This window comes from Nipponia nippon, unplaced genomic scaffold (assembly GCF_047370975.1).
Source record: "Nipponia nippon isolate SJK-2023a ecotype South Korea unplaced genomic scaffold, ASM4737097v1 scaffold_3, whole genome shotgun sequence".
In the NCBI taxonomy this organism is placed as follows: Eukaryota; Metazoa; Chordata; class Aves; order Pelecaniformes; family Threskiornithidae; genus Nipponia; species Nipponia nippon.
This window is the reverse complement of record NW_028262347.1, coordinates 69,991,443-70,133,233: the sequence shown is the minus strand read 5'-3', so window position 1 is coordinate 70,133,233 and position 141,791 is coordinate 69,991,443. Positions and strand designations below refer to the sequence as shown.

Below are 141,791 nucleotides of genomic sequence, written 5' to 3'. Positions count from 1 at the left end.
ATGTGATAGGAAGGTGTAGCTTAATGGATTTGCTTATCAGAAAACATTAAATCTCTTTGTGCTTCTGTATGAGAATTAATGCTCTGGCAGAAAATTGCCACATAAGCTGACTGGTGTTCCAAAGACCCAGGATTCCCTTTTTGGCTCTATCATTAGTTTGTGGAACAGAGATGCTTATGCAATTCAGCATGCTGACTCAAGTGGCCCATCTGTCAAATAAGTAAAATAAGTATTTTAACAACTACAAAAGGGAATGGTGTTTCATTAGTGTTACTTAATTTCTGAAGCCAGACCTGTTCAAGAACTTGGGCTCTACCACTGCAGAGCAACTATAATAGCATCCATAATTCATCAGGAAAGCAAGGTCAAACCACTCAAAACACAGCCTGACACAAACACACAGGAAAATAGGGCAAAGGAAGCAGCATCTATACAGTGTTTTTAGAAATTTTACTTGGTCATCAAGAGAGCTCTCTAATAGAACTGGAATACACTTTTCTAGACATATACATTGTTCCCTTGCTAAATCCAAACTAAATCTGTTTAACAGAACACACTTGTTCAGGATGAGTGGCAAGTTATTTAGCCAGAGTTTTCTTTCAGCTTGTTGAGGGACAAGGGGAACATCCCACCACCACATCCAGCTTTCAAGATCAACATGCAAACAGAGAATTTCTTTGACACATTTTCACTTTAATTTAGTACATGCACAGACTAAGAGACACTGCTAATGGTAATACTACCAAAGGCCTTCATCCAGCATATATTGAAGCCAAAACGAAGACTCCCACAACATACAGCAGATTCCAAGTAAAGGCCATCATGGTTGGACACGTGTGATACATCCTTTCAGTCTTTACTTGTTGAAATATAGGAGCTTGGGAGGAGGTTGCACAGCCCATATAATTTTTTTTTGCACTTCCAACAGCTTAGGAACTGCTCTGCAAACACAATAAAAGCAGTGTGGCCAAAGACATTGGTACTACATGTGTTTTCTAAGTTATAAATAGAGCATGCTGTACGTGTTTTCATTGCTTAGGACAACATCCTCCAAGGAAAGGCAGACTGACTGAAGAGGCTCCTTTTTAAGCACTCATTAGTGATATTTTTTTTTATGTCCAAAGGGTTTAGGAAACCTGAGTTTTGGAAGTTTATCACTATTAAAGTAGAACAAGCTCTTCCAAGTTTTGCTTCGCAGTAGATTTCCCCCGAATTCTTGCCAGATGCAACTGGGATCTGTTTGTGCCCAGTACAGCTGGTGACACATTTGTTCTCACTGATATCATGGAAAGGCAGAGGAGAAATTAAAAAATAAAGTCAGACTGGCACCATACTTCAAGCAACAATGAATGTGAGTAAAAACTCACGTTTTTAGGAAAAAAAAAGCTATTGATTATAAGCTAACCACTGATGATATTTAGCTTAAAGTAGCTTCCTTGTTAGGCTATTTCAGCAAAGAAGAATGTTGTAACTAACTCTCGTTTCTGAAGTTCAGAGGTCCTGTAGTTGTGTACATAACTAATTTATCGTTAACAAATGTTTTTCCTTAGTACAGACAACTACAGCCATGGTTTAACTCAAAGTGTTATCACAAGCTGTCGAGTGTAGATGATCCCACTGAGTTAGACTACCCTGCCTTTAAGGTGTTATAACAGTATTTGCTGCACAGCATACTTCACCTCTTGTTCAAGAACGTGCTTCACTAGTAACATACTCCATTTGTGCCCTGAATATTCCTCTTACTACTCTGCATTTAGGAAGGAGTGTGGCCAACATAACATTAATACTTCAGAATTGCCCACAATTGCCAAGAACTTGAAATATGAATGCATTTTCTTTCATTTAGCAATACCTGCCCAAGGGAAGCTGCTAAACTACTCTCATAGTTACGCAAACCAATCTCCCGTTTTCAAAGTAGAAGAGGCGAGCAGTCTTCATACCCACAACTGCAGCTATGAACAAGGGAAAGGAAGAACCTAGTGAACCACATTTTTTTTAATGCAAGCAGTTGTTTACATTTGGGATGAATCATCTCGCTAGAATGCTCAATTCTTATGTCAGCTCCATAGAGTGGCATAATCATGGTGAAACAGAATCACTTACATTAAGAAGGGGATTGAGAAAATTGCTTTGCAAAACCATCAAAACCAAGTAAAGTCAACTATGTGGCTCAGAAAGGGCATAAACAGAGTTGAATTTGCATATTTCACAATTTTCAAGTTTCCTGTCTTTTGAAGGCTTGATTGTATATCAAATGTAACTACAACTTTCCCAATGAATTTGTTGCTAGTGTTTACTTGTGTTATCTTAAATACATATTAGCTGGTTTTGCATTTACTTTGTAATTTTTCTAAGAAAGCTCATGGAATAGGGAGCAAAGGAAAAAAGTTAAACACTCCAGGCTTGACAAGAGGGCAAAGAGACTCTACTGTAGAGTCACAGGGTCAACTTTTGTCTGGGACAAGAGAAGCTTCAGCCATCCCAAATGTTCACAACTCTCAGCTACAATTTTCTCTTGATGTATCTGACACTGTCCATTCACAGAGATGTTAGGAGACTAGACAGGCCACCAGCCTGATCTATAATGACAGCTCATACACTCCAATGGAAACAAAACAAGTCACCACATAAGCAAGAGCACTACTGAAGGCTAGCTATTTATGGGTTATAGCCCACATCCCTAAACTTCCCTTCCCAGCACCACCAAAATATTTGCAGTTTCTTCAGCCCCAGCTCCATAATAATGTCAGTCCTCACTTCTTACTTCACTTGCAAATTCACTTCCCCTTGCCCAGCAAACAAACATCTCTGCACCTTCATCTCCTGATGTTGTTGCCAGCCACCAGCCAGCCAAGGAACAGCATCCAGTGGAGCAGCATGGGCTAAGGGACCACCTCAGTCCTAGGCTGACCAGACAGCTGGTAGGACAAATCAAATGAATACACATCAAGTTCATGCTGCAGCTGTTGCCTTCATTTGTCTTATATACAGATGCTAGGGTTTTTTTGTTTTGTTTCCTTTTTTGTTTTTAAATCAAGGGATATTGAACTTCCCATCTTTTGCCAGCTTCAATCAAATTTAACTAACACGCTTGCAGGAAAGTGGAGAGAGGAAGAGAGGGACTGCTATCAGCTGAGCATCCTCCTCAGCACATTAGAAAGTGAAGTTAAAAAAAAATCATATCTTCTTCAAAAAGAAAGTTTACATGCCAGCTTTGAATCTTCTAGAGACTCATAAACTCCTACCACAAAATTAGCACTAAGATCTGCTAACCTTAGTGAGACTTATTTTCATCACAACCCCCTTTCAGCAGCCTGTAACTCTGGTGAGGGCCCCTAGGCTGAGGTAGCATGGGGGGGCAGCCGCAACCTCACTGGGGGAGCCCTCAGATCTGCAGGGAGAGGCCACAATCCTGGTCCACCCCTCCAATATCCCACAATGGTCCAAGTTTCCTAACCAAGTGGGTTAGCAGCCCAGTTCTGGAAACACAGTGACTGAGAACCATGGGTAGCAAACACGAGTTGGGGAAAGATGTGACAGCAGCTCAGGGACTGCTGGTGCACGGAGGCAGCACAGGGCTCTCTGGACTCACAGCTGACTTGCACCTGGCTGCCATTCATGCTACATCCTACTTCACTGGAAGGTCCTTGATAGCTACAATCCATGCATTCAATTTTTACTTTGTGAGATAGCCTGGCTAAGGGCAGGTAGTTCGAGGCTGTCAATTAACTTTTAGGTCCCGGTCCATCCATGTGGGATAGCTCCCTCCACCTTTGCTAACACTGCTCCCTAGCCCACTGCCATTCAAAAGATCCATGTTATCAAAGGACAACTGTTTCCACTGTTTAAACTAACCTGGCTCTCTGGACTGAAACAGGTCACACTTGCATCCTGGCCAATAGGTACAGAGGTGGTGACCTCCACCCAACCATCACCACTGGTTCTAGAAGAGGATGCCTGTGTCCCAAGTTTCAGTGCTGTTTGGCAGTGTTTCTACACAATAGCCCAAACATTTGGTTATCCCCATGGCTTTTTTACTCCTAGACTTTCAATCTAGGTCACAACTTCCTCACAATATGGTCATTCGTTATTCAAAACAGATTATTCCCTCTGCTACCTAAGGATTTAAAGCCAGAACATACAGATTATGTCTTCCTCCAGGCAATATGAACATTCATCTTACCTGAAGGATGTTATAAGAAGGAACGATCTTTTGTGTTGTAATTATTACATATGCCTAGTTTTAAGATTCGAAGTTCTTATTCCCTGTCCACATGGACACCATGTGTGTAAGGAAATGCTTTAATTAAATTCATTGAACTACAATGTGAGCCATAATTTAAATAATAGAAAAATGAGGTATTGAATTTCCAAGGAAATTTTGTAATCGGAATGAGAGCAGCTGCCAAAAGATGAAAAAGCTTGAGGGCAGAGTCTATGGGTTTGGGCAACAGCAGGTAAGCAGAACACTAGATCTGAGATTGATTACATGGGTTTGTCTAGTTTGAAAAGAAAGAGAGACTGAAGAATTAACCAAGTACTCTGCAATAAAACACACGTGTAAAAAAAATACCAGACTCTGAACATGCTCTATTGATAAACTGAAAACAGCAGAGTCCTCTCGTGTGAGGACACATTCTCCTGTGGTTAGAGCAGCAGAAACAGAACTACTCTCTTTTGTAAGTGTGGTTTCACAGAAGTTAGACTTGGTTCAGGTAGAACTATTTATTATCTGATTAGATCTTGCTTCATTTTAGCTAATTCTTGGGAGAAGATCAGTTACATCTGTATGTGCCTGGAGTAAAAAAAATTATGCTATAAATGCAAGCAGTTTATGGAAGCCTTCACCAAGTCCTGTAGTACTTCTATAACTGATTGGAAAATGTTCCCAGTGTAAATGAGCCTTGGAAGTCAGGATTCCCACAATTTGCTCCTGCCATTGAAAACATCCTACTGCATGATCTGGGCAAGCGTCCTGGCCATCTGAGGCTCCTACGTTCTCACTTTAAATGAAATCAGCACCTTGTGTCCTCACAGAGTACTGAGCAATGGGGAACTGTCAATGCTTTCAGATATCATGGGACAGGGGCAGCAAGAGTGCAAAACTGAGGAGGGCAGAAAGCACCATGGCATAAAGACTGCGAGGACCAAGCACCAGGAAAACATTCACCAGACCGTCTGTTGTACACTATGCCAAACAGAGAAATGAAGTATTCTTTATTGCCTAAAACCACAGCTTAAAATTAAGACAACACCATGCAGAGTTATCAGACCTAAGCCTCCCTACCCCTTTTGCAGCAACCATTGCTTACTCAGTAAGGAGAGAGATGCATGTATGAAATAAAAGAATCTGAATGAAACCCTCAAACCCAATTCCCACAGACCGCCCTAACATCAACTATAAATATTTTAACAAGTCCATTATTCTAACTTAAAGTCAGTAGGCCTAATAACATTTTATTCCAAGTTTTCCAATAATTGGCAATATTTTGAGAGCACCTGGAGACAAAAGTGCATGCAAGAATTACAGGCTTCCTTGGAAACTATGGCCTTACTATTGCAGTGGGGAAAAAATGAAAATATAACCTAAGTATAGCCCTAAAGGTTCACAAATGAACAGAAAAAAGAAAAAAAAAAAAAGGATAACTTGATATTTTTCTAAGTCTCATTAACTTAAGCCAGGTAGAGAATTTGGGAGGAGCCTGACTCATGATACTGGAATGTTCAGTGCTGTCAATATTGGATAAGTTCACTGTCACACCTATCCTTTCTACATTTCAGCCTGAACAGCAGAACTAAGCTCAGATCTAGATTTGCATTTTGAACTCAGAAGTCCAGTAATGATGAAGTTTAACCAGGTTCACCATGCAGTTATGAACCATCTTCAGTGAATAATGAAAACCCCTTTACAGGTGAGCAATCTACTACAAAATCAGCTATAAATAGTATAAAAGATCCTATTGTTTTCATTTAAAATTAAACATAATTGTTTCAAGCCCAAACAGTTGACAAAATAAACCAGAATACACATAATTACATCATAATACAAAAGGCAATGTAAGTATCCCTTACCTGAGGTAATGATGTCATCTAATCAACTTGATTTCACATTATTAGTCGAGTAGCAATAGGAGAGGCAGGGTATTGGGCTATTAAATGTTACATGTCCTTACACAGCTTTGAAAATTCAGCCCTAGATTGGATGTCTGAAGCCCTCCCTCAGAACTAAGGGGTAGAACAGAATCACATTAAGGCACATATTTCTTATCTAGGCATGCAGATCTGTAAACCCTCATTTTAAACAAACAGGTTTCCTGTGAAACATATTTCAGACCTTATCCCTTTTGTTTTCCAGCAAGGCACAGTGAGCTGTGGCTGCTGCCAGACCTCTGTTTATACAAATGGGAAGCGATTCCATTTCCCATGTAGCCAACACCACAAAAACGACCCTCTTAATTAGCTTCAGGTTCTTTTCCAGAGGGTTTGCTAGGGGTCATAAGAACAGTAAAGCCCACAGAAGAAAGTGTAAGGACAGCTCGGTTCTTGAAAACATAACTTCACATGAACTAGCTCAGCCTTCCTACACTGCCCTTTTCAAAAAGGGTCTAAACAAGGCCACAAAGACAAACTTGCATTTACTGCATGCCCAGGGTGACTTGTGCAACTCCTCTGCAATAGTCCCCATCTCTAATGAGTCCAGGACTGCTCACACAAAAGGCATTAGGGTGCACCTGGACATTAACACTCCAGGTATCATGAATACATTGTACCATCATCAGCTCCATCTGCCTCTTGGTGCAGGCAAGGTGTTTGTTCCTTAAGAGCACCTTTCCTTGCCACCATCCTACGTTCACTATTTTTTTCAGGCACTTAACACTGTTTCTCTCACTGAACTCTTGACCGCCACCGCTGGTTAAAGTCCTTCCAACACAAGTCTCCTTGCAGTCCCACACAGCATGAAATATCTGCTAGTATCTTTAGTAGCCAACAAGTTACTCAGTTCATCACTCCCTGGTGCAAATATCCAGCAGCGTCTATCCAACCTTCCTCTCCACTGGACCTCCAAGTGAGGTGGCTGACAGTAACCAGTGAAGCTCCACAATTCAGACGGAGCTGTCTGCAGCCTCTGGCAGCATTGCTTGCTCTGGTCTTGTACATCCATCACTAAACCCATGCGCTTTCAGCGTTACTGGTTCTGACCAGATCTCTCAGTTCCATCACCCTCCTTGTTGGAGTCCCCAGGGTTGGTCTTTTCATGTCAACCACCCCACAAACACAAAGCGTCTCCAAACACAGTGTATCCCCGAGTCTCCTCCTGCCACAGCGTACCACATCTTTGCAAAATCTTCAGTTTCAAAAGAGACCAAGAGTATTTAAGACCCTTGAACAGAGCCCGCTTCCCCAGGGAAACACTTCCAACAGAAGATGAGAAGTTTTTTTTCTGGACTATTTCTATGCTCCACTCCCAAACCATTCCACACTTTATTAGCAGGTTTTTTTAACAACAAACAACAAAAAAAAGTTTGAGTTTTTTTCTTAACATCAAACCTTCAAAGGCTACCTCATGCCTAGAAAACCCAGACCCCCAGCACACACAGCCTCACACACATGCAGGGGGTTCACTGCCTCAAGGAAGGGTGGAAATGACAGTACAGGTGTATTCCCTGTATAACTTTGCCCACATTGGCCTATCTCAAATTGAATTTTCTTCACATTTCATCCTGTTTTGAGCCAAGTTGGGCCTTTTCCTTTTCCTCCTCTCACCAGGTCCCCTGCTTCTTCACTCTATTTCCTTCTCTATATTTGATAACTATGTCTTAGCTCAGACTCAGCAAGTCACACTCCTTACTCCTCATATCCAAAAAGAAAAATTTCTGCTAATTTTGTATGAATTCACCCCAACCCTTTTCTCACTAAAAGCATGGATGCCCTTTCACCAAAGTCACTTGTGGAAACAGGCTGCCTGGCTTCTGCCCATCCATAACTCCTTTCATCCCTTCCCTACAGGGAATTTTAAGTTACACAAATAGCCAATTTCAAATCAATTTGAAAGAATTGCTCAAAAGCTATTAAATTCTTTCCGCTTTTGTGAAAAGAAAAAAAAAAATCATAAGCTTGTTCTAAGGACGGGGATACAAATTGACACCTGTACTGACAGCAAGGCTGCAGCTTTAGTTCAGAGGTTATCTGTGCTGTTTGACTTTTCAGGTAGCTGAGCAGCACACCTGCAACTTGGAGCCAGCCATGCTACATTATTCTCTTTCACTCAGCCAGTAACTGGGGGATGCACAGAGACACCTGTGCAGATATTCTGCATGGGAGAAGGAAATGGGAAATACCTTTAAAGCACCATAATCATAAAACCATAGGGGAGAAAAAAAATTAAAATCAGGCTTTACTAATTCTATCATGACAAGATTAATTTCAAGTTCACATTTTTAACTTTTTTAATAGCCACGCATTCTCATCTTACCTTAGCAAAGCACAGGGGAGCCAAACCAAGCGCTTAAGCACAAAATTTCCCAAGCGCAGGCAAGCTGGGAGCCGAGGGCGATGCAGCAGAGGCAGCACGCAGCTCAGGCAGTCCCGCAGGGTGCTGGCAACAGGGTCCATCACCAGCTCCAGGCACAGCGAGCAGCAGACCAAGTCCAGGGTCCACCCAGGGAGTCCCCTCAGGAGCAGCAGTGGACAGAGTCAGACAGAGGAATGGAGACATCTGACAGGGCACACCGGAGGGCCCTATCCAGGAGCGAGCTACCAACAGCACAGGTCTGATCTCCATTCAGGAGGCAGAGCCAAATGTAAGCTAAACACCAGCACTCCTACAACATAGCCTAAGAAGGGACTGATGGTCTGTGGCTGAGCTTAAATGGAGCTCCTGGCCCACAGGTGTGGATGGAGGCCTCAGGTGAAGCTGGTCAGGGACATTACAGCCTGTTAGTGCCCTCAGGGCCCTCATAATGAGCACCCGTTATGACCTTTTCTGAGACTTAATCAACGTAAGTAATATGGTGAAAAAAAGGTAAGCTTTCAATATAATGTCATTCAATTGGAAGTAAATTCATTTATTCTAAACAATGAAGGCATAGCTTTAGGATTTTCCCTTTAATGAAGAAAGAGGTGCTCACCTCCACATTTTACCCACGTTATTCCTTCTCAGAGCCTCACAATGAGATACCATGCTTTTATGGCACTGAGGTACACATTCATTGTCAAAGCAAGCACATCAGAATATTTTCTAAACACTGAAAATTAAGTCATACACAAATCCTATCACAGACAGTTTCTATAGTAAGCCGTCAAGGATTTCAAAGTAAGACCACAAAGACAGTCTGGCCATTCGGTGCAAATTCTGGAGGAAGGCTTTAATGTGGATCACCCCTAAACTGAGCCCATCCTGTCTCATGTCTTCACACCACCTCCACAGGACTGGATTCTGGATTTCATGCATGGTCGGAGAGAAGGAGAGACACAAGTCTCTTAGGGGACGGATCCTGTTAAGAAACTGCCACAGTCAGTGGAAGCCCTCCAAAATGACTGTGACCCCCTAAGGTGATCCTCCACATCCAGAGCCCCCAGCTTTGCATCTCAGGCTCAGACTCCTACCTGTGATTTCACCCCTGAAGTCACCAAGACTTGCGTGAGAGCTGACAAGTAGCAGGTAACACGCCTTTGCATCGCACTGCACTGCCACCATGAACCAGGTCTCTTTGCGTAGCCAAATGAGCGTGTGGAGAAAGAGCAGATGGCTAGGGGATGGCAGACATGCTTGCAGGAAAAGAGATGCTGTCCCTCTTGGAAGTCATTTCTAACAGCTTTTGTCTTTAGACCTCTGTGTCCCATTTCCAACAGCATCTACCCTCACATTGTGCAAGTGGCTGTAGTTTTGCAAATATTTGGGACTACCAGGACTGTGAGACGCCCAGTAACGATGGCTGTCACATTGCTAGCAGCAGCTGTCACAGAGCACACTTCTGCTTTGCAACTTTCTGGATCTACTCTGTACTTAGGAATGACACAATAGGTGAGCACAGCCTGTTGCAACACATGTTGTTGGGGAAAAGCTCTGCTGCTTGCACCAAACCCAAACTACAGCATCCATCTGATGTCCGAAGCCTTTCATGGGATGAATTCTACTGCTGGTGGGTGACTCCTCCCTGCACACACCCCACTAGAGCAGTGAAACGGTGGCTCCCCAAGGAGAGACAGCACATGGGCAGTTGGTGCCACCGTTAGAGCCGAGAACAACACCATGCCTCTCCCCTCCTCCATACTGGGTAGAAAGTTGGGTTTGGCAGCAAGTCCTGTCTTAGTGCCTTCTGCAAACACACACAGATGCAACAACACATCCACTCACACGCATAGAGGGAAAATATGGAGTTGTTTTCATTAGTAACAGGGAATCTCTGTTACAGAAAGATGGTGCCAATTAGAGAGATTTGTCACTGTCTTTTCAAACAGAGCCTAGGATGGGGGATGCCACAGGAAGACGACAACACAGTGAGGGGCTTAGCCATGAGTACCTGAGGCAGAAAGAGTCATCACAGGGCCAGTGAACATAGAAAATTAAAGATTTTGCAGCCAAATCATAGGGATTTTGCATTTTAACTGAGTTCTCAGGCTTCAGTTTTAATTGTGCTTTTCCTTGGTGCAAAGCAGTTTTAAAAATCAGCTTAGAGACAGAAAATGAAGAGGCACGGTTATATGAGGCTTGGGACATTTAGAGCTAAAATGCTGACTGTTATCTTGGGCAGTTCACAAATAGTACTTACGCAAGCTGGGAACTGCTTCACCACTGCCAGTACTCCTTTAACTCCTGACCTTTTCCTGGACGTCAGATGGGAATGATTTTTAGTCTATCCGGTCTGGACTGAATTTGATCCAAGCACCAGGGCAAGGAAAGAAAAAAGTTTATTCTTTAAAGGCTTTACATACTGGATGCTTAAAATTTAACGCTCGCCCCTTAGAGCTATATTCCTAGCTCAGAGCTGGTAAGAAGCAACATGGTTTTTGCTTTAATCCTTTCCAAAGACACATTCCATAAATCGTTAGCATCCTTGCCAACCACTCAGTCTCTTAGTGAGCCCACATACCAGCTTTAAAGTAAGCTCTTCTAAAACCAATGCAACAGTCCTGTGGGTTAAGTTTATATTATTTCCAGATTCGTATAGCTGCAGGCTCCTTTTTAAAGTTGCAAATGATAAGTCATCTTTTTGTTGCCAGTACTTTTCTTTTTTTTAAACTTTGTTTAAACATTGTTCACTGATACACTTAGTGAAAAACAGACTGTACTAGCTGTAACATAGCTGTATATGCTGTAGTAACAGGAATACAGTATGTATTTTGCAGCAGGAGGGGTGAAGAATCCCTGCTTCGACAATTCAGTCTACTAATAACTCCAGTATGGATACCAGTGCTTAAAAACAAATTCAGGCAACAAAAGCAACATATTGCACTGACACAGCACCTTTCATCTCAAAAGATACCAGTTGCACACTCTCAACAGCACAACCACAAGCTGTCCAAAGAAACTACCCTAAAAATTTACAAGGGCATGAGGGACTTCTCTATCGTCTCATGCCAGCTAGCCAGACGGAAAAAACCAAGCATAATACAGTCACTCCTCCTTCTGGCACACTGGGGTTGGGTAAAGTCCCATTTGCTCACTGATGGCTTCATCTCTCCCTGCCCTGACAAGCACAGATAGCAGGGAACCAGGCACCAAATGTTCTCAGCATGTTGGAGTCCTTGATTTTTCTCCATTTCCTGAGGGACTGTAAAAATTTATTGTAAAAATGACACCACCCCAAAATTACACTGTAGAAACATAAAGGCGTGAAATGCTCCTCTTTTCACCTTTTACTCCCTTGCCTAGTTTTGTCTCCCACTGTATCTCCATCAGTCCTGCTATGGCTCACCAACATTTAAGCTGGAGTTGAGAAAGCATTTGCTTCTCTCTGTAAAAGGAGTTAATTTTCTCCTCCATCTTCACCTGGTTTGGAAACCAGGTGCTTTCTCTAGCTTCTCTCACGAGTTTGGTACCAGAAGCAGAGACAAAGAGGACCAATTGCAGAAAACTCCAGGGAATGATGCTACCCTGTATCTTCAGATCCCATTCCATGGGGCCTCTTCCACTCTCGCTTGCTCCCGCAGCTCACACCAGAGCTGCATCTTGGTGGTCAGTGGGAGCTCTCGGTTTACTTACAGTAGAATCTGCTTTTACACTCCCGACTGCCTATATATGTGTAGAGCCGTGCGGCAGTGCCCAGCAAAGAGACTGAATTTGTTTTTAAATGATACATCCTGCAATTGCATCAGCCTCCAACTTCACCTTGATAAACAACAGGGAGTCAGTACTGGAAGCTCCAGTCAGGACTGGATTGAGGCTAGCCGGCTTTTTGTCAGTATACCACATTTATCAGTACACTGTGTTTGACCCTTTTTATGGATCAGCTGGGAAACCAAAGCTCCCATGCCTGCCTGTGAACTCACACTCTGGTTCTGCAAACATTTATATAAACAACTTAATCCCACATACTTGACTGGTCTCTTAATTGAATATTTGCAAGACTTTGACCTTAGTGTAAAATGACTTCACAGGAGACCAGGCAGCAATTTCCATGCATTAAAAGACAAGACTGGCATTAAAATACCAAAAATCCATTCTCTTCATGCCTAAATTCTCCCTGAATTTACCTTTTGTCCCTCAAAACCGAGAACAAGAGAAGGAAAGTCAGGATGCATAATCAGAGTGAGGGTGAGGCATGAAAGCAGGGCTGACTAACAAGATTGCGAAGCTCCCCTTCGCTCGCTCTGTTGTACTGTCATGGTCAGCCTGATTGCTCGGGGGACACAAAAAATCAGATATGGTACATCTGTTTCTAAAACTTAGATCTCTAAGCGAGAAAAGTCAGAGGGTTTCTTTTGAAGCGTGATTCAGCTGCTTACGCTCTTCAGCAGAAAGCAGAAGGTAGGGCTTCCCTGCACAATTAATGCGAATATTTATTGACCCTGGGCATACATAGGAGCTACTTAAGAAAAAAACTACGTTAGCGTATTGTAAAGGTAGCATACTGTTGGCAGACTATGGTACAGCAGTGAAGTTGCATATTTATTTTGCAGGCAAAAGTAAGCGAAGCAGCCTGCAAGACTAAGCTTCCTCCTGCCAGTGCCTCAAGCCGAGGCCTGGAACACTTTTGGGATAAGCCTTGAGCTGGAACGAAGCTATTCCCCTCGCATTTCCCTTAAATGGTGTGTCTGACTCACTGTATTTGGGGGACATGCCTTGGTTACTCACTGATTGTTTATCTAAATTCTAATCATGTGATTAAAATAACTGGTTTATAATCCCCAGATCGCAAAGACCCAGATCCTGGTATCTCTCACTCTGATTTAAATCCTGAGAGCAGGCCTACTTACATGAGTATTTACTGACTGCACCACAGACCCAGCTCTTGGTAGGAGCCACCGGGCAGAGCACAGCCACCCTTAGCCTTTTCCAGCACAATTGCTCAGCCTAGGATGGCATCAGGTTTCCAAAGGGACCTTACGGGTCACTGAGGGAGCGAAAGGATGGTCCTGTGGCTAATCTGCTGAAGCAAAACAGGCTCAGACCCTTGTCAAGCCATAAATTAAGGCTGGAGGATGGTGCAGAAAATTCACTCGGGACTTTCTCTCTGCTCCAGTTCTCTAACTGAACAGAGCTCGAGATAAGAGATAAACAGAGATAAGTTGGGGTTTTTTTTCCTTCTCCTGCCTTTGTAGGCTGTGGTTTCCCCCATTAGCACCAGTTTCTCAGCATGGTGTATAGCATTGCTGGGTCAGGCTTTCAGACAGGTTTTTTGCTGCAAGTACAATTCAAGTTATATTGTTCAAGACCTTCATCCACTTTCGTAAAGCATATAAAATAAATCTGGATGGGAGGGAAAACCAAGTCACTTCAGGTCCGGGCCCAATACTTTTTGCCTCAAGTTCTGCTGGCAACAGTGAGTAAATTTGTGCCAGCCATTTTCTCCTGACACTACAGAAGGAGAGGAAGCCTTCCTAGCTGCGGGGATGCTGGCTTGCTGTCCCGCCATTCAGCCACGGAGAAGGTGGATGTTGGCGCAGAAGGTCGGGAAAGGGAGTGTTCCCTGGACTGCAGCCTCGGCTGGATCCACAGTGCTGCTCTCCGTAATGGCAGGGGCCAAGAGGACCCGTGAGTGCACGTGCTGGGAGTGAAAGGACACTAATTTCTTGACAGTTAACAAAGCTGATATCTAAGGGATGTGTCATAACATTCCAGGGAGCAAAGCTACAATAACGGAATGTGTTTTCACTTTAGATAGTGTCTTTTTGGCTAATAGATGCAGAGAAAAACAAAGGATGAGCCTTTATGAGAGAGGGGGAGCTGAAACTCACTACTTTGAACCCTGCAGATGGCCCTTAGAGAAGGGGCAGGTAGTGGGACTCACCGGTACTCACTAGTAGTGAAATCACAGATATCCTTACATGTGGAGAAAAGATGAAGGCTCATAACTAAACTCAACCAAGTCCCATTGCTGGCACAAACTCTCAGTGACATCCATGGGGTTTGGATTAGGCCCCTAATGAGCTGCCTTTATCCCTTCAAGTCTGTAGTTGCCGGAGGTGCCAAAAGTGGATTTGGGGAATATAAAACAAGAGAGAAATTCCCACAGCAGCACTGAGCTCTTTAGCTGGTACTCATAGAGAGTGTATTTCTTTGCCAACTCCATAAAGCAGGACTGCTACAGGGGACTCGTGATTGCTTGCTTTATCCATCCCGCACCACGTCAGACTACGCGCTGGGTCCTCCTTACTTGTATGTCAGCTTCTCCCTAGTGACATGACCTAAAATAAGACTGCCAAGGCTATTAGGCATCTTAAAGTGACAGAACACAACGTGAACACGCATTATGCTCTCTATTCAGCTGTATTTCTTCAATGTGTTCTAGATGGTGGGCTTGGCTTATTTAAGGACAGAAGGAAAAAAAGCCATGTCTTTGTTCAAGTATTGTTCTTCCTTCTGAGCACAATGGGTTGTGCTTTTTGTCCCCACAGTGCAACAGGTTTTCAACTCAATGGATGGAAATACTAACTCACAGCTTTAAAATGGCAACACATCACACTGGGGACTAGCATGTGCTTTTGAACTTGAGCGGTATAGTCATTGAAAAGATTCTTATCTCTTGACTTTGTCATGTACATGCAAATTAAGTGTGTTTATCCTGTCCTGCGAGATCTCTTTAGGAAACACATCTGATGTTCTTATGAAGGACAACGTTTGCTCAATTTTCATTTAGTGTGCATGGAGGATACGCAAGCTCTGGCTCACCTTTCACCTATGCACAAAGCTGCAGCTGAATGACGAAAACCCATAGTCTTGGTTGAGCATCATCCAGTATTACCTGTACTGAAGCAGTATCTTGAATTCCTGCTCTGTCAGCCAGAACCCTGAGCACCGTGGATGGTGCAGAAACAGCCTTGCCACACAGTGCTAGCACAATTCAGGCCTGTCAGCATCAAGGAGGTCAGATACCAGCATGCAGAACCAGCCTGTTCACACACAGCAAGCCAAATGCGGCCATGCTGGGATCCTCATGAATGTGCAGCAGTCACTTTTCAAACCTAATATGCCAGGCTATCACAGGTGCACAAATTGATCTGGTATTATACAGCAGCCAGATGTTTAGAACTGACTATGTCACTAAATTGCCAAGAAAAACAATAAGCTATTTCCAGAAAGTTAGCAAGTCTACAACCTGCAGCAAAAGGAGTCAGAGTCCAGCCCGTCTTTTTAATATAATTGCTGATCACCATCATCTCCTGGCTATCGAGGATGAATGAAATTGCTTATCATCTTTTTAATTATGTAGCTATAGTACACACACTACAAAGTTTCTAATAGCAGAAGTTGCTGTCACAGAGAAGTGTAGGGCAGTAGGCATTTTGAAAGTACGATTTCGCATAGCTATCCAAGACCACTTTAAGAAAGGAGGGAGAAATTCAGGCTGCGTACCATTGAGTCTACTGACTCAAAGTAACCAGTTACCACGCTGCCAACTGCAGTTAAAAAACAAACGCACTGAAAAAAAAAAAAAGTAACCCCCATAACATTCATCTGGGGATGCATTACACCAGGGCCGGCAAATTCACAAACTGCTATTCATCATACTATAAGAAGAAAAACTGAGTCATTGTGGGAGAAAATGTGAAGCCTCATGGACCGGGTTTCCCCATTTAAAGGCCCCTTTCAATCGACCAAACTTTTGTACAGCAGCTGTGGTGTTCAGGAGGATGGTGTTATCTCTAAAGCATCCTGATGCCCTCACCTGGTACAGAGCCCTCTCTGGGGCATTCATTTAGGCAACACACACATGGGCAGGCTGCTGCTAATACGTGTAATTTCTGTGGAACTAGGCTGCTGGCAGATAAATGCAGTGCGTGAGGACGTGCATTGCTGTGTGGGTACTCAGTGGGTGTTTCTATCCCCTAAAACTCCCCTTACCTGCAACATCTTTCGCTGATGAGGAAACAGTTACACAGCCTGGCATCCACAACTGCACACAACCCCAAATGTTCCTCTTCCACCAAACCTGCAGTTACAGCAACGAACTGGACCAGACTCCCTGCCCCACTCCACCCAGTGTGCATGGCAAGGCCGGTGCTGCGCAGCCCACGCACACCAGTGAATCTTACACACAAGCTCACTTGTGGTCAGCTTTCTATTTTGAGCTGACCAAAACAGTTCAAACAACATTAATCTCTTGGGGCAAAGCACACGTCAAGGTTTAAAAGAAAAAGCATTTTGAAGCAGTCCAAACACACACACAAAAATGCACTCCATTGTAGAGCATTGGCCCATCTCTGCAACCGGGAAAGGGTTGACACCACCCACGGAGCCTGGATCAGCTCCTTCTCCTCAGGGCTTAGTTTATCTTCCAAACACAAAACTATTTTCCTGACCAAAACAGACAACAGAAATCTTTTACGTGCTGCTTCCCCCTGTCCTGTCCTGACTTCACTGCCTAACACTCTCTTACCCCACAAAAAACACTTTCTCACTGAGGCTCTCTCAGCCCTTTCTAGGAAACATCTCCTCGCTGCAGCACCTCAGCTGGGTTTGATGATGGAGCAGGACTGGGAGCTCCTCTAAGGGACATGTCATCAGTTATACTTCTCTTTTTGGAAGATCACCCACCCAGCAGTGGATTCAGCAAGAGAACAGAAAGGGCTGAAATGCCCCATTTCCACCCAGATCATTAGGTACTCGCTCAACACCTGGCAGAGATGCTGCACAGTGCTCAGGGCAGCTGGGGCTGTACCCATGCCTCTCCTCATGGGGACATGGACTGTGTCCTTGGTCACAGGGGGCCCTCAGCCTCTCATCTTTGCCAGCCAGCGCCTGGCAACGCGCAAGATTTTGACGAGGTGTTTCGGGCAGCACTCTACCACGCGCTGCTGCTGGATGCAGAGGGGTTCTTGCTCCTGTTGTAGGTTTCTACTACCGCTTTATCTCCAAGGCTGCATTTCATCCACATCCTGTATGTACTCTGCCCTCCATCCTGCGGAAACTTAACAGGAGCAAAATTCAGATATTTTCATCACCCCACCTCCCTTTTGCCCCTTCAGGTACCTGGTCTTTGAATCCAGTCCTTCCTCCAGTCCCTGGACTCTTGTCCCCTCTTCACTTACATTTGTGTGATGCTCCCATTGACTGGACATTTGTCTCACCCTTGAGTCTCTGAGTGCCTCTGGACTGCAGTCAAAATGGTCACCGTTGCTTGCTTAGACATGAGCTTACTGCACCATTGGCCATTGCTCAGCTGTGCCACCCCCAGACTCAGGCAGTCTGTCTGGTCATCAGTTGCTCAGGGTCTGCCCAGTGCTCTGTGCTGCTACATAATGCCGGGAAATAAGAATTAGTTTAAACCAAGCACTGGAGTAGCTCAGGATTAGCAGGGATAATTTAAATATCTGACTGCAGTGAAAGTTATTTCCTCTCTGACCTGGGAACCATCTCTCTTCATTTGTGGCACTCCACGTCAGGTGGAGTATTACCCACTTTCCCAGGAAGCCTCTTGTCTAAAGGGGCAGCCCTTTTGATAAATCACCCTCGCATAAAGTGGGCATGAAAGTAGCCCCCCTCTTCCCTGAAGATATTTTGCCCTACCGAGGTTTGCTGGGTGGGGAACAAGCCAGGATAAGGAAGAGTATCACAGCTGAAGAGGGAAGGAGTGAGCAGTGCTCCTTGTCTATGACGAAAGAACAAGAAGTGAAAAAAGAAATGGGCAGAGATTGAGCTAAACAAACCCTTTAGATACCTATTTGCTTCTGCAAATGCTCCTTCCTTCTTCTCTGTTCTCGCCTGCTGCCTCTGTTTCCCCCCTCCAGGCCCAGGATCCACGGACCTACCAGTGCTCGTCACCACACGCAGGCTGCTGATGTCTCCCAGGGCTCACGTGAGGTCTCTTCCTCAGGGGCCATTTTTCTACTCAGACACAAATTAAAGCAGTGTTGGCTGCCTCTGGACACTCTCAGGTAGTCCCTTCTGTCTCACTAGCCTCTTTCTTACAGAGAAAACCATTAAACTTTTTTTTATTTGGTATTATTTATTTTGCTCCCAAACCTGGCTTCAGGAATGGCTGATGAATTTCTTTAACATTTCAAACAATCAATTTTGGACAGAGATCAAGCAAGAACCTGGATGGTAAATCATTGGGAAGGTTATTGATGATGACAGACAGATGGCTAGAGAGAAAGACTAATATCAAAGTTACCTCTAGCATCTTGGCCCCAGTGACCCATGAAGCAGCGTTTTATGCGACCATCAGCTCCATCAAGCAGAGGATCAGATAGGCTTACCCTGTGAATAAAATACTTTGGAAAACAGCTGTAATACTTGCTGTCCTTTGATCTTTTTGCTGCCTCCCAGTATGCTTATTGCTACTTTAAATCAATCCCCTGATGACTTCTCAGGAAAGGGGAAGGCTGTTGTCCTGTAGTCAACGTGTTATACAGACACCCTGAACATTTCTGGTCATTAAACACCCTCTAGCACATTTCTTTTGCAAGAGGGAGTCCTGGGTGTCCCTGTAAATTATGGCTGAGGTAATCACATTTCTGCCTGCGTAAGAATTTCCATTGTCATCCAGTAGGAAAAACGCCTCTTCACTTCCCCTCTGCAGGCCTGCAGAGAAGTGCAGCTGGCACTGCGAAGTGGCACCCTGCCTCCGGCCCAAGAGGTAAGGGAATGATCCCTATATATGGTCTGAAAAGTGACTTGGGAACTTGCATGAAGCAAGGGCATGGTCCTACGCTGGCACATGTTATTATTACGTGGATAAAGCTTCTGTAGCTGGTAGCAATGAAAAGAAAAAGTTATCAGAAAGATTTCCCATAAAAAGTTCAGTAAAAATGTTTTCAGATTTTCCGATCTTTCAGAAATATCCAAAATATTTGAAACCCCCCTCAAATTATGCACTAGAGAAGAAAACAGTAAGAAAAGACAAGGATTTGGACCAATTTGGGTCTGTAACAGGACACAGAATTGTTATAACCCATTTTTCATCATGGTATTTTTTCAAACCTCCCCCTCTCATCACTCCCCACAAAGGTGTGGAGACCCCACACTTTACAGATGTCCCCTTTCTACTTCTCTGACTTTGCTTCTTTGGTGCTTTTGGCAGAAGCAAGAGTAGACACAGCGCTGGTTTGGATTTTAGGGTAATACCTCTGTTTTAGATGGATTCACCAGCTGCATTTGAGGGTGTTGCACATCCAGTAACCTGCAAGGCTCAGGTTATTCTCCTGCTTTGCAAGGAACCAAAGGCAAAGGACACAGCAGAGGACAATCTGGCATGAGCCAGGCGGTGCTGTCCTGAGTCCAGAGATACTCACAGGTTTCCACAATGCAGAAAGGAGGAGGTGATATGAGATGACGGACAGAATATTAAAGCAAAACGAAGAAGCAAAGATCCTCCCCAAGCACTCCCTCACTGTTCCTCTATAAATAAATAGGAATTAACAGAATGTTAATAAAGGAAAAGCTAAAATTCAAAATGCACTTTGCAACCAACTAAAGAAAGCCCTAGAAAGGGACAGGGTCTATGGAAGCCGAGACACACAAGAATCATGATAGAAAGAGAAGTGCTGGAAGGAAAAAAAGGCAGTGAAACATAAGATGGCAGGGAGAACCAGAAACTCAATCAAGATTAGAAAACATTTTTATTTTATTTGGCATTAATAACACAAGTCCTCTAAGTGTGGCTAAGATGTAGAAGGAACATCTATAATACTCCGTTGTATATTAATTTAACATTAAGAAAAAAAGTAACACTGGGAACGTGATGCCCCTTTGCTGCCAGCTGCCTGCTGTGCCAGCATGGCTGCTTGCCCTCCTCTCCCTACTCCTGATCAAGAGTGCTTGCAGAAAAGGATGAGTGAGGTCTGGGGGCTGGAGCTTGCTGTGCCGTGAGGCCTTTGAGAATGGAGGAGACAACGTCCTTCCCTGGGGACAAGCCCCTGCTGACAGGGGGGACACAACCCGTCTCCAGGGAGGGGCGGGAGTCACAACTCCATGACACCGGTTGCAGGTTTTCAGTTTTAGAAACAGTCCGCGTTGCCGCAGGGGGCAACATACCATCAGCACAGCGTGGTACCCCGCAGTGCAATGCGGGCGCATCACGCGTTCACGCGTTCAGTGCTTTGGTTATGTCACACGTGCATGCTCGATGCATGCACCCACACAGGGGAAGGACTGCAAATTGCAAAAGCAGAGAGCAGTGGTGGACCATCAGCATGCATCTTGTACCAGGTGGTGCCTATTTTCAGTATGCACTCAGCAATACGGTTGAGATGATCACCTAGTCAGCAACCTGTGACTCCTCTCACCCAGGAGGATGCTCCTTTGTGAGACTGCTGGAGACAGTCTGCGATGACTCAGAAATGGGGTTTGTGTAGATAGCGCTTGCGGTGTAAAGATTTCTAGTTTTACAGGCTAAATCATTACCTTGGCATTTCCCTCACCAGAAGCGCAGGCCTCTGCTGCTTGAGCTAGCAGAGAAGAGAAAGAGGAGAAGTGGCAGTGCCACCAAATGTGGGAGTGGGTGAGGGAGGATGCAGCCTTTGGGAAGGGAGGACACAGCAGTGACCTCCCCCGGGGTCTGTGTTGGCTGTGAAGTTGCCTCCTATGCACCCTCAGCTGCAAACAGCCCGAGACGACTGTGCCTGCCTGCTGAGGGGCTCCTCAGCTTTGCTAGCCATGCGGTAGCCACCTACCAAGCTCAGGCCTCTGTCCCATGCCATGCCCGTATCACCCGGGGCTCGTCAGAGCTGCAGTTAGACCTTCTTTGTTGACACAGAGTCTCACTGGGAAACTGAAGAACCTCTCTTTCCTAAGCATATAGGCTTTCCCTTCATGTTTCCAGCTTCCCAAGAAGATGCAAAGCACGAGATTTCAAAGTCACACCATTTCCACGCACAGAATATCAGTCACCAGCCCAGAACTTTGCCCATCCTGGGCATCGTTGAGGGAAACCCACCCCTGAACAAAGCAGCAGAAATCGTTACTGCTGCACTTCCACTTAGTAAAACAGATTTCTTGCAGAGGGATCCTTTGGTGTAGAACATATTAAAAAGAAGGGGGTGTTGCTTTTAATGTTTCACTTAAAAGGAAAAGCTTTGACCACTTCACATTTCAGGGCTCAGTAGGCAAGTTCTGGACCACAGCTAACCAGGTAAATGATGAGTGACTGGTATTCTCACCCCTCTCTCTTCCGCAGCTAAGGAATATATTACGTAGGATCCTGCACAGTGGTTGAGCAGAGGTTTGACAAACACAGGGCCGAGTACATGACAGAGACTTTCAAGTGGTTGTGCTGATGCAGTAATTTCATAGTTTGCTCAATTCCAGACTTTAACCTCAGTGCCAAGAATCAATGCCATATAAAAATGAAAAGTCTAAAATAATTTTAAAATACGCAAAGAGAAAGAAATGCAATACAAAATATAGCTAAAAATAAAAGAGCAAAAGTAAGCAAATAAGGAATGCTCAAAATGGGCATGGCAGTTTCTTCTGGATCAAAATTAAGACTTAGTTACCACCCAGTCCAGTGAACCTGGAGTCGATCTGGAAGACATTAAAGATTTGGAATAAAAAAATACAGAGTTGAAAAATTATATTTAAGTTGGGTTACTGATTAAAATAAACTGCAAAAATAACAGCAATGTGTTGCCAATATTATTTGTGCTTTTATACTTCTTCCAAATACCCTGGGCAGAATTGCACTGTTTAGTCCTTTGAAAGAGCAGAACATTTGAATAAAAATGCATAATCAATTTAAGACTAGAAATAGTGCATAGGAATAAAACTCTCCGCTGTATGTTCTCAAGCTTAAAAGCCAAGTACCAACTGTATTAGCTCTTGATGTTCTAAATTATCACCATGGTGCTAACTTGACCTCAGGGAGCAGCAGGAGTGGGGCTGCTCCAGGAGTGGGGACAAGCTGGGAGCCGCGAGCAGCCCCAACACAGGCAGTGCCCTCACCAGCAGGTACAGTCCCAGGAGGCTGACCACAACCAGCAGGTCTAGGGGCTGCCAGCCAGCTCCACTGACAGCCCCAGACAGGGCAAGATCAATCAAGTCCAGGTCCATGCAGGGGGTCCCATCAGGAGCAGGAAGAAAGGGGCCAGACACAAGGCTAGAGATGAGGCCACCTGCAACATCAGGCCAAGATCCAGCAAGGAAATGGGGCAGAGGCAGGGCTGAAGACCTGCACACCTAGGGCACAGCTCAGGCTCACACTAGAGCTGCTGCCCAGGCTGGATCCAAAATGAAGCCCCTGGGCCCACAAGCAAAGGGTGCAAGGTAGGGGTCTCAGGTGCCACTTCATATACCATCTTAATTTAACGCATCTTTTGGCCTTTCAGCTACTGAGTGTATTGAACTCCATAAAGTGCCTTTGAACTTGTACGGAAATGCCTTCAGATATATATTTTTTTTTCCTAAAATGGATGTTAAGGATACTAAAAAAGAAAAGCAAAGTACTGGCGGTTTTTTCTTCTTTTTTTTTAAAGCACAATCTGAACTAAACTGGGTCCTGCCAGCTATCGATTTGCTGTAGACAATCTGGGCTGTAACTCCATCAGATCAGCCAAGGTCAGAGAGAGCAGGACAGAGCCTCGCTGAGATGTCTCCCAGAGGAAACCTGAGCGCTGCCAGACCCAGTGGCAGTGATCCCCCAGACAATCTGCATCAGAAGTGCAAAGAGCTTCTTATGGCTAAGAGACAGGGTCTTTCACATGAGATTAAAGATGGAGCTTGTGGCCCATGAAAAGATCCCCTTAGACATTTTGTGACAAGAGGACTCTTTGCCCCAGTTCCCATTCCCCCACATCAGGACTTCAGTCAGCACAAGAGATGCACAGTTCCCAAGCTGCTGCTTGATTTTCAGTGGGACTTGCATTTCAGAGCATCTGGCCTATTCTCTCTTCCTGAGTTCTTTTTGGTGTTTGCCCTGTATATATGACACATCCAGCTTAGCCCATGCTGAAGACACTATACGAACAGTCTCCTCAGATCCTGTATTGGCGCTTCCATTTCCAGGTCAAAATATCAGCTAAAATGGTCTCCAGGGGTCTACAGGGTAGGTCTGATTCCAGGTTCATCCGACCACCTTCACATGCAAAATAGTTCAAGGGAAATGAATGTCCTCCAACATAAAACCTTCAAAGGACCAGAGGTTCAGAAAACGGATCGGATGACTGGTTCATTTTTACTCAGGAAACTATGGTATGTTTTAAAAAGCTCGACAGACAGTCTCTTTTGCCTTTGATAAATTACTTGCTGTCTTGTACATTAGCAATCCCAAACGTCTGCTCAGTACCTGCCACCCCACTATAACATCTTGCTTTCTTCTCCACAGGAACTCTGTAAATTCACTATCCTTTTCTTGTAATCCATCTTTCTCATTACTTCTGTCAAGGAACCACTTGAGCTTCTTTAATTCACCCACATTTTCCCAAGCACAGCTAAAAGCCTTTGGTTGTGCTCACCACAGGAAATGCCTGGTTATCTGTTAGGTAAACTGATTAATTAAATACCAAAAGCTTCCAGGACAGTTTTCGGTCTTTTAAAAGCAGTTCTCAGTCCAGTCCTATTGTCCCATTTCCTTAATACAATCAGAGCATCTTTGATCTTTGTCTGAACCCCCATGGCAACAATTAAAGACCCTACCAGGGCCAGCAGTGGTCACAAATGGCACAGACCGTCACAGGGTTCCCACCAACTCCTGTACTTCAGCTGAAGGCTCTGGCAGTCAGATATTTTGAAGGCTTCTCCTTGCTGTTTTTCACCAAAGTGTTTCCATTACTCTTCCACGGGGTCAAACCATCAACAGTCAGTCACTTGGTTTTACGCAGCCTCTCTTTTGCTCTCTGAATGCATTTAACATTGCCTCATAGGAAAAACAATATTTGATTGTCAGATTTCTACAATTTCTAATTAATCCAAAAGTTTTCCCCATCTGTATTCCTTCCTTCTGCCTTTCTGTATTGATTCCTTAGCTCAGGAAGGCAGATCCTGAGCAGATTTTCTGATTTCCTTTAGGCAGATTTCTGATTTTTTTTATCTTTTTACCTGCAAATGTTGTTCTGCTCACTAGGTCAGATGTGGAAATCTGAAGTTTTTGATGACAGCATTAAAGATGACAGGGTTCATGACAGTCCATAGGTAAGAATGTGGAAACCCCTGAATGAGGCTCATATAACCTGAGGATACGGAGGATGAGAACATGAAGTTTTCGCTGTGAGCTGTGAAGGTCATGCTTGGCCACCAAACCCCAGAAGTAAGTGAAAAAGCTATGATCCTTAGAAATAATAAGTAATCACCTCCTTTACCTCCACTGTGATGTCCATAGGGATGGTATCACTCACAAATGAAGTAAGCCAGCTCATAGGTAGAGCAATGAAGCGATCTAATCGCCAGTAATAATAACAATAACTATTTAAAATGGAAGAAGCCAAGAAGCACTGTCAGTCTAAAGTTGCATGGTAAGACAAACCAAGTGCCTGACCTGAAATTTGGCTAAGACAAGACTCTAGGACAAACACTGCAGCAAATGTCACCTGGGCATTACTCAGCATTTGCTGTCAAGATCTTGGCTTTTTATCTCTCCAGAAAATCAGGATTTTAGCACCCAGTTACAGTCAATAGTCATAGACACGATAGACACATAGCACGATGTACTAGACCGATATATCTCCTTCAGCGTGGTCCTGAGAGTCCTTCAGGCCGACATTGGACCAGTGGACCATAAGACCATCAGACTTACACCAGGCAGGCTCCCAGTGCCGCATTGTGTGCTGGGGAAGGGGGAAGGTATATATGGGAACAGACTTCCTTTACCATTGCTTGCAACCCTTGCACCCCAGAATTTATAAAAATAAAATCTCATTGTTCAAGAAAACATGAAAATGGTATTGTGCAAAAGAATTATATGGAGGATATTTAATAGCACAGAGCACTGTATAGAGGGAACAACTGGATCAGGCTTTCTGTGGATGGCTATATGAGTTACTCACTCTTACTCTGGCATTTAATGCTGCACCAACAAACAAGGCAGCCAAGACCATGCAAAAGCGTTGAGATAATCTCTGTAAGTCCTGTATAACTTTGCCCTTAAGAGGCACAAAATAGTACTGACATCTTTTTATGGGGTTTCTGGTGGGAGAAGAGAACTTTCCTTATTAAATCTTTTTTCAAAATAAAAAACTGTTTTCACTTAAAAGCAGAAAATCCTGTTAGCCATGGAAGCCCTATGTCTTCAGCTTGTATGTTTTCAGAATGTATATATATCTATTACATGAGCTTAACCAAATTCAGAAGTAATAACAGGAGTTCTCAAATAAAATTAGGAAACTTCTACCCAAAGAAAATGGCACTTACTGTGCAGTCAAGTGTCCCTGCTGCTACCATGCTACATAGCCATCACATCTGGTTGAAATATGCACATCACATCATTGTCACCACTCCATAAACTACATGCATGCTCAGACAGGCAAATGGGACTGGGTTGTGCTGCTTCCAGCTTGGTCATGCATGGCCAGGGAGCTTGGGCAAGAGGTGGTGGAGGGTGAGCCCAGCAGCAGTTTTGGGCACCCTGCCAGCAGGGTCACCTCACTGGCCACGGCCACCAGCCACATCCAGGACGACGGGGACCGAGAGAGAAGGCTGCGACAACTGGCAGGACAGTGAGGCACAAGCTGGGCTGCAGAGAAAGCAGCAAGGTGAGGATGGTGCCCGGCGCAGGTCAGGCTGTGGGGTGCGCCAAGAGGGCCTGCTGGACCTCTGGGTCTCACCCAGAGCCAGTTGGAAAGAGCAGTTTTCTTCCATGACTATCAAATGGGACCCCAAAAACAAACTCTCAGAAAAAATGCCATGGTCTCTTTTTCCCCCCCTTCTTTCTGCTTTCCACTCACAGTTTTAATTAATGTATTTCGGAAAGAGAAAAGGAAAAAGAAAAGGGGGAATATGGCATGAGATGTGTCTGGCAAGGGTTAGGCAAGATGGTCTCAGAAGCAGAAAGACAAGGCAGGACGGAAGAAGGAAAGGTCAAATCCTGACCTCTCTGAGCTTAACAGGGGTTCAGCAGGCACCAGAGAGGGTCCTGAGCATCTCTATGCTGGCATGCCCTGTCTCTGCTCTTCTCTCATCAGTGCCCAGCAGAATGCGGCCCCTCACATAGGCCTCAGAGGCGGCTTTATTGCATTAAAGATCTGTGAGCTGGTGCCCTTGTGTTCCTTCTTTTATTAAAGAGGAATGTGTTTTGGCTGCTGAACAAGAACAGTAAAGATGGGTTGAAACAGATACAGTTAAAGTACTTAAACCAACTTTTTTCATTTTATCTCTTCCCCCCCATTTGATTCACATAACAAGTAAATCCACCCACTGAATATAAACACAAATAGATTTTCATGGGAAAGTTCATTTAAAAAATCCTCAAGTCTTTTAAAAAGAATTTAAAAGACATGTCAATGAGCAGCTGTAAGCTAAAATCACTGTCATTCTTACTCTTCCAACAAAATCAAACCTCGAATCTTCCTGGGTAATTCCCATCTTTGCATAGGTCAAATTCATAAATTATGTTACTTTTCCCCAGGCCCTCTCCACAGCCAAAAGTAAGCCAGTATAAGCAAGAAATTTACTCACTAGATGGAGCAAGAGTATCTAGATAGTAAAAGGTATGCCAAAGTACTATAATGTGAGTCTCAAAACTGGGACAGCACAACTTCATTTGCAAGCTTCAGAAAACCACAGACAGAGTTCTTGTATTTTAGGCTTATTCCAGCAACGTCAGTGTCACGCTTAAGTAGCTGGGCAATACTGGAAAATGAGGGGGAATTCCCTGGGTAATACTGATATGGTGAAGGTCTTCAGATTGGGAGGGGCTCCTGCCACCCGTTTCTTTCTTAGTTGCCACTCTCAAGAATGCTGTTATTGGGAGCTTCAAGTGACATTTACAAACTACGCTCCTACTGCCTTTGTTTCCCAAGGAACAGTAATTCCCAGTGGTGAAAGCACTTTTCTTCAGAGCAGCCCCGCTGCGCAGGGCTTTCTCCCCTTAAGTTATTGGTGGTACGGGGACATCTCACGTACCGCAACCCCATGGCAAGGAGCTGCCTTGAAAGGCACTTCTGTGTAGTCATTGTTGGTTCTCTCTTGCAGGAATAAATGCCATTTTCAGTCATTAATAAAAGTCCTCCTGGATATTATCAGCACAGAGGGCCTAGCATGGAGTAACTCTAGTTCAGAGAGAGCTAGGTAAGAAAGCTGGAGGACGGCAGTGTCTCTTGGGATAGGAGCTACTGACGCTGGAGTGAAATTTTCTGCAGGTTGTCTGGCAGCTGCAGGTCAGTGTATGCAGTTAAAGCCACCGCTGGGGCTCATTCCTGTTTTCCCACAGCATTAGATCTATTGCAAAATGTCGTGGTTTAATCCCAGCCAGCAACTGAGCACGACACAGCCGCTCGTTTACTCCCCCCACAGCAGGATGAAGGAAGAGAATCGGAAGGGTAAAAGTGAGAAAACTCATGGGTTGAGATAAAAACAGTTTAATAATTGAAATAAAATATTATAATTATAGTAGTAATGAAAAGGAAAACAATAAAAAATAAAAAATAAAGAACAAAAAATAAATAACAAAGAGAGAGAAATAAAACCCAAGAAAGACAAGTGATGCAAATGAAAACAATTGCTCACCACCAACCAGCCGACGCCCAGCCAGTCCCCAAGCAGTGGCCCCCTCCACCAGCCTCCCCCCTAGTTTTATTGCTGAGCATGACATCATACGGTACGGAATAGCCCTTTGGTCAGTTGGGGTCAGCTGTCCCAGCTGTGTCCCCTCCCAGCTTCTTGTGCACCCCCAGCCTACTCGCTGGTGGGGTGGGGTGAGAAGCAGAGAAGGCCTTGACTCTGTGTAAGCGCTGCTCAGCAGTAACTAGAACATCCCTGTATTGTCAACACTGTTTTCAGCACAAATCCAAAACACAGCCCCATACTAGCCACTGTGAAGAAAATTAACTCTATCCCAGCCAAAATCAACACACAAAGACACGCACCACACAAGCTAACAAAGTAGCTGCCCTTTATCCTCTGAAGACGCATCTACGCTGTCCCAAGGCTACATCCAAGAACAACCTCGTTGCTTGTCCATGTCACCTACTGTCAAAGACACTGTCAGAGCACGGACTCTGAAGCAACCTGTCTGCTCTGCACAGGGAGGCATGTGCCCTCTGTCTTATATGCATGGATATCTATAAGAAGACACTGGGCTTCGGAGCTTGTTCATCATCACGTACCTCCCGTATCAGCTTCCTATGCCCATGGAGAGCTGGTAAATGACTGATGCAGGCCCAAAGGATGCATGGGATTTACAGGTGTATCCATTCAAGCTGCCCATAAGACCAACACAGACACCATAGGTCATGTCTTGCAAAAGCCCTCAGTGTTGTGGCACACCTAGGACTGCTAGGCTTTGCACCAACAGGAGGCAGACAACATGGACCACATCCAAGAGGACAAGACCCGCTTTAAAGCCATTTGTTGGCCAACAGAAAAGAAATGCCAAGTCTCAGGACCTGTGCCGGCTCCTCTAGCCCCACCTTCTCTGCCTCAGTTGCAGTTCAGTTGTCACCTCCCTCTCAGACATTACCTGTCACTGGTCCGCTGTCCCTGCTGCCACCTCCCTCCCAGCACCTCCACTTTCAGGGCAAACTGCATCCTCTGCTCTTTCTTCTGACACTTCACAGTGGCAAAAATAGTTTCTTTCCTAACTGGAGACTCAGCACGCCCTGTGTGATTTGGCTTTTGACACTCCATTCTGAGGAAAACTTCTGGTGCGGAAAATATCACTCTGCAGGGCTGAAGTTTAACAAAAATATCAACAAGTGAAAATAGGATCTAGACAAGCCTTTTTTTTAAAATGTTAGGCAATCTTAATTATTGGCCCTGTTGTCAATTTCTGCTGCCTGCGTCTGCCACTAAAAGAAATGACAGGACAAACAGTAATCAAATCTACTAGCACAGAAAGCTGTAAATGCCTACAGAGACTATCTCGTTAAAAATAAATCATACACTGAGGATCATTTATCCCCAGTATTTGACAACCCAGAATTAGAGGGAGTCTTTGGGGAAACATAAGGAGAAAAAGTCACCTTCCTCCCCAACCATACCCATGCGTAGAAGCAGCAACTTATTCTGCTCCATAACCCAGCGCCATCCTGACCTTTCAGCTGCCTTCGGGGAGCTGCACTTTTACACGGAGATATGCAGTTTCTCAACATGGAAAGCGGTTGACGTGAGAACAATGATTTGGCAAGATGACGTATACGCCGCACTCTTAAGAAAGGAAAAGACAACTCATTGCAAACATTCTTTGTGGGATTAAACTCTTCCTATAACATATTTATCTGTCTTGCAGAGAGCTTTAGCAGAGTGACTTGACCCCAGGAATGCTGTCTTGCAACAGGAACCTTCCTCGTTGCCACCTTCCTCTGAGAGTATGACGTATTTAACAAAATTCCTTGATAAATAACATTGCATCTTGGGAAGACTAAATTATGACAATTAAGTGGCAGAGCGAGATGCAAACAAAGACATAGAAATGTTCAAAAAGTGCCAAGTATTTTTGTAGGAGATTACAAAAGCTTTTTTTTCTCCTGCTTCTTTTCCCCTCACAAAATGTTTTCCTTTTGGACAAAGAAGCCCTGACTTAAAACTGAGTTTTCTCCTGTTTTTTTAAAACCATTTTCTATTAAAAAAGAATCTTTAAAAACCACTTCCCAAAAACATTTCCAGTTTTTATAAACAAAATATTTGTACCCCAAAGCTGTGGTTTCTCATTTCATTTTTTTTTTATCCATGAAAAAACACTTTTGTCTTCTGAAATGCTCTAAGGGGAAAAAAACTTAACCAACTCTTCACAATAGTAGCACATGCTGGTTTTTTGAAATATGCTTGCTCCTGCCTGCTTTTTATAGAGCTAAGCATGGCGAGGCTTGTTGCGGGGTTAGATGGGAGACTTCCAAGTCGCACAGGAGATGGTAGGAGGATTGCTCTTTCTGCAGCAGCACGCAGCTTGCAGACCTCAAACTGCTTTATGATCTCTTTTATCTTAATAAGTATCTGTACACATAATGAGATGAGGTTTCCGACTCATGTTTGCTTGGATTCTCACTGGCAAACTTCATACTGCCTTTAGAGTCATATATAGGGAAGAGGTACATATATTTATTATCCTACGATCTTTGGGGAAATGATTTTTATCTTCACATACTAATTTTTTGCCTTGTTTTATGTGGAAAACAGGATTGTCAGTCATGCACCATGCCTGTGCCTCTGATACATTTTGAACCCCCTTAAGTTCCTGCAAGGGTGGAGGATTCACAAGTTGGGCCTAATTACCTGTGATCTTCAACTTTGAACGAAGCAGCCCCCAAGCCCCTGCACAAATGCTCCACGGGAGGAGAATGGAAAACAGACCAGCTCAGGAGAGGAATTCTTACAATGTATTTAGAAAGCAGAAAAAATCTTAGCAAAAGACATTGAGCAAGCAAGATTCGACTGACTCCCTACAGAACCGTCTGTCTTTGTTCCGCTGCTCAAAGAAGCGTGTGTGTTATTTAGCTCACTCCTCCTGGCCAGGAGGTACTTAGAGAATAACATGCTCAGTTGCTTTTTATTTGTATTTGTCTAGCTATATTGAACAACTACAAGAAATAAATCCTCCCACCTTGCTGCAGGCGCTCTTCAGCTTGTTCCCATGTACATGCAGGAACCCACCACTCCTGGAAGCATCCCAGCCCCTTCGAGCGCACAGCAACAGCTCCATAATCAGCAGCAGCAAAAAATGCGTGCAAGACTTTTTAAGGGTCTTCTCTTTCCCTCCACGTTGGAGAAACAAATGGGACTCACAGCTTGCCTGGAAGACCAATAAAACAGTTATTTGAGCTCAAGGGCAAAGCAAGCAAGTGCCAATGCTCAAGGGGCTTCTGCCAGCTGTTTCTCACAACAGCAGAGCTCCAGCTCTGCTCCCTGCTTCTCCACCCCAAAAGTGATGGGACACTGCTCAGGGAGGGAAAGCAACTGGTATTACTGCTACGGCTGGCATGGTACAGCCCCTTAGAAACCCTGCACGGCCAAACTGGAAGTTTCTTATATATAAAAAGTAAAAACGTGCAAGCTGTTACGTATATGTATATATATAGATAATTATCTGTTACCTCCTTTGACATTTTTCATGATTATTCTTAGCCTAGAGGGGAAATAAAAAAAGAATCCTTTGAGTTTTAAGAAATCCAATTCATCTCTGGTTGTTGGGGTAGGGAGATGAAAAGTGTTAAAAATCTTTGGTTTCTGTTTTTTTGGGTTTTTTTTAAAGAAAGTTAAGTTTTCTCACTTAAAAGAATATCAAGCCACTATGTGCAAACATACCAAACCAGGCAATTTTAATGGAGTAACAATAGTTTACTCAGGATGTATGATTTTCCATTACAATTACTGTTATAGTGTCATATATAAGACAGAATGTATATTTATAGATATGTGCACACTCACGTACTATAGACTAGAATTTTCATTTCAAAAATTTTCTAGCACTGAATGTCTGGAAATATTAATCTGAAAAGAAAGCCTAATAGACTGTAAGCTCAGAATTGTATTATTTGTTTTCTCAGGCTTACAAATAGAGCTAAGTATATTTTTCTCTTTCTGTCATATTTTTAGGTCACTGGATGTCCCATTGAGTGGTGCCATGCACGTGGCAGCACTGCCATACAGGTTTTGTGAACTCAAAAGATCCAGAGTCTGAGTGGCCCAATGCTGAAGACTCACCTCCAACTTGTAAGAAGTTACTCGTAAACAGGACAGTTTGTGAATGGTCGTTCATTAATGTCAGGTAGGTAACCACCGTCTCCCAAAAACAAAATCACTGAAGAGACGATTGAGACATTGCTGTCAGGAAGGCTGGAGCTTTCATCATTTGAAATCTCTCTTACCTGTACATACGCACCAAATACAAACAGCTGCTGACAGGCTCAGCAGCGTAAAGGAAGAAGCTGTAAAAGGATCAATGGGATCAGGATTGAGCCTTTAATTATCAGATGCATCCAATTATATTGACTGCAAAGCAATGATTGGATGCTGACGTTAATACTGTAAAATATGTTTTACAGTTACATCAGTGAAGACCTTAATGCGCTAATTTCCTGAGTCAGTTTTATTTACTTCAAGTGGTTTGAGCTCCAGAAACATAACTGAAAAAGCATACCAAATACATATTTCTTGGTGGTTTGCCTAGATTTGTTATGCAGCTGAAATCTAGACACTGGTCAAATGATTCTTTATGGGTATTGGTCACAGGTCTTTCCTTTTTACTTTAATTTCCTGTTACATTTCTATTTAGAATTTGAAATTGTCTGTCCTGAGAATTTCCCTTGTGGTTGCTCCACTTTAATCAGAGAAATTCACGTGGGCATTTTCTGGAAGCTAAGTATGCAGGTCTGAACTTTTTCTCAACCGTTCAGATTGCAGCTTTCAACACCAGAATCCTGTAAAATATTTAACACTCCGATAATAAGAGAAAAGAGCCCAGTTCCCTCCACCTTGACCCGTCTCCCCAGCAGGACCTGCTGGAGACTACAGCAGATGAAAACCAAAGTCCTGTAAAGCATTTGACTTTCTAAACAAAAATGTGTCTCTGTTTCTCTCCTGAGTCACACTGTATTTACCCTAACGTAATTCCTCCAACTTGTGCAATCACGGCCTGAAACCAGGAGGAGTATCACGTCCCCAAGATGTCTTTTGACACCGTAGGTTTGCCTGCGCTGCAGCTGAGGAACAAGCACAGAACAGCAGTCTGTAGACGTCCCCCTCAGGGTGTTTTCAGGCAGCGTATGAACACGCGAAGCATGCTGGAAGCCAGCCCCATGGCCCTGGATGGGGTGGAAGAGAAGCTGCAGCTGTACGTGAGACCAAGTTTGCTGGGTCATCTTCTTTATGGACAGTGAAATCCGGCTTTGGGGTAGATGATAAAATAGAGCATAAACATACCTATCCATGGTTTGGCTTGCATGTTATGTGTATCACCTATCAAAATTGACTCTGCAGCTAAGTAACCAGGTCTAATCAGGCAGGATGATGCCTCTGTGCAGATATAGGCTTCTGTAAAATACATGCTAAATCATATCTAGTCACACTGGTGCTCCCCGAGTCGCTGGAGAGAAGCAAATAGTGGGAAGCCACCATTAATCTCACCTAAATGAAAAGTCTAAAATCAGTCTGATGACTCACACCCTAAAAAGGCTGTTACTCTCTCTTGTCAATAAAAGGAGCCAAGGGAGAGCCTTGCTCAAGTGGGGATATTTATACTGCAGACACGTACAAGGAGGTGAAGTAAAGCCTGTCCTATCAGTCCCTCTTGGTAAAGAAAACAGTGTCCAGGAACATGTCCTGAAGTGCTGCATCACAACAGGCAGGAACTCTTCCTCCAGATCTAACTTTGTATCATGGTTGTTTAAATCTAACTTGAAAAAGTCCCTGGCCATTTGCAACAGCATTACAAAGACTTGTGAGAATGATCTTCGTGCCTGTGGTAGAGCTGGAAGTGGCCAGACGGGCCTATTGCAGGCTGTTTTCGGACATTCATTTACTGTCTGAATGAACTCTTGAAGAGACACTGGCTGGCACCTACAGCACGATTCTACCAAATGCAATGTGAATTGCCACCGAAGACTTCTGAACTTTACTTTCTCTACAATTTTTACATGTTAAATGCTTGTAACAGTTGTTGCAGTGAGAACAAGAGGGGGCACAAATACAGTAAATATATATGGATTTCTTCATTGTGGCTCCTGGTTTCTCCAACTCCTAGGGGCAGTTTGCGTTGCCCCCTGCAAATCCTGCCTCAGAAGGAGTCCTCCTGGAAAGGATCGCTGCCCTCAGATTATACCTACAGAAACAAACAAACAGTGCTCCATGCCAAGGGTGCTGCGGGCAACGGGAGGGGTCTGTCCACAGAGATCTCTGCTGCCAGAACCGGGGCCCACGCTGCTGCAATGGGGAGACTGGGGGTTTGGTAGCAGAGGGGGGAAATGTGGACATCGGCTCTCTCTGCTCTCCTGTCCTGCTCAGTACACCACACAGCTGTTTTTGTGCTATCCGCTCATTTACAGGGGCCCATACAAAACCTCTTTTTGCTCACTCTTGAGTAGCAGTATATCTGCAGATGGGACAGCTGTTGACAGGATCACAGGGTGGCTCTCACAAAGCAACCAAAGGCTGCAGTGACAATTGGGGTGCTGGGGCCACATGCACCTGGGTGAAGGGACAGGGAACTCCGTTTTAAAAGCAAATTAGTCTTTTAAGCGCACACAAAACCAAAATGCACAAAACTGTTGTAAACAGAAGGTGGAGTAGAAGTCTCAAGCTTTCTCAGAAACCTCATTTTATTACTCAGAGCTCCATTAGGTGAACAACCAGGCTAGAATTAAGGATTATTCATGCTTTGCAATGTCTAGCCCTCTTCCTGTCTGCCCATCGGGGCTGTGGTCTTTAAGGGCCCTCCCAGGAATCTAGAAGCAAACGCTCTGACAAGATACGAAGGCTGCATTTCAACGTCTGCTGCTTTATTTCTGCATCCAGGGGAAAAAGAGTCTGTGGAGAGCCTGGTCCTCTCCCTCTGCGGTGAGTGGGACTTCCATCATTTACTGCAAGGAAAACAAGGATCAGGATCCCAGGTTACAATAACCAAGGTGAACACAGCAAAACGTGAATGCAAAGAGCTAGATCCACTGTTGTGTTTTCAGTCAGGAGTTCTGTTGTCATCTGCGGACATATTAAACACACGAGGGCCAAGCACTTGTCTAGCAACTGGACTTGCATGACAAAGGCACTTCCTCGCCTCATCCTTCCCCACCACGCTGTCTTGGAGAGCTGCACAAGATCACATATTCACACTCTCCATCCAGTTAGACAACTCTTCAAGTGACCTGGTTTTTCAGAAATGCTGAGTACAGTGGAAATCATTGTAACACTTAAAAATAGAGAGACTGGAGGCAAACCTATTAAGCATCTTTTGAACCAAGACCAAACAACCAGGCTTTGTGAAGCCTTTTTTCTCATCTCCATGAAAACCGAACGCAAAGCTACATGAAACTGGAAAACAGATTGCACAATGTTTTGACAGCCCTTAGCTTATCCTTTTGGGAGTACAGGCATATCCGATATAGCACCACTAATATTTCTGTAATCGATTTTTCCCTTCGTTAACTCAACCAATTCGTCTTCATTCCTGGCACACTACCCTTGGACCCTGAAGGAATTAACATCAAGTGGTGCCTGTAAGTATGATGCTTTTTTTAGGGACATCATTAACAAAAGATCTGATCCATGAGGTAATGAACAACCACAAATCTCACCAGTGGTGGTGGAGGCACAAACTGTTTGGCAAGCCATAGCAGTAAAAAAAAAAAAAAAAAAAAAATATCATTTGTCATGTAGCACTGCTGAGCCCACGCAAAACAGAAACGCACTGCAACAGCCCTTCAGGTCATAGCACCCTCCTCCTGCACCCAACTGGTCCCGCTATGCAAGTAGCTTCCACTGGCAGCTGTGCAGAAGTGCTGTGCATGAGCAGTCACTTGTGGGAGAGAGAGTTTCACTGCAGTAAGAGAAAGAACAAAACAAGCAGAGAAAAATTAAGAGGAAAATGGGTCACTTAATGTTTCACGTGGGTGGCTTTTTCCAGTTAAAATATAAAAATCCTCATTTTCCCCTGTGCATCACAGGAACGCAGACAGGACTGTGAAATATAAAACATGATCCAGCTGGAAATCCATACTGCAGCACCGCATTTCTCAGGCTTTTTTGGATAGATCTCCCTCTCAGACCTATTCCACACTCCACCTTGTCTCCTCCCATCTAAGCACCCCTTATAAGCAGCTCTGAAACTAGTGGGGCACACTGTGTCTTGGAGGTACACTGCATGGGAGCTGCTGGGAAAAGTACTATGTGGCTGGATGTAGAAGTTTAGGGCAGGGCCATATCAGGGATGGGGCAGAACCACAAGCCTGCAAAGATGCAAGAAACACAGTAGTCAAAGGGATCACCAAAAGCCAGGTGGTGACTCTTCTCCTCAAACAAACATGAAGGACCATGTGAGTTTTCAGCCAACTGGCATTCGTTTCTGTATTGCCTAGACAGCAGCTTTCTATCAAAATGGTTTTGGCACTTGATGGTGCTTGTTTTTTCATTTTAATACTGTTCTGAACAAAGATGTCAGTATTTCAGGTGGATCCTGACCAAATCTGATTAATGCTTTCCAAGCTGAGAAATCAGCAACAAAATCCAAGCTCCTCTGGAACGCGAGTTTTAAGGTGGCAGAAGGGAAGGAGGAGAAGCTAAATAAGGAACTAGAGGAAGATAGGAGATGAAGTACTTTGGGGGTATCTCCTCATCTGGAAAACCCTAACAACTTCACTCCACTGCTGATTTATTGATTATGGCAAATGACATACATTATCAAGCACAAAGTAGTGACACTTACCTTTTGCTACGATGCTAACAAGCAAAATGGTCCACTTAAACTCAGGATTGAGTTTAGACAGTAATTTCCACTGCTACCCAGTTTGCCCTCCTGCAGATTTGCACCACAGGGATAACTTGCACATCACAGGCCTAATTCCAGCGCATACAATTTCAGATTAGAATTAGTCAATAGCAAAAACAGGAGGTACTGAGGATATATATAAAATTGCTTTACAGGATAAGTAGTTGTTCTTTTTGTTCTAAGTCTCTGAGGCATAAGACTTGGTCATTTCAAAGCAGCTTAATGTATCTATTAAAAGAATGAGTGGCACCTTCTGGAATATTGAAAGCCAGGTTGGAATCTGGACTTAGATCTTGAGCAGTGGCCATTGTTTACCCAGTCTTCAGCAAAGCATTCAACACTGTTTCCACAGCCTTCTCCTGGACAGCCTGGCAAGATACAGATTGAATAGGTGGTCTGCGAGATGGGTAAGAATTTGGCTCACAGGCCACACTCGGAGGGTGACGATCAATGGTTTTTACTCAGACTGACAGCCTGTCACAAACAGGGTCCCCCAGGGGTCGATGCTGGGCCCCACGCTGTTCAACATCTTCATAAATGATCTGGACGATGCGACTGAAAGCACCCTCACCAAGTTTGCCAATGGCACCAAACAGGGTGGTGAGGTGGACATGTAAGAAGGGAGAGCCATCTTACAGAGAAGCCTGGACAGGCTGGAAGAGTAGGCTAGCGAGAACTGTATGAAGTTTAACAGACAAATGCAAAGTCCTGCACCTGGTATGACATAACCAAAGAACCCAGTACAGGCTAGAATCTGTGTGGCTGGGGAGAAGCCTTGTTGAAAGGGACCCAGAGGTCCTGGTGGACAACAAGCTGAACATGAGTCAGCAGACCGCTGCTGCAGCAACAAAGGCAAATCGGATCCTGGACTGCATCCACAAGGGCATTAGTAGCAGAGAGAGATCGGATCACCACACTACTCAGCACTTGTCAGCCCTTATCTGGAGTACTGTGACCATCTGGTCCTCACAATTCAAGAAAGATACAGACAGACTGGAGAGAGTCCCAAAGGGGGGCCAAAGATGACCAAAGGGCTGGTGAACCTGCCCTATGAGGAAAGACTGAAGGACCTGGGTCTTTTCTCCCTGGAGAAGAGAAGGCTCAGGGGGACCTTCATCACAGTATTCCACAGTACTTAAAGGGCAGCTACACAGACGACTGAGGCTCCGACTTCACGAGGAGCCATGTAGAGAGGACAAGGAGCAATAGGTGCAAGTTGCACCAGGAGAGGTTTCATCTCAATACGAGAAAAAAATTTTTACAGTTAAAGCAATCACTAGAACAATATCCCCAGGGATGTGGGGAGTCACTGTCGCTGGAGGTTTTCAAGATGCAATTGGACAGCATGCTAGATGATCTCATCTAGGCTCCCTTTCCCACGAAAGGTTCGATCAGTTGCTCTTTCAAGGTCCCTTCGAACCTGGGCTGTTTTACAATTCTATGATCTTACGGCTCTTGAAGTCAAATTATCTGTATTTCTGAAGACAATTAAGTATTAAGCTTATCTGAAAACACTTCATTTTTTTTTTCTGCTAAGTTGGAATTGGGAAGAGAGAAAAGAATAACTGCAGGCATCAGTTTCTAAGTGTCCTATGTAAAAGAAATTAAAGTCATGTCCGGAAGAGATACTGCAACTTACAGTAGCACTAAATTAAAAAGTTGGACACACAGAAAAATCTTAAACATTGTTAGTTATACTTGTCAATAATTTTATTAAAACATTGATATTGAAGGTCATATACTTCCTTTTCAGAAATAACTGTATTTAAATTTTTCCCAGGGTGATACGGACCCGATATATTTTCTTTAAACACCACCAATATTTATTTTTTCATTAGCATCTTTAGTAATAGCCCAGCCTGAGGTGTGAAGACAGTACAAACACGGTATACAGCTAGGGGAATCTGCCCTAGGATGTATTTGCAATCCACCACCACTGCTTAGTACTGTCTGCTCAAGTAAGACTGCTAACTGAACACAACTGCAAGACTGTCCTTTGCAGAAGTGGGAGGGAATCACTGAGATTTCTTCCACATCAACAATAACCACTGCAAGAGCAATGCCAGGAGAACTGAAAGCCAAAAGAAGGGCAACAATACTCCTCCCATCAAGGAGAACCCTGTTCATATTGGCAGTTCAGGCATATGCCTAAAAACCCCTGTATTATACTAAATGTTAACAAAGTTTTGATTTTACCAACACCTTCGTGAACCGTCATAAAGAAGAGAGATGCTAGCAGGCCCACCTGTTTAGTCATGGAAATGATAGGAGACTTCTGCCCTAAAGTGTTAGGTTCTCAGGCTTTTTTATTTTTTAAAACTTAATGCTGACATTACTGAACATTTGTAGGCAAGTGCTCTGGAAAGTGCACAAAGATTTTCAAAAGGAGCTTCACTCATGTTTAGGCACTGAAACAAGAGCCACATTGTTGAAGCAAACCCTGTGCTGGAACTTCCACATCCTACAGAACAAGTCCTCTTGTCATAGACTGGAGCATCTCAGCTCCTAATGAAAGTGGCACAGCCATATGAGGCCACGAAGTTCTGAGGTCCCCATTTCACAGATGGGAAAAATAAGTAACCTGCCTGCGATGAGGTGCCTAGGGCAAAACTGAATCCACAACTCCTAACTTTGAATGAAGTACCAAAACCCCTAGCCTATCCTTCTAATGAGTAATAATTTGCTTACAGAATTGAATGAACTTGTTACACTTAGAGCCATAGCTTACTGAGTCCATGATTTAAGAAAAATCAAAACACAGAATTCCTGTGCTGCAGAAAAATCACATTGATAAATCACAAATCTAGTTAATGCCGAGGGAAGCCTCAAAATTATTTTTCAATCATCTTTCTTAACAAATCAAACCCTCACAATCATATATTCTGATACTTTTAGGAAGATAAAAAATTAACTGAAATTTCAGTTCTAAGATCTATTAAATAGAAACTCTGCCCAACTTCAAGTGCAAAATATATTTGAACTTTTCTTCATCTAAAAACACAAACTTTGCCACCAAAACATGTTAGCATTTTATAGGCAAATTCCAAACCTGAACAAAATGAACCAAGCTTATAGATCAGAAGTGCTGATGTGGTGATCTTGCTTTTTACTTTACATATTGCACTTTAGAATAGGGAATTCAGACTTATATACTAACATGAAACCTACTTAACACTGTGAAATGAACAAGGACATTCAGAGCATAGGACTGATAATATAAAAGTTACAATTTTTTTAGAAAAGTTAAAGAAAAATAAAAACCAATTTATCCATTTACATATGCATAAAAATAACCATGTGTATTTGTAATCATTATTTGCATGTCTCTGCATCTGATATTGCTAATGTATGTCACTTAATATTAAAATGTACTTCATCTAGTATATAAACCAGCATGTGATTAGGATCAGATCAAGCCCAGTCTGGCATCAGGAAGAATTAAAATTATGAAATGTAGCAGGGACTCTGAGAAACAAAGTTTACCTGTAAGTAAGAGAGGGCATGCAGTTTTAAAGTGAAAAGGAACATTTGACCTTATATTACTAATAATCACTGTGTAGGTACCTCAGTTACCCCCAATACTGAGATGAGGTGATGAAATAATAGTTCACAAATCTTGTCAGAAATTTCTTATCAGCAGCCCATGTGAAGAATTTACAGTTTCATGAAAGATATTCCTAGCTGCGGAAATCACTTGAGCCAACCACATGGAAGAGAAAACACAGAATGTAAGATTTCTAGCATTGAAAGAAAGTATTTTTCATTTCAGTAGGTCTCCTAACACTTTCATCTGAGAAAATGAGACCTGTGAAAGCTTATTCTGCTTTGTTATTATCTGACAAAAATTGAGTACCAGTTTCCACAATATCTCATAAAATTGAAATTTGTGTGCGCACACGTACTTAAAAAAAATTCCTTTACAGGCATGAGTTGAAGTATACAGCAAGTGCAAAAACAAAGCTCATGAGTTTTTATCACCGACAAGCATTTTTCACACTAACATGTTAGGGAAGGCAGCGATATCGGGGCAGTACAAGACTGGGAATTTGCTTTGCTGTGGTCTTTTTCTATCAGCTACACCTACAGACTCACACTGCTTGGATAAGTCACATCAGTCAATGTCTTCCAAGGTATGTGTAAGGGGGGTTCTGGACTGCCTACCTTAAAGCTAGATTTGAAGCATGTAAAATGCTTATAAATTTCCACAACTTCTGATAGGGGAGGGAGAAGAACACACAGTCCTTTGGAAAAACTGGTACAAGAGTATCTAAAATCAGATCCCTGAAACCCAAGGCACCCTCCAATTTATTATTTTAAATTTATTTGGCATCTGCTCATTGCTGAGCTCCTTTTATCATGCAACACTGACTTTCCCCCCACCTTTCCTAACACACAGTGTTATTAATGTACTATCACTGACCAAGATTGTGGGTTTTTGTGGTTTTGGGGGTTTGGTTTTTTTTTTTTAAGACTAAGTATCCATCTGCGAATAGTCAATCTTGCTTCTATTGAATTTATCTAGTCTAGAGAAATTGCTGATGCAAGACAAAAATAGGACTAATTGCCAGTCTGTACAAGTGACCTAGATGATGATTGCAATTTATTCCACACCAGAACTAAATCACCTTCTCACCATTTGTTAAACTATAGGGCAGTGCTGGTAGAGATAAAATGTGCTGCCTTTTAGGAAAGGTTGATTATGCCTTGCTATCCCTATACACACACAGGAGTGTAAAATTGTTCCTGTTTTCCTGCACATACTTACCACAATGCACTTGCTCCATCTGTTGTCCACTTGCATTTCTGCAAGTCCATCTACAGCTGCAATCTGTGTAAAAGCAATTGCTTCGTCTTTAGGGATAGTTATGGATCTTTATGCCTGCTTGCTCACTCCTATCTTAGCCCGTACCACTGCCTTCTGTACAGATCCTGGAAAGCACAATCAGTAGAATTTAGGAACAGCTGGAGAGCCACAGATCTGAACCAGAGAACTAGCTCAGCTTTAATCATAGTACACTAGTTACTGAGAGCTTGACAAGCATCTGTCAGGAAAGTAGGATTCACTAGGTAGTTAACTCCTCAGCAAAGCGTCTCCGATTTAGATTATGGGATTAAGAGCAAACGCGCACTACTCCCTTCCAGCACTTCCACTAGGTTAGCACCAGGAATAAGGAGGAAAAATGCCTTTAATTGAAAGAGACAGACACTTCCACTAAACAGCTCTGGCAGCATCAGGGTCCTCCATGATATTCAGTTGTGCTGCTTGTTCCTAATGGCTGGAAAGGACTGACCTGGAAGACGGCAGCAAAGTACTGCTTGGCTCCTGAGCCCAACAGCAACCAAACTTTAAGCATTTGCTGTCACTGGGCTCATGCTGCTTTTCTAGAAGAGAGAGTTTCTCTTACCCAGTTAATATGTACTAGTACTTTTCCTTCATGCAAGTGCCAGACAGAAGGTGGGAAAATAGGTCAAGCTTGCATGCCATGCTGAGGGGGATCTGGAAGAGACCTGAGGAAAAACACAACTATATTAATGAAGCATATACTGGCAGACACAGCACTTCTAATGCCAGGGGTCCCATCAGGGCCACAACTGCTTTCTGGAGCCTGACAGAGTAATTGCAGCATCTGTGTTGCCATCTCTGACTGAGCTGTGGGTCAATGTCCCCTCCTTGCAAAAACAGCAATCAGAAGTCATCTTCAGGCCACTTTATTGCACTAAGCTTGACTTCCCAGCACAGCAACATCCATAGTCTGGTATCTGCTGCCCTCCCCTGCTCTGTCAGCATAATGTGAAGAGCAAGATCAAGGAGCCTCTTCCCCCTCTCCCCCTTCCGTCTGTAGAGTGAGGACACAGCATGGCTGCTAAATTCTGCTAGAATAGCCCCAAGAAGGCCTGGGAGCTGATTAACAAGGTAACAAGGCAGTAGGAGGAAGGAGTGCCCTGTCACAGCCAGCCTGCCCTCTGTGTGATGCTAAGCTCAAGTTCGCTTTTGTATTCACCCACCCCCAGAACCTTTGGCCACCATAGCAGGACAAAGGCAGCAACACCTGTTTGGCACAGCTCTCAAAGGGGGGTTCCTTCTCTCCAAACCCTTCTGCAGTCTCCATTTGCATCACTGGAGTCTGTTCCCACCATAGCTCCAAGGTTTCTTGAGCAGCAGAGTTGTTATATCTGCTTTCTTTCCTGCCCATGGGAATTTAAGGCTGAGGAGATGTTGCGGCCAGCACAGAAGACAGACAAGGCAATTCCCAAGTGCCATGTATTATGAACTTTGAAAACTGGCAGCTCTGAAACAGAGTGACTGCAAACTTGTGGAGGCGGAGCTGGATTGGTTTGGTATTTAGCTGGCATTTAGACACTTTCCATCAATGCCATAGACTAAAAACTTTCCTAAGAAAACAAAAAAGCAAAGTATAAACTTTAAAAACATGACTAGGTAGAGACAGTCAGTCTCTCCTCAGGCTGTGCAGACCAAGTTGACCATAGCGAACTCCCTTGCACTCTAACCTTTTCTAAAAAGGTACAGAGGACTCAACCAAGCCAGTCTTAGATGGTCTTTTCCCAACACAGGAAACACTGGACATGACTCAGGAAGAATCTGAGGCGTAATTAAGGCAGAATTTAGCCAAGGCAGAGCCAAGTACAAAAGGCGACTGGGAGGGGGGGGGGGCAGAATACACCTTAAAACATCAAAACAACTGCAAATTGGCTGGCAGCACTCCCACATTAACTGCAAAATGTTAATTATCAGTACACAAATGGCTCAGATCTGCTCCACTCCCCACTCACTCTCAACATGACCATAAGACCAACTTTTAAAAAGTCAGTTTCTTCAGTATGCTTTCGTTTTAAGCCATACTTTTCTGTTTTCCCCATTTCTACCTGAATGTTCAGCTTTCTTTAGAACCTTTATACTGCCTCCCATTATCCCAGTATCCAAGACCTTCTGCGTGAAGGTGAATAACCAGAAACAGTCCTCAGCAGGCTTGCAGTTCCATGGACTTGTCATTCAAGTCACAACTCTGCTTGACACCAGAGTACTTTGGAGAGTGAAGGGGTTGGCTTTGTCTCCAGAAGCTACAATTTTAAACACACCATCAAAAAGTAATGCTTCTGATTAAAAAAAAGCAAGTATGGGAAACAGCGAACATTTGTTTAGCTCCATTGTCCTGGAACTAAATGTTTAATTTGTCATTCCTATGCAAATGCCCCCGTAGTTTCAAACAGGTACATATTTCCCTCCAGCCCAACTTCTTTACATGTAAACATGAGGCAGTGTTTGCTCTAACACTATTTTTACCCAACTGACTGCATGATACATGATCAAGAACTACTTGATGAGTGCTGAAGGTCACAGTTTTATTTACCTATCAGCCCTGGAAATGAGACAAAGGGGAAGGGAGTTGAAGGAAGAAAGACTGAAGCCAAGTTAAATTCTATTTCAGGTGAATTTATTGAGTTACAAAGAACCTGACAGCTCCACCATATTTACAGAAGTTTAAGAAGATTCTAGAGCTATTACTGCTACTGAACCACAAGTTAAAAATGCATAAACAAACCAAATCAACCACATCCATGATGTCAAATGTAGAAACAACAGTTACCTTGTAGGACTTTGAGGCATACTCAATCAAACATGGGGAAATTTTTTTCCAACCACCGATTTCTAAAGCCACCAGCAAGATTCTTCTGTCTCCTTTGGGCATAGCTACATTAGAGGATCAGGCATCCTTATGCCACTGTTGATGGAAGTTGGTTTCTGTTCTTCAATATACATGTTTTATGAATCAGGAATTTAATTAGAAGGCTCTTCAGAAGCAAGCATTGCAAGGTGTTAAAATAATCTTAAAGAGCACAACAAAATCCACAGTTGGTTCTATTGCTGCCAGATGTGCACCTAAAATCCTGTCATCACTTTGGAGTCACAACAAAAGCAAATGAAGTCAAACTTCCCAGGGCACTGTCACTAGTCACATCTCAAGCAGAACTGTAGAAACAGTGCCACCTGGAAATATCACACTGCTGGTCTTCTCTTACTGTCCATGACTCTTTGAAAGGCTGTTTTCAGTCAATTTCATCCATTCAGCTGCAGGAAGAAATATTAATGTTCTCTACTTTCACTCACCAACCTTTCCATTCCCCACTCCATCCCCAGAAGAGATCATGAGCTCTCTAAGAGAAGAGGAGGAGAGAGTATATCTCCCAGTTCAGCTGAGTTTATTTCCAAGTATATTCCAGCTGCATCTCAAGTCCTGAAGAAGCTCTACATTACAATACCACAATACCAAAGGGATATGGACACTGTTAGCCAAGGCCTGTAAGCCCACACATCTGAATACATGCAGTTCCCACTGACAACAGGTGGCTCTGCTTGCCTTGTTAATAAGCCTACAGTAATTTTTACTTGATACTGAACTTCAGATTCTTCCCCAAATATTCAATAATGTGTGATCACTTGGGTGCCAGTGGCCCTCCTCAGGGCATTGACAGGTGAACATTTGTTGATCAACAATCTAATTCCATAACACAGATGTGTAATGTATCAACTAAAATTCAGACTTACTCTATGCACAGAAAACTAAAAACCCGGAAAGGAATAAGTCAGTGTCAAATAGAGTAGCAGGGAAGCTGCTAATAGTATTTTGGAGGAAAAAAACACTTAAATATCCTCGCTTGTACAAAGCAGGAGGAAGCCTACCAGCTTTATGTTTAAAAGACACAGGTAACTTTGTTACTACTGCAAGGGCTACAAAACCAAAACCAAAGACAAGCCCAAGCATCATTCATTCAAGAGAAATTACCATGTAGCAAGAGGTCTTTTATGGAGTATGTACTACACTAACGCGAGCCAGCATCAGACCTGAAAAGTCTACCTCCATATAGCAGGGAGACTGTTAAGAGGCACACCACACTGTCACACTGCCCTCCTCAAAGGAAAAAACCATCCTCTCACACTTAAGAAATTAGTTACAGGCTGCTCACTGAAAAGAAGCAGCTATTCTAGGATTTTAAGAGTTTATACTATCACCATACCAAAGGAATTCTCATCAACTTTGAGATTTGTAGCTGAGCCATGCTGAGCACACATTCAGCTCAAACAGTACATACACAAGTGCCACCCATGTCGGTAACTGAGGTCAGAATCCAGATGCTCAGGTGTTGAGACACTGGGTCAGATCTAAATTTAAGTAACAGTTTCATATTTGCAAGTCATACACAGCATCATGATGCTTGTGTACCTACAGAGAACAAACTGCCTTACACACTACACTACACTCAACCACAGCGTGAACCGGTCGAATTTAGTGCCAAACACAACAGCAAGGCCACACTCAGCAGGAATCAAGCTATGATTGTGAGGAGAGTTTTATAGGAGAACACTTTCAGGCATGGCAGAATATCCTTCTCTACCAGCTTGATGGCTGAATGAGCTGCACTCAGCAACACCTCTTACATGCCTTATGCATCTCTTCCAGCCCTCCAGAGAAACTGATACAGAGAATGCCACAGAAATATTATTGTGGTACGTATTTATCAAGATATCTTTGCAACTCCGGAAAGCTTGGAGGAAGATTCTCCTGTATCTATTTTTACTGAGGTAAACAGGAATTATTCTAACAACTTGACTAAGAGATGATCAAACCTCTAGTACATGTTACTTAAGTGTTTCAAAGCTATTCACGTCACTCACTAAGAGCTAAGTGATAATTTAAACATTGAGCAGGAAACCTTTGTGCTTAGTTTGTGGACTAAAGTTGAGTTAAGTCCTATTATTGCAAGCCAGAAAAATGCAGTCAGTCATGCTAGGCTTTGCTAAGATGGTGGAAGAAAAGGTATTCCATCTAGATTCCTTAAAAACTGAAACATAGTGTAACAAAAGACAACTACAATAACTGAATATCTGTACAAAATTCTCTTCTGGACCATAAACTGGCCTTGGAAGACTCAAAATACCAAAGGCAAAGAGTTGTACAGCTGAATGTTTTGAAAGACCAAAGGAACTCCATCCAGAACAAATTGTCATGGCCAGGGACACAGAAGAATGATAGTGGGTAACACTGTTACCTGATACCATTTTATCAGTGAGGAAATTTTAGTGCCTGGAACAACCTGGACTTAATTAGTCCAGTAAGCTGGTGCTTTTTCCCGTAACAGATCAGGGCTGATTACTGGTAGACACCAACAACATATCCCTTTATTTCTGTACTGGGCCACCCTCAATCCTAGATCTGGGGCAGACTGCCCTGCAAGTTTCCACTACCCGAATGATCTCGTGATTTCTTTTTTGAGTATCCATAACCTCATGCCGAGATTTAAATTCCAGTTTTTGAAAGGCAAATGGTTAATCTACCAACCTGAGACTCAACAACTGTCCCTTCCCATTATTTAGTGCTTGAAATTGAGACTTTCACACAGTGCAACCTAGCAGTCACACATAAATCATCACTTATTACCACACTTTGAGAAGAGCTGTGTTAGTCTGAGATTTTACTTCTCAGCAGATTTTACTTTCCCTTGATCTTCTACTTTTTTGATGGCAGCTTGGATAGCTTCTTGATCACCCAGAAACTGGTGAGGGCCCAGAGGGTGCAGATTCTCATCAAGTTCAAGAAGTATGGGCACACCAGTGGGGAGAGTAACATTGATGATGTCCTCATCGGAGATGCCTGCCAAAGAAAAAACAAAACAAAACAGAGTTACAACTAGTGAACAGCTTCCTAACTGCCTGTCTAGCTAAGCCTTATTTCTGAGATTATCTAGTCTTAAAACAGTCAAGGACATATTCCAGCCTCCATCAACACCACCAGCTACTCAGGGGTGAATCCCCAGCTACACCACAGCTTGGTTAGTGCTTTAGGAACAGCTAAAGGAGGGAATTCCCATCAAGGTGAAGACAGTTTCTTCATTTTTCAGTCTAGACATGTGAAATAAACAGGAAGAGATTGCCCTGGAGGCTATATCTTTCCTTTAATACAGGACATTGAGGACAATAGGTTCTCCTCCACATCTTCTCAAGTCATGCATCACGAAAGAGAATTAGAGTCCACAAGTGCTACTCCAACATGAGACAGCTTCTGCTAAGCAACCAATACAAACAGCCTCTTTAAAAAGGCAAGGTACCAAGGCTAATTTTTCCTCTTCAATTCTCTAAGCAAAGCTTCTCACACAAGCCATCTTAAAATCAGTATTTAATTCTTCCAGTGTAAGAATCACTGTTTGCCCACATCTGATTTCTCAAAAGCAAGTTTATAGCACCTTGCGTACAGCACTATTATCAGAATTAGTAGATACAGGATATTCATTTCCACTTTCAAGTGAGGGAGAAGGGAAGAAAAAAATACAGAAGAAAGGCAACTTATACAACTTGGAGCATTTTCTCATATTTTTCCACTTCATTAAAATAATGTGTACCTAGGGAGAAAATTTATTTTACCTAGCTGTGCTTAATTAAAATATTCTGGGACTCTAATCTCAGTGAAATTGCTGGTTATTTTTACATCAAACACACAAGTCTCCAAACCATCCAAGTGAATTTTGAGACCAAACCTCCTAGTAAAATTCCCACACAAGGTCTAAATAGCTACATTAAGCAGCAGTGACTGCAAAGACATTATTCCTCAAAAGTTTCAAGCAAAAGAAAGCTAGTGTCATTGGGAATGTCAATATTTCTTTTTTCTTCCCTTTTAGAAGCACTGAGGTCACAGCAGTAGCCTACTGTTGTAAAGCAGGACAGCTTCTAGTAATTCATGCTTAGAAAATGCACACAATCAAGCTTCTAAAACAATGACACTATATAAACTAGACCAAGGTGCATGAAGAAAACATCCTCTTGAGCAGCTGACAAAACAGATGGTTCTCAAACATATGGGTGCAAATTTACCAGTGATTTTCACATTAACTAGAAAAGCAGAGCTAACATATTAACAAGAAAAACCAAAGTCAAGCCACACAGCAACAGCAGGATGACAACAGGTCAGAAAAACCAGAAATAATCATGAGGTGAGAATCATTTCATGCCCCTGCTCAGAGACTACACAAGCATGCAACTTTTACAGTAACCTATTCTTGTTTTGATTAGGCTAAATACTTAGTTCAGCTGTGGATTAGTCCTAAGTTTCAGAAGAGCATGGAGCAAGGGAAACAAACCCACCCTTGCAAGAGGCTTACACCTTGTTACATACTGAGCCATCAGTCCATTAAAAAAGGCATACTCCACCAGTTAAAGCAACCCCTGTATACAAGTGATAAATAATTCACTTGTTGTAGGCAGCAGAATCACAGACCTACAGAAAACCACTCAGGAAGCATCTACAATTTTAAAACCACACAGAAATCAATGGGAAAAATACTGAGTCCATTTACCGGGCACAAGCACTATTCTCAAGGACTTTGGTTCACAAAACAAGCAGCCCAGCTGCCTGAGTTCGTATTTTAAGGATTCTTAAACATACTAGATTTTAACAGCATACACATGTCACCATGTATCCACAAAGAATCTGGCCCTAGGAAGTGTTCTGCCCATGTCTCAAATTCAGTCTCCCAGACTAAACCATTCAGATATACACAAAGCAGATGAAGTCATACAGGAGAATTTAGGCAAACCACATAATGTGGTCAGCAGCCAGGATATTTAAAGGTGGATTAAACAAAATAGCTGCAGCTACATGGATTCAGAAATGCATTTTACTGTTTTTACAGAACACAAAGTGACCACACCAATGTCAACTAGTATTGATTTACAAGCAAAACAGTGCAGTCTAGGATAAACAAGCTGCAGCAAGCATGTTGGCTTTCTCCTCAAGATTTTTCCTCATACGGAAGTGTTGCCTCACAGCCAGAAGGCTGGAACTGCAAGTTGAAGTCAGATGAAAATCCTAAACAATGGTGTCCCATTGCTTTACTTCAGCACTGTTACTGTATTTGTATAGTATTTCTGTTCTTCAGGAAGCAAGGTGCTGATCAGGCTTGCCACACAAGCTCTTCAGTTGCAAGCAAAATACACTCAGAACACTCCCCACCCAGCGGGCTAGGAGAACAGTAAGGACATTACATCTTACACTCCAGCCATTGCAAGTGCAAGCTAATTGCTATCCAGTTACTTCATGTGCTCTAACTATAGCCAAGTGACCTTTCCTTGCACTTCATCTGAGCTGGTCTGTACCACAACCCCATCCTATCTCACAGGGAAGAAGGGTGAAATCAGGGCAAGGACTCAACTGCTGACTACAAGGTGCAATGAGAAATAAGACCATTGAAGAAGGAACACTCTTCCCTCCGGTATAATACTAAAGTCTGGGTCTCCACACTGCTGAAGGGTACTGGGGTGCTGGAAGCAGTCTTTCCCTGAGAAGGTTTAAAACTAAGGTCCTACCTACTTACAGCCATGAGAACCCAGACATTACTGAAGTACTCAAGATGTCTTCCTCAGAACCCCAGATAAAACGCTGACTGGGCAACTACATTCCTCAAGTGGACATGTCCCATGTTCTCTCTCATGAGCACCTGTTAAACGTTGTTCCTTGATAGCAGCTGTACAGCAGGAAGCAGCTAGGTACATGAACATTGTAAGAATTTGGTACAGCACTTATTACAAAAGAGATCTTTCAAAAATCACATGCAGAATTCTTTCCCAGCTGACTTATGCTCCATTTAACTGAACTGGGTGATCAAGCACACAGAGACCAGTAATATCTCTGTGCAAGCTTAAGAATGCACCTCTACCTGGTAGCCCGTGAAGTGCTTTGAAATACTTGCACCCTGAAGAGTCCTATAGAGGCAAACCCCATTGAGCTTGACTTTGAGCACCTACAGCCAACTTCTACAAGGGCTGGCTCAGCTTCTCCCTCCCTCTCACCTGTTCTTACCTAGTTCCTTCCTTCCATTCTTATGGTCAGAGCAACACAAAAACCACAACAGCTATTGAGAATAGCTACATCCCTCCTCCCCTGCAACTACACCTGAGGCCAGATGATTCATCCAACAAAACACACAAGATCATATGCATAAATTCAGCCACAATGGGCTTGTTCTAGAACTGGTGCTTTGTAATTGAGATCCAAATCAGGTCATAGCATCCTTCCCACAAGCTTAATGAAAATACTGAAGCTTTAGCCTAATAAGTTAAATATTTAGGGCCAGATTCTGCCCTCCCTGCAGGCTGGCAGAGGACCCAGCTTCACTACAGTAGAAGTGTTAGAATCTGGCCATTAATCTTTACAGGACATTAGCTCACTGTGCAGATTTTAAGGAAAGAAGGAAGAAGATGGGTGGGCTACAACCATGGCTGCAGCATATTACCTACATCTGTTTCACCCTTATGTCTGCCAAGATTTTCTGTCTGTATTGGGTTTGCATGGCAAGGCTTTGGTAGTGAGGGAGGCTATAGGGCTGGCTCCTGTGAGAAGCTGCTAGAAGCTTCCTTTATGTCCAATAGAGCCAATGCCAGCCAGCTCCAAGACAGACCCACCACTGGCCAAGGCTGAGCCCATCAGCGACAGTGGTAGCACCTCTGCAATAACATATTTAAGAAGGGCGGGAAAGAAGACCTGCTGCACAGCAGCAGCTGGAAGAGAGGGAAAATATGAGAGAAACAGCCCTGCAGACACCAAGGTCAGTGAAGGAGGGGGAAGAGGTGCTCCAGGCACTGGAGCAGAGTGGTCCTGCTAAGGAGGGGAGTGATAAAGTGGCACGTTGGGTGCCAAAAAGGACTGTGGTGGGTTGACCTCAGCTGGTCACCAGGTGCCCATGAAGCCACTCTATCACTCCCCTCCTCAGCAGGACAGCGTGGGAGAAAATAATATGGAAAAAACCTCAGGTGTCAAGACAAAGGCAGTTTAATAAAGCACAAGCAAAGGCCGTGCACAGAAGCAAAGGAAAACAAAAGATTTCTTCTCTACTTCCCATCAGCAGGCAGTGTCCAGCCACTTCCCAGGAAGCAGGGCTTCAGTAGGCATAGCGGTGGCTCCAGAAGACAAACATCATAATAACAAATACCTCCCCCCCCCCCCCCCCCCCGCTTTCTCTTAGCTTTTATTGCTGAGCAGATGTCATATGGTATGGAATATCCCTTTGGTCAGTTTGGGTCAGCTGTCCTGACTATGTCCCCTCCCAAGATCTTGCCCACCCCAACCTACTGGGGGGGGCAGGGGGGGAAACATTGGAGAGACAGCCTGGATGCTGTACAAGCACTGTGAGCAGTAGCCAACACACTGGTTTATTATCAACACCTTTCTAGCTAACACTACAAAGCACAGCACTATGAGGACTGCTATGGGGGAAAATTAACTCCATCTCAGCCAGACCCAATACAATGTCATTACATAAACAGCTCCTGATCATGGTCTGACTTTGATTGCGGTCATTACTGAGGCCATCCCAACATCAGACAGCTCAGGAAAACAAACCATAAATCTATCATTCCCATGCAGCAAAGAAATCCAGCCTGCCTTAAACTCCTCAAGGAGCCCAAGATTAAATAGGCTGAAAGAGGCATGAGATTTGCCACTACTAACACTAGCTGTCAACTATGGCATGAGGTGAGAAAGTCCCAGAAGTCTTGTGTAGAGACTCAGGCTGCACTAACACCCGCAGGAGCTCAAGGCAACACCATGACAAATGGAGTTCTCCAAGCATGCAACTCTGGAGCCTACCAGCATACCTATTGCCCTTGGACAGAGCTCTGGCAAAAGGTTTCCCTCCCTGACTGCAGCACTACTGAGAGCCCCTCAAGCCCAAGTTTGCGGAAACCAGGCGCTAACAACTCATGTCTGAAACCTTTCTGTCCCAGCTGCAGGTCCTGGTCAGGCTGTTCCAGCCCTTTTTCACGATCATCAGGCACTTGCCACCCCCTTCCCTGAGATGATTCAAACCACAAACATGACAGAAACCTACCCACTCCTTGCTGTTTCTTGCTAGTTTACAGGCCAAGTTAACTTGCAAAAAGGCCCAACAAGATTTCAAAAATAAGCAGCAGAAGCACAAAGCAAAGTCTGGGATGAATGACAGGGAATGCAAGACAATCATTTCAGCAGCAGCGAGTTGTTAGATGTCAAGCTGGTTTCTGTAACTGCTCTCAGACACCACAGTCACATAAGTAGTATTTCCTTAAGGTCGAGCAGCAAAATCAGTAAAATAATCATCTTAGGTAGTCCTCAACACACAATCCACACTAGGACTCAATGTGTAGCTCCAGCATGTAAACTACCAGAATACTGTAACTGCACAAGTATCACACTCACAGTAACGCAAAAAAGCAAAATCCTTGAGGGCACTGCTCTCCCTGCTCACCAACCGGCAAGACCAGCGTCAGGCCTTCCCAGTCACCATGTTCTGCCTGCGAGCCCAGTTCCAGAGCTCTGTCCCAGCTCTGTGACCACAACCAGACGAGCCCAACGGGTGCAACATCTGCATCTTTCTTCAAGGGACCAGGTAACTCCTCCCCTCCATTTTTTACCCTGAGCATGACAAGGCTCAGTGACCACCACACCATATCCAAGAGATGGCAACCTTTCAACAGGGAGGAAATTCTAGAATCAGGCTTTCCACTAGATCCTGTCTTGAGGTACTTAACACCAGTCCTCAAGGTTAAATGGTCAGGAGGGAAGAAAAGTTGAGACGGCCCATCAATCCTTCTGCCAGTCACCTGGACAATTAGTCCATTAGACTTGGTCTCCAACTAGTACTTCAACATAAACAGGGCAAGCTGGTCACAACTATTACACTAAATGTTGTCTTCACGATGGGACACTGCTAAGAGGGTCTCTAATCTGAAGTGCCAGTTATTAGATAAGAGAACAAACTATTCCTCCTTCAAAGAATTGAGAAAATCACCTGTAAATAGACTCTGTGCACCTACAATACTTATTTAGCAGATTTAAGCAACTGATGTTTTCATAATCAATATGATATTTCAGCATCCGAAGTAAAATCTATCAAACAAGTCCGATATGGTTACTTTACATACCCTCTTCATTAACATCTTGTTGTCATTGCTTTTTCAATGCAACAGAGATGGTATACCACAAAAGAAAAAAATATGGCCTGTCTAAAGACCTGAGTTACAGGTCACAGTCTATACCAATAGGTGTCACAGAACAAAACAGTTGCTAAATTATGACACTTCCACCAGCAAGCACAAGACTGCTACCTGAAGAAGAAAATGTTACTTTTAGCAAGCCTTTCCAACCCCAACATGTAATCAAAACTGCCCTTTTGCTCTGCCTATTTTTAGTTGTGCCAATGATTCCTAGCATCATCCCATACATCACCTTAAGATGATGCAAAGAATAAGTGCTCCGAAAGGACTGGACAAGCTCAGTTACAATGACTTAAATACGATGCCAACATTGTATCTTTGACAGGATCGCACAAAAAAGCCACACTTGTCCTTGGTGGCATTTATCAAGTTCATAGGGATTATCTAGAAGGAACACAGCCCAGCATCCCCACTGGACACCAACAGCTCACAGCACTGAGATCCTCAGCAGCACCCTCTGGGAGAAATGTCACTCAGCCCACCGGGACAGAAGAGCAAGCTCTCCAAGAAGCTACTGGTTTTGATCTCCAAGTGCATACAAGAGTATGGTCCAGTTTGTGTTAAATACTATTTTCAGAAAGACTACTAGGATTTCACTTTTTAAGTCCTCACATGCAAACCATGACAGATTCTACAGACATTTCATATACCTTAATGAGGTCCACTCTGAGCACTGAGAAAAAAAATCCAAACCCACAATCAAAGCCTTGTTAGCCCGACATTCTGTTGCTCTGATGATTTTTGTGTGCAAGTAGAAAGCAGATCCACATTTCAAGCTCTTTACCAATTACTCATAACAAGGGAAAAAATTCAGATTCAGAGATCTGACGGCCTGTTTCAAAAAATACCTCCTTGAAATAGTAACTTCAAGGACACTCTTAAGTCTTTCAGAAAAGACATTAAATTTCACACTGAAACAATTAGAATTGTTTCATCAGATCAAACTGAATTAAAACATTCATATTTATTGCCATTTAAAGTTTCCAAGCTACAACTTCCAGGGTTAAGTTATCACTATGACCAAGACATTCAAGCAGTCATGTAAGGATTGCTGCTCAAGGCATTTGGAGCCCAATTTTCAAAATGCCAAAAACCACGGCTCCAGCTAAGGTAGAGGGGCCCAGAAACTTCCACTCAAGTGCAGGACACAGCTTGTCTAAAAAGAGTTCACAAAAACAAAGCCCACCTTACGGTGGGTCCTATAAATACAGTAGACTGACAAACTTTAAGCACTGTTGAATCAGGTCCAACTCCAGCAAGGCTCCAGAGCAGCCCACAACTGACCACCTTTCAGAAGAGAAAGGGAGAGACAGTCAGCAATGTAGACAAGGAACCTCTTAGATCCAGCTTGATACAGATTGAAGCTCTAAAAAAAAAAAGAGCAGGTTGCAGTATCAGGGGTCTTAAAGCTCTGTTCCTGCCACCCTTCAGGCCAGCTCTGCAGCAAAACAAATCTCCACTGCATTAAGGGGAGAAAAGCCAGCACATATCTGGCAACTGCTCCTGTGTGGGAGCTGGGGTAGCTGATGGACAGTGCTCGGTCAACAGAGCTAGATCCTCTGCCAAGGATTCCTCACATTTTCCTATGTAAGCACATGCTGGGAAGGACAAGGTACAGTGTAGGACAGACAAGAGACACAGCTCTATTCTACTTCGGTTGAGCATGGGCAGCCCTTGAAGAGTTATACCTAACAGACTATCCCAAATAAAAGCTTTGCAGCTGCTCTAACTTACACTGTTCTCTCTGATCTCAATGCAGCAATGAATCCAGCCATATAACTTTAAAGTAACCTTTACCAGTCACTGATGCTGCCAGCTCTAGCCTTGCTGCATGCCTGCACAGAAAGCAGCCCAGAGTTTCTGCTGAAGCAATAGTCAGCTTGCAGCATTTCACCCCCAAAGGGCTTGGCCAGCATGGTTTCATGGAATAGTTCAGTTCTTGGGGGGAGCAGGGGAGACACCATACTTGCTGATCCCCCTGCCCCTTTTTCCTTTGTAATCCTTTATCATTTCACATAGTGTGGACAACCACTCTGACCACATCAGTGGAACTGGCTGAACCAGCCTTCCTCCTTCATCCAAGCAGTGATCTGTACCCCAGAATTCACAGCCTCTATAGTTCCAGAAGCCACTTGCACATGCTTATTCCCTGGGCTTCTGACTCCAGCTAAATATCAGCTGTCCTGACTGTTCCAGCATGCCTGAATGCAAAGAGTGCTCAGCAGACTCAGAGCTGTAGAGACACACAGCAGAGGGTTTTATAACTAAAAAACTGAGTGGACACAATCCAGCCTGTGCATAATTGCAACTACACCTCTGCTAGGCTGCATTCAAACATGTATAATCACTAAATTCTACTCTACCCACAGACAAAGAAATTAATACGGTCCATCTTGCAGCTTAGGATGACCTAAACTAGAAGCCATGTCATTAAAGAAGAGGCAGGGGGGAAAGAATCTAGCAATGACTTAAAGATAAATCACATCCTTTTCAAGTCCCAAATAAACAAGCAACCTTATGCTACGCTACAAACTTAGGTGTTTATTGGTAGGCGTTTTCTATATTGGGAAATAATACATTTGCGTAAGCTTTAGCAAGTACCTACTCTCTGCAGAACTCCCTGTCACAGCAGCATTTTTAAGTAAAGAATTATCAGGAATGAAGCCTCAAGAGTGACCCACCACAGTAACAGTCAAGAATGTCTTCCACAACCCAAAACAAGCACTTTATTCTGCTGTGTTATAGCAATGCTTGTTTAATGAACAGATTATGACTTCAACTCTTCTGACAAAGCAGCTGAATAAATCCAAAAATAGTTTGAGCCTGAAGAGTTTGTGTCTATCTAGACCAACCGCAAAGTTAGTTTGAATACAGTAGTTTAAAATGAGCAGTGAGAAACAAGGGGAAAGCATCTGCCTCTTTTCATAACTATATTAACCTAATTCTCTCCCCCTTTCACATCCCCCGGTTTGATTCCTGTTCCAACAGGTCAGCTTTTTACTTTCTCCTTGGAGACCACAGACTTTAAGTGTTACATTGCCCAGGTAAGTAATATACACTACAGAATAAGATGTAAAGCTCTAAGGAGTCGAGTAAGGGGAAGAGGGGAAGGCTAAAAGGAAGACCCTTACCTTCCACATGCTTCAGCAATGCCCTACTGCTGTTACCATGAGCAGATATAAGGATCATTTTGCCACTTTTCAGTTCTGGCACTATCTTTTCATTCCAATAGGGAAGGAGTCTATCAAGCACATCTTTTAGACTTTCAGCCTTTGGGAGATTATCCTGAGAGACATCACTGCATTTATACCGGCGATCATTGTATATCTCTTCATAGTAAGGATGAGATTCAGTTATGGGAGGTGGGGTAACATCATAGCTTCTCCTCCATATTTTCACTTGCTCCTCCCCATGATTCAGAGCCATTTCTGCTCTGTTGAGACCGATCAGTGCACCATAGTGACGTTCATTCAGTCGCCAGGAACTCTGAATGGGGACCCACTCTTGGTCCATCTCTTGCAGGACAAGCCATGCAGTTTGGATGGAGCGGCTGAGTACAGAGGTGAAGACGAGGTCAAACTCAAAGCCCAGTGCTTTAAGGTGTTTGCCACAGTTCTGAGCTTCCTTTATCCCATCACTGCTCAGCTTCTGGTCCACCCAGCTGCAGAAGCGATTCTCCTTGTTCCAGGCTCCTTCCCCATGTCTTAAGAGAACTAGCCTGTACTTAGCCATTTCGGTTGCAGCTTAGCACAGATGACAACTGGTCTGGCATCTAATAATGATGCATCTGGACAGAGATATGAGACAAAGATACATCAAACATCCCATAGATAATGCATTACAAGTAGTAATATGGCAGCAAAGAGTAGACAACTATCAGAACCAAAACCACCAAAGAAAGAAGTGGCTGCTGAGTACATTCGTACCTTTGAGGTCTCCTGGGTTTGAATTCCTTCCCACCCTCATGTGGGAGGAAAAGCACCATCCTCCACCCAGCTTGTTGCAACTAGCCTACTTAACCAATTGATTAGTAGCAGATTTGTACAAGCTGTTCCTGCCTACAGATTTCCCTCAAGTGCCTACACAGAGCCTCACTCAACATCAGAGGCTCCCAACCAGAGGGGCAGATCTCACTCTCACTGGTGAACTTATTAGAGGTGAGACATGGAACCCAAGCTCCTAAGAGCTGCCCAGACCCACACTGGCTCCAAGGGAACACAGGCACAGATAGCAACTGTGATACTCAGCCAGAGCAGCTGGAGAGGACTACAGAATTGGAACTGGCAATACATAGAACCTTATTAGCTTTCCTCAAAGGAGATGTCACCATCTCCAGCACCAGGATTAATGTTTTTACTTTTTCAGTGGGCACAAGTGGCATATTTTCTGTCCTCATTAAATAACAGACAGCTACACATTCGTAAGTTCAAACAGCACCTTTCTCTGCTCCTGTTGACTAAGCAACACCACCTCTGGATTGTCTTCAATGAGAGATGGATTTTGACCACTCACCCAGTCTTTTGTTATGTGGCCAAGGATCTTCTAGCAGATTGTGTGATGCCTGAAAGGTCCATCTAACACAGCACTGCAACTCTGAAAGCCCCACCTGATCACTCTGACCCGAGATGTCACAGACTAGATAGCAATGAACAGAGAAGGGGAAAAAAATTATAAAAATACAACTCTGCACGGGGAGGACTGCTATATACTCCAATGAACATTAAGAGCTCTCAAACCCACAGACAGTGGGAAACGGGGTCTGATTTCTGCACACCCAACTTTGGACTAGATTGTCATAAGAGACATACTTATGGGAGCTCCCATCATCTCAAATCAGTTGGAGCTGCTTCAGTCACACTCCAGCTCTTTAAGTGTCTCAAATTCAGGCCCACTGTGACCCTGAATTAGGTCAGTAGGAAGGGTTAGGCCCATGCAGTCTGGGTTTTGGGAAGCACCCAGCACACCATCAGCATTCATTTTTACCAGACTTTCAAAAAGTGTACAGAAAAGTTGAATTCATTAACAGCCTCAGTAATTTGATCTTGACTGTAACAGTGGCTTAGTTCTCCTTTACTCCCACAGAAGACAGAGCCTACATCACACAAGGACAATACACAACACCTCCTTAGCTCCTCTAACTTCTGACTACTGGCACAGCTCAGGATTAAAAAGCCTTTGAGGACTGACAAATTTTCACAGAATATCAGGAGGTATTGTCTGACACACAATAGACAGTTGGTAAATACAAGGGAAAAATCTTCTGTGATTTTATGCAAAGGAGGCCTGAATTTTGTGTACGACAAGGAGCATCTCAGACAAAATCCCTTGCATGTTCCACTTTTTCCACTCACAATAATCAGCTGCACATTGATCAAAGAAATCAACTATTGTTAGGATTCAGGTATCATATCACATCAGATCCAACACTAAACTACACCCTTTAAGATACCAGGTTTATAACAACAAGGAGTATCAGATAGCATTTCCATCTAAAGCCAAAGTGATCTTTCTCCAACACCCCACAGATATGATTAAAAATTGCAGTGTTTTCACAGCATGAACTACTGCACAAAACATAGCCCCATAAAAAGCTCTATCTCTGCAGATACCTCACTGTTCAGTTTAATTGATTACATAACCTGTTCCTGTGGATAACACAACTTACAAAACCAAATTAAGACCCAGCAATAGAGGAGATGCACCTGTTTGCACACTTTCTTAATTGGGTACTTTTGGCCAAAACCAATAAAAACTCAATGACTATAACAAAAAAAACCCGCTCATACAAAGACCTAAAATCATCTGGGGACCATAAACTCTGGTTCAGTTACATAAAAGATTAGGCAGAATCACCGTTCTCAAACAAATTTAGAAAGGACTGGCAGTCACAAGGTTGTTTAAATATCAGTCCACTTATGGAAGTATTTAAGCTTGAAAGCCTTAGGACAACACATGGAAATAATCCTACTCACCTTTCCTATGGCAAAGGAACAACCTACACAAATCCCAGCACAGACTCAAGAGCTGCTTTATACAGAGGCCACCACGCACTCTTGGCTAGTTACCTGCAGGAAGAGAATAAACACCAAGTGCTCACACAGAAAGAAGCCACAAGTACAAATGGTTATGCCAACCATCATTTGCTCTCAGAGCTGTAATAAAGTAGAGCACACAGCCCTTCTACGGGCTGGGAAAGCCACCAACTTCCTTCTCCCAAAAAGATGCAAATGCACAGCTCCTGCATTTCCAACAAGGGAAAGTTTCTTGTCTCCCAGATGCCCCAGGATATCACTTGCTCCCCAAGATTTGTTTAGGCTTCAATTACCATAGCAGCTCCCCCGCCGCGCCCAGCAGCGCTCACACAAACACACACGCGAGGCTGCCCACGAGCGGGCCAGCAGCTCCCCCACGTACGCACAAACACGGGCGGGAGGTGCCCCGCAGCTACCGCCCCCTCAGGAAGCCCCCACCGGCCCCGGGCCCCAACGAAACCACCCTTCCCCTCCAGGGACGCACACAGGCGGCTCCGGGTCCCGACACCCGCCAAGGGAGCCCGCCTGCACCCCCCGCCTCAGGGCGTCTCCCCCGGGCCGCGACAGCCCCTCTCCGTAAGGGCCGGCCCGGGGTGCCGGCACAACGCCCCCGAGGGAGCACTCCCAGCCGCCCCGGGCTCCGGCGCCCTCCTCCCCCGCAGGCAGCGCCCCCCCCGCCCCCGCACGACCGTTAACCGCCCTCCCCCCACACTCGTCCCTCGGCTTCGGAGACTTCACAGGCTAAATCCGCGCTGCCTTACAGGGACCACCGCAGCAGGCTGCAGCCCGGGCGGCCGCCCGCAACGCCACAGCTGTGCTCCGCAGCCCGCCCCCGGGGCCGGAGCAGACGCCGCCCGCTCGCCGCTCCGCCGCCGCCGCGCCGGGAGAGGGGTGGACCCCGCGTCTTAATGTGGCCTCGGCGTCCCCGCGCCCGCGAAGCCGGGGGAGCCTGATTGGCTGGCTCAGAGGATGAGCACCGCCCTCAGCCAATGAGACCGAGCCTGTGGGCGGTGACGCGAGAGAGCGGCGTGGTGCCCACGGGCGCGCCGAGACCCGAGCCAAGCCCGGCCCGGCCCGGCCGGGCTCCCCCTGCCCGCGGGGCCGCAGCCCTGCGCGGGCTCCGCGTCCGGCGGAGCCTGCGGGGATGCCGGTGCCCTGCCCCCCCGCCAAAGTCCCGTCCTCCGAGTGCGGGTCGTTTTCCTGCGAGGCATCACAGCAGAGATGTTGGGTCCCCCCGTGCTTCTTGACACGCAAAGGCAGGCGGCATCGGCGTGGGCGACGCTTACCGCTCTGGCGGCGCCACCAAAACGGAGAAGCGAGGTCACGGCAGCGTGTGCACAACGCGACCCGAGGCAGCCAAGCCTCTGGCTTCTCCTGAAACCACCCCCGTTCCAGCTCACCCCGCAGGGGCGGCAGAGGGGCGCTGCCCCTCCGGAGCCCCGGCCGCCCCGGCGCCCCTCCACCGCCTCACCCCGGCCCGGGCTGGGCATCGCCACCGCAGCCGGGAGGCAGGACGCCGGCCCGCTCCTTTGCCAAGAGGCGAAGGAAGGAGCTGGGCTGCCCGCAGCCGCCGGACCCTTCCTGCTCCCCTGCCCGGAGCCGCCTCCGTGCCAAGGACGGAGCGCGGCAGCACCAGTGCCCTGGGCGGCCGTCCCGCACCCCCTCGCCCCTTCCCAGCAGGCGAGGACCCGGGGCACCGGGCCAGCCAGAGGGGGCTTTTCCCAGGCAGGGCTCACTTTTTCTTTTGGCTGTACGACCTTTTGGGTTTGGTGAGAAGCAAGGGTCCAAAATCTCATTACTCATCATGAAATCAGCAGAAAAAAAATAGACGTGAGTCTTCCTAACGATCATGCTAGCTACCCTCATACCCACAGGCTGTAATTCCGATTCAAACCAAAGTTGGAATTCCGACTGAAAACCAAGTGGATGGAGCAGCTCCGGCTACAAATGGAGAGAAGTGGTGTGGGAAGGTGGTGTCCTTTACTGCTTCCATTGCCATGGCTCCGCTTTTATTTTTAAAAAGAAGCAGAGCACATCTTTTATACATAATCAGATTCACATTTTCTTCTCTAAATGCTTACCCTTGAACAGCCACAATGTAAAGTTTAAAAGGCCACAGACTGAATGTATGCCAAATGTGCTCTATCACCCTCTCTGCAAGGGAGAGAGAGAGGTGATCTTCCATGTTTAATAGGTTAAAATGGTAGTGCATGAAAATGAAACATGGGGGATTCACATTGTGGCAGGAAAAAGCAACACGAGGAAATTTAAGAAAATTTGGGGCAGGGGTGTTAAAATAATGTCTCTAAAGCGCTGTGAGGAGAAAGGGTGTTCTGTTTTGCACTCATAGGGATTAGATCCTAACCTGTCAGTGGGAAAGAAGGACCAGCCAGATGAAACCCTGCTTCACGAGGCTCTCAGCACAGCACAGCACTAAGTGTGCTATGTGGTAAGAGTGGCCAGGCTGCTGGTGAGCGGCATCCTGCGTCTTTTTGCTGGTTACCGCACTGACTTTGTTCGTCATGTATTTGGAAAGCTCTGGAAAGCATTCTGCATCTCAGGGAGAACATTTTCGATGCTTTTCCTGATAAAAAGAGCTATGCCTGACCTCAACACAGAACTACAATAAAATCTGCTGCTTCTGCAAAATATTTCCACTGGGTGTGAATTGCACTTACACGCATGTAACGCTTTTCATCTCCCCCCCTGACTTTAATGTTAACAATTACCTTCCATCTCTATCAACTTTGTCTAAGCCAGAACCTACAGTATAAAGCGAGTCCAGCCTACGTAATCAAAGTAGTACTCGTAAGTTCACTGTACCAGAAGAGTTTGCTTTGCCACCCATCAGCTCCGACTGGTAAAGAGAAACACTCCCACATCACACTGTATGATCACACACCTGCAGTCACCCTGCCTCCGGTCGGATCCAACCTGTCTCGCCTTGCACGAACGTACTCGTGGTACAGCTCAGAAGGTGGGTGAATCACAGGCAAACTGGTTGATTGACTTTGCAAGGAAAAGAACCAAAGGTCCTAGAGATAGAAAGAACAATACCTGTTCTTGAGTATCAGCACTATGTATTGGCTGTACTTTAATCATTAAGAATACAATTAACAGAAAGAAACATTATATGCCAATATGCAGTCATAACTGCAAGTGAATAGACAGCAACCCATGCCACAAGCCAGGACCTCCATGGCCATTAAATACAGATTTCTTATCCCCGTTAGTCTTTGAACAAGACCATTTCATCAGGATGGCAAAAATAGCCTAATGAATTTGATTCACATTTCAAATTACACACAGACGGAAGAGTGGAAACCACATCCCCGTGCATGACTTCTTGCAGACAGCTACACGCATTTGGCAGCTATTATCTCTCAGACCAGCTGGGCTGTGTTTTTCAGGGTCTCTGCTCTGGAGCCCTTCCAGGCTGTAGTGTTTAGCTGGAATGTTTATGGCAGAAGCAGTGCAGGAAACTCCTTTCTTCAATGCATAAACTTCTGCTGGGACACCACACACCACACCTGCACCGCACTGAAGAAAGACCTGGAGCTGAGCAAGGCAGAAACAGAAGAAAACAGGACTGGAAAGAAGAAAGGCCGATTAATAATTGATGAAAACTGTGGCAAACAGGAGCATTCTTCACTGATTATGCCCTTGGTACTTTTTCATAGAATAGATACTTTATTCAAAGCTAGATCAAGTATTTGCCAGAGAGCACTGCAGACATACCCGCTGTAATTTCCAGAAGACCCTGAGCTCTTTGTTTATCCCTGTTTGATATATGAGCTGTCTTCATTAATAATTTCATCTTCAAAAGAAACTTCTGTAATCAAATCCTCACACTCTTTAATAACTCTGAAACCTTCTCTCTAAAACTTCCTCCCGGGTGTTCTTCTACTGTGTGAACTTGTGCCTTCTCTCCTAGACTCTTCCCTACTCCTTTCCACCTTCAGCTGCTGCCAGCAGCATGCCCGTTCTCTCTGCCAGCCAGAGGTGTGCCCAAGCAATCCTCACCCTTTTATTTGGAGGTGGGCACATTTGACAGTGCTTCCTCTACAAAAGCCCTAGATCCTGTCTTTTCTCTGTCTGTTATCTGCACTATTGTTGTCTCACATTTCTCGGCAATTTTTCTGAAGGTCCACTTTCATTCGAGGCCGAATTTGTACTGAGAAAGGTTTGGGAGTACAACACACTACGCAGAGAGGTAAACACATCTTTATTTCCCCAAGAGGACTCAGAACTGTTACATCATAAAATTACTCTGGCTACATCTGTCTCCCTGCCCATCACCCCCCAATACACTGGTTATCTCCTCTTGTAAACTAAACACATGCTTTATTTCTTGCAAGAAATCAACTGCAATGCGGGCAGGGGCCTGGGAAGCCCACAGTGTGTGTTAACCTTCCCGTTAGCAGGACAGTGCTACCCAGGAGGGACACCTTTCCTTATAACACCACAGCCATCTTATCCATCCATGCCTTCAGTCTCCTTACCTATTCTTTTTACACCTCTGCTTACTCAGTTTTTCTGGTTTAAAAGACCACTTTATTCACTGCTTTTTCAATATCAGCTTCATTTTTTCCATCCCAGGAAGACTGCAATCCACAAGATATCAATATCACGTTTTCACCCAAGCCTAGTCTCTAAATCCACTTGCTTACCTGAATCCCAAGCAAACTTATGTGTATTCATGGACTGGAAGCTGTTTTCCTTGTTCCTGAGACCAAAGCCACAGCTCATGTGAAGAGCTGCACAGTCCTGTTGGCCTGAAGTCCGTCATACGTCTCTATACACCAGACCCTGGTCTATAATGAAGGAAAATAAAGCCTCCTCCATCAGAGCTCAGAGAGCACGTAGCAGGCAAGGACATGCCAGTCCTACTTCTGTCTTTTTGTTAGACCCACTCACCGTGTCTTGGATTAACCAGACAGGTGGTTCTCAGAATTTTCTCGGCTCAAGCATGCCTATGCGTGGGTAATTTTTCATCACACACCTACCCCTATTTGCCAATATATCACACCACCACGTCTTAAACCAAGCCTATTATTACCTAAAACTTGGGGGTGCACCTGACAGAGCAGTGAGGCGTACCTTGCACACCAGTTAGTCAACCAATTACAATTTAAGCTCCTCAGCGAAGGGCCTTTTTCACCTTTTGTTTTACTAGTGCCTAATGCAATGCTGCTTTCATATGTAAATACAGTGGGGCTTTCATCCTGTTTGGGTATGGAGGCCATGTATAACTTCATGCATCTGAGTGGATTCTCTTTATGTCAAAACCAGAAGCATAAGTCCATGTGGAAGGCAAATAAAGTATTCTACTTTTTTTTTTTTTCACTCTAACACCATTGCTTGGGGGGAAAATCTGCTCGAAAAAAAGAGAAGTGAGTGTGTAAGCACTTAAACTAATCCTGCATTTGTCACCAGAATCATAGGTTTAGCCTTTAAGTAAATGCAGAAGTTTTTCTGAATCATTAAGTACTGAACAAATGACAGAGAAAGAGGAAGAAAATACATAAAAGCCTTCATTACATGCAAAACAGACAGAGGGAAGCTACTATGTGAGGCATCGTATTCCAAACCCAAAATGGGAACTGAGTTTCTTATGTAAGCCCTATGGCTAGGTACGGGTAATGTTATTCTGAAGCGAAACATGTGACTTCTGTCTGTTCATCTGAAATCTCAACTCAAAAAATTATTTTATTTCTGCATATCCCAAGCTGAAAACGTACACATGGAAAAAACCTTACATTCTCTACGCCCTCAAAACGATTACGTGGACATCTTCAAATAAACACCTTACCACAACAGGTGCCTCGATGCTACAGGAAAGTGTGTGGAACACAATGTTCTGAAGGAGCCCTCACGGATACAGCTCTAGCCCCCAAAAATAGCTCTAGAAGAAGATGTGCAAGGTGCCAACGGCTGGGAAAACAAAATTCTTTCACACAACCAAAAGTTTTCCCATTTCTAGAGCAAGAAACACAATTTGAAGATCTACAAGGTTCACTTCTAAGTTTTGTGGGTTTGGAGTGGTTTGCATTGCAGGTTTTGGTTTGGGGCATTTCACTGTTTTCTAGTCACAACACTGTACAAATTAACTTATTGTAGCAGTATCAAAAGCAAAGAAAATCCCGTGGTGAATCTGCCTTTTTTTCCCCCCGTGATAAACAAAGTGCTGCAGACATCAGACGTCAGTAAGAAACTGTCTGGGAAGAGATAATTTAAAAGGGCCTCTGAAGAAATTAAAGCAGCAGGGTGGTGTCTAGTCAAGGCACGATAAGTCAGTTAGAACACAGACTGGATAGTGCTGATACTAGAGCATGGTAACAGCACATAAGAATCTGGGCAAATATTACCAAAAGGGTAAAATGGGAACTCCAATGTCCTTGCAAAGAATGGGGAGAACAACAAACACACACAAGACATATTCAAGTTCACTTGTACTAATATCTTTCTATGAAAAATTAATGGTTCACCTCAAAAAAGCTGCTCTAACGTTTTGTACTTCCATGTTACAATGAACCCTGGGTTAACTAACAACTTGATGATGTGCGTGTGCAGAGCTATCTCTGTCTATTATGTTTATTTTCTCACAAGCACACTACAAATCACAAAGATTTGTCTTGTGCTTCTTACCTTTCTTTCCATGGCATGTGGCTCTCTTCCAGCATACCAGTTTACAAAACAAGTCTGACTGATGCTTAGTTTGGTTTTGAATGGAGCACAAAAGTGAGTTTCCTATATAAAAAATCCGTCCTATAGAATTATTATCCTATCATAATTAGATAATATAAAGAGAAGGACTGAGTCACAGTGTTCTACTTTACTGTAACTTCTCAGAATTCAGTGGGGTTGCTCCTGACTTAAAAAGTAACAAAATTAGGCCTTTCTTTTACAGGATTGTTTCCCAGCAAACTTTAGAAGTTAAGTTACTAAATAAATAGCTGTATATCACAAGTTAATTCATGTTTCTCCCCCCCGTTTCTTTAACAAAAAAGGAGCATGAGTGGAAAGGCAGCCAAAACTAATAAATAATGCATGGATGGGGAGCCAGGATATCCAACTTCCCAGAATTTTTCAAGTCTAATTTTCATCTCACACCTGTTTTGCTCACACAGAAATCTATTCATTTAAATAATTGTGTGCCTGATTTCCACTGTTTTTTTTTTAATTCAAAATTAGTCTATTCCTCTCTATTTCCATCAGATCTAGCTGTCCACAGAAGAGCCTGAAAAAAATATTTTTCCTGTAATTCAGCATCTCCTTTTTATATTACAAAAAAGACACTTTTCTGCTTCCCAGAGACACAAGGCACTATCCATCATTTAGCATTTTGAATAGGTCAAGTGCTTGTTTAAACATTCAGTATTGCCGTCATTATTCTTCCCTGTGGAAGTCTGCATCTGCAATATACCAAATAATTAACTGAGCCAAGATCAATTCAATGGATCTGTGAGAACAAAACCTGGGCAGTATGATCCTGCCCTTCTTAAGAAGGCATTTGCAGAAGTAGTGTTTATCTGGTAACCAAGTATGTATCTTTTTTTTTTTTTTTTGAGGGGAGTGAGGGGAGTGTTATAATACCTCTAGAAAGACAGCAGAAAATGAGCCCCGTGCTATCTGACCAAGGTCTCTTGCCCTTCTAAAGATATAGGTGCTCACAAACTTTAGACATGAAGAAGCCACTAGATCTGGTCTTCTGGGTTACACCTAATTTACAGGGGCAGCTGGGAGCATACACAGGCCAAATTAATTTTCCTGGCTCCTGCAGCAACCCACACCTGGCCACCATCTTCTCCCAGCCCCTCGGGTTACAGACATGTTCTGGTTACAGGACAAGCACGAGTCCCCAGATAAGAAAACAGCTGGAAGCATCCTGCCAGAACGATGTCCAGCTCATGGCCTCCTCCCTGCATGCCCTCAATTACTTCTGGAAATGACAGATGCTGAGAGTGCAGAAGCCCATCTGACCAACCCTACAGCAAACCTGGAGCACACAGCGAAATAACTGTGCAGATCCATGGATTAGTGAAGGACAATAAGCCATACTTTTGTGGGAATCACCGGACCTTCCACATCCCCACTAAATGTTCATATTGCCCACGGCTCCTGCCATGTGACAGGAGAAAGACCACATGAGGTTCTGCTCTCGTATTCACAAAACCTGAGTAACTCAGCTAAAACAATCTGGCTCCCCCGTTGTGTACGAGTTCAGGTTATAAAGCAATTTCTATTCATCTCTAATTGCAGATTCCACAGTGGTATTTTTCATGTTGTTCCTAATCAAGATGAACTCATTGGTTTTCCTGTGTGCTTCACTTTGTTTTGTTTTCCAAACATGAGGAAAATATTTCAACACTTTTGTGTTTCACAAATGGAAAACCCATCCCTTCCTCCACTCTTAAGGCATTTGAAGCACCCCTTTTCTTGTCAAAACTCGACACAACTGATTGCTGAAACTTGAAATGGAGCATGAAAATATTTTTCCACGAGGACAAGAGCCTCCACTTCGCAAGAAAAATAGCAGACCATTCTCAAAAGTGACGAGCTTTGGAAAACCTACAGTCTGCATATACGAGGGAGGAAAAATCTCGTTCCTGTGATAACCATGCCTACCAACAGAACTGGACAGGAATGTAGGTCTGGGATGGGCAAATTTTCCATTTGTAGATGAGCTGGGTTTGGAGGCTGGCCATGGTGTCCTTCCTATTTAACTTAAGTTGCTTATCTCCTCATTACAAAGCCCCTTTTTCCAAAGAAACAACTGAGAAGGTACTGTCTTCATTGATGCTTTGGTACCTGCTCTTTTCACAGGGCTTGACCTAGAGAAAATCAAGCAAAGTATTTGCCAGTCCCACATTAATCCACCTCTCCAGTCTATGATCAAATGGTTTCTTTTTACAAGTTCAAGAAGAGACACTGACACGCTTCTGCAGCAACCAGTCCTGGCCTGTGCAAGGAAGTTGCAGTTTAATTAAACCAGTTCAAAACCTGATGCTGTTAAATTAATGCTAAGTCTGTGGGAGGATAGATGTTATTTTGCTGGAGTGTTTTCTACTGTTTTAACTGAAGTGGTGAGGAATGGATTTAAGCTAAATCAATATACAACATACTTCAACTGACATGTGTCCAAAAAAGGCATTTGCATCCACATAATGAAACAGTGCAAGATCTTCATGTAGACAAAACTCAGAAGAAAATGTAACCATATTATACTTTGGGAATACTGTGAACATGCCTTGTTTTGCCCTTGTCTGCTGTCAACACCTCCTCCACTGCCTCCAGGGGTCTGCTTCCCGCTGCCTGACAGTTTTATTAACTATCTCTTCCTGTCTTATTTACCCTCAGGTACCCCCTTGTTGGCAAGTTACTCTTCTCTTTATCACCAAACCACCCCATTTGATGTAGCTCTCAAAGCTGTAGCTTCCTGCAGTTCTGCTGAGTTAAAAGGTTCCTCTTCAGGGTAGTTTCAAGCTGATGTTCCACAGGCTTTCCCCTATTTCCTCTCTTTGTAACTAATAGTTACTACAGCTTCAGAGCCAGACTGGCTGGGGTTTCCTCAAAAATGAAAATATATCACTTCAGGCTTCTTGTCTCACCAATGCTGTGAAAATGTCAGAATGTGACTCCTCCTTCTGGGAAGTCCATCTCTCTCCAGAGGGTCACACACAGTGACTGAGCAAAAGTATAAAAAAGACCATAAACCATTTGTAGCAGCTCTGCTTTCTTAGCCTGGCAAGCTATCCCAGTGCCTGTTCAATCAGCTTGAGCCCACTGGTTTACACTACAGAGTGGGGAAAGTGCTTGGGAAAAGGTCAGTTCTTACTCTTCTTGCTGCTCTTGGTTCCTCGCCCCAGATGCCAGCACACTCAGGCCAAGGCTGGGATGCAGATCCTGACGAATCTCGTCTCCCCCATTGTGCCCGAGCTGCCACCACCACAGCTGCATCGTGAGTTGCAGGGCGGCACCAGAGGGCATCTCTGGCGAGGAAGCACTGGAAAACGTACACAGTGTTGAAATCGTGACATCCAGCCATTCTGAGGACATCAGGGCCAATATACAAAATAGGTTAGACAGGGTTTGGTACTAGACTGGCTGAACAAAGAGAGAGCTAACACTGTTGGCAGACATTTTAACAAAAGGCTTGCTCCGATGCTGTTGAATCAATGGCAAATCTCCCAATGGAAGCAGCCTCTGGCCGCAAATGTGTAGTTAACAACCCAGCTCCGTACAGCGCATACTGCTTCCTGCGAGCTGCAGACAGCCCACAATCCCCATTGATTGCTGCAGTCAAAAACGCGCTGGAGGTGCTGAGCGCGTTAGAGTGCTACCGGTCACAGTAAATCCAACCATTCTAAATTTTAGACAGTCTTTCTGTTTCCCCTGGGATATACAACATGTCGTAAGTAAGTGCCCGGTTAACAGGAGGGAGCAACCAGACGTGATTTCCCCCCATGCATAACAATGCTTAAAAGTGCAAGTCTGGAACATCTTGAGAGAGAGCGGTGAGTTGAGGCAGGGAAAGCAGTCTCATGCAGTTCAGTGCGAAAGACAGCAGGGAAAAGGAAATTCTTTTTTGTGCCTTTAATTTAAGGATCAGACAATTCAGAAAGTCCGTATGTTAGTGATAATTGCTAATTTCCTCTTCAAAACTCAGATTGTACCTTTTGGGTCCCTACCAGAAAATTTCGTGCCTATTTATTTATTACAAATGTAAGCCACCTTCATTTTTTTTCTTCTTAGCCTTTTTAGGAAAAGAAACAGAGGAAGAGAGATTTCCACCTTCTCGTTATTACAAAATCTAAGGAATGCAATATGCAATTCAATCTGCTGAGAGATTATTGAAGAAATGCAAAAGCAGCAGTCACACGCAAGTTGAACTCTGCCCCCGTGTGTGCAAACGTTAAAATACAGCCTCCCATCCATTAGCTGGATCCCATTCTATTCTTGTTCAAAAGGATGTATTAGTTTATGACACTAATTATATATGGCATCCGCGATGACCACGTAGCTACAGGACACCTTTTCTCTTCTCTCTCTGCATTATGAATCTCTCCTTTATGAATGCCCTGGCCGCTAACAAACAAGCCACGGAGGTATGCCTGTTGTCTGTACTAGTACTACAAGGAGATGTAAAAGTGAAAAGAAAAAACAGGCAACTCTGGAGTTTTACCAGAGGGATGGTCCTGTTAAGATCGAGAGAAAATGGGGACTTAATTTTACTTCTCAACTTTGCCACACGTCTCCTGTGTGAACTTCCCTGTTGTCCCCTGTCCCTCACTTCCCAGCCTGTGAAGCATAAATACTCACGCCGAGGTTTCTCTAGCCGTTTCACTTCATCAGCACACAGGGTCACAAGGCTCTGCCAAGGGGAGACCAGCCCAGGCCACCATCACTGTCATGAGGACACGCTGCTCCAGCCAAAAGGGCTCAGCTCTTCCTTGGCCCATGGCTCACAGCCAACCACCACATGGCCAGCAGCAAGGGAGCAGCTCCCTGAGCTGAGAGACCTCTGTCTCATGCCCTACCCCGGGACTCCTGTTTATTGACTCATTTCGGGGCTCCCCCCTGGCTTTACCGATGACAAATCGTGGGCCAAAGTGCCACTGAATGAAACAGGCTCTGCATCGGGTAACCTGATGGGGTGAACTGCAACAGCGTGTTGCAACACCCCAGCGCGTTACCACAAGCAAGATATGCATGAACAACCCATGGCTCGGGGACAGGGTGCTGCAGGAGCTGAACCCTGCACATACACAAGCCGGATCGGGGCACAGCGGCCCTCAGCCCTTATCTTTTGACAGGAACTTCACCAGGAAGAAAGGTCCCCAGGGTGCACCACTGCACGCCCCAGGGGAGTGATCAACTCCGCGATTTATAATTGATTTCAGCTTTCACATTAACCTGTGTGAGTCTACAGAGAAAAAGCCACAGCCTTGTTTGCTGGATATGGGAGGGCCCAGAGCACGGGCACTGCTCCACCATCTTTCCCTGCCCTGGCCAGCGACCAGTCACTATTAAACCGGCTGGGCAAAAGGCAGCTGCAGTGGGGCTGCCCAGACGGCATGGAGGGCCAAGGCGACCTACACGCAGCTGAGCACCAGGGTGAAGATGCCCCTCGTGGGGCTGGGCACCTGGAAGGTAACGGCTTCAGAGAAAAGCACTGGCAGTGCAGAGCTCCCTTGCACAAAACTCGGTTCCCCCTGGTTCAGCTCTGTAGAGCTGTCCTGGGTTTGGGGGCTCTGCTGTACCTGGCTGTTGGGCTGAGCCTGCGTGTGAGTGGGGCTATGGGGAAATGGCTAGAGACTGGCTTCAAGCCCTGGAGCCCATGTTTATGACTGCAAGAAATACTGTTCTTGTAAAGAAAAAAACCCACAACCTGGGGGAGGGGGAGATTGAATTCAGTAAGGTGGTTCTCCTATTTTTATTTTGCTAGGATACAGGTATTTAACATGTACTGATTTGAGATTCTTAGATTTATGCCTTATTTTTAGTCCCCAGCTGGGCAAGTAACAGCTGCAGTGATCGCTGCCAGCGATGCTGGGTACCGCCACTTTGACTGTGCCTACGTGTACCAGAATGAGAATGAAGTTGGGGAGGGGATCCAGCAGAAAATCAAGGAAGGCGTTGTGAAACGAGAGGACCTCTTCATCGTCAGTAAGGTATGGATCTGATGATCTTCCACCTTGGAGCAGGGGTGAGGGAATGCTTTGCCTATAGTATTTTCATAGTAGGAAGCTTGCTTAAGTACTGGAGACAAACTTTATGCTGTAGGATAAAGCAATTCATAACATCATTCAAGTAACTCCTGATACAAGCTTACTGCTTCATCACATTCTGTATGGAGAGTTAGGAAGGATACGCCGTGATTGCACCCTGCTGTGGTCTGGCACTCTGGTGAGGAGACCTAGAAGTGCTGAGGGATGGATGAGGAAAGGCCACCTGCCGAGCACTGGTGTGGGAGAAGGGAAGCAGGAGAAGGCAGAGTGGGCCAGGTAGCACCAAGCGAGGTAGAAACCATGATGCCGAGGTCTGAGATCACTTGGTGTCAGGGGCTGATACAGAGGCAGAACCAACTTGGTAACAGCACCTCACTGACTGCTAAAGCGCAGCAGAGGAGATGAGACCTGCAGTGGCTGACGCTCGTTCCAGCCGCTGGGCTCGCAGCCCTGCCAAAGGGGTGTCTCTGCTGCGTGAGGAAGATGAGGCTCTGGGCACCTTGGGACAGTGTAATCTGCTCAGCACATGTCCCAGGGAAGGTGTGGTTGGTGGCTTCTCTTTGTCTTGCTTACTAAGGAAAACAGGACATTTAGCTGGATTCTGAAGCTACTTCTTACCTTGGTAAAGGTTGGTGCCAACCACTTCTTGGTGGCTTTTTTGTATTTTCTTGGCTTTGCCTGCTAAATTTTTTACAGGAAATGTACAAATGGTCAAATCTGACAGAAAGCTTTCTTGAGCTAAGCCATCCTCTTTTACACAAGTCTGACCTCGCAATAGGAGTTTTTACTACAGATCTGTCTGATCATGTGTACTGCCACAGCACATACCGCACTCAGTGTCAGGGACCAGTCCTGCTCACAGAGCAAGCCCCATCAGAAGGGCGCTAGGATGGCCTCATTCCACATCGCCTTCCAAAGCAGACAGGTACTCTCCTCTCAAGAACAGGACAGAAGGATTACAAGAGCTTTAACCCAGGAGGTCACGGTGTGCCTTGGCTTTTTGTTTCTAGCTATGGTGCACCTCTTATGACAAACCTCTGGTGAAGGGAGCCTGCCAGAAGACTCTTGCTGCCCTGAAATTGGATTACCTGGATCTCTACCTCATGCACTGGCCTCTTGGGTTCAAGGTACAGTAACAGCAATGCCCTTGGCGTTCCCGCCTGGGAGAGCTCCTCAGAACTGCCAGTAACGCTTGCAGCACTACCGCTGCTCCAGCCCAGAAAGACCATGTGCCTGTTGTGTGTACCAGCACTGCTCCGGTGCTGCTCATTCAGCTTTACTTTGGCCACGTGAGCCAGGCTCTTGATCTCTGCCCCTGAGACTGCTGCTTGCACAGCGTCCTCTGCCCCTTGGATACCAGTGAGGCAGACCTAGCGCTAAGATCAGGCCTCCCAGCCGCAAGCATAATCTATGCCACTTTCCCTTTCTTTTACAAATCCAAAGCGTGCTCATCTGAAAATTACCCCTTGCAGGAAGAAGGACTGCACTTTGCTGCCTGATAGAAATTCTTTCGTCTGCATGTTACAGAATCACAGGGCAAAAGCAAATGCTTCTGGTTTCTATTTCTCTCTTTAATCACCAAGTACTTAATATGGGCCAGACTGAGCTGACCTTGCCTGTAGGGGCCTTAGTGTTGTTTCACAGACCTTGGATTTCAGAAGATGAGGCTTTTCGATACCAAACTTTCGCAGACTACATGTACTTCAAAGGATTTATGTCAGTTTATGTATATATATACACACATATACTCTTAGCCTTTCCTTTCTGCTACACCCAGATCAAAATCTGCATTCTACCTCATGCTTTTGAGTTCCTCAACTTCATTTCTCTCTCTCAATATTGTTTTAGTTAGCTTTATGTGGACAAAGTTGTCAAATGAAACTGCATAATATTGCGGCATTTAGAAAATTCCAATCATTCAAACACGTTGGCCATACTGTCTAGTTACAGGCTGTTCTAATTTTCCTAACAGAGCAACTTAAACAGTGAGCCTCCCCATGGGAAATCTGTCAGCAGTACCTTTTTCAGCAGATGTACTCCAGTATAAATGTGTACATTCACGGGACCAAAGTAAACCCTCCATACACCTTTTTAGAAACAACTAAAGAAGCTATTATTCATAAACGTGCATAACGGAACCATACTTGAAGTGAACTCATATAAGACTCCAGGATATTGTTCTACAAGTAAATCACTTCCCTGCATGCATTTTGTGGATCATCACTTCAATGGGTCCAGCAGAAATACCTGTCTTTATGGGGACAGTAGCTGGCAAAAATGGCATGACCCTGCATGAACTAAGAATAAGAAATTACTGCAGAATTAATAAAGTTACAATGAAAATTGCTTGAGTTTTTTTTCATGCACTATTAGCTTTAGCTCCTTACATTCCTGTTTGGTTCTTTTACATAGCTAGTGTCCCAACAGAGATTATTTCAAGCATTCTCTCTCTCATTGACAGGCAGGAGACGAGCTGTTTCCCAAAGATGACAAAGGCATGTCTATACCTAGCAACACTGATATTCTACAGACGTGGGAGGTAAGTTCAGCCATAGCAAAAGAGTCATGTCCTCTGTCCTCATCAGTCTCTTCCATGTTTTCATTACTTTCAGCAGTCACAGAACTGTTGTCTCATGTGTGCAAAATTAGTTGGAAGGAACATAAGGCAGTACACAGTAGCTTTTCATAACATGCATGCTTAGTCATTACCTAGTTACTCCTATTTCCTGAGTGCCTTATTTGAGCGCCTGACCCACAGTCAGCTGCACAATCACTTTCAGTGGAGCTGCAGACCAGACTGAGGTTTGAAAAAGTTCTTTGCTTGACCGTAACACTGTACAATTGTCTTCACCACAGTTCTTCTGCCCTTCTTGAATTGCGCAAATCCATTTTACAGAAATAAAGACATTTTAGGTTGAGAGCTGGCCTGCAGCATGTGGCACTGCCTTCCAGTGCTTGCATAATAGTGGGTTACTGAGTGTCGTCGTTCTTTTCCTTATGCAACTTGGTGTGAATTTCCACAAACTCAGGGAACGAGCATTTGGGCTTGGATGAGATGGCATTAACATACCAGCACCTGCTTTTCCCTCAGAGAACTTTGTAACTCTAAATAGTTATTTTGTGCTGCTCGTGACGGCGAAACAAACCACATCAGGAAGAACATCTTCATGACCTGTCTTCCATACTGGATGATGATTTTGCTCCTCTGTGTTAGGCCATGGAAGAGCTGGTGGATGCTGGTCTGGTAAAAGCAATTGGAATCTCCAACTTTAACCACGAGCAGATTGAAAGAATCCTAAACAAACCAAGACTAAGGTACAAGCCCACAAATAACCAGGTAAGCTGCAGAGTGACTGCAGGTGAATAGTTTCTAGGTATTATAAAGATCTCACTGCAGCTGAATGAGGATATGAAAAAAGGGAGAACAAAGTAGAATACAGCCTGTACTCTTAAATCCCATTCTGAATATTTCTGGGTACACAAGGCACTGGGATACTTCCTTTTTTGTCTCACCTTGTTGAAACGCTGTTTACAAAAGTTGGAATATTTCCCTGTGAAACATTCTTTCTGGAAGAATAAAGAACCCAGAGATGAGCTTTATGAAACCGCTGCAGAAGAAAAATGTATAAGCACTTTGTATAAAAATCGGTGTCTTCAATACTAAGGATGCATATTATGACGTAGGCCACTGGCAAATTAGGGCAAAAGGCAGCCTGTCATTGGATTAGGAGATAATCCATGGAGCACAGAAGTATTACAACGGTTCTGCCACTATCAGCCTCTGTGCCTTTGTGTTGGCAGATCGACTGTCATCCATACCTTACCCAGGAGAAGCTGATCAAGTACTGTCAATCCAAAGGGATTGCTGTGACAGCGTACTGTCCTCTTGGCTCTCCTGACAGGCCATGGTAAGATTGCTTTGCAAGAGAGCTGGCACGGATTATGCTTGAAACATTGAGACTACAAGAGGACCATTAATCATTCATCAAGATACGTACCTCCGTTGCTAGGTTGGATCTCTCTGTGGAGGCTCCTCACCACTGATCTTAACTTTTGTCTGTGTAGGGCTAAGCCAGAGGATCCTTCCCTTCTGGATGACCCCAAGATCAAAGAGATTGCAGCCAAGCACAACAAAACCCCAGCACAGGTGCATAGGTGCTGGACAGTAGTGGGTACTCCTTCCAGTAACGCAGCCATTAAGGAAAACAGATGTGAGGAGCAGGTAGAACCTGCATCCATTCCCTATGAATTGTGGCACTCCTCTGATTCTTCCCTAACAATGATGTAGATTGTTTATTATATGGCCTGCAATATATGCTACTATCTCTTTGCCCTCAGCCAGAAAAAGATTCTTGACCCATCTTCAGATGTCATTTCCCCTCTCAAGGCCTCTTGCAGAGAATGAAAGCCTTGCATAGACTGCTGAGAGTCCAGGTGGGAAGAAAAGGAATTGACTGTCCCAAAGCTGGGTGGGAAAGGAGGCCTTCCATGTGGGCTCTTTGCTCTCCAGGAAGCGCTACCTAGGCCACAGCAACGGGAATGATTTGAAATGCAGCTCTGCAGAGGCGGTGTAGCTTAGGGAAAACAGCTGCTGGAACAGGCGCTGCTTCCTTCAGAGCAGGAGCCGTCCTCTCTCTGACTCAGTGGTCTGTTCCTGCAGGTTCTCCTTCGCTTCCAGATCCAGAGAAATGTGATTGCGATTCCCAAGTCTGTCACACCGCAGCGCATTGTGGAGAACCTCAAAGTGAGTAATTACGAGCGAGCTGAGTGCTGCCGTTCAGAGATGGCATGCCTTCCCCCTGCAGAGCAAGCAGCAACCCTTTTTCACCCTTCCCAAGTCCTCCTCAGGCAAGAGGACTGGGCTTTTTCTTTCTTTATGCTTACCTACGCTCTACTGAGGGTTAAGTCAGGCCTACCTTTGGAGAGGACAGATGAACAGGTCTTATATGACGTTTCCTGTTCCGTGGCTTGTGGATGAGTCAGCAGGCACAGCTTGCTTAGAGCCCACACACAGTAACATGCCAGGAAAGTCTTACATAGAATAAGCAATGTTCATAAAACAGTTCTTGTGTCCATAAAACAAGTTGTTCCTCTGACTGCTAATTCAGTGGTCCACAACTGAAAATGGACCCTCCGGTGTGGAGCTGCTTTCTAGTCTTGTCTTTCTTCACACTGTTTGATTTTTCAAAGAAGCGATTTCCAGCTGTTTCTCTTGTTAGGTGTTTGACTTTGAATTGACTAAAGAGGAGATGGCAACCATTCTCAGCTTTAACAGAAACTGGAGGATCTGTGCAATGAGCATGTAAGTGACACTGCTTGTTGCCTTCCAACTCTTAAATTTTGAATATTCTTTACAAGGAATTGTGTGTCACAGCTACTAGGTAGCATGAAATTCAGTTTAATTAAAAACATGCCAACTCAAATTCCAACTGGTTTGTCCCAAAAATACTTCTTCAGGAGAGGGTTTAATATTCTCATTTAAAAAACAAAACAAAACAATGTAAACAAACTACGTTCTAATTTTGAATTCAGTTTCGAGGAAACACTCTAACTTGAATTATAAAAAATGGGTTCTAGATGTTCATTTAATCTTTGTCTGTATTAGAGAAATGAGGACACATATCTCCACATGTTCTTCCTGTAATTATGTGGTGCAGATTTTCCCTTGGTGGCTCCTCCACACACCCAGTACACCTCTATGTAACATTTACTTCACCCATGAAGATAACATTCCCTCTTTGATTTTTTTCAGGTCCAAAACTCACAAGGAGTACCCTTTCCATGCAGAATACTGAAGATGCTCGTAACATGGCCTTCACTAGACCTCTGGTGTCTCATGTGTCTCTGCTCTAACTTGGAGCTGTCTATTTATCTGGTTTTCTTACTGTGTTTGCCCTGCGCTGCCAGTAAAGACACGGGATGTTTATCCCATGAAATGTATTTGAGTTCTTTTTTTGGAAGAAGGAAAGAATGTTACTCTACAGAACAAAATGTGGGGTGTAATAATTTTCTGCTTCTTAGAAGAGGGGATTACTACCAAATAGCCTGGGCAGAGCTGCTAAGCAGAATATGGGGAGAGTCTGAACCACCATTCAGTGACTGCCTTCAGTCTTGCCTCAGCAGAAACCAGATGTTGACAAACCACAAAAAAAACCCCATGTATCCACAATTCCATCGGAAATGTCCCCTATTTTAAATAAAATTAATTTTAAAATGCAAAAACATTATTGGCTGAAAGTCTTCCATCTAGCGTAGGAAAAACCCCAAACCCGCCTACCCTGAGACGCACAGAGAGATCGGCTGCAGCCACCTGCACTTCGGGGACACGAACCCTCCCTGGGACAACAAAGCCACTCGGCACTTTCCCCTGCCGGCACCAGAGGGCAGCCAGCCCTCAGAGGAGACCCGCGTTGCCCCCTCCCCGCCGGCCACCAGCCCCCGAGCTCTGGCCACAGCCCCCAGCGGTGCCGGGGGGATTTCACATGCCACACAACCCGGGTGTCTGCCCCCCGGTCAGGGGAGGCTCAGCCCCTCGGTGCTGCGCCCAAACTGCCAGCACCTTAGGACCCAAAATTTTCATTTTCAATTCACAAAGATCTAGCCCAAGACCATATGTTTCCCAGCTTCCTGAATGAAGCAGCCCGTAAAGCCCTCAGCAAGCTCCCGGCAGAGGTAAGACATCCATCCTGTGAAAAAATACACCATGTTATTGAACCCAGCAAGGGTACAATATTTGCTATGGCGTGGGAGCCAAATGTTTAGGGAAGTTCTACCAGCCTTCACAAACACCCTCTTTCCCTTGGAAAGCTCCTGCTCAAACACTCGCTCTAAGTCACTGCAGAGCCGTCGCCGTGGGCAGCCACACAAATCCATCCAGATGCCCCTTGGCTAAGGGCAGCACTTACTGCCCCATCCCACCCACGCTGGAGGGCTCTCCTGCAGCCACTTGAAGGGTCTCTCCCAGGCCCTCTCCCAGGGCACAGACAACAACCTACTGAAAAAAAGGAGACATCAGAAGGGTTTAGCCACATCATCTTGCTCAATCTGGCTTAGGTGTCGGGGATGAGAAGACAGGAGCTGCCTGCTTAGGGCAGGCAAACTGACCTGGATCTGCCACAGAGAGTGAGGGTATGTGCTCTCAGTTTCGTTTCTGGAGTTTCATTTTAAATACACAGTTTTACCAGCTCACCAGATTAATAGCCAAATACCACAATTATCAAAGACTAAAGCCTTCAACAAAACTCTTGAGAAGCCACAGAGATGGTGGTGCAACCTCAGAGTATGCTCCTGGCTTGATCTGAACTCAATGCAAGAAAGAGGCCAAGGTCTTGGAGTTGGATTAAACCTCTATCCTCCTATCTGCATTCCTGCCTTAATGAGCATCTGGAAGTTGAACTGATGCGCTCCATTTAACAAGATAAACATCCTCTTTCAGTATACTTCTTTCCCAGAGGCCCTGCCATCATCTGACAACCCCAGCCACGCCTTCAGGAGAGAGAAAGAACTGACAGCTCCCGTGTCTTGGCATGATCTGGGGAAAGCCTCCCACCAACAGGCGCAAACGGCAAAGCAAAATGCAAACCTTCTGCCCAAAATCCTCTGTTAAAAGACCAAGGCAGCTCTCATTCAAGAAACCATGGGGGAAAACCAAGCACCCACCTTCACAGGAGAACACGCGGTCGCAGAGGAAGCAACACAAAAATCGCAGAAGAAAATGAGAGGAAGGGCAAATTGCATTTCTCAGCCACGCTCTCCACCAAGTCTCATTATCTGTCATCGCACCCTACCCAGCTCCTTGCCGCAAGAACACGAGGCTCTGAAACCTCTCCCAAAAAGACACGCTCAGAAGAATGAGAACAAATATTGCGGGGACTTCTCCTCCTTCTCATAAGAGATCCCATCTTACTGGCCAAACAGCCGGGCTTTGCAAGCTTTCACAGACTTGCAGAGCACAAGTCTCTGACGGCACCAGTTCACCTTGGTGCTGTTCCAGTACAAAATCTGATTGATTCTGGCAGTTCCTACACCAAGGCTTGAAACCCACTCACCATTGATTGCTTCTGAATGTGACACTGCTAACACTAATAAATCGCCAGCACCGCACCACAAGCTTGAGTGCCTTGGGAATACAAAGGAGAGCAGTGGCAAACTGGCACTTCAGCTGGTCTTTAGACTCACTTGAGAAAATGTATTGCAGCCAAGGCAAAATGTGTCATTTTGCATTTTTCACTGACTTTTGTGAACAAACCAGCCCCCAAGAAGCTGGGCACACTTAGAGCAGATCTATGGAGAAGAAATCCCAAAAAAGGATCAAAGATAAGCCCTGAGTTGTGTAACTGTTACATGATTCCACTGAAACACCACATCCTGCTGCAGACAGCCGGTGGCACTGACACAAAACAGGAGGAAGAGTAAAGAGAAAAACTAATTATCTTGTCTGCCTTCAGTTAAATGAAGCAAAAATAGCCTGGGCATCTGCTGTGGGAGAGGCACCCAGAGAAAAATGCACCATACTCCCAACTTATGCTTGTACCTGAATCAGTTCTCCAAGTATAAGGAAAGAGCAAAGCCTCCCAAGCAGCCCTAACATACCATTATGGAGTACTTACAGGATCCTGCTGATAAATCAGGTTTTTTTCACTGCACTGTGACCACCTCATCAATACAGCATACTTTGCCTCTCCAAAATTTCAAAGTCAGTTTCTAATGTGAAATTAAAGGTCACCTACCATTTATTTCTACACTTGTATATTTTATTCTGAAACACAGTCTGCATGTCCCTACAGACAGAGAGACAATGTGATCATTGTGACATTCACTGAAAACTCACTGCTCTTCTGCAGCTTTGAAAACATATTAAAAAATAGTTTTCCCCCAACATTTAAAATGAAGCAGTTTATACTCATCATTTTCTAAATTACTCGTAAGCTCACTTATCCCAAAGTGAAAGCTGCATTTGCCCCATCTGGAGAGGGGAACAAGGTGCTCCCCAGCCTCACAAGCCAGCCACACCAAGGCTTCTCTAGCCGTTTCACTTCATCAGCACGCAGGGTCACAAGGCTCTGCCAAGGGGAGACCAGCCCAGGCCACCATCACTGTCATGAGGACACGCTGCTCCAGCCAAAAGGGCTCAGCTCTTCCTTGGCCCATGGCTCACAGCCAACCACCACATGGCCAGCAGCAAGGGAGCAGCTCCCTGAGCTGAGAGACCTCTGTCTCATGCCCTACCCCGGGACTCCTGTTTATTGACTCATTTCGGGGCTCCCCCCTGGCTTTACCGATGACAAATCGGGGGCCAAAGTGCCACTGAATGAAACAGGCTCTGCATCGGGTAACCTGATGGGGTGAACTGCAACAGCGTGTTGCAACGCCCCAGCGCGTTATCACAAGCAAGATACGCATGAACAACCCATGGCTCGGGGACAGGGTGCTGCAGGAGCTGAACCCTGCACAAACACAAGCCGGATCGGGGCACAGCGGCCCTCAGCCCTTATCTTTTGACAGGAACTTCACCGGGAGCAGAGGCCCACAGGGGGCACCCTGGGGGGGTCAGCACCTCCCCGACTATTAATCGATTTCAGCCCCAGCAGAAGGCTCGCCCGAGCCGGGGCTGGCCTGCACTGAAGGGGCCGGTGTGAGGCCCGCTGGGCCCCGGCACGGCCGTTACGGCCCGGCTCTGCCGTGGGCCCCCGGCGGACGCCGCCTCCGGCCGCAGCCGCCCGCCGCGCACAAGGGGTGCCCTGCGCCGGGCCTCAGCAGCCGGGCCCGCCTGACTGGGGCGTCGGCTCCGGTGGGAAACGCCGCTCTCGGAGAAAAATCAAACCGGCCGAGGCGGGAGCGGGGGAGGAGGCGCTGGGGGCGGCCCCGGGGCGCGGCGGAGCCCCCCGGACACCCCCACCCGCAGGAAGTTCCCCCCGGACCTTACCATAGCAACCGGCTGGGATCCCCATTGGTTGCCCCGCTGTGCTGCTGATTGGGCGGCGCTGCCATCGAGGCAGGACTTGAGCGGTGATTGGCTGCTAAAGGAGGGGACGGCCGAGCGCTACCAACCGCCGGGGCGGGCGGGGGGCGCCGCCCGCGGGGAAGGGCCGTACCGGCAGCCCCGGGGCGGGACCGGCCGCTGTTAAAGCGCTCGGCGGGCGGCGCGTTCCTGCGTGGGGCCATGGCGACCTGCGTGCGGCTGGGTGCCGCCGCTAAGGTGCCCCTCCTGGGGCTGGGCACATGGAAGGTAACCGCGGCCACGGCGGGCCCTCTTGCAGCGGGGCCCGGGGCCGCCGCCATGCCGCGGCTTCTGGCTCCCGGAGGGGGCGCAGCGCTGCCGCCGCCACCGACATCCGCGGCATCCCGGCCGGGGTTCCCCGCTCGCTCCGGCGGGGCCGCTGCGGCGCTTGGCACCGAGGCTCCCTCCCTGCCCGCCGCCCCCTCGCAGCAGCCCGAGCTCCTGCGCCGCTGCAGGGCTCTGCCCAGGGACGCGGGGCGCTGAGGCCCCTCCGCTGGGCTGAACCCCCCCAGCTGGCAGCTGCTGAGGGCTTCTCCTCTTGGAAGTGGCGTGGGGAAGCGAGGAGGCCTTGGCCCGGCCCTGGGGAACGGCCCCGGTGTTGGGGCCTCAGCTCTGCAAAGCTGTTGGGCTGCGGCCCGCCTGGGAGCTGGGTGACGGAGGAACGGCTGGAGGCTGGCTTTGAGCTCAGGAGCCTGTATTCAAGATGTGTACAGACTCAAGGAAGCTTTATGGAAAAGCTCCTCTTAAAGCCCCTTTGGGTGTTTATCTACTCGCTAGCTACCTAAGGAGCAGCGTGAGAATCCCACATCAAAACACATCATACCCTTCTCCTTCAGTCCCCCCCAGGTAAGGTGGAAGCTGCAGTGATGGCTGCCATCGACGCTGGGTACCGCCACTTTGACTGTGCCTACGTGTACCAGAATGAGAGGGAAGTTGGGGAAGGGATCCAGCAGAAAATCAAGGAAGGTGTTGTGAAACGAGAGGACCTCTTCATCGTCAGTAAGGTAAAGATCAGATAGTCCTGGATCATGGACAGACCAGCTTTACCTGTGATATTTTTACAGTGGGAAGCTAAAGTAGCTTTATGCTGTAGCACTGGAGACACTTGGTAATGTAAATAAGATCACTCCCAATACTATTTTCTTCTTGTACCTCATCAGCACAGTGATACAGTTTGATCCTTTCCTGTACACTGATAGTAATTGTTATTATTGTAGCTGTTACCCAATGGCAACAAGAAGAGAGAGTTTCCTGAGCTTTGAGGAGAGAGGAGAATGACCCTTGTCCTAACTGTCTGGTGGCAGCTTTCTTCACCAGTCAATCCGCTAGCACTGAGGGAACTCAAGACTGTGATTTTCCCCTCAAAATCTACTGAGAAGTTGAGCAGCACAGCCCTGCTGTGGTCTGGCACTCTGGTGAGGAGGCCTGGAAGCACTGGGGATGGATGAGGAGGAACCTGGCCCTGCATCTCATAGCTCTGCTGGAGCAGAAAGGCCACCTGCTGAGCACTGGTGTGGGAGAAGGCAGAGTGGGCCAGGTAGCACCAAGCGAGGTAGAAACCATGATGCCGAGGTCTGAGATCGCTTGGTGTCAGGGGCTGATACAGAGGCAGAACCAACTTGGTAACAGCACCTCACTGACTGCTAAAGCGCAGCAGAGGAGATGAGACCTGCAGTGGCTGACGCTCATTCCAGCCGCTGGGCTCGCAGCCCTGCCAAAGGGGTGTCTCTGCTGCGTGAGGAAGATGAGGCTCTGGGCACCTTGGGACAGTGTAATCTGCTCAGCACATGTCCCAGGGAAGGTGTGGTTGGTGGCTTCTCTTTGTCTTGCTTACTAAGGAAAACAGGACATTTAGCTGGATTCTGAAGCTACTTCTTACCTTGGTAAAGGTTGGTGCCAACCACTTCTTGGTGGCTTTTTTGTATTTTCTTGGCTTTGCCTGCTAAATTCAATGCAGGAGTTCTAGGCATGGTCAGGAATGACAGATATATGTCTTCATTTAAAAGCCACCTATTGCAAAGGCAGAGCCTGTGTAAAAGGGGGTAGCACACATGATGTCTTAACTACTGGAACCAGAGGACTTTCTCTATTACAATCCTACTCAAATACATGTGCTGCCACTGGACATACTGCCTTCAGCGTGACTGGCCAGTCCTGCTCACAGAGCAAGCCCCATCAGAAGAGCACTAGGATGACCTCATTCCACATCGCCTTCCAAAGATGGAGCGTTTCTGTCCTGTGCAGGAGGGTACCTGAGAGCTTTAACCCAGGAGGTCACGGTGTGCCTTGGCTTTTTGTCTCTAGCTATGGTGTACGTTTCATGACAAACCTCTGGTGAAGGGAGCCTGCCAGAAGACTCTTGCTGCCCTGAAACTGGATTACCTGGATCTCTACCTCATGCACTGGCCTTTTGGGTTCAAGGTACAGTAGTGGAAATGCCCTTGCCTTTGTTTCTTGTGACTACTGCTTTTGGGGAGGTATATGGCTTTACAGCCCAACAATTGCTCTGGCTGACAAAGATGATCATGGGTCTGTTGTGTGTACCGTCACTGCTCGGGTGCTCAGCTTTACTCTGGCCATGTGAGCCAGGCTCTTGATCTCTGCCCCTGATGCTGTTGCTTGCATACCCCTTTGATCCTGGGAATGATGGTGTGAAAACTAGGGGCAGGTCTCACAGCTGCAAGCATAAGATAGGCTGCTCTCCCTTTCTCTTACAAATCAGTGTATGCTCATCTCAAAATTACCCCTTGCAGGAAGGAGGGCTGCACTTTGCTGCCTGTCGGAAATTTTCCTCTGTGTTACAGAATCGCAGAACAAGAGGAAGTATTTCTGTTTTCCATTTCTCTCTTTAATCACAAAGTTGTTAATGCAGTACAGATAGAGATGACCTTGCCTGTAGGAGCCTTAGTGTTGTTCCAGTGAGACAGGAATTCAAAAGGTGAAACTTCTTGGCAGCCTAAACTGTCCCACAGATTAGTGAAGGAGCTGGTGTCTCAGGTTGACTATTTCTAGTCTTAGCCTTTCCTTCCTGCTACAGTTTGATCAGTCTCCATCCTACCTGTTGCTTTAGAGATGCTCATCTTTATTTCATACTCTATTTTAGCTTTATGTTAACAAAGCCATGAAAGTGAAACTGTTAAACACAGCTCAGTCTTGGTGTCTTTTCATAACTTGTACACAAAGGCTCTTCTAATTTTTCTAGTATTAGCAGCTTTACACTGAGCTTTGTCACGGAAGAACTGTCACTGCACGTAATACCTCTTTTCAGCAGATCTGGTGTTGTATAGACCAAAGCTGCATGTTCCCAGTACCTAAGTCCCCTGATGCCCTTCTGGAAAAAGAACAGAACAGTTCTTCCTAAGTGGGCACAAAAGAACAATAAGTGAAGTGAACATGTATGAGACTGGAAGCTATAGTTCTGTGGTTTGTTTCCCTGTAGGTGTTTGGGTGTCATCAGTTTGAGGGGTCCAAGGGAAAAACTGGTCTTTATGGGAATGGTCACTGGCAAAAATGCCTTCAATTCCTCCTGCTCCTCAGGAAGGAATGACTGAATGTAGACAAGAGTTAGCGTTCTTGCTTGTGCTAGAATTTTAAGCTGTTGTGATTGTGAGCTCTCACGGTATTAAGTGAACTTTTCAACAGATTTTCAAGCATTTTCTTTGTCACTGACAGGCAGGAGAGGAGCTGTTTCCCACAGATGACAAAGGCATGTCTATACCCAGCAACACAGATATTCTGCATACATGGGAGGTAAGTTCAGCCACAGTGGGAGAATCATGTCTTCTGTCCTCAGCAGTGGTGTTAGTTTCAGCAGTCACAGAATGGCTCATGCGTGTATGCAGAATTAGTTGGAAAGAATTCACAAAACTATGCGGTAGCTTTTAAAAGTGTGCATGCTTAGTCAAGCTACTGTTCCTATTGACTGTGGATTAGCACCTCAAGTCACTGAGCTGCACAGCCACTTTCAGTGGAGCTGCAGACTAGACTGAGGTTAGAAGTTATTTACTTGACCATAACTGTATTATTTTTCTTCACCACAGCTCTCATGCAGTTCTTGAACTGCCCAAACAGGTTTTGCAGAAATAGACACTTAGGTTGTGACCCTGCCATCCTCCTAGTGCATAGCCCTCCAGTGCTGTGACAATAGTAGACTTAGTCTTCTTTTCCTTGTGTAACTCAGTGAATTTAAGTCTCAGCAATGATTTGGGGCTTCGGTGTGATGGAAGACATGGCACGGATACTACCCAGTACCCACTTTTCCCCCTGAGAATCAAAAACTTGGCAAGTCCAAACAGCTATTTTGTGCTTCCCATGAAAGGAAACAAGCCATATCAGGAAGAATGTATTCAGATCATGTCTTGTACGCTGGATGGTGCCTTTGTTCCTCTTTGTGTTAGGCCATGGAAGAGCTGGTGGATGCTGGTCTGGTAAAAGCCATTGGAATCTCCAACTTTAACCGTGAGCAGACTGAAAGAATCTTGAACAAGCCAGGACTGAAGCACAAGCCTGCAAATAACCAAGTAAGCTGCAGAGTGACTGCAGGTGAATAGCTTTCAGGGATTATAAAGATGTATTACAGTTGAATGAGGAGATAGAAAAGGGAGAACAAAGTAGACACAGCATGTACTCTAAGTCCCACTCTGTGGATATTTTTTGGTACAAAAAGGACCGGAATCTTTCCTTTTTGTCTCACCTTGTTGAACCACTGTTTACAAATTCTGGAGTATTTACCTATGAAGCATCCACTCTGGAGGGATAAAGAATCTAGACATGAGCTATCATTCTGACTCTAATCAATGATTTCTATAAAGCATCTCAGAACAAAACCCCAAAAGCACATAAGGACCCAATATAAAAGTTGGTGCCCTATAGAATTCTAGTCTTGTATTGTCACACAGACAACATGCAGGGTAGGATGAAGGCAGCCTGTAAGTAGGATTCAGAATAAAATCTCTGGAGTATGGGAACACTACAGTAGTTCTAAAACTATCAGTCTCTACTCCTGTGTTGACAGATCGAGTGTCATCCATACCTTTCCCAAGAGAAGCTTATCAACTATTGCCAATCCAAAGGGATCACTGTGACAGCATATTGTCCCCTTGGACGCCCTGACAGGTAATTTCCAAGTGGGTTAGTGTGGTTTAAGTTTGAAGCATTCAGACTAATTGAATCAGTAATGGTGCAGGGTGGGTTTTGGTTGGTTTTGGTTTTGTTGTGGTTTTTTTTTTTTTTTAATTATTCATGCTAGGTAGAAACTTTTTGGAGTGATTCTTTGCCATTTCTTCCTTTTTGTCTCTGTGTAGGGCTAAGCCAGAGAATCCTTCCCTTCTGGATGACCCCAAGATCAAAGAGATTGCAGCCAAGCACAACAAAACCCCAGCACAGGTGCGTAGGTGCTGGACAGTAGTGGGTACTCCTTCCAGTAACGCAGCCATTAAGGAAACGACATCAGAAGAGAGGGTACAGCCTCCAGCAGTGTTCCCTGTGAACTGTGGTGCTCTTTTCCGGTGTTAACAAGCAATGCAGGTTGCTTACTATGTGGCCTGCAATATATGCTACTATCTCTTTGCCCTCAGCCAGAAAAAGATTCTTGACCCATCTTCAGATGTCATTTCCCCTCTCAAGGCCTCTTGCAGAGAATGAAAGCCTTGCATAGACTGCTGAGAGTCCAGGTGGGAAGAAAAGGAATTGACTGTCCCAAAGCTGGATGGGAAAGGAGGCCTTCCATGTGGGCTCTTTGCTCTCCAGGAAGCGCTACCTAGGCCACAGCAACGGGAATGATTTGAAATGCAGCTCTGCAGAGGCGGTGTAGCTTAGGGAAAACAGCTGCTGGAACAGGCGCTGCTTCCTTCAGAGCAGGAGCCATCCTCTCTCTGACTCAGTGGTCTGTTCCTGCAGGTTCTCCTTCGCTTCCAGATCCAGAGAAATGTGATTGCGATTCCCAAGTCTGTCACACCGCAGCGCATTGTGGAGAACTTCAAGGTGAGTGATTATGAGCGAGCTGAGTGCTGCCGTTCAGAGATGGCATGCCTTCTCCCTGCAGAGCAAGCAGCAACCCTTTTTCACCCTTCCCAAGTCCTCCTCAGGCAAGAGGACTGGGCCTTTTCTTCCTCTCTGGAAGCTAGGGCTACAATGAAAACTACAGCTGGAGAAAAGGATAGACAGCTCTTGGAAACACTATGCTGATAAGGTTATCAGCTACCTTACATAGTGCCTCCTGTTCTGTGACTTGTGCATGAACTGGCAAGCAGGGCTTGCTTGGAGTCCAAGTGCAGTAACGTTCCTCAAAATATAGAGTAAGCAATGTTAAGGGAAGCATCCTGGTGTCAGTAAACCACATTGCCCCTCTGACTGTTAAGTCGGGGGCTTTTTTATTGATATTGGACATCAAGATTTCAGAAGTAACATAGCTGGATTTATTGAAATATGAAACTCTTCCAGGTGTTTCTTTGGAATTGCAGAGAAATGCATCTTCCACAAATAGAAGCATTCTGCAACCCTAAGTGCTCACCAAATATCTTGGAACAGCTGGCACATGTAACTGCAACTGGCAGTCTTTTTTGTTTGTTTCTTCCCTCTGCCAGTAGAGTCTTGAAAATCCAAAGATACTTCTTTTCCTTTTCCTGTCTCATGAAGCCATCATTTCTAATTGTGATGGTTTTGCCTGGGATAGAGTTAATTTTCTTCACAGTGGCTAGTATGAGGCTGTGTTTTGGATTTGTGCTGAAAACAGTGTTGATAATACAGGGATGTTCTATGTATTGCTGAGCAGTGCTTACACAGAGTCAAGGCCTTCTCTGCTTCTCACACCACCCCACCAGCGAGTAGGCTGGGGGTGCACAAGAAGCTGGGAGGGACACAGCTGTCACAGCTGACCCCAACTGACCAAAGGGCTATTCCATACCATATGATGTCACGCTCAGCATATAAAGCTGGGGGAAGAAGGAAGGGAGGTACATTCAGAGTTATGGCTTTTGTCTTCCCAAGTAACCATTATGTGTGATGGAGCCCTGCTTTTCTGGAGATGGCTGCACACCTGCCTGCTGATGGGAAGCAGTGAATGAATTCCTTGTTTTGCTTTGCTTGTGTGCATGGCTCTTGCTTTACCTATTAAACTGCCTTTATCTCAGCCCATGAGTTTTCTCACTTTTACCCTTCCGATTCTCCCCCGCATCCCACCAGGGGGAGTGAGTGAGTGCCTGTGTGATGCTTAGTTGCTGGCTGGGGTTAAACCGTGACACTTAACCAGCACCCTTTCTGATGTGAACTTGTTCTTTAATCTTGTGAATCTTGCTTCTGATTTGATTTGTTCAAAGAAGTGATTTCGAGCTGTTTCTCGTTAGGTGTTTGACTTTGAATTGACTAAAGAGGAGATGGCAACCCTTCTGAGCTTAAACAGAAACTGGAGGATCTGTGAAATGATCACGTAAGTGACAGCTTGTTTCCTTCAAACTCTTACATTTTCAATAATCTTTATTCTGATCTCACAGGTACTGGTATAGCTGTTTAAATTGGGTATATTCTGAAATTATTTGGCAGATGAAACATCTGTTATTTAACATCTTAGTAGAGTTATATTTTCACTTTATTGACTAAAGGATGAGTATAAGTCATACTATTTATTCATTGTGAATCCTTTCTCCAGGAAACTTTGTGTACCTGGAATTCCAAAAGGAGGGTTCTAGTTGATTAACTTTGGCTATGTCCATATTGGAGAAATGAGCATTAGGCAGTTTTTAAACTTAGGGTAATTTTTTGTTGTGAGTTACTATAAACTGATGTCAGCTCTTATGTATGTGGTTGTGGGAGGGAATGACCATCTGAAGTGCAGTATGAAGAATGACTGCTTGCAGACGTGCATCTTGGAAGCCTATAGCAAGGCCACGGAAACTGCTGTTTGCTTTGTCAGCAGTGTGAACTTTAACTCTTTAACTAGAAAGTAATTTGGTTCCACCACTGTTCAGTGTCTGAATAATAGGAAAAGACTTTAACTTGTTGGTCATGTATGCCATTTCTATACTAATAAGTCTCTTAAATTCATTCTGCAGTTACGCAGTTCAGAGCCTCCCTTGAAGGCTCCTCTGTGTACCCAGTGTAGTTCTATATAGCATTTATTTCAGCCCTGAGAGTAACTTTTCCTCTTTGATTTCCTCCAGGTGCAAAAATCACAAGGAGTACCCTTTTAACGCAGAATACTGAAGATAATTTTATCCTGCCCTCCTGCAGGCCTCTGAGGTCTAATGAGCTTCTACTGTTGCCTAGAGTTGTCCACTATGTAGCTTGCACACTGTATCTCTCCTGCCAGCAAAGTCATAGTATATGTATTCAGTGACTTTGTTTGGGTTTTTCTTCTTTGGTGGAAGGAAATAGTGAAATTGTTCTAAAGAACAAAATATGGGCTATAATAATTCTCTACTCATTAGATGAGTGTCTCTGCGTGGCTGAAATAGCAAAGCAGAAAACACAAAGAATGAACTAGCAACTGATTTTTTTTTTTAATCTTCTGTCTGGCATCAACACCACTTAAGGCTGCAGGGTAAGGATATGTGAGCACAGAGGATCCATCCTGAAAGAATGCACTACATAATTGTTGTCTCTTGTCTTCAGGCAGTGATTAACTTCACTTCTAAAGCACAGTCCAAAGCTTTCTGGGAAAGAAGAATAAATGGGGGAAGTGTCCAGACCTACAGATGCATACCAACTTGTGCTGGGCCTTACTTCAGTTGGATTCTTTTAGAGGCTGAAACTGGACAGAGATTAGTGTTCAATTTTATTATTATGCAAAATAAAAAATGTTTAGATTACTGCTGGTTTGGAAGTTCTAGTCTAATGTGAAAAATTGACAAACCAAGCCACTTGCATCAACAATGTCATTGGAAACTATCATCTATAATCAATTTTAAATGATGTCACAGGAGCATCAAGATCTTGTCTTGATCAGAGGTTGAATAACTTGGTATAATAAGCTTTGGTTGACAGAGCAATGCTGACAAGAACAGTAGAGTATGACAAGCCTTAGTATGGACCTTGGATCAACAAGCAACAGGAGACCAACACCTGAAACTGCTGGAAGACTGTACAGTGTTATCACTGTGGACTGATTTGGCTGCTAGCCTGTCCTGACATCTGGCTATAAAAACCTGGAGTAACAGAGACTGGGGGGAGAGGGGAGACTGCGTTAAGCAGGTGTTTGATACTGCATAGAAGCAAAGGGTGCAAGGTGGAACTGTTAAGTGTTAATACTGAGCTTCTGCCCAGAGCCTGACACTGGAGCGAGTGTTATGTTCCCTCCAAGCTCTGCTGTGCTGACTCACTGGCATGGTAACTGGGACAAGTCTCTAATGATATGTATGACTAAAGCTTTCCCCTGACACAGCCTGTCGCTCATGGTGGAGGATGCAGGTGAGCCTTGCTAGGCTCTCTAGGAGGTGTTTTAACAACATGGCACTTCAGGGGTCCGTATGTGCAATGTGCCTTTGACTGGCAGACACAGGGCACCTGCAGTACAACTACTGTGTTCTGATCTATAACATCCACACCAGATCAAGCTGTAGGGTCTGACAAAAGCACATGAAGTTTGAGATCTGTCTTGAGCAATGGGGTGGTCTGGAAACTTCTTGAGAACAAGATGATTAACAAAAAACTGCTTTTTGTAATGGTTAATAGTATTAGGACCCAATGCTGACTGACTTACTGCTTGTGCCACACTAACTTCTGTTGTAATTTAGTGTGCAAAAAATGAATACACTTATACAAGCTTGAGCTACTTGCATTGTACATCATTAGTTTGTAAGTATGAGTGCATGTATGAAAGATGTTTGACAGATGGCAGAAAGGCTGAGAGGTGGAATGCCACAGGAACATCAAGATATTGCCTTGATCAGGAGTAGAATAACTGACTATAATGAATGATGGCTGACCAGCCAGTGCAAACGAGAATTGTGTGAGGAGTCTTGGGACATGTGAGCTATGGCTGTGAAAGTGACAGGAGAGCAATAGCTGGAAGTGCTGGAAAGCTACATGGTGATAGCGTGGACTGATGTGACTGCAAGCCTGTGCCGACATCTAGCTTTAAAAACCCACAATAAAGGGGACCACGGGGAAACATCACTACACAGATATCCAAAATTATGAGGACACAAGGTGTAATATTATGTGTTAGTGCTGAGGCACTGCCCAGAGCCTGAGACTGGGACAAGTCAGAGTCAAGTTTTGTATTTCCCCCAGGTGAGACTATGCTGACTCACTGGAGTGGTGGATGAGAGACGCATAATATTATACCTTGTGAATACTTCCAGGTATTGTTCTCCTGTAACTTTCACAGCCGTAGCTCGTATGTACCAAGACTCCTTCTGTGCCTATGTAATGCTCTCCCTGACAGGCTATTCCTCCATTGGTCTACTTGGTGAATTCAGCTTACCAGTGTCACGTTGCCTGGTGCTTCCTTACCCCATGACAAATGCAAAAAGAACTTAGTCTTTTTATGTAATTAAAAAAACCAAAGCTTTTGTTTTCAAATGAGGTGTGAACCAAACTTGCACTTTTGGCTGGAGTGTTATGGTTATGAGAGACAGGACAATGGACCTCAGATACATTACAGTTTTAGGTGTTGTTAGTACTTACTCTCACTCATTCCAACAGGAAAAAAACCACAATGCGCAAATATTCTGCTCAGTACACTGACGTATTGAGATCACATAAGATATTCTAAAATATATATATATATACACACAAGTCCCTAGAATATATATATCTAATATGCTTTTCAGATGGAGGTCATCCAAATATTTCCAACCAACATTTCCAAAACAATGTAACACGCAGCCTTAAGATGTGGCAAAAAAATATGGAAGAGGTATTGGAGCATAAATCTTAATGCTAAATATTACTTATCATAGGCAAACAAAAGAATCGGAATTTACAAGGGGCAGTGCTTGCCCCTTTGTTTTTTGGTGTGTTTGTGGGTTGTTGTTTTGTTTTGTTTTTTTGAAACACTTCTTCCATATTTGAAACACTCTGCACTGGCCATACTTGTCCTTTACTCCCAGGTCACGGGCAGCAGTCTCTCAGGGGCATTCATCTCACCTAACCTTAGGTGTCCACAGTTTAGGTGTAACCAGCCACCTCAGGGCCAACCTCTAAGCTCTAGTCACAGCCAAGAGTTGTTTGGGCAAAACAAGGCAGCAGCATTCAGTGTGATTCAATACACCCAGGGCCGGGGCTGCTCTTGGCTCCGGCCCATCTTGCTCTTCAGCCTCTCCAGACCTAATGCACTCCCTCTCCTGTGAACAGAGATGAAGTCAGCTGCAGTCACCTGCACTTAATGGACAGAAACCCTTCCTGGGACAATTCCCACCAATAAAACCACATGGTGCTTCTCCCTACAGGCATCAGAAGGCAGCCAGCCCTCAGAGGGCCTGTCATTGCAGGCTAGGAGCGTTAAACCAGGCAGCCTTCCTGCTGGTAAAGATTGTTTCTGCTGGGACCTACCCGCTTTGATAATTTTGAGTCATCTTCTTCTCAGATGCCAAACACTGCTCATCTCTTGAAGCTATGATTTTTGGTGAATTAGAATTACTACATGCAAATGTCAACACAACAAACCTGAAAGGCGCTACAATAAGCATCCAGCTTTAGTGCAAAACCTTGCACACAGATCAACTCAGACCCTTCCTCACACACACAGTTCCTCACCTCATGCAAGGAACCCTTGGGCATTTTATCACGCACACAGTTTGCAGTATTTCCCAGGCTAGCTGTCATCCACTGACGTATGTGGTACTTCTTTCCCAGAGGCCCTGCCATCATCTGACAACCCCAGCCACGCCTTCAGGAGAGAGAAAGAACTGACAGCTCCCGTGTCTTGGCATGATCTGGGGAAAGCCTCCCACCAACAGGCGCAAACGGCAAAGCAAAATGCAAACCTTCTGCCCAAAATCCTCTGTTAAAAGACCAAGGCAGCTCTCATTCAAGAAACCATGGGGGAAAACCAAGCACCCACCTTCACAGGAGAACACGCGGTCGCAGAGGAAGCAACACAAAAATCGCAGAAGAAAATGAGAGGAAGGGCAAATTGCATTTCTCAGCCACGCTCTCCACCAAGTCTCATTATCTGTCATCGCACCCTACCCAGCTCCTTGCCGCAAGAACACGAGGCTCTGAAACCTCTCCCAAAAAGACACGCTCAGAAGAATGAGAACAAATATTGCGGGGACTTCTCCTCCTTCTCATAAGAGATCCCATCTTACTGGCCAAACAGCCGGGCTTTGCAAGCTTTCACAGACTTGCAGAGCACAAGTCTCTGACGGCACCAGTTCACCTTGGTGCTGTTCCAGTACAAAATCTGATTGATTCTGGCAGTTCCTACACCGAGACCTACAACATCTGGAGTCAAAGACAACACTGGTGATATTAATAAACTGTCAGCACACCACCACTAACTCAAGCATCCAGGAAATACAAAGGAGAGAAGAGGCAAACCGGTACTTCAGCTGGTCTTCAGGCTGCCCCGAAAAAACATATCACAGGCATGGCTCAACATGTTATTTTGAGAAAAAAAAAATTGTGAAGTGCATATTGCATAAAATTTAGCAGTCATCAGCAAAAAGGGGACAGCCTACTAACAGTGCAGGTGATCATTTTGATGTTTCAAACCAGGGTGACTTCTGTGGAAGGAGACAGTCTTTGTCAGGACAAGTCTCCATGTGACTTCTGCTAATAATTAAGACCAAAACAGAGGTCAGGCATGGAAAACTGTTCTCTTCGGGCCCAGCTAACACCACGTAGTCCACCTTCCCAACAGCAAGCACTCACTCTGTGCGCCAACTCTGCACCTCTGTTAACCTTAGCTCTGGTCCCTCACCCTCCATCAGCAGCACCCAGCAGGAATGCTCACCAGACACAAAGCCATGGCTGGCACAGGGAGCTTTAGCTCTGCAGAGGGCCGGTGTCTGTTTCCCTGAACTGATGGAGGGACAGTAGGAAGGAAAAAAGGAAGTGTGAAAACCCCTCGACTGGGATGGCAGCAGGCCTCTTGTGCAAACAGCTTGCTTTTAATACTGTCAACAGAACTGCGGAACAGGGTCAGGCGAATCACAATCTTTCCACTGATTTCACTGATGCCAGAACGAAACCCCAAGAGTCTTGAACATACTCAGAGCAGATTTACAGAGAAGGAATCCAGAAAACAGTAAAAGGCAAACACTGCGTTATGTAACTGTTTTGTGATACAACTGACACATCACATCCTGCTGAGGGTGGCTGATGGTGCTGACACAACACAGGAGAAAGATTAAAGAGACAACCAATTACCTTGTCTGCCCTCAGGTAAGCAGAGCAGAAAGTTTAAAGCTACAAAGCAGCCGGGCATCTGCTGTGGGAAAGGCTCCGAGAGAAAAATGCACCATTACACTCCCAACTAATGCTGGCACTTGAATAAATTTTCCAAGCATGAGCAAGCAGCAAAGCTTCCCAAGTGGCCTTTATATAACATCCTGGATCATCTACTTGATCCTGCAGGTAATTTTTTTGTTTGTTTTCCTCTGTGCTGTGACCGCTTCAACAGCACAGCATACTCTTATCTGCAAAATTTCAAAGCCAGTTTGTAATGTGAAATTATGGACCACCTACCATTTATGTCCACATTTCTATATTTTACTCTGAAATATGGTCGGCGCTTCCCTGAAAATAGAGGAGCAATGCGATCATCACGACACTCATTAAAAACTCACTATTCTTCTGCAACTTAAAAAAAAAGTTAAGACACTTCTCCCAACATTAAAAATAACACTATTCTTTAAAATCTGTTTTCTAAATTACTCCTGCAAAACAGCTCACTTTTCCTCTCCTGTTATCACAAGCATAGGCTACACGCATCCCACCTTCGCAGGGAAACTGAAGGCTGAAAGCTCCCAAATTCACATAGCCCACCCGCACCACGAGAGCTCTTCAAGAGCCTGGGCCACCATCACCGTCCTGGGGGCACGCTGCTCCAGCCAAAGGGCTCAGAGCCCTTCCTCAGCCCGAGGCTCACAGCGCACAACCGCAGAGAGAGCAGCTCCGAGGACACGGGAAGAACCAGCACCAACCCTCCCCGGCTCAGCGTAACGGGGGGCGGCTGCGGGAAGGCGGTGGCTCTCGGCGGGCGGGTCGGGCCCGGCTGATGTTAAAGGGGCCGGGCGGGCCGCGCCGCTCGGCGGGATTCCCGTGCGGGGCCGTGGCAGCGGGCGCGCAGCTGAACACCGCGGCCTGGGCACACGGGAGGTAACGGGGACCTCGGTGGTGGCCGCGGCCCCTCGCTCCCGGAGGGGGCGGCCGCGGCGGGCTGGGTCCGCACCCAGTCCCAGTGCCATCTCCTCCCGGCTGGGCGGCGGGGGGACGCGGAGCGCTCGGGGCCGCTCTGACGGACCCCGCCTCGGGGAGGGAGCGTGGGAGGGACCCGGCCCCGCCGCCGCCCCGGGCCCGAGCGCAGCGCTGCCGGCGCCACCGACATCCCGGCCCGGGCTGCGCTCCCGCAGCCCCGCGCCGCTTTCGAGCTGTTTCCCCCCAGCTTCTCGCCGCCTCCCGCCGCGGGGGAGAGGCGACGCTTGGGCCTCCCCGGGCCGTGAGAGGTGGCTCCTTCCCCCCGTCCCGCACCTCGAGTGCGGGTCCCCATCCGCCGGGCTCCCGCGGCTGCAGCCGCCTCCCGGGCCCCTCTCCCGGCCGCTCCCCAGCCCGCCCCGCAGCGACGGCCGGTGTGGCGCTGCCGCGGGGCCCTCGGCTGGCCCGCTGCCTCTGTGCCGGGTGACTGAAACCCGGGGTGAGGTCACCTTGCATCACCGGGTAATGAGATACGGCTTTAGAAGAGAATTCATGTTTCGAGCAAGGTCTGACAGAGAGATTTGCACCACTGTTACGATGACTGCAAAACCAAACAGTGATCTGTACAATGCCTGAAAATGAACATTACTGGATTTGTCTGAACAAGATACGCAAACGTTTCTTTGCGCTCAGCTCTTACGTGCCCTTTCAGGGCACAGAAACACATGGAAACGCACATCTCTTACATCAGCTGCTTCCTTCGGAGGGGGAACCTTCAAATGAGAGGTGGGATGTGCCCGGGGAGGAGCCGGGGCAGCCCATGGTACAGTGCTCCATGGTGATCTGGATGACTGAGGTGTAGACCACTGCTATCAAACTGAGCAAGCTAAGTGTAGACCACTGCTATCAAACGTGACTGAGGTGTAGACCACCTCCATCAAACTAAGATTTTCCCAGCTGGGCCTTTACTGTTTCTCTTCTCAGAAACAGCGCTGGGAAGCGAGGCAAGCGCTGGGCAAGAGGCACTGCAGAGCTCCCTGGCACGAAACTCGGTTCCCCTGGTCCAGCTCTGGAGAGCTGTCCTGGCGTTGGGGACCCTGCTCTCCCGGCTGTTGGGCTGCGCCTGCCTGGGAGCGGGGCTATGGAGAAACGGCTGCAGGCTTGGCTTCCAGCCCAGGAGCCTGCATTCGGAAGATGAATATACCTTTAGGAACGCTGCATGGAAGAACTCTTCTTAAAGCCCCATTGCGTGTGTTTCTGTAGTCTCTGGATAACTAGGAAATGGCCTGTATGCTTTGATTTGGGATCTTAACCTTCTTTTTTCAGTCGCCAGCTGGGCAAGTAACAGCTGCAGTGATGGCTGCCATCAACGCTGGGTACCGCCACTTTGACCGTGCTTACGTGTACCAGCGTGAGAGTGAAGCGGGGAAGGGATCCAGCAGAAAATCAAGGAAGGCGTTGTGAAATGAGAGGACCTCTTCATCATCAGTAAGGTAAAGATCTGATGACCTAGGATCCTGGGGAAGGCCTGTTTTGTGTAGGACATGCTCCTAGGAGGAAATTCAGAGTGGTGGGGAAAGGCTGTGTGCAATAGCATGGAGTCATTCAGAACATAGTTCAGGTCAATATTGATGGAAGCTTCTTTTTGTCACTTTATCTTGTAGAGAGTTATCTAAGATATGTTCCACATCCTCCATTTTCATGGGACTGTTCAAAATATGTATTAAGCTCAAATGGTCCCAGAAAGCGTGCTGGGTTTTTTCCCCTCTTTATGCAGGAAATCCTGTATTTGGCTCACCACTGAAATGATTAACTTAAAACGAGTTCTTTAACCCATGTCTGACTGTAATAAATGGCTTTTACATGTCTTGACTAATGGAACACGATCACTTTTCCAGTTTACAACCCTGTTTGATCACATATGCTACCACAGCACATGCTGCCCTTGGTATCACAGGCCAGTCCTGCTCACAGAGCAAGCCCCATCAGAAGGGCGCTAGGATGGCCTCATTCCACATCGCCTTCCAAAGCAGACAGGTACTCTCCTCTCAAGAACAGGACAGAAGGATTACAAGAGCTTTAACCCAGGAGGTCACGGTGTGCCTTGGCTTTTTGTCTCTAGCTATGGTGTACGTTTCATGACAAACCTCTGGTGAAGGGAGCCTGCCAGAAGACTCTTGCCAACCTGAAACTGGATTACCTGGATCTCTACCTCATGCACTGGCCTCTTGGGTTCAAGGTACAGTAACAGCAATGCCCTTGGCGTTCCCGCCCGGGAGAGCTCCTCAGAACTGCCAGTAACGCTTGCAGCACTACCGCTGCTCCAGCCCAGAAAGACCATGTGCCTGTTGTGTGTACCAGCACTGCTCCGGTGCTGCTCATTCAGCTTTACTTTGGCCACGTGAGCCAGGCTCTTGATCTCTGCCCTGAAACTGATGCTTGCACAGCATCCTCTGCCCTTTTGATACCAGAGATGTAGGCTTAGCACTAAGTTCAGGCCTCCCAGCTGCAAGCGTGAGTTGTGCTGCTTTTGCTTTTGGCTATGCCTTGTCTTCTACAAATCCAAAGTATACTCATCTGCCAATGACAGCCTCCTACTTTGTGGGAAAGAAGGCTGTACTTTGCTGCCTGACAGAAATTCTTTTGTCTGCATGTTATAGAATCACAGAGCAAAGGAAAATGCTTCCATTTTCCATTTCTGTCTTTAATCACTGAGTCCTTAATACGGTACAGATTGAGCTGACCTTTGCTGCAGGAGCCTTAGTGTTGTTCCACAGACCTTGGATTTCAAAAGGTGAGACTTTATGACATCCAAGTTTCATACTTCATGTACATCAAAAGAGCTGACGTCTCAGTCTATTTCTAGTCTTAGCTTTTCCATTCTGTTATAGACAGGTTAAGACCTTCATCCTATCTGTTGCTTTTGAGCTTATCAACTGTTTATCATACTTTCAAAGCTGTCCTGGTTAGTTTTATGTGAACAAAGCCCTTGAGTAAAAGTGTCGTGGCATAATACTCTGACATCTGCACAACACACTAGGTGTAGAGCAATATGGAGATGTGGGGATCTAGCTCTGTTCTCATATATCTGAGATGTTCTGACTTTCCTACTACCACCAACTTAAACTGAGGCTCCCCTCGCAGGAGACCTGTGTGTGTACATAACACATTGTTCATCAGATGTGGCTCACCCTAGACCAAACTTAAATGTCCTTTGGACCTAAACAGGTCCTTATACTCTTCAAAAAAACAAATCTTAAAAAAAAAAAAAAAAAAAAAACAAAAAAACAAAACAGTTCTTGTTCTCCCTTAATAGGCATGATAGAGGAGTACAGCAAGCCTGTTCGTTCTGCTTTGTTCCACAAGTGGTATGACTTGTTCATCTGCATGTGTTTTGGTGAGTCACCACTCTGCTGGGTCCAGGAGATATACCTGTCCCTCCTACTAGGAATCACTGCTGGCAAAATGCCATAAACCTGCATGAACAATGTAGACAAGTATTAATATTTTCTGTACTAGAAGTTAAAGCTATCACGGTCCTCGGTTGTCTCGGTATTAACTTCCCAACAAAGTGTTTCAAGCATTTTCTTTGTCCCCGACAGGTAGGGGAGGAGCTGTTTCCCACAGATGACAAAAGCACATCAATACCCAGCAACACAGATATTCTACATACATGGGAGGCAAGTTCAGCCACGGTGGGAGAATCATGTTTTCTGTCTTTGGCAGTCTTTTCCATGCTTTCATTACCTTCAGCAGTCACAAAGTTCTTATGTATTTATCTTGTGTACAATGTAGCTTTTCAAAACATACATGCTTAGTCAAGCTGATAATCTTCAGTGGAGCTGCAGACCAGATTGCTTGACTGTAATAACCACAGAACTGTCTTTACCACAGTTCTTAAACTGTTCAAATACACTTTGCAGGAATAAAGATATTTTAGATTGCGATCTTGCCTGGGGTACAGTGCTCCAGTGCTGGCTTGATAGCACATAATTATAATTATTTTCCACATGTAACTAACTTGGTGTTTCTACCATCTCAAGAAATGAGCCTTTGTGCTTGGGTGAGATGGAAGACATGGCACAAATACACCAGTGCACACTTCTTCCCCAAAAGACAAACTGTGCAAGACCGAACAGTTGCCTTTCCCTTCCCATGAAGGGAAACAAGCCATACCAGGAAGAACATCTTCAGGCCCTGTCTTGTGTACTGGATGGTGACTTTGCTCCCCTTTGTGTTAGGCCATGGAAGAGCTGGTGGGTGCTGGTCCGGTAAAAGCCATTGGAATCTCCAACTTTAACCATGAGCAGATTGAAAGAATCTTGAACAAGCCAGGACTGAAGCACAAGCCTGCAAATAGGTAAGCTGCAAAGTGACTGCAGGTGAATAGTTTTCAGGGATTATAAAGATGTATCACAGTTGAATGAGGGGATGGAAAAAGGGAGAACAAAGTAAATAACAGCATGTTAACACCCTATGACTATTTCTGGGTACATGTTAGGATGTTGTAGATCTCCTGTATCCTGATAGGGGATGAAGCTGTGGTACACAAATTACCATCATAATGTCTTAAAATACCTTACTTGTTCTGTTATTAGTAATAGCATCAATCTGTTATTAATAGCAGATAACTGTTCACACAAAACATGCATTTCTTCTCACACATGCATGCACAATTCATTGTCACCCAGTTGGAAATGTGAGGTTAGTTTTAACTGTATATGCAGAAGCAGAGCATGTATTGCCACACCAGTGGCTTCCTGGTATCTGCCCTGAAGCCTTTTTTATTTATATAAAATAAAAATAAAGTGTGTGTATACAGACATACAAAAAAAATCACCTAGTCTGTGTCTGCATGTAGCAGCCATTGCCCTCTTGTATACAGTAGCTACATAACCTGCTGTAGATGCTTATTTCTCCAAGTGGCCTTGTACAGATTCAGACATCTCTTAAGAGTTCTGAATTCAGTAGTTCCTGCAGGTTCACTAAGAGTACTGGTCTCCAGAGTTTATCAGTCCTAAGGATACTTTAACACTTTCTCTGCATGTAGTTACCAAAAAAAAGAAAATGCATCTCCATCCAAAACTACAGATATCTCTAGAACCCCTTCACACAAACTCACAAGAAAGGGGCTTTTATGACAAGACCAGAGAAGGAGAGAACAGAGCCAATGCAGCATGTCCTTCTAGTCCCACTCCACATTATTACTGAATATACAAGGCACTGGGGTTTGCAATATTTGCTAAACTACTGCTTGGAAATCTCAGAGAAGCACCTCAGAATATGCCTTCTCAGGGCCAAAGAACCCAAAAATGAGCCTTATGAAATGCTCTTTCCCCAGAGCAAAGACCCAGAGATGCAAGAAGACTTACTGTAAAAGTAGGTGCTGTACAAAACTAAGGCTGAGTAACACTTTGCAAAGATGGGCACATTAGGGCAAAAATTGAACTGTAAGTGCATTAGAGGATAATCCCTAGAGTGAGTTACAGCAGTTGTATTGCTATCAATCTCTCTACTCTTGTGTTGGCAGATCAAATGTCATCTCTACTTTACCCAGGAGAAGTTGATCAAATATCGTCAGTCCAAAGGGATTGCTGTGACAGCATACAGTCCGCTTGGCTCTCCTGACAGGCCACGGTAAGGCTGCCTTGCAATTTGTGAGGGAGCTGGTATGGATTATGCTTGAAGCACTGAGAGAGTAAGTGCACTGTTAATCATTCATCTAAATACAGACTTCTGTTGCTATCTTTCCTCTGTGTAAGGCTAAGCCAGAGGATCTTTCCCTTCTGGATGACCCTAAGATCAAAGAGGTTGCAGCCAAGCACAACAAAACCCCAGCACAGGTAGGTAGGTGCCAGACAGTGGGTACCTCTTCCTGTAACACAGCATAAAGGACAGCTAATGACAATGTAAAGGACAGCTGGCTATTCATTCCCTGTCAACTGTGGTGATAAAGAGCAACGCAGGTTTGTTTACTATGTGGCCTGCAATGCATGCTTATAAGGGCTCTCTGACCATCAACAAGTAACATTTTCTTGACCCGTCTTCAGATGCTGTCATGCTTTAGTCTTCCCATCTCAAGTCCTATTGCAGAGAATGAAACCTTCATAAAAATCCAGGTGGGATGGAAAAGACTTGATTGTCCCAACACTGGATGGGAAAGGAGGTCTTCCATGTGAGGCTCCACCACTTTCCTCTTTACTCTTCAGGAAGTGCTAGCTGGGCTGCAGGGACAGGAATGATTTGAAATGCAGCTCTGCAGAAGTGGATATAGCTTAGGGAAAATAGCTGTTGGAACAGGCTCTGCTTCCTTCAGAGCAGGAGGAATTACCCAGTTTTCTGTTCTTGCAGGTTCTCCTTTGCTTCCAGATCCAGAGAAATGTGATTGTGGTTCCCAAGTCTGCCACACCACAGCGCATTGTGGAGAACTTCAGGGTGAGTGGTTACGAGTGAGCTGGGTGGTGCCCTTCAGGGATGGCATGCCTTCCCCCTGCAGAGCAAGCAGCGATCCTTTCTCACCCTTTCCAAGTCCTCCTCAGGCAAGAGGATTTTTTGCTTACAGTCTCTGATTTGTTCAGAGAGGTGATTTCCAGCTGTTTTTCTTATTAGGTGTTTGAGTTTGAATTGACAGAAGAGGAGATGGCAACTATTTTCAGCTTTAACAGAAACTGGAGGGCATATACAATGAGCACGTTAAGTGGTAGCATTCAGTATTTTTTTTTCCAGACCCTTAAGTTATGAACACTACATACACATATTTTGCATCTAAACATTGCCTAGAATGCTGAGAGCCTGAATCACTGACAAAGTGACTTGGGTGTTGCCAGTGTACAAACGGGCAATATTCTGCCTGTTGCAGATAAAACTGTTACTCTTTTTCAAATTAAAACTTCTAAAAGAAGGCCATGAACAAAATGTGGCAGAGGGATGCAGTACAAGTATTTTTAGTAATTCTGGACAGAACTAATAGATGTTAGCCTATCACAGCCAAACAAATGAGAATTTCCTTGCTGTTCTGTTTTTAAGATGTACTTTGTATTTCAGACCCACTCTGCACAGCTGTACCTGGCCTTTGCTCCTAAGTCACAGGCAGCTGCTGGAGTCTCTCCACTGGGGAAGCATCTCCCCTAACTCTAGGTACTGACCTCAGGGCCAACCTCTAAGCTTCAGTCACAGCCAAGGGAGATTCGGGCTGAACAAGGGCAACAGCATTCAGAATGATCTGTTACACCCATGGTGGGAGCTGCCCTTGGTTCAGACCCAGCTTGCTGTTCAAGTTCTCTAGACTTCATGCACCGACTTCTCCTGTGAACAAAGGTGAAGTACACACAGGTCGGCTGCAGCCACCTGCACTTCGGGGACACGAACCCTCCCTGGGACAACAAAGCCACTCGGCACTTTCCCCTGCCGGCACCAGAGGGCAGCCAGCCCTCAGAGAAGACCCGCGTTGCCCCCTCCCCGCCGGCCACCAGCCCCCGAGCTCTGGCCACAGCCCCCAGCGGTGCCGGGGGGATTTCACATGCCACACAACCCGGGTGTCTGCCCCCCGGTCAGGGGAGGCTCAGCCCCTCGGTGCTGTGCCCAAACCACCGGCCTCCCTACCGGCCCTGCCAGCCTCGGGGACCAATTCCCCAGGCAGCACCAAATGCTCTCAGCCCAGGGCACTCGGCACAGGACAGGCACTCAGGGATGATGGCCTATCCTGCTCCAACCATCTCCTCCAGCAGCCCCCTTCAACCCAGCCACCCCCTCCCACCACTACTCTGGCCCCACAGCCCCAGGGCTGCAGCTGGGGGCCCTGAGTCATCCCATAGCACTGCAGCAGCAGGGGCTTGCTCACCCCTTTGGGGGAGCAGCAGGGCCTGAGCCCACCCCAACCCCTTTGGCCTCTCTGCCACCAGCAGACCCTGGCCCCAGAGGGCACAGTGCAGAGACACAAGTCCCAGCAACCCAGTGACAGCAGAGCCAGGCACCTGAGCTCCCCACACACCCCTACATGCACAGATACCCACTGTGGAACATACCTGGCACAGGGGAAATGTGCAAGGGTAGGTCTCAAGGAGTTGATCCCCAAACCTCCTTCTCACTCAACACTCAAACTCAAACTGTCAAAACAATCAAGGTTCCTTTAACAACACCTGGTGAGATGAGGAGGTATTTGCTTTTGTGGCTGTGTCACCTTTCTGTTCCCTCCTACTAGGTAGGTGACCAAATGCATAATCATAAAGCTGCGTATCAGGTTTCATGGGAAAATGGTAAAACCTTTTATTCAAGGGAAGAGGCACCTTAGGACCTTCTTTCCAAAATTTCCACTTTCAAATCATGAACATGTAATCCAAGAACATTTGTTTTGCAGCTTCCTGAAGGAAGGAACCCATAAAACCCTCAGCAATCCCCAGGCTGAGGTGAGACAGCTCTGCTGAGACCAAATACACATTCTTATTGAACAATAAAGGTACAATATTTGCTAGGGTGCAGGGAGAGCCAAAGGTTTAGACCACTGTCTTTTCAGTGGTGTACCTTCCCCAGCATGGGTCACCCAGTCACTGCAGTGCCTTCAGGCGTTTCCTTGCTCCAGCATGGCTCATCCACCAGCTGCAGTCCCCTCAGAAGTAAGCATGGACCTCCTTCAAAGAGCGCACCTGTTTCCAACAGTGTGTCTGAGCCAGAGCACCATGGGTTTAAATTTTGGCATGAGACAGGGTGTTTACATCTGTTTTGGAGCTAGCTGGAATTGGTTCTGGCTGGCACTGAGCAGTTCATGCTCTCCACACAGGTCACCACTCCATCCCCTGGTACCCCCTGCAATTTATGTCCTTTACATTCCACCCTTCACCTCATTGAAAGATATATTAAGAATTGTTTCACCCTTATATAAGCTCTTCCTTTAACATCATCACAATCTTAATGTATATTCATTATAAACTCCATCCCTTGTCCCTGCAGACCAGACTAGTGTGGTTAACATCTCATCAGTGTGAACATAACACATGTCACAAACCCACCCCTTCCCCAGCAGACAAAATTATCAGGATCCACACTGCAACAAGTCTTAACATATACTTTCCAACCCCTTCTAAAACTTTTTCCAAGGTCACCCATACCATTGGACTCCCAGCATTATCCTTGGCCATGCTGCTAATCTCCTGCCTGTCTTTTGGCATGCTCCCTCCAGTATAATACATGTAAGTCACTCCTTGGTGTCCCACCAGCTTATCAGGTGATACCAGAGAGGCGGTAGTAACTGTGCTCAGACCTTGGAGCTTTCAGGCTACAGTATCACTGATCACCACTTTTTCAGGGTCTCTTCCCCCTTGCCTGTAAACACAATCCAGCAGTCCAAGCAACTGCAGTCGATTATGTCCTTCTTCCCAGTCCCTCTGTAGGGGTGATCTGTGGGATCAGCAGGAACGGGCCATTGCTCCACACAGCCCTTCACTAGCGGATCCTAAAGCCCTCCTTGCTTGTGCAGGGCAGTGCTTGCAAGTAGAATAGAGCCCAAACTCCCCAGAACTCTGCTTTTCCAAGACAAAAGCTGTATCCCATTTGCTCCAGCTTCCCAGCACTGCCACAGCCACTGCAGGGACACGAGTTGCTGCAAGTGTTCAGCATTTCTGTAATTTCACTGTGAGCAAAAGACTGTCGAGAGAGCACTCACACTCTGGGGAGCAGCACTCCCATCTCCACAGGTCTATTTAACCTTGCAACTGAGGCTGCCTAAAAGGGCTTTGTTTTTACTTCACCATCACTCCTCAGTTTCCCCCCAGAGGTGCCAGGGTCCCCCTCCAAGGCAATCACTTTAAGACCACTGGCTGCTCCCTCAGCTGCAGCCTGGCCCACCTGGCTCACAACTTTCCATCTGGCCAGTTCAGTGCTACTGCTCAATTCAGACCAAGAGCCTCCCCTTCGCACTTGTTAATGCACATTACTCCAACAAAGATCATCAGCCTGACTCTCCAGCTCTGCTAAGCGGTCCTGGTCTTTCTGACGCCCCGTTTGTAACACATAGTAAGCCCCAGCACACAGCCGCATCACAGCAGCACACCTCAGTCCCTGTGTTTCACAGCCACCCCCTCTGCAGCTCCCCATCCAGTGCGCTTTTGGATCCTACATGTGGAGACAGCACTGCACCAGGCCACTGGGGCATGGGCTTGGAGGAAGCACCTGTCCACCTCTTCCCAATCACCTTCCCACCCAGCAATGGTCTCCCCAGGTCCCTCCTTCCCCCAGCTGTCCGCACGCTGTCTGCACTTACCCCTGGACACACACCGGCTGCACCATTTCCACCACCGCTTATTCCCAGGACCAGGATCATGGCTCTTTCCAGAGTCCCTCTCGTTATTCCAGTTCTGGGCTGTGACTTCTCCAACAGCTACTGTCCCAGGCAAAACAGTCTCATCTCGGGGCAATCTAAGCTGATTTATCACCAATTAACACAAACTCCATTTCACTGATTCAGGTACTGATAGGGTAAAAAAGAACACAGAAAACCAAAACACTTCAGTAAATGCCTTTCTCCCCCTTCCCCAGCCTCTGTCTAAGCCAAGCACCAATCCTCTGCCTGTCCCCGTCTCCACTTCCCCCATTTTCACCACAGATTACACCCAGTCCATCCCAATCCCTCCCCTGAGGCGAGGGCAGCTCGGAGGGTGCGGCTGGGTGCCTGATGCTTCCCTTTACCACTCAGTCCTGCTTACTGTGCCTTAGTGCTCCCAGGCGGGCAGGCCGCTGTCCCCAGGGCTGCCACTGCCTGGCGGGGGTGGCCCAGGCCGCAGGCCCCTCAGCAGCCAGCCCCTTCGGGGTGAGGTGCCACCTTCCTCCTCCCCTGGCAGCGGGGAGGGGAGGGGGGGGGGGCCGCTACGTAGGCTCTTCCCATCTGCTGGAGCTCCATCACCCCAGGTGGCAGCACTGGTTTCAGAGCTGGCCAGAGGCGGTTCCGACCGGCCTGGGGCAGTTCACGGTTTCCTCCTGCCCAGGTCTCACCTGCTGGGCTAAACCTGCCTTTCCCACCCAGTAACTGCCAGGAGCGTCAGGAGAGCTTCCTCAGCGCTCAGCCGTGCCTGCGGCCTGATTTTCAAGCAGACGGGATTAACGGACAAATACCAGTGCAAAGACAAAAAGCCTCATCAACTCTGAGAAGACAGGAGATCCACCAAAATACGTTCCTGGCTTGATCTGAGCTTAGAGAAAGAAACAGGCCAAGGTCTTCTATGGTGGGGTTCAGCCAAGACCCTCAGATCTGCCTCCCTGCGCATGGAGGTTGAACTGGAGCACCCCACCGAGCAAGATAAACCTCCCCTTCTAAAAGCTCCAAGCAAGGGAGAAATTCCTGCTGCCCTTCCTTGGGATTTGAGCTTGAAAGCCACACGCCCTCACCTCAAAACACTGGCTTTAGCTATGCTTGTATCCGTCAGTACCCCTAAAGCCGCAGAGCCCTGCAGCTCTCCTTCTCACGAGTTGAGATGATCGCACCTTGCGACCCTGTCACCTCCTCACTTTGCCTTTGTGCTTTTTCGGCAGGCCACAGGGTCTCTATCGGTAAAGGCCGCCTCCACAAGGACATAGCCACTTCCATTATTTTGGACCCTGTTCTTCTCAGATACCAAACGCTGCAGGTCTCCCAAGTCACAACTTGTGCTGAAATTACAATTACTTAATGCCAAGTCAGCAAAAGAAACCAAAAAACTCATGATACTATGCACTCTGTTTCAGTGCGAAACCTCGCTCGTGGATCAAGAAAAAAAAAAAAAAAAGAAAACCCCTTCCTCCCCCATGCAGTTCCTCATCCCCAGCACTCCCTGTAAAGAAACAGCTGGCCACGTTATCAAGGACACGGCGTGCAAGATTTACCAGGCTGGCTGTCACCCGGTGACACGTGCAGCACTCCTCCTTTCCCCAAGGCCCTGCCGCCATGCAACGGCCCCCGCAAGGCCTTCGGGAGAGGTAAACAGCGGAAAGCCGGCTTGCCTTACAGCTGCGAGGGGAAAGCCTCCCACTCACGAGAGCCAACGGCAAAAACAGAATGCAGAACTTCTGCCTGAAGCCTCCTGTGACAAGATGGAGACATCTCTCCGACACAAAACCACCAGGGAAAACCGAACCCAAGCGGCAAGAGATAAGCACCGAGTTATGTAATGGTTTCGTGATCCACGTGAAAACACATCGCACCCTGCCGGGGCCGGCTGATGGTGCTGACACAAAACAGGAGGAACATTAAAGAGGAAAACCAATTACCTTGCCCACCCTTAGTTAAACGGAGCAAAAAATACCAAGCTGCGGAGAGCAGGGGCCTCTGCCGTGGGAGAGGCACCCGGAGCAAACGCTCGCACCTGAAGAAACCCTCCACATGTGAGTAAGCAGCAAAGCCTCCCAGGCAGGTCTGTTTTTTTCCACTGCGCTGCAACCTCTTCAGCAGAACAGCATACGCCTGTCTGCAAAAATTTCAAAGCCAGTTTCTGATGTGAGATTACTGGCCACCTACCACGTACGATTACAGTCCTGCATTTTATTCTGAAATGCGCTCAGCACCTCCCTCAAGGCGGGGGGACAATTTGATCATTGTGTCACTCATTAAAAAGTCACTGTTCCTCTTCTGCAACTTTCAAAACACTTCAAAAAAAACTTCTCCCAACATTCAAAATAAAGTTCTTTTTTTTAAACTCACTTTATCCTAAATTACTCCTAAGCCACAGCTCACTTTGCCTTGAAGTGGAAGCTGTGTTTGTCCCATGTGGAGCAGGGAACAGGCTCTCCCCACTCTCACAAGCCAGCCACGCCGAGGTTTCTCTAGCCATCTCACTCTATCAGCATGCAGAGTCGCACGGCTCTGTCAAGGGGAGACCAGCCCAGGCCACCATCCCTGTCACGGGGACACGCTGCTCCAGCCAAAAGGGCTCAGCCCTTCCTTGGCCTGAGGCGCACAACCCGCGAACAGCTCTTAGGGCACAGGGAGACACCTCTGCCTCACGTCCCCTCTGTCATCCCCATCCCGGGGACGGCGGAGATGGGACATCAAGGGACGGAGGTGCTGCGGAAGGGCCGCCAGCCGGGTGCGGAGGCACGACCGAGCACCGCACACCCAACGCCTTCCATGTGAAGTCACCGCAGCCCCGGCTTAGCACCACCCGACACATCCCGGGCCGCTGCGCGACGCTCACCCCGACGCCGGGGCTCGCAGACGCGGCCGCCCCGGGCCCCCGCCATGGGCTGCGCAAGGCCCAGGCCGCGGCCACGCAGCTGCGCTCCGGGGTACAGCGCCGGCACCGCCCCGCCATCCCCTCCTCGGCGGGGCGGGGCGGGCCCGGCCCCTATTAAAGGCGTTGGGTCGGCAGCTGCCGCGGTGGTGGTGCTGCTGGGTGGTGTGCGGGGCCATGGCGACCTACGTGCAGTTGAACACCGGGGCCAAGATGCCCATCCTGGGGCTGGGCACATGGAAGGTAACGGGGCTCGCGGCGGCGGGAGGGCGGCTGTGCCCGGCCCGGGCCCTGCCCGCTGCCGCCCGTGCGGGACGGGCGCCCTTTCCCAGCCCCGCGCTGGGGGGAGAGGGAGTGGGGCCGGGGGCGGCCCGGCCTCTGGCGCAGCCGGGGCCGCTGGGGTCGGGTCTCGGCCCGACTCGGGGCCCGTCCCCGCTGCCACCCTGGGCGCAGTGCTGCCACCGACATCCGCGACATCCGCGGCATCCCGGCCGGGGTTCCCCGCTCGCTCCGGCGGGGCCGCTGCGGCGCTTGGCACCGAGGCTCCCTCCCTGCCCGCCGCCCCCTCGCAGCAGCCCGAGCTCCTGCGCCGCTGCAGGGCTCTGCCCAGGGACGCGGGGCGCTGAGGCCCCTCCGCTGGGCTGAACCCCCCCAGCTGGCAGCTGCTGAGGGCTTCTCCTCTTGGAAGTGGCGTGGGGAAGCGAGGAGGCCTTGGCCCGGCCCTGGGGAACGGCCCCGGTGTTGGGGCCTCAGCTCTGCAAAGCTGTTGGGCTGCGGCCCGCCTGGGAGCTGGGTGACGGAGGAACGGCTGGAGGCTGGCTTTGAGCTCAGGAGCCTGTATTCAAGATGTGTACAGACTCAAGAATGCTGCAGGGAAAACTGGGGGGTGTTTTGATGCTGTTTGTGTTCTTTGCTTTCTTTTAAGTGGGCGATTGTTTTGAGTGGAGTGACTTTCTTAATTTTATCTTGCTAGGAAAAAGGTCTTGAATATGTATTGATTAAAGTTTCTTGGATGTTATTTTTTTCAGTCCCCACCAGGAAAAGTAACAGCTGCAGTGATGGCTGCTATTGATGCTGGGTACCGTCACTTTGATTGTGCCTACGTGTACCAAAATGAAAATGAAGTTGGGGATGGGCTCCAGCAGAAAATCAAGGAAGGCATTGTGAAACGAGAGGATCTCTTCATTGTCAGTAAGGTATGGATCTGGTGGTATAGGATCCCAGGAGACACCTGTTTTTTTCATAGTAACCCCCCAGTTCTTTAGTTTCCTACTCTGTGGTGCAGCATGGAACAATTCAGAACATCATTTAGGCCACTCCTGAGATGAGCGTCTTACTTTGCCTCATCCTGTATGGAGAATTATGCAGGGTATGTACCACTGACATGGGCAATGCTTTGAACTTTTCCTGGCATGAAGTTATGATGTCTTCTTTCATGCAGTATCTGACCTTCTAGTAGGTGCTTTTTAAATGAAGTCTTAATTAATGGAACCAGACTACTACTGCTGTCTGCCATGACATTATTTAATCATGTGTGCTGCCACTGCACGTACTGCTGTCAGTATCATGGGCCAGCGCTGCTCACAGAGCAAGCCCTGTTTGAAGATCAGTAGGATGACCTAGTTCCACCTTGCCTTCCAAAGGGGACAGACACTCTTCTGAACAGGACAGAAGGGTTCCAAGAGGTTTAACCCAGGAGGTCACGGTGTGCCTTGGCTTTTTGTCTCTAGCTATGGTGCACATTTCATGACAAGCCTCTGGTGAAGGGAGCCTGCCAGAAGACTCTTGCTGCCCTGAAACTGGATTACCTGGATCTTTACCTCATCCACTGGCCTCTTGGTTTTAAGGTACAGTAATAGCAGTGCCTTTGGCTTTGTCTGTTGTGACTGGCAGTTTTGAAGAGCTATATGGCTTTACAGCCCAGTAATTGCTCCAGCCGACACAGATAATCATGTGTCTGTTGTGTACCAGCGCTGCTCTGGTGCTCAGCTTTGCTCTGGCCATGTGAGCCAGGCCGTTGATCCCTACCTCTGAGATTCCTGCTTGCACAGCATCCTCTTCCCTTTTGATCATGGAAGAGGTAGACCTTGAACTAGGGGCAGATTTCCCTGCTGCAAGCATAAATTATATTGCTCTTCTTTTGATTATTGCCTGTGTGTTGTCTTCTACAAATCCAGAGTATGCTCAGCTGACAATGCTGTGGTTCCCCCTTTGAGGGAAGAAAGGCTGTACTTTGCCTGACAGAAATTCTTTCCTCTGCATGTTACAGAATCACAGAGCAAGAGAATGTTTTTCTGTCTTCCATTTCTGTCTTTAATCACTGAGTCCTTTAATACAGTACAGATTGAACTGACCTTTGCTGTAGGAGCCTTAGTGTTCCACAGACCTTGGATTTCAAAAGGTGAAGCTTTTTAGTTCCTAACTCTTTTACTGACTGCATACAAAGGAACTGATATCTCAGTTTGAATATTTCTAAGCTTAGTCTTTCTGTTAGAGCCTGATTAAAATCTTCTTTCTACTTGGTGCTTCTGAGATCAGTTGGTTTTCATAGCATCTGTATTTTTCAAATTAATTTCATATGGAAAGAACTAGCAAAGTGAAAATGTGGTGCAGTGTAATAATGTATCAGTAGAAAACAACTGGTTTTAATACCTGGTATGTAGTCCTAACTGGCTGTTTTAACATTCCCTATGCCAGCAACTTAAACAATGAGCCTCCCTGTGAAAGACCTGTCAGCAGATCTGGTCCAATATAGATTGAGCATGTTCCAGGTCCCAAGTGGGTCCTTATTACACATGTTAATAAAACTTTCCATTATGTCCACATAAGAACTGTGTATTTTTGTAATATGGAAAGTAAACTTGTCAACTGGCTATAATTCTGTGTGTGGAGTTGTGTTTTCTCCATGTGTATATTGGTGAACCAAAGAACATTGAATCCAGTAAGTACCTGTCGTTATTGGGATGGCTGCTGGCCAAAATGCCATAATCCTGTGTGAAAGCAAAACAAAAGACTGAAAAATGTAGATAATAAATATTAGTATTATCTAATCCATATGTAGATAATAAGTATTAGTATGTCCTGCAGTAGGAGTTTGTGGTATCATGGTCTTCAGCTGGTGTTAACTAACTTCCCACCAAAGAGTGTTTCAAGCATTTCTTTCTTGCTGACAGGCAGGAGACGAGCTGTTTCCCACAGATGACAAAGGCATGTCTATACCCAGCAACACAGATATTCTACAGACGTGGGAGGTAAGTTTAGCCACAGCAGGAGAATCGTTTCTTCTGTTCTCAGCAGTCTCTTCCATGTTTTCACTTCCTTCAGCAATCTAAATTGTCTCATGTATGCAGAACTACTTGGAAGGAGTGACTGGTACAGCAGTGGGTTGTTGGGTATCATTATTTTCCACTTCTAACTTGCTGTGAATTTCCACAGTCTCAAAGAATGAGTTTTTGAGCTTTGGTGAAATGGGAGACATGGCACAAATATACTAGTGCTCTTGTTTTTTTCCTCAAACTTGAACATTGAAAATCTAAATGCTTATTTTGTGCTTCTCATGAAGGAAATAAGCTATATCACAAAGAACGTGTTCTTCAGACCTGGTTATGTATACTAGATGCTGACTTTGCGTTTCTTTGTTAGGGCATGGAAGAGCTGGTGGACTGTGGTCTGGTAAAAGCCATTGGTATCTCCAACTTTAACCATGAGCAGATTGAAAGAATCTTGAACAAGCCAGGACTGAAATACAAGCCTGCAAATAACCAGGTAAGCTGCAAAGTGACAGCAGGCAAATGTTTGGGTGTTGTTTTTCTAAAGAATTACTAAGATCTTATTTCATAAGAAGGTTATAGAAAGAGAGAATGGAGTAGATGCAGCATGTTCTCTCAGTCCCACCCTTTAACTACTTCTGGATGCACAAGGTGCTGTTTTTTTAATGGACTTTCTGCACTACTGCTTGGAAATCTAGCAGCGAGCAGCTCCAGAACCCCTTTTTTGGAGGCAGGGGGGTAACCTCAGATGAGCTTTAAAACTACCTTGAAGTAGAGTAAAACTTAGGGTATATATACGAGGACCTAACAGAATTGGATGACCTTTTTGCAACTCTTCTGTGGAGAGGCTGGTTCCTGTTGTTGATGACTGAGGGAACTGAAGAGGAATATGCTTTATGGACTGCTTACAGACTTAATGAGGGTTGGGAGGAAAGAAGAAATGGACTTGCAAGGTAGGCCATAGAGTAGAAGTGTCCAGGTATATAGACAGCACTTGAATAAAATCTTAGGAAAGTTTAGATGGCAGGAGACCTTGGGAGATAATCTGCTGTAATTCACAGTTCAGAGCAGCATCAGCTGTGAGATCAGACCAGGTTGCCCAGGGCTTCATCCATCTTGAAAACCTGCAAGGATGGAGACTGCACAGCCTCTCTCTCACTGCCTGACCCCCTGCCTTGGGTGTATGGGGAAGGGAGGGAATTTTCTTATATCTAGTCTCAGCCTCTCTTGTCTCAGCTCATGCCTGTTGTGTCTTGTCTTCCTGCCATGCACCCCTGAAGAGGTTGGCTTGTCTTTGGGTGACCTTCTTTTAGGTATTGAAAAGCTGCTACTAGGAGACCTGAAGCCTTCCCTTCTCCAAGCTGAACAAGCCCAGCTCCTTCAGCCTTTCCCAACACAGCAGATTCTCCAGCCATCCTGGTGGCCCTCTGCTGAATTCATGCCAGTCTGGCAATCTCTCTTCTGCTGAGGGGGCTGAGAAGGGGGAAAATGGGACAGAGTATTTATAAAGGTGGTCTGAAAAGTGCTGAGTAGAGGCAGATGGTCACTTCCCACAACTTACTCGCTGTGTTCCTGCTGCCAGGGCTCACTACTGGCGCATATTCAGCTCTGCCTACTATGGCCCCCAGGGCATTTCTAGCAGAGTTGCTTTGCAGGCAGTCAGGCTCCAGCCTGTGTTATTGCCAGGGGCTTTTCCTTCCCAGGTGCAGGGCTTTGTGTGCAACCTTGTTGAATTTCATAAGGCTTTTGTTGGCCTGTTCTTCCTGCCTGAGTGGGTCCCCCTGAAGTGTCAGGCCTGCCCTTGACTGGTCCTCCCCCAGTTTGGCATCACCTGCAAACTTGCAAGTTGTTGAAGAGGACAGGTCCCAGGACAGACCCCTGTGGGGTCTATCTAGATTTGTCCTTGATTGCTATGGAGTTCGAAGGACTGCTATTGATACCCAGTTACAAGAACTAGTTAGTTTATTGTGGTAGCTTGAGTGTATGTACTGAAAAGGGGTTTTAACACTTTTTTTTCAGCAAGCTAATAGGATTGTTCTCTGGAAGTCTGTTCAACATAAAACTGAAACATTCTGACAAGTGCAAAATTCATAATTCTCTACTGTGTATTTTCATTATCAGTCCCAATGTACTTTTTGGATGCTTAGAAGTTTTATGGTACCTTTCAACATCTGCCACACTTCATTGCCACTATCACTGTAGTTGATAATTACCCTTGTCTCTTGCATAGAGGTGACTGACCTTATATCTCTCTCACTTGCAAATGTTCACAAGCTCTCCGATTACTGTAATCAAGTTAAGCTCAGAGCAATGGGTCTTGGTCTCTGTGCTTCAAAACTTACTGTTCCTGAAGAAATGCTTGCAAGCCTGAAAGCTTTTCTGTTATTAACGCTTACCAGTTAGCCTAATAACAATAGTGCTTCCTGCAAACACTTTCTTTAAGCAGGTGTTTCATGTGTAATCCAGTAATCACCTGTATCTGGTGTCATTCCCATTCTTAATTTGAATGCAGTTAGTATGCCCATTGATTTCACTTGTGATGAGAAATTAACATGGCAAGGTAGTAATTACATTACAATGATACTAGTACTTAGTTCAGTAAGGAAATCTGACTCTTAAGTACTTGATCATTATCACACTGTGGATTGCACTATCTTAAGATACTTGTTTAAGTGTACCTCGTAGGCTTTTCACCCTGGTCCAAATATAATGTAGGTCAGAAGTTTTTCAACTTGAATGCCAGTGGACAGGTAAAGACTTTGCCTCGCTTGTATCACATAAATTCTACCTATTGAATAGTTGAAAAAATAACCAGATGCTCTGTTACTCTTGAGTAGCTGTGTTTCTGGAGCTGCTGAAGCAAAATAAATATGTATTATCTGTCCCAAAAATTGAGTTACGTGTCTTGTTGTCTAATATTCCAACATGCCCCAGAAGGGAAACGGCCATGCAGGCTTCTGGTAACGGCAAGCAGCTAGAACCACAAATAAAGCACTCGAGGCTGTAAACTGATCCCATGTTTAGCACTCGTTTGCTCTGCTTGCCAGTAGCACAGGTTTCCAGGGACTTCCCTCAGAATGCAGCAGAAGGCTCAAATGACAGTGTAGTCAAAAAGGTTCTTAATGTTGCATGCTGAAAGAGAAGTAGTGATCCCTGGTGTGGAATTATCCTGAAAGTTCCTCTATGCAAACTATCAGATATTCATGTTCATTCACTGCCTCCTAACACTGGAATAATTCCTGTTCCATACTGCATATCTGTGCATTAGCTTGCCAGAATCCACTCCAGATCCACTGTTAAGGAGCCTGTATTCTGTTATGTACATATTCTTACGGCAATTCATGGTAAGCATACATGTGTTATAAAGTCTATAATGGACAGTAAGCTGAAGGTCTAAAATCTGTAGCAGTTAGCCATTCTCACTGTTTGCAGACTGGAGGTATTCAGTGCGGGTACTGACACAAAGCAAATAAAAATGAATGAAACAATACTGGTATTGAAGTTAATATGGTAGTCGTAAAAAAAAAAAAAAGACATTATGGTGTGTTTAATTAGGGATGAAAAGAGAACTTTGTACTTACTGGTCTGCTGTCCTTTTGTTATGATCTTACAGTTCTCTTGTTTGTGTGTTTTACTGAACTGTCTCATTTAAGCAATTATGTAGCTGGTGATCCCATATGTTGGAGATTATATGGATCAGCAAAGTTGTAAGGAGTGGTGTTACAGTCCTTGGACCCTTCACTGCGAGGAGAACTACTACAGATAGTAGAAAGAGACTGGGGACATACAGAAAACAAAGGCTGCATAATATTGCACAGAGACTATAAGAACAAAAATCAGCCTTTGATTTGATTAAAAACTAATCCCTGCAAGATGTTAAAGCACTTAAATCACTATCACTCTTTGTGCACTTATATTGACAGATCGAATGTCATCCATACCTTACCCAGGAGAAGCTGATCAAGTACTGTCAATCCAGAGGGATTGCTGTGACAGCATACAGTCCGCTTGGCTCTCCTGACAGGCCATGGTAAGGCTGCTTTGTGCTTTGCAAGGGAGCTGGCATGGATTATGCTTGAAATGTTGAGACTGCAAATGCACTGTTAGTTATTCATCCATATGCAGATTTCTGCTAGGATGGATCTATGGAGGTTTCTTGCCACTGATCTTTACTTTTGTCTGTGTAGGGCTAAGCCAGAGGATCCTTCCCTTCTGGATGACCCCAAGATCAAAGAGATTGCAGTCAAGCACAACAAAACCCCAGCACAGGTAGGTAGGTGCCAGACAGTGGGTACCTCTTCCTGTAACACAGCATAAAGGACAGCTAATGACAATGTAAAGGACAGCTGGCTATTCATTCCCTGTCAACTGTGGTGCTCTTCTGTGGTGATCAAGAGCAATGCAGCTTTGTTTACTATGTGGCCTTCAGTGTGTGCTTGTAAGGGCTCTCTGACCATCAACAAGAAATGTTTCCTTGACCTATCTTCAGATGCTGTCATGCTTTAGTCTTCCCATCTCAAGTCCTGTTGCAGAGAAGTGAACCCTTGCTTGTATAGCCTACTAGAAGTCTAGGTGGTAAAGAAAGGAATTAAGTATCACTAAACTGAATGGGAAAGGAGGCCGCCTGTGTGGGGCTCCACCACTTCTATATTTGCTCTTCAGAAAGTGCTGCTTAGAATTCAGGTATGATTTGAAATATAGCTCTGCAGAAATCGGTTAATTCTGCTGAATTGTACAGTTTACAGCAAACAACTGTTGGAACAGGCCCTGCTTGCCATAGAACAAAAGCCATCCTCTCTCTGACTCAGTGATATGCATCTTGCAGGTTCTTATTCGGTTCCACATCCAGAGAAATGTGATTGTGATTCCCAAGTCTGTCACACCACAGCGCATTGTGGAGAACTTCAAGGTGAGTCATTAGGGGTGACGTGGGTGCATGGCATGTTCAGGGATGGCATGCCTTCCCCCTGCAGAGCAAGCAGCGATCCTTTTTCACCCTTCCCAAGTCCTCCTCAGGCAAGAGGACTGGGCTTTTTCCTCTCTGTATGTTTACTTACAGTCTACTGAGGGCTAAACTTAAGGTTGCAGTTGGAGAGCAGGAGTGAACAAAGCTTTTGGAAACAGTATGCTGATAATCTCAGCAGTCACGTTGTGGGATGCGTGCTTCCTGTTCTGTCACATGGATGAATTGGCTGACGGAGCTTGCTTGGGCACTGAGTGCAGTGGCACACCACAAAAGGCTTATGTAGAGCAAGCACTGTTAAAGTAGTCCTGGTGTCCATAAACCATGTTGCTGCTCTTGATTCAGTTAACTGAAACCAGTATTAGGATTTTGGAAGACCCTTGGTTGCATTAGGTGGAATGTGAAAGCCTTGTAGATGTTCCTTTGGAATAGGGCAGAAAGATGCATCTTTCACAAATGGAGAATGGAGGCATTCTGCACCACTAAGTGCTCTCCAAGCTTCTTAGAACAACTGGCACATGTGACTGCAACTTGAGATTTTTAATTCCTCCATCTCCCTGCTCACCTCCCTCCCCAACTCCAGCTAGTGTAGTCTCAGAAATCCAGAGAGCTGTCTCTTTTTTTCCTCTCCCTCCTTCATGAAACAGGGATTTCTTCTAACAAGCACCCTTACACTGTGGACTTGTTCTTTAATTTTGTGAATGTTGCTTACAATCTCTGATTTGTTCAGAGAGGTGATTTCCAGCTGTTTCTCTTGTTAGGTGTTTGACTTCGAATTGACTAAAGAGGAGATGACAACTATTCTCAGCTTTAATAGAAACTGGAGAGTCTGTGCAATGAGCACGTAAGTGGCAATGGTGGTTTTTTTCAAGCTGTTAAGTTATCAGTATGTCACAGTTTAGTAATGAAGTTGTAGATACTAGGATTGGTTGAAATTCAGGATATGCAAACTCAATTTCCAAAGGGGTCATTCTCAAAATAACTTTTCAGAGGAAGATTTTAAATGTTCATGTTATGAACCAAATCATGATGAGCGTAAAGCAAACTTCATTTTCAGTTCAGCCTCCAAGAAACATTTTGTAGCTGGAATTGCAACAGGAGGCTTCTTATTCATAATTTTTATTTTCTCCATATTGGAGAAATGTACATGATGCAGACTCAAATTCTTGACTAATTTTGCTTGTGGAATTTACTTTGTCTTTCTGCCATAACCCTTAGGTATATTATAAAAACTGACTGTATGTTCTTCAGGAGTGGTTGGGAAAGTGGGTGAACATTCAAAACGTAATATAAAGATTTGTAATTTGGAAGCCTAAAGCCAGCTATTAAATCTTTGTTGGAAGGCCAGAAAAAAGGTCTTCCTGGCAGTCAACAGTGAAACCTTGAATTAGTTGTCTACAGAGCACCTAGGTCGCATCACCCAAAACAGTCAGAGCCTGAACAACAGAAGGCACTTAGGAATCTTTCTGTGTTCAAATGCAGCACATCACCAAGGAAGACAGAAACAAATTGACTCTACTTTTATACGGTTCAGCTCCTCCCTTGGTGGCTCTTTACGGAAGTTACAGCTGCATATAGTATTTTTCAGACATGAGATAATATTTCCTCTTTGATTTTCCTTCAGGTGCAAAACTCACAAGGACTACCCTTTCAATGCAGAATACTGAAGATGGTTTCCTGCCTTTCTCCAGACTTCTTAGATATGCTTCTGCTGTTGCCTACGAGTTGTCTACATAGCTTTCTCACTGCATCAGACCCTTTTTTTTTTTTTTTTTTCTTTTTCCTCCACAAAGATGCAGTATATGTACTTGGTGACTTTCTGTTTTCTTTTTTGGAAGAAGGAAATGCTAAAATGATTCTGAAGAGCACACAGTGTGGACTAGTAGATTGTCTTTGCCAAACTGCATGTCTGGAACTGGTAAGCAGAGAACATTGAGAAGATTTGAACTAGCAGTCACTTTTATTTTGGAATACCGTGAATTGGAGCTAGTGACTATCGTTGTCTGGAAGGACCAGGATATGGCAGATTTTACATAATTAATGTGAGGTCTACTTTTTTCTGATTACTTTTGGGTTTGGTTTTGTTTCTTTTTGTAACACTCTATGCTTTTTTCTCTAATTGGAAGTACTAGTTGATTTCGAAGTACAGCGGTTTCTATATGGGTAGCTCTTTGAAAAGTGTGTAGGTCCTGGTTTCTTGGTGATATAAAAGCTGTTTTTGCTTATAATAAAATATAGTTTCATTACTGCGTGTAATGAGATGGTTATTTCAGCAATGCTTTAATGGTAGTAATGCTGGAGTAGCTGCATTATATCAGCCGTCTCCAGAGATTACACAAAAGCAGGGAAAATTTACTGTCCCCCAAGAAATCATCTGGTGTTGATGTTAGCTAGCAGGAAAAATGTAAGAAGTTATCTGCTGTTCTCATGCTAGTGCGCACGTAGAACACCTGAGTGTGATGATCCTGTGGCCATTGATGTACACGGTAACGTGCCTGTGGCCATTGATGAGTCTACTTGAGCCTCTCTTTATTTAAAGAGAGCTGTTTTGATATGACAATCTGACAGCTAATATACTAATGTTTAATTCAGTCTTTATTTTACTGAAGTGATAGTATATTTTGGCTAGTAGAAACTTAGTAAATTGAAGACATTAAGCCTGCTCAGAATCCTATGGGATTGTTTAATAAGGAGTAGAAAACTTGCCCTTTCCAAGCAATGCAGGAAAGACTGCTGTGCTTGTACAAGCAACCATTTGCAAATAAAGAAAAATGGGTTTTCAAGAAACCTCTGTGTCATAAGCTAGCAGATCAGAAACTTATTGCTCTCTTCTGGGAGGACAGAAAAGTAGGCTTATACCCAAATTTGAGGTGTGTTTGTTCCTTGGGTTTTTTATGATTTTCACAATACTTGCAGGTAATAGTTTTAAAGTTGTTGCCTTCTGAGAACTGCTTAAGACTATTCAGAAAATGCATTTGGACCCTTGGAAAAACAGTGGCTAGGGCTAGCGTTGGGGTGACTTTCTTGTGTATTCTTGTAAACTTTTTTCCAAGGTCTGAGTTGATCTAGAGTGTGAACTGTCCTCTGAAGGAGGGTGTGTAGGCCTGGCAGAAAGAGGATTCTTTCTGAACAGATGAAGGAAGGGAGACACTAGAACTGTTAATGCATAACCACCCCTAAATGGTAAATGTAAGGCAGGATTCTGATTTCCATAACTGCATAGCATACCAGAAAGGGAACTTGGCTATGTTAAAACGCCCAGTGAATGCAGTTTTTCTCAAACTATTTGCAAAGTAGGTGGTTTGTTTCCTGGTATTGATAAAAAGGTACTAAGGAGTCACACTAATTCAAAGTTTTTCTTTCTGATAAATACTAACCATTATATCAAGAAAACGGGTTTTATCTTCAAATGCTTCTTTTAAATCTTTCCGCTATTGCTGAGACCAGACTTTACATGCAACACATTTTTGGTTGGAATAATTTACAATAGGCTGAACAGACAAGATTGAGTTAACTTAAAACAGAAGGAGGAGGGAGGAGAGAATCAATGTCTGACTCTAAGCAATATCTGATTCTCCTAACATAAATTGATTATAATCACTTTAAATTCTGGGCTTAAAAGCAAATTCAAAAAGCTTCAGCTGTGCAAGTGTTTTTGTATATACATAATGTGATAAATAAAAGCCCCAAGGCATCAAAAAAAAAAGCAGAATAGCTAATGTTCTTAGATTAGTCTGAGCTGTGACAGAAAACTGTTTGGGGCAATGTTGGCTTGCTTGGAAATAACGTTTTTGTGACAAGTGTGTTCTGGCAAGAAGTTACATTGAGGGTCAGGGTTTCCAAAATAGTACATGAGGTTCTGTTAACTTCCTCTGTTTTCATTTTACTGTAACTTTCATAAAGTTTGTGCCTGAAATTTTCCATTCTCAGAGTAGGAATTTTACTGGAGAAGACTTTCAGACAGACTTCTCCGCAGCAGAAGAAAACCTAGCGAGCACTCAGGGTGGAGTGGTATTGTAACAGGCGCGCTCTGTATTTTGCCAGATGGCTTAGCGGGAAAGAATTTGGAAAGGGTCGTTCTGGGACACGGTGCAGCACTTAACCAGCAGAGGGCTTGGATGCTTGGTGAAATAACGAGAGCGGGAATAGAGGAAAAACAGAGAAGCACCTGAGCGAAGGGGCAAAGATGCATAAGCTTGAACAGAAAGCAGGCTGTTGTCAAAAGGATGAGGAGTGGGAAGGGAGTGATAGAAAACCCTGTCACCCGTGATGATTTTGGATTGCTTCTTCAAAGCCAGATATAACTAAGGCTGAGATAGAGGAAGAGCCAGTCTTCTAGACTGCAGCCAAGTCTTCATTTAATCTAGGTTGATCTGGGGATTGTTACAGTAAAATAAATGGCTGTTGTACCCCCATGCTTGTGCCACACTCCCTGCCTACAAGGGTAGAGATTTTCTTTCATCTTCCAAAAGGTAAAGTGGAAAGATCAAAGAATGAGATATCCGGAGCCTAGCATTCCTGCTAACAGCTCTTCCTGCTACAGCCATTCACAGCATTTGTTCACAGCATTTGTTTTTTGTATTGTGATTTGACGGATCTCTGGGTTTCTGATCAAAGAAACTTTTAAGGACAAATATAATCTTGTAGCTCTTCCAATGAAAAGTGGTTGTTTTTTGTTTTGTGTTTTTGATTTAAGAACTTGTAGTTCAGCTCCACCTTGTTGGCCTCTCTTAGACTTTCTCAGGACTCTGCTGCAGTAGTTAAGCTAGTGTGATACTGCAGCACACCTTAGAAAGAGGAGTCCAGCCTACAGGAAGGATTAAGAGCAGGAGATGGAAAAATCATGTTCCCAGGACCCATAGAATTGGTACTTGCAGTCAAAATGTGTTTTACTTCCAGCTGCACTCTGACTGCTTCAAATGATACCAGATGACAGGCCTTTTTTTATGTTAAAAGAAAATGGCTCTGACAGAACAGATCCATTTCCATAGCAGCAAAGAACGATGGTGAGCTGATTTATCAGGGAAAACAGGTAGAGAAAATCACTGATTTTCTCACTGGAGAAGGCAAGAGACCTTTTTTTGAGAAATTTTTGAGTAGTAGAGGAGAATACAAGAAGCAGCTGGAATTGGCCTCTTGCCAGTTGGAGGTAGGACATCACAAATAGTCTTACAGACACAGTATGTTTCAGGTTGCAGTTGATGTTTTGGGAGAATATGGCTTGACTTCTGATATTGGAACGTAAATACACAAGCCTGTCTGGCTGGAATCACTTTTTATATGATGTTCTGTGACTTCATCTTTTGTTTCTCTCTGGGGAAGGGGAGGCAGGATCTCTCTTCTTGCTGAGCTCACAAGACTGACAAAAGTGCATACTGTACCATTGGTGCAGAGTTGTGAAATCTGGGGCACAGGAAACTACATTGTTCAAAACAGGAAAAAAAAAAATCCTGTATTTAGATTTTTAATCTGTATTCACTATGTTGAAGATATAACTAGAAATCTGGACTCTATTGCTTAATTGGGGCACAGAACAGTTGACTCAGGACAAATGATTTTATCTTTTTAATCACTTAATACTCCTGTAGTTTGTTGTCTGTAAACTCTGTCAGTAACTATTTGTCATCCCTCCCTCTGCCTTGTCCTTGGTCCCTTAAAAAGTACAGAGCCCTGCTTTATTCTGGCAGGACCTTGCTCATTTGAGCTGAGAGGCAGCTCTTAAAACTGTTTCATAGGCCACGTTGCTCTTGCATTTTAATTTGTTAAAGTGCATGGTACAGGACCACTAGTACAACCATCTGCAAAACTACATCTTTTTTCGAAATTCTTAGGCAAAAAAAATTAAGCTTAATATGCAATCTAGCTTTTCTGAACTGAAAAAAGCCTGATTACAAGCCAGCTGATAGCTGCTCATAAAAGAGCTGAACTGAATCAGACTAAATATCTGCCATCTGCAGCATTCTGTCTCCAACTGTGGCCAAACAAGTTGTTGAAGATGAGTAAGTTGAGCATTGCGGTGGTGTGTTCTTTAAATATTCTGACAGCAGTTTAAGCTCTTTCATGTTTAACAGCCATCAGTTAACTCCTTGTTCAGTTACCTTGTGAATCTGTTGCATTCCAATGGAATGATTTTTCATAACCGCACATCTTGTGAAGAATCACTCTCTCTTAATTGTTTTGCCTTGTCTTCTGCTAGATTCATTTGATGCTCCTGGTTTTTACAGTGGAGGAGATAGCAACTGGTCTATTTCCAGTCATGCTTTCCAAGCTGCTCCAGGTTTGGTAAACTTCTGGCTTAGCTGATGTCTGGTCAAGGAAGGTCTTAGCCTACTTAATTGCTGCCTGTAGAAATTATTCCCATGCCATTGATCATCCTAGTCAGTCTTCTGTAAATCTTTTTTAGGATACAGAGGAAGGCATGGACCAGAACTTTTTGTGCAGGATTGAATGCAAAAAATTGATGGAATCGGTCTCTATCTCATTCTCTTGTTTGTCATTCTGTTTGCTTTTGAATTATGTTGACCTCAATATGAGACGGCTTGGAGTTATAATAGATGGGAAACCTGAGCAGCAATGATCAGCAAAAGGTTTTGAATTTTACCTGTTGTTCATTACATATGTTTATCCTGTTTTCCCTCTAAAATATGGACATAATTTATTTTTTCACCCAGCCCCTTTGGAACTTTTAATGAAGGCCTGACTATGCCAGAATGGATGAACTGCACAATAAAAGCTCAAGTCATGGGACAACATGTTGTGATACAAAGGCAAAATGCTAAGCTAAGGTGTTTTCCATTTACTGGGTTCAGTCCAGTGGCACAGATAATCTCACTGCTGACTAGGAAAGATGTATCTGTGGGTTTGGCCTAAGAGCACTGTTACATAGCTGATGGAAACTGAAAATTATTTGGGAATAACGTAAACCTCTTCCTGTAGTTCCAACAGAAAGCCAGTGATGATGCTGCTGAGGAAGTAAGCACGCATAAAAAAAAAGCTGCTAGTCCTTCAAGAAACTTCACTCCACTCCCTAGAGCTGGTTATGGTGACTTGAGCCTGTTTATGCTGCATCTAACACTGTCAGAATACTCATGTTCTTTTCTTGAAGTGTTTTGTTTGTAGCATGGCATGTTCTCTTCTGGCTTTAAGGAGATGGCCTTGGTTTTTTTTCAGGTCTATGAAGTGCTAGACCTGTGGCCTCTTGCACATCTGCTCCTTGTGCTAGACATCCATCCAGCCTGGGGATTAGTAACTAACAAATGCTCCGTGGGCCACTGAAATTATGTGCAGACAGACTGTCACTGCGTGTATCTTGAGGTTACCCAGATAGCAGCATGCAGTTGAACTAGTCACAACCACAGAAGAGGGAGTGAGTTAAATGGCCGTCAGTATACACTTGCTTATTAACACAGGGTTCAGATGAATCTGAAGATGAAGATTAGAAAGCTTCCAGCACTTGTCAGTGTGTGGCACTACCTCTGCTGCAGGTCACTGTGCTGACGGAACAAATAAAACCCTTCAGAAGACAGTTGCAGCTTGTCTGTTCCTCTTTGCTGCTGCAGTGATCTGACTGACAAAACACTTGCTCTTCTTCAGTCAACTGAATTTACAACAGCGGTAAAACAAGGCCAAGTCTCTACCCTCGCCTGTCATGGCAATTTTTATTTTCTTGTAAAGCAAAGTTTGAACTCAAAAAAAAAAAAAAAAAGCACACCAAAAACCCAAAACAAAAAAAAACCCACAAGATGCAGAAAGATTTTTGGAATCCTCAAAACTGAATACAGGGGAGATCATGCTTAGTGGTTTCTTATGTATACATCGCAGATGCAATTAGAGCAATGCCCTTGCAGCACATGTGTTGGGGTAAGTGAAGTGGTGAAGCTATGGAGGTGTGCTTCTTGAGCAGCTTATAGCAGCAGCCTTTACTGCCATTGTAGGCTGCTGTGATTGCTGTGAGGCAGCAATGGTCTGCTAGAAAGGCACATACTGTCTTTAAGTCATATGGCTCTAGCTCTGCTGCAAAATAGAAGGTACTTTGTTTTGCAGTAACTGACATCACCCAAACTTTTCTCTTTTTACCTTTGCTAAAGTTGCTGCAGCTGAAAAAAAAAGCCATTGTCTCTAAACAAACGCACAATCTCTGGCTTCTAACTTGTTTTGAATTTTTTACTATTATATGACTACTGTGATCATCTAGTCCAACTTCCTGCCTACCACAGTCTATAAACATCCTGTAAATAAGTCTGATAGCTGTGATTAAACTGGAATGTTGTTAGAAAATTCCTATGAAGTAGAGAATATTTCTGTGGCTGTATGCCACGGCCTGGAGTGGGTATTGCTCCGGCTGCTGTAGATGGACAACCTGACCACAGCCTGAATGCCTGGAAGCACAGCACCTTCCATGTAGCTCATTTTCTAACTGCGGCTATGCTGATATCCTGTAATTGATCTTTTCAATTTAGCATGTTTGGGGGGAGAAGAACAGAGACGACCTGTAACAGGCACCTTCCTGTCCATGCCGCTGCACTATAACTGTTGGGTGTTGATTGCTGATAGGCTTTTCAGACCTTTTTCTCTAGAAGAGCTGCTGTAGGAAATCCAATTTGACAGAATTGCTTTGCTGTTTCTAGGGCACCTGTTATTCAAACAGCTTGCAAAGGTCTAAAGTAGCTCAAAGATATGTCATCATTTCCTTTATAGACTTAAAAACCTCGACTACAAAGAAAATCAGTTGGAAAAGGATATCCATGAAGTGTGTATCCTAGCCCTGAACCTTAATTACACAATCATCCTTCCTCTCTGCAGGCAGTGCTGATCCACATTGTTCTTCTGCTGGGCTGGAAGAGCCTAAAGCAATTGCAGGAGTTTTGGGTCACATGTTAGAGTTCAAGAGCAAGAAGTCTTGATTCACGGACACCTCATTAAAACTCCCGCAGATGGATGGGCTGCAGTAGCACAGAGGTTTTGGGTTTTGTTGGTTTTTTTTTTTTTTTTTAACCAGAGAAAACAACATTCAGTGATATCCTTTGAGTCAAAACACAAGCAGACACCATCTAGGGAGCAGTACAAGAGAGTGAAAATTCACTGCTGGCTTCTATGAAGCTGCCCAACTTTTCTGCTTGTTAAATAAGACAGTTGCCAAACAAAATAATTCCTCTGTGTCTCCTTTATCAGACTTTGGATTTGCTGGGAGAGATTCACAGTCTTAACTGCAGCTGTTCTACTGATAAAGGCAGTATTTATATACTCTTGTAGATATGATAAACCAAACATAGAAATCTCCTACCAGTTTATTAGTTTTTACCAGTTCATAAATAGGAAACCTCATTAAGAAAATGGCTCCTGAAACGTAATTCAGCAGCGTCCTCTAAAGAGCTTTCAGTCTGTTACACTGAAATTACTGAACTAAGAATATCAAGCAGCATATTGTCTTATCTCATAAAGATCTTCCGATGTTAAATGGATTGTCTTATACTAAAAACTAAAAGATAGTGTATGTTTTGACTTTTTGTCCCGAAATACAGCCACTAGGAGAATCTAAATTTCTCTAAAATTTGTCAGGTTTTGTATTTATGATAAAGACTGCTTTTCACAAATCGCAAAGATTTGGGTTTATTAAACTTCTTTAACTATCGTTACGAAATGATAAGAGAATATATATCTTGCTACAACTGAGAATTTTGCTACAAGAGCAGAGCAAAGCTACAGATGAAGGACTGATATAACTGTGGTTGATAATAAGGGAAGCAAATGCACGCACGCTCAAGGATTACCCTTCAGAATGCCTGTGAGCTACCTTCTCCCATCTTGTAATACCTGTTCCACTTACATTGTGACTTAATACACGTGAAGCGGTACAAATCGCTTGAAACAATGATATATGGTCCTGATCCCTGGAGGATCTGAAGGCGATGCCAGGCTTCTGAAAAAGGATAGTCCTTGTGATTTTTACATCTAGAAAAAGAGAGTATGATTAAAACGCTTTAAGGATATAGTCTTAAGGCTAAGAAGAAAAAGCTTTTTTTCCCCTGACAAAAGCTCTGCAGAACTAAAACTGTGAACTACAGTAAAAACACTTAACATGAGCCTGCTTAGTTTACACAGGACAGTGGAAGTTATGCTCTGTAACCTTCGCACATACCAGTGACCTTGTTCTCAAAAGATAAGGTTTCTTTTGCTTAGCTGAAATCGCCTAACTTCCCTGCAATATTAAACCGCTCTCTTGTGAACTCCTAGGTCCGTAGTATGCGATTAGATAAGCGGGTAACCTGGGAAAACAGAATAAATTGCAGATCTTGGTGAGTCTGTATCTAGACACTGCCTTAATAACGTTGGCATAAATGAAAAAATGTCATACAGTTACAGTGCTGGTGGGGTCTAATTTCATCATATTTGTATCACAAAGTGGTAAATTTAACATCTCTTACTTGATGTGTTCTAATGAAGGAGACTCGGCTTCTTACTTTTAAAGTAACTTTTTGCATTCCTAAAGAAATAACCTACATGGTATCTGACAGACAAAAGGTTTTTTCCCAGTTCTAGGTACAAAGGGGGTACTTCGTTCCACCGGCAGAGTGGATTTTTCCATGTAAGCTTTTAAGACCATTAAGAATTTTCTAAGATACGCTCTTACCTTAAAATTGTCCTCGATACAGTGTGGAGTGACGGATTTGGGAATTACACTCACATTTCTTTGAATCTGGAGCTGGATAAGCCCCTGCAGGAACAGACAGTGAATTACAGCTGAGAAGTTCTGCCTGTCTTCTGAAAGCCAAAAACCGTACGTGCCTACATGGTTACACGGAACAGCTCTACTGATAATCGGAGATGGCTCGCATAGGAAAAGCACTATAGTAAACCCTTCCTAATTATTCCATGAGCTCATTTATTCATTATCTGTCTCTGAAGCTGAGATGACAGCATGGGAGTGCATTGAACAAGAGCTCAGGATTGGCCAGGGATGCTGTGCGTAGAAGTGGCTAGTGTGCCAATGAAAGCCCAAAGCCATTGGTAATCTTCTGTCTGTCATTAAAACTAGTGTTAGAAATAGTATTTTTTAAAGCATTACAATGCATAGAGGCACAGCTGGAATTCAGCTTTCCATAATACCTCTGTAAATAGTTACTTTAGCACAAATAGAAGAAATACGTGTCACCAGGGAAAATACTATGGCCAGTATTAACCTGAGCCGGGGTTTTGTTGTACTTGAATGCAATTTCTGTAATTTGGGGATCATCAAAAAGGGAAATACCCTCAGGCTTGGACCTGTGAAAATAAAAAGCAGACTTCAGCAGTTGAATGGCTCCCTGTCTTCTCCCTCAAGCACTGTAGTGTAAGAATATTATTTACATGATAAGAAAGCATCATCTTGCACACTTTAATTCACCATCTTCTCATTGCTCCAGTCCCTGCCTTCATGCTTTGACTTTTATCACAGGTTGACACATGAGAAGAGGCCTGTAGTTTCTAGTATAACGGATCGCTGCAACACATTCCAGTCCAGCCCGGGATCAGGCTAGGACTTTCTTTGGTCCAGATCGTGAAAATTTCATCTTGAGAATGGGCAGCTGTCATGTCCTTCACAAGCACAGCTGCTCTGGTAAATGCCCTGTCCCAGGTCAGAGAAAGCCACGAAGACTGGAGTAAAAACAAAATTTCTTCAAGTCATCCATTTAAAAACCTAATCCGTTTGTCTCAGCAGGACTGCAAAGTTGCTATTTTTGTAAGCATGTGCTGCTTTGGTTTTTGGGTTTTTTTTTAGTTCAGAAGTTCTGTTACATGTTTAATAAGCTCACCCGAGCTCAGTTAAGAATTATTTTCACTACTTTCACCAACCACTTGATCCTTTTTCTCCTACATATGAAGCTCCAGTAACAGCATGGGTATGAATTAGTGGACTGAATATCACAGTAAGTATGAGAGATGTTTCTCTGTGTGTGTCATTTTTAACAAATTAGTAAATATTTTTCTAATTACATCAGTTTTACTCTGTGAGGGTTTATCCACATCATAAGACTGGCTTATGGTAATGGCTCCAATCTGCATCTAAGAAAGAAGTCTCACAAAGCATTCTTACCGTGGTCAGTTGGGTACTCCAAGGGGACAACATGCAGTGACAGAGATCCCTTGGGACTGGCAAAACTTAATCAGCTTTTCCTGAGGAAGACAGGGGTGGCTGCAGCTTCCTGCCAAAGGAAGGACACAGAATGTCCTGCATCTTTCATTACTTTATGGTTTAGCCAAATACAGGTGTATTCTCACACAGGTATCAAAAAGCACAGTCTTGACGTAAAAGCTGTTTCACTGCCAGAGATGTTCCGCCAAACGCAACACCCCAGAGAGGCGTGATGTCAGTACTGATGAGTTGGAGAACAATTTACCTGATTATCTGCAGGTTTGTGTCTTAAGTCTGGTTTGCTCAAGAGGCTATCTGTTTGCAGTTGAAGTTGGAAGCTCCAATGGCCTACACTATTCCCACACCCACCAGCTCTTCCATAGCCTAGAAACACTACAGAATCAGACTTGCTATTGAATTAAGAATTTTTTTTTCATATGGAAAAAAATGCCTGCGCAAAGACTTCAGTGGTAAAAATCATGATGGCTGGGATCCTCTTCTGATGTGGCGTTAGTACAGCACATTGAACCATGGGATCCTGGTCAAAGACACAGGCTCTCACGTCATGTATCATCGTACAAATAAATAACAGCATTATTCAAGATTAGCAATTATTACACGATGATTATCATTTCAGCAGAATACAACTATTCTGAAATATTATCCCCAAGTTGACCTCCTGCTCCAAAATAGAAGGGGGTTTTTTAGGATAATCCCTCAGCCAACAACATAATTATCCCATAATAAACAGCTTGTCTTTTGGAACAGAGCGGCTCGACGAGGAGCTGCTCTGGGAGAGCCGGGGCAGGATACCTGATCATCGGTGCCGCTCAGTTTCCCAAGGGAGACGCACCATTTAGCGGTGGCAGTACAGTATAAGCAGTGCTGTGCTCCCCCACCTCCACCTATTTTCTTTCACACTAGCAAACAATAAAACAGCTAGGCAGCCCTAATTAGATTGGCACCTCCAGCAGGAAAGAAACAGGAGAAAATAATCTACTACCAGCCTCTAGAGCAGAAGATACATCTCTTCCAAAGCAGAAATCATTTTTGAAGTTGCTATCGTAAGCGGCAGCCTGAAATGTCCACTTTTTTTCCTTCAAATGGGCAACAGAAACGTGCCTTATTCTTCATCTGACAGAAGGGGAAAAGCATCAGCGAATTCTTCCGACTCTGGTGAGTCTCTTGTCCTCTTTCGACCTGGCCGTGCTGAGCAGCGGTGGGGGTGGAGGGGAAAGGAAGCCCAAGCCATCAGCCAAGCAGAAATTTGAACTTGCGCCCAAGCCTTGTCTCCCACGCAGCCTGCGCTCGTGCCTGTTTGCGTTGCGCGCGCAGCTTTAGCGATGGGCTTTGGGCAAGTTCCAGTACTTTCTAATAGAAAGGGGGAATTTTGGATGCTGTGGGTACATCGGCACAGGCGTGTTGGCTTTGCTGTGGTCTGGCCACCTCAGGTGCAACTAGGGATGGGTATGGCTACAGCTAAAGCCACCGATAAATGTCCGGAGAGTGGTGTGGGGAGTGAAGCGACAGTGTATGTCAGCTCAAGCCACTGCAGGGTACACACACAGTCAAAGATTTCCTCTTGCCATGCCCACTGAGCCACTTCAGTAATCAGTAGGCATAAAAATACCTTGATTTTTGGCAAAGCAACACAAGAAGGAGCCCAAGGGCACAAAGAAATCAGCAATCTGGAATACTTCACATCGGAAATTCTCTCGGAACGATTCCCAAAGCGGAAACCTTAAAGTTTTCAGGCTGTTATTTCAAACTAGCAAGAAATTTTCAGCCTGTCAATGACCGTACCTCCCATGTACCCAGAAAATCTGTGTCGCTGGGAATGATTGTGCCATTTCCATCTGCAGGAAATAGCTCCTCTCCTGCCTATCATCACAAAAGAAAAGCGAGTTTAAGGGAAGCTGACTTGTAAGTAGTTAAAGAAATCACTTAGAAATTCTACAAGCGAATGGAGCTGGAGACACGCTGGATATCCTGGCTTATGTTTGCGTTGGGGAGAGGGGTGGCCACAACCAGTAATCTGTACGAACAGAGTAATCTTCAAGAAAATCTGCTTCTTGAGAATCTGTCCTGCAGGCAGAGGAAGGGCAGACACTTTTATGTGCCTCAGTCAGGTTGGGGGAAGGCCAGGGATGTGACACGATGGGGAAACAAGGATTTATTTAACCTGGGGGTAGAGAGAGAAGAGAAAAGTAGGAGCTAAGTAATTCACAACTGTTTGATCCTGGATAAGCAAATGACAGCCAAATCCCAGACTTTAAGAGGAACTTGCTCTGGATGGTAATTTGATCCATGACATGGAAATGCTGTGCAGGGTAAAATAAGGTGATTATTTTGTGTGTGTGTGTGTGTGTGTGTGTGTGTGTGTACAAGACCTACCTTAAGCAGTCATGGCCTTACCTTCCTTTCCGTGCAGAGGTTTGCCATTATGTCCTAATGAGGTTTAACAACACTCCTCATTAGAGAGGACTAAAGGCAGGTCCAGACCCAAAGGAAAAATTGGCAGAGCTCTGACAGATGGCTCCCAGGAGCTGAAGTCTCGATACCTTGAATCCCATGAGCCGGTGCATCAGGTAGAGATCCAAATAACCCAGTTGGATGGCAGCAAGTGTTTTCTGGCATGCCTCCTTCACCAGGGATCTCTCGTGGAAGGTGGGCCACAGCTGCAGGGGTAACGCAAAGCCCGGGAGCCGCTCTCCTAGCCTGACGGCTGTGGAGCATCCCTGGCAGGGAAACACACGGCGCAGGCACAGAGGCAGCTCCCGATATGGCACATCTTCTCATCCTGAGGAAGTGCCACTTTTGTGCACCTGATTTTATTTGCCATACTGTCAGTTGAGTAAAATGAGAATGAGATACTCTAAAATTCCAACATTTCGTACAACAATTATTAAACAAAATGAAGGAAAAAAGCAAAACTGGTGAAAAATCGACCCGCCAGCTTCCACCAGATAGAAGTTACTTTATTTTTCCTACCATTGTTGTTGGGGGGAAAAAACAAAACAAAACATAACATATGGGAGTCAACAGGCTGAGGCCGGCGGCGCAGCGGGAGCGACCACGAATACAATAGCCCTGCTTCCTATCTCAGAGGCAACTGAGAGCACGGCCTCAGTTCCTGTCTCCACGGCTGACAATGGATATGGACTACAAAAAAATCCCTCTCAAATCAAGCCATTTTTTTTTTCAAGAGTTGACCTCTTCCTTCCCTCCATCCGCAAAATGCCTTGCCCTGACAGAAAGGAGTTAATTCCTAGACCAGCTTCATCCCCCGGCACTTTGCAGGTTGGGACCTTGTGTCTCCTCCCGAGAGCTGGCCTCATGTGAGACAAGTTATCCAAGGACATACCTTACTGACAATAAAGAGTTCTCGCCTCACGACCTCGTCCCCAATTTTTTCTCGTAGTGCATCCCCAATTTCACTCTCGTTCTGGTGCAGGTAGGCACGATCAAAGCGCCAGTACCCAACATCGATGGCAAACTTCACTGCATTTCTCGCCGTTCCTTGGAGAGACTGAAACAAGAAGAAAAGTCAGTAATTCGGTAAATAGCAGAACAAGAAGTTTGCTGTCCTCCAAATCTGGAGACTTTACACTCCCAAATACTAAGGTGTTCCAGTTTGGATCTTGCTTTTGTTTCATTTTCTGGAATAAAATGACCCTGTGGAACCGGCCACGGGAGTCACCGATGAGTTGTCTGAGCTGATCTGCCCTTTTCTAAGGATTGAACGTTCCCATTCGGACACCAGGCTATCTCGAAATAAGTTCTAATTTGCCCAGAAATTAAAAGCAATTTTAATATGAGATACTGGCGACACGAGGAAATGAATCACCTCGGGAGAGCTTGCTGGCCCTGCGCACAGAGAAGCCGGCTCTTGCTGACACAGGAGAAGGGATGTGAGAGGACGGCAAAAGACTACAGACAGTGCCACCTCCTGGGTAAAATACACAACTTAGTATTTAATAGTAAAGTAAATCACTTCAGATTCTTGGCTTGGAGACACTGAAGAGTTGTTTGATGACTGCAGACAGATGCTGGAAAATGGCACTTCAAACAGAAACATGATTCAAACCCGCGACCGCCTCCTGCATTTAACTTCATTATATCCCCACCCATCATCTTTCTTTTTTTTTTAATGATTTCACTTCTCCAAGTATTTCGAATAGAAGGGTGCTTGGTTGGTTCACTTAAAAAAAAAAAAAACATAGAAACTGCAGCGTCTTTTTCCACAAGACCACACATCATAACCCAATAACCAGTTTAAAGTTTTACATGTTTTCCTTTTTGCAGCCCCCTTCCCCATCCCACCCCTTCCTATGTGCGAACGCTGCAGCTCCTAGGGCGGCGCGGGAAAGCAGGCTAATGGCGACGCCGGCCAAACGCCGGCCATTTATAGAGTACCTTATCTCTGGGTGCTGCCCAGGCAAAGCTGCTGTGCAGGAGCGAGCGTTCCCTGGTGGAAAAAAAGAGAAAAAACCACAACAGGGAGTGATCTGCATGGCTTTTGAGTGGAGGAGTTGGTGGAGAGCAAAGGTGAGAGTATACCCTGTGATTACACAAAACTCTGTAGCGCGAGATGTTTTTCAGACAAAAATAATCCATTGCTTCATTTTACATGGAGCTCACTGAACAGGACTTCAAGTCGGAGTAACTGGGTAACGGAGAGGCCCCATTGCCGCACCGAGACACAGGGAGTCGCAGCTGAAGTCGCCGTGGGAACCTTGAGGTCAAATACCTTTGCCTAAGGAATCGCAGTGGGTTTGGGCCATGTTTTCATCGCATTAACAACACAAGAGATTTTTGTGGTGCCAGGGATCACGTGTCCAAAATTTTCCTTCTGTTTAGTCCTAACGGGTTCCTGTTGTTGGTGTCCTAACAGGTTCCTTCAGAGAGCTCATCCCTCACAGCGTCAGGGCCCTAAGAGGCCCCCCACAAGGCACACTTTGGGTTTTTTGAAGCTTGCTTAGTTACTTTAGGCTTCTCAGTGTCTTTTGTCATCAGGTCAATCAAGACTGAAAGGGCTAAACAAACTCAGCCCCATTTGTGCATAAGTTACGTGACGATTAGCAGCAGCTGACCAAAAAATATAGCAAGAACAATTTAAGATCATTTTATGCTGACTGGACAGTGTTTCATGGACTTGGCAGCTTGCAATTCAACATATTTCACTTCCAGTCTCAAATCCAGGGGACAATCCACTGTTTTTTTTTTTTTCTTTCTTAAGAAGCTCGCTTTCTTAAAATTTTCAGCTCATTTCCAGACTCCTTTTACATTTATAAGTCAGTATAGCCTTAAATCTTCTCTTACCAGAAGTCCATTATATAACATTTGCAGGTAAAGACGTACCCAAACTATTTTCCTGCGAAGTGCTATGTATTCATCTGCTGCCATACAAATGAGTTGTTTTCAGTCTCTAAAGAGTTAATATAAATTCCCATTTCCAAATCCACAGGTTGCCACTTAAGTTCCTATATCTACGTGCACTCATCAACGATGACACCTACATGACATAATATATTCCCACTTACATAAATATATATATATTTCCCACATAATATAAAATCCATAATATATTTCCTACGTATATAAAATTCCCACTTAAGTTCCTATATCTACATGCACTCATCAACGATGACACCTGTGTGACATAATATATTAATACCCAGTGCCAAAAGCAAAAAAGCAAAGAAAAACAAGCTAGGCAGAAGTTTTTACTTTTGTAGTATGTAATTTTTTTCTGCAGCTATGGCGAATCTCCTTCTACCTGCTCACTACCTGCACTAAGTGAGCACTACCTGCTCACTTCAAAAATTTTCGAAAGGACAGGTGTAAAGACCTGCAACACCTGAAATATTTGAAAAGGCAAGAAATGCTGCACAGAGGATTTGCTGCATTTTCCTGACCTGAAGAGGAGAATCCTGTAAGTCTACCGCGATTCTCGGCAATTTCCTGGTGTCACCTGCGTGACCAGAGGCACGGGGACGAGGAGAGGTCCCCAGCTCCAGCAGGTACCTGCCAGGTCCCCAGTCCCAGGGTGGGCATCCTCACGCGGGTGAGCGGCTCCAGGTAGGTGGCCATGCGTGGTCCCCTCCCAGCCACCACGGGCAAGGAGAGGCTGCAGCCCCTTGCAAAAGTTTTAAACAGGCTTTGCCCCTCCCTCCTGCCCGCTGGCTGGCTGCGGACAAGGCAAATATGGGCAGAAGGGCTATAATAAGCAAGGGAAGGCAGGGATTTTACCTTCGTCTCACCCTTTGGAGTATTTCAAAACTGATTGCGGGCTCCTCACATAAACTTGTTGAGTGAGCTTGTCATGCCGGTTACACATATTGCATTGATGGAGGTTGCAGCTTTTTGTATACCTCATGGTCTCTGCTTTTCTGCAAAAGAAGTGGTATTTGAGGAGTTCGCACACACCCCAAGACCAGAGTCTCACCTGTCTGCTCCTGAACACATCACAAGAAGCCACAAAGCTGTTTGTCTCAGGAGGAAGCACAGATCTGTCCACAGGAGGGATCATTGTTAAAAAAATTCCCAGTACTGCTTCATCCCCACAGCACTGGGCACCCATATTACATATATCCCCTCCACTACCCCCCCCCCCCCCCGACAGCCCATGGCTCATACTCACGAGCTGCAGGACACAGGGACAACACGGTCCTTTTAATGAAGGGCTCCCCCGACTTGAAAGAGGAGCTAAGAAATAAATAACGCTTTGTCTTTTCAAGAGCCATCGTGTTTGCTCTGCGTGACTCAAATCTGCTTAATCTGCAAGATCACTAATGGCACACCACGGCACGTTTGCGTTTCCTGGAGCAGCCGCTGTGTCGGTTTCTATACTTACCCACCTTTCAGAAGCCAAACAGCTTCGGGTGGCCTGTCCCTTGACGCTGCGTTACTGCTACTTTACGGCCTTTCCTGTTTGCCTGCTGGCCTACATTAGATTTTTTTACCGTTCACAACTGAAAAACAACTTCTGCATAAGTGGAAAAAAAAAAAAAAAAACAGTTTTACAAGGCTCAGTGGGAATAGCAGCCTATTCTGGAAAATCCCAAACCTCTCATTTTTATGCAGAGTGGGTTTAAGCCCATCCTGGAGGCTCCTGGGTCCTGCCAGAAGGAGCTGGCATCCTACCTGATTTCAGAGCCCTGCCCAAAATTTTGCAAGAACTCATTTTAAAGATATGAGTGCTAAGCATTTAGTGTTTATCCAGCCATTAATGAACTTCCCTGTCGCTTCTTTGCCTGTTAGAGGCAAAACCAGCCCCAGGGTAACACCACGTTTCAACAGGCAGCGTCTCAAATGCCCGGCAGCCTGGGGCAGGTCACTCTGTTCAGGCACTTTTTACCAGGTGCACAACACGCTCAACCTGAAAGCGTAAACCTGTTGTTTCGAAGTTAACGCAGCTAGAAGTCAACAGAGCCTGAGAGGCTGAGCACGAGCACGCTCAGCGCTGCCAGGGCAGACACCCAAAATACCCCCTCAGGCCAGCAGGCATCAATCCACCCTGCTGCTCCCTACAACAGGTCCCCAGTGGCGCCCAACTCTTGTCCTCCAGCGCCAGATTTCCTTTAGGATTTTGTACCTTTTCACATGGGGTGGTTTTCCTCTTGTACCCTCAAGTCATTGCTCGCGCGCGTCTCAGCCAGCAGCAGCCACCTCTGCCTGCAGCCTGACCTTTCCCGCCCAGCTCTTCGCCGCAGATCTTGCTCCTCCGTCCTACAGACTGGCCTTTTCCCCAGCAGTCGGAGCCAGAGCCGGCTTTGGCCACGGCCACCTCAGCCCCACATCCGAGGATTTTAACTGAGATGCACAGATCACTGCAGCTTTGGGACAAGCCAAAGGACACCCCTTTTAATTTTATTTCTGAGGTCAAAAAGAACAATCCTCTTCTGCCTGAATTGTGCAATGAAAGCCAGGCTTAACCAGCAGTTGTACTGCTCAATGTGCTGTGTGGAGATTTGATGCGCTTAAACGGTTTCTCCTTATCTGTGAGAAAAAGGGGTTACATAGCGGAAAGATATAGGATGACCACGGCTCTCTGCATCACCCACCTGATGCCTTGGTGACAGAGGCTGCCGAGGTACCCGTACAGCTGCTCTGCAACCAAGGACGGGAGGAAATTCACTTCAGCTCATTGCAGAAACTAATGTAGATTAACAGCAGACTGGCTTTCCAGTACGGCTGTCGTGCCCCTTGTCCTTCAGCGGCACGTAGCTGCCTCCCTAATGAGAGGGACTCTCCCGGTTCCTCGACCTCCGCTCTGCCCATTGCAAAGGCAGACATGGAGAGGGTTATCCCACTCGCTGCTCCGGCAATCCCTCACGCAGCAAAGCACATTTTCATACTAAATCAAACGGCATCCCACCGGCTGCCGAAATTTCAGTCATTAGTCTGTTTTAGGAAAACAATCATTAGCTCAGAGCACCATTTCTTAAGCCTGTGTGAAGGTCTTCATTCACTTTGCCTTTATTTTTAAGTCCTCGTTCAGTTTTTCACAGCACTTATGACTTTTTTTTTTTTTTTTAATTCAGGTAGATTTAGCTCAGAAGCATTTCTCTTCCAGTTTCTTGACTTCATACATGTCAGGAATTTTTATCATCTGTCAAGCTTTCTAAAGCGCTGGTGACTCCTGAGCACATTTCCGCAGGCAGATGCAAACAGTGCCGAGCCTGCCAACTTGAGGCTGGTAAAATATAAGCCAGCCGTGTGGGAAACAGCACGGAGTCAGAGCTAAATAGCTCTCTTCTAAAAACTAATTGCTTCATAAAATACCTTTGAAAGGTTGTTTGAGGTTTCTGTTTGCACTTTTTCGGAGAGTGCTGCCCTCTGCTCACAGCTCCAAGCCCAAGCTGTGCTGCCAGAAGAAATACCAGCATGGACCTTACTGGTAAAGCCGGCCCCGGCTTGACATCACCAAAATTTGCCTGGGAGAAATATGGCCTCAGTCAGGGCAGGACCAGGAACTTGGCTTTAAGTACAGGAGACCAGCGAGACAGAGCTGCCCGGAAGGCAGCGAAGGGCCAGCGCTGGTTTCCAGGAGGGCAAAAACTGAAGCCATCCCCCGGGGGCTGCCGCAGGCACCGTCTGAACCCCAGGCTGCTGAGTCAAGACCCAGACGCATCTGTGAGGACAAAAAGGCAGCGACTGCTGGTGAGAGAATCTCCTTAGCAAAGGTTGAACCTGTTGGAAGAGGTTGCCTTTGATGGCTTAAAACCACTGCCGTTCCCCTGCAGGAATATCATCACAGGATTCGCTATCGTGATCTATCAGACACGACAGATTATCGCGATCCACGAAATTATCAGTAAAGCCATTATTATTAAAATTACTAGTAACGCTAAGTCCTAATATGATTTACACATTTCATGGTAGTTTAGAGTAACTACAGTCTTATCAACCCATGGTTTTTAACCTGTATTAGAACAGGTCCTTTTTTGAAGGTCTTTTTTAAATGTAGATCTCATGTGCAGCGTTTTTGTATAAATACCAATGATAACTAGTTGATAAGTGACTCTTGTAAATTAAAACAATACTGGAAGAAAAGTATCAAAAAATTACTTCTCTTTTACTTCCACGTATAATTTGGGGATTTACAACATATTGAAGTTTTAGAGATTACACATGTGTGTGATATATATATTTACTTTTTTCGATTTTTCTGTATTTCTTGAAGGCGGGGAATATCTGAATCTGAGGAGGAGTATGTCAGAGATGAAGCAGAGAATGTGTACTTTGCTACTGCCCCTCCCCTTAAGACACAGTAATCCCCAAACAAACAAACAAACAAAAAACCCAGAAAGGAAGAGTTACCAGGACCTACAATAATCTCTCCACACAGGTACTCTTGGCTTTATCTGGCTTTTCAAAGCCCTTGCTACCCGTGCTAGGCTTCATTCACACAGCGGCTCAAACACAGGACAAATAATCCCGACTCTTTTGCGGTGGCTCTACAGCAGAAATTTTTTTTCTGGCAGAAATCCAGGTGGTGCTTGTCTGCAGCCAGCCCCCGGGCGAGCTGGAGTCCACGTTAGAGCTGGTCTCCATGTTATAACCGTCTCTCAGTACGCTAGCGCTGAATCCCACCCACTTAGCTCAAAGTCGTCCTCGGGCAGTTTATCCAGCGTACGACTGAACTTTGCTGTGGTCTCAGAGGCAGCCAAGGTGACTTTTTGCAAAAGCAGCTCAGGTCAGGCAGAGTCTTTAAACCTATACGCAATGCGGTTTGCACACCTCCCATTCCCCCCATGGCCCATCTGGATCCGGAAGCAATATAAGCTTTCACGTGACAGCAAACCTGACAATAAACCCACTGTGTCTCCAGCACGAGGGCGAAGTGCCCAGGGAAGGTTTAGCCTCATTCCCTCATCTGTTGGAGCGAAACGTTAGTCGCAGCTCTAGCCTAAATACTTAATCCGAGCACACAACCTCTGTGCATGCGGCCTGTAGCATCCCACCTGCATTTACGGTGCTTAGGAAAAACAGACCGAGAATAATCCACAAGACTTATTTTCTAGGGAATTTATCCCATACTATTTTATTCAGAAAACACTGATTACTTTTCATTGAGATACCAACGGAAAAGATTCTTAATATATCTCAGCAATTGCTTCCTTGATGGGTGATATACCTGGAAGATTATGACACATTCAAGGCATTTTTCATAAGCATCACTCATTTTTAAATTTCAGGTTGTATCAAATCAGAAATGTCCTGTCAGTCTCTTAACTCATTAACTTCTCAATTTCTGGAAGTGCACCGTCTTTCAGCTACTTCACATATGCAAAGCACTGGATAAAGCAGACAGGAACTCGGTTTTCTTACTCACCTATTGCAAGGTGCTTTAGAAAGAGTGCAACGCGTTCCCAAAGGCAAATTCCTCATCCTGGTGACAAACAATACACTGGGGTTTTTTTTTTAACGCAGAATGAACAGTACAAATACAAGAGAGTCGAACAGAATAATGGACCTTGCTAGTAC

The 141,791-nt window shown here is 45.2% G+C and overlaps 5 protein-coding genes, 2 long non-coding RNA genes and 1 pseudogene across 12 annotated transcripts; 6 read left to right on the top strand and 2 right to left on the bottom strand.

Annotated features, from left to right (window-relative positions):
* Window positions 1-44,600: 44,600 nt before the first annotated feature.
* Window positions 44,601-82,940, bottom strand: BPGM (bisphosphoglycerate mutase). Of its 4 annotated transcripts, XM_087767556.1 has the most exons (6): window positions 60,995-61,142; window positions 60,174-60,266; window positions 58,714-58,836; window positions 57,333-57,988; window positions 47,621-47,833; window positions 44,601-45,252 (listed from the first exon to the last, which is right to left on the bottom strand). In XM_087767556.1, the coding sequence occupies exons 4-5, from the start codon at window positions 57,931-57,933 to the stop codon at window positions 47,655-47,657; spliced, it is 780 nt and encodes a 259-aa protein (XP_087623682.1). In that variant the 5' UTR covers window positions 57,934-57,988; window positions 58,714-58,836; window positions 60,174-60,266; window positions 60,995-61,142; the 3' UTR covers window positions 44,601-45,252; window positions 47,621-47,654. The 4 variants fall into 4 exon arrangements, with proteins under 4 accessions (XP_087623682.1, XP_087623679.1, XP_087623680.1 ...); XM_087767553.1 differs by having other exon boundaries at window positions 44,601-47,833; XM_087767554.1 differs by lacking the exon at window positions 58,714-58,836 and having other exon boundaries at window positions 44,601-47,833.
* LOC148054694 (aldo-keto reductase family 1 member B1-like) lies at window positions 72,253-75,653 on the top strand. Its single transcript, XM_087766017.1, has 4 exons — window positions 72,253-72,386; window positions 72,740-72,907; window positions 73,975-74,091; window positions 75,426-75,653. Exons 1-4 carry the CDS (start codon window positions 72,357-72,359, stop codon window positions 75,651-75,653), a joined length of 543 nt encoding a protein of 180 aa, XP_087622143.1. The 5' UTR covers window positions 72,253-72,356.
* Window positions 76,179-78,772, top strand: LOC104017941 (aldo-keto reductase family 1 member B1). The gene is made up of 6 exons (XM_009471020.2): window positions 76,179-76,301; window positions 76,766-76,872; window positions 77,030-77,111; window positions 77,625-77,708; window positions 78,184-78,266; window positions 78,717-78,772. The coding sequence occupies exons 1-6, from the start codon at window positions 76,182-76,184 to the stop codon at window positions 78,757-78,759; spliced, it is 519 nt and encodes a 172-aa protein (XP_009469295.2). The 5' UTR covers window positions 76,179-76,181; the 3' UTR covers window positions 78,760-78,772.
* Window positions 82,941-83,021: 81 nt separating the features above from the next.
* Window positions 83,022-92,726, top strand: LOC104020199 (aldo-keto reductase family 1 member B1). Of its 2 annotated transcripts, XM_087767552.1 has the most exons (11): window positions 83,022-83,192; window positions 83,801-83,968; window positions 85,269-85,385; window positions 86,637-86,714; window positions 87,362-87,484; window positions 87,979-88,079; window positions 88,268-88,349; window positions 88,863-88,946; window positions 90,308-90,390; window positions 91,121-91,199; window positions 91,572-92,726. In XM_087767552.1, the coding sequence occupies exons 1-10, from the start codon at window positions 83,127-83,129 to the stop codon at window positions 91,161-91,163; spliced, it is 945 nt and encodes a 314-aa protein (XP_087623678.1). In that variant the 5' UTR covers window positions 83,022-83,126; the 3' UTR covers window positions 91,164-91,199; window positions 91,572-92,726. The 2 variants fall into 2 exon arrangements, with proteins under 2 accessions (XP_087623678.1, XP_087623677.1); XM_087767551.1 differs by having other exon boundaries at window positions 91,121-92,726.
* Window positions 92,727-97,156: 4,430 nt separating this feature from the next.
* On the top strand, window positions 97,157-100,912 carry LOC148054693 (uncharacterized). Its single transcript, XR_015706892.1, has 5 exons — window positions 97,157-98,755; window positions 99,385-99,501; window positions 99,996-100,056; window positions 100,579-100,659; window positions 100,865-100,912. It is a non-coding gene; the product is annotated as an uncharacterized LOC148054693 (long non-coding RNA).
* Window positions 100,913-101,507: 595 nt separating this feature from the next.
* On the top strand, window positions 101,508-103,930 carry LOC148054692 (uncharacterized). The gene is made up of 3 exons (XR_015706893.1): window positions 101,508-101,622; window positions 102,793-103,105; window positions 103,614-103,930. It is a non-coding gene; the product is annotated as an uncharacterized LOC148054692 (long non-coding RNA).
* Window positions 103,931-110,540: 6,610 nt separating this feature from the next.
* On the top strand, window positions 110,541-120,933 carry LOC104020240 (aldo-keto reductase family 1 member B1). Its single transcript, XM_087767550.1, has 10 exons — window positions 110,541-110,698; window positions 111,484-111,651; window positions 112,186-112,302; window positions 113,629-113,706; window positions 114,098-114,220; window positions 117,648-117,754; window positions 117,912-117,993; window positions 118,550-118,633; window positions 119,449-119,531; window positions 120,312-120,933. Exons 1-10 carry the CDS (start codon window positions 110,633-110,635, stop codon window positions 120,352-120,354), a joined length of 951 nt encoding a protein of 316 aa, XP_087623676.1. The 5' UTR covers window positions 110,541-110,632; the 3' UTR covers window positions 120,355-120,933.
* Window positions 120,934-121,074: 141 nt separating this feature from the next.
* Window positions 121,075-136,892, bottom strand: LOC104020242 (aldo-keto reductase family 1 member B1-like; annotated as a pseudogene). The gene is made up of 7 exons (XR_015706891.1): window positions 136,827-136,892; window positions 134,164-134,328; window positions 133,361-133,477; window positions 132,603-132,680; window positions 131,042-131,183; window positions 130,761-130,859; window positions 121,075-129,401 (listed from the first exon to the last, which is right to left on the bottom strand). The product of XR_015706891.1 is annotated as an aldo-keto reductase family 1 member B1-like (transcript).
* Window positions 136,893-141,791: the final 4,899 nt, after the last annotated feature.

What these genes read in the sequence shown, in the direction of transcription:
- BPGM (XM_087767555.1), bottom strand. Translation starts at nt 57,933, where the DNA reads ATGGCTAAGTACAGGCTAGTTCTCTTAAGACATGGGGAAGGAGCCTGG. An exon ending in ATTGCTGAAGCATGTGGAAG is followed by an intron (nt 47,834 to 57,332) that starts GTAAGGGTCTTC and finishes TTTCTTTGGCAG; the next exon opens with GCATCTCCGATGAGGACATC.
- LOC148054694 (XM_087766017.1), top strand. Translation starts at nt 72,357, where the DNA reads ATGCCCCTCGTGGGGCTGGGCACCTGGAAG. An exon ending in TGGGGCTGGGCACCTGGAAG is followed by an intron (nt 72,387 to 72,739) that starts GTAACGGCTTCA and finishes CCTTATTTTTAG; the next exon opens with TCCCCAGCTGGGCAAGTAAC. An exon ending in ACTGGCCTCTTGGGTTCAAG is followed by an intron (nt 74,092 to 75,425) that starts GTACAGTAACAG and finishes TCTCATTGACAG; the next exon opens with GCAGGAGACGAGCTGTTTCC.
- LOC104017941 (XM_009471020.2), top strand. Translation starts at nt 76,182, where the DNA reads ATGGAAGAGCTGGTGGATGCTGGTCTGGTAAAAGCAATTGGAATCTCC. An exon ending in GGCTCTCCTGACAGGCCATG is followed by an intron (nt 76,873 to 77,029) that starts GTAAGATTGCTT and finishes TTGTCTGTGTAG; the next exon opens with GGCTAAGCCAGAGGATCCTT. An exon ending in GCATTGTGGAGAACCTCAAA is followed by an intron (nt 77,709 to 78,183) that starts GTGAGTAATTAC and finishes TTCTCTTGTTAG; the next exon opens with GTGTTTGACTTTGAATTGAC.
- LOC104020199 (XM_087767552.1), top strand. Translation starts at nt 83,127, where the DNA reads ATGGCGACCTGCGTGCGGCTGGGTGCCGCCGCTAAGGTGCCCCTCCTG. An exon ending in ACCTCTTCATCGTCAGTAAG is followed by an intron (nt 83,969 to 85,268) that starts GTAAAGATCAGA and finishes TTTTGTCTCTAG; the next exon opens with CTATGGTGTACGTTTCATGA. An exon ending in ACAAGCCTGCAAATAACCAA is followed by an intron (nt 87,485 to 87,978) that starts GTAAGCTGCAGA and finishes CTGTGTTGACAG; the next exon opens with ATCGAGTGTCATCCATACCT.
- LOC104020240 (XM_087767550.1), top strand. Translation starts at nt 110,633, where the DNA reads ATGGCGACCTACGTGCAGTTGAACACCGGGGCCAAGATGCCCATCCTG. An exon ending in ATCTCTTCATTGTCAGTAAG is followed by an intron (nt 111,652 to 112,185) that starts GTATGGATCTGG and finishes TTTTGTCTCTAG; the next exon opens with CTATGGTGCACATTTCATGA. An exon ending in GGCTCTCCTGACAGGCCATG is followed by an intron (nt 117,755 to 117,911) that starts GTAAGGCTGCTT and finishes TTGTCTGTGTAG; the next exon opens with GGCTAAGCCAGAGGATCCTT.